At 42.3% G+C, this 144179-nt stretch overlaps 3 protein-coding genes and 1 long non-coding RNA gene across 7 annotated transcripts in view; 2 read left to right on the plus strand and 2 right to left on the minus strand.

The window, feature by feature from the left end:
- Window positions 1-984: 984 nt before the first annotated feature.
- LOC138754010 (uncharacterized) lies at window positions 985-95397 on the minus strand. Of its 3 annotated transcripts, none has more exons than XR_011351542.1 (3): window positions 95255-95397; window positions 94342-94828; window positions 985-1253 (listed from the first exon to the last, which is right to left on the minus strand). It is a non-coding gene; the product is annotated as an uncharacterized lncRNA (long non-coding RNA). The 3 variants fall into 3 exon arrangements; XR_011351543.1 differs by lacking the exon at window positions 985-1253 and adding an exon at window positions 64689-66458; XR_011351541.1 differs by lacking the exon at window positions 985-1253 and having other exon boundaries at window positions 93922-94828.
- Window positions 10351-13794, plus strand: LOC138754007 (transcriptional activator protein Pur-alpha-like). Its single transcript, XM_069917717.1, has one exon. The coding sequence runs from the start codon at window positions 10371-10373 to the stop codon at window positions 11232-11234; it is 864 nt and encodes a 287-aa protein (XP_069773818.1). The 5' UTR covers window positions 10351-10370; the 3' UTR covers window positions 11235-13794.
- Window positions 94918-107542, plus strand: LOC138754009 (histone H2A.V). Of its 2 annotated transcripts, XM_069917718.1 has the most exons (5): window positions 94938-95058; window positions 98898-98975; window positions 102600-102713; window positions 103573-103702; window positions 107185-107542. In XM_069917718.1, the coding sequence occupies exons 1-5, from the start codon at window positions 95056-95058 to the stop codon at window positions 107244-107246; spliced, it is 387 nt and encodes a 128-aa protein (XP_069773819.1). In that variant the 5' UTR covers window positions 94938-95055; the 3' UTR covers window positions 107247-107542. The 2 variants fall into 2 exon arrangements, with proteins under 2 accessions (XP_069773820.1, XP_069773819.1); XM_069917719.1 differs by lacking the exon at window positions 103573-103702 and having other exon boundaries at window positions 94918-95058.
- A 33732-nt stretch (window positions 107543-141274) lies between these two features.
- LOC138752422 (heparan sulfate glucosamine 3-O-sulfotransferase 1-like) overlaps window positions 141275-144179 on the minus strand; it is a 13927-nt gene continuing 11022 nt past the window's right edge. The window contains exon 3 of the mRNA XM_069915279.1: window positions 141275-142711. Within this exon, the coding sequence (XP_069771380.1) occupies window positions 141947-142711 (765 nt within the window). The 3' untranslated portion in view covers window positions 141275-141946. The remainder of the gene's footprint in view (window positions 142712-144179) is intronic.

The following is a 144179-nucleotide window of genomic DNA, read 5'->3' on the forward strand; positions in this document are numbered from 1 at the left end:
TCTCCTTCAGACCACAGAGTTTCTTTTGGGTAATTCGGTTTTCTCCAACATCCCAAAGGCAGGCACTGTGAACTCCCCTGATGTTGTATAGTGCCCTTATTACAAGCTCCCATTTTAGTAAAATAGGATTATCACCATAAGGGATAGTATAGACAAGAGGGACTGAATGGCCACGGTTACCATTTCACACGAGCACAAGTCACAGCTCAGCGATAATTCGATGCATTGGAAGAACTGAGGGAAGGTTTGTCACAGTCGGTTCCAGATTCGATACATTTGCAAAGACATTGTGATTTTGCAAGGGAGAACCATGCTGACGGCTGGAGAGAAAACAGCTTTTAAAGCAGCTCTTGTGGCCAGCCATTTTGTGGCATTCATAGCAAAGTATGCTCTTTGACTGGGCCTTTTTGGTGGATTGACCTGTGCCAGGAGGGTCTTCTGGGAAGCAAAGTGCTTTATATTGATGGTGACTAACAGTGGAGGTCACTTGGTTCATTTTAAGTGTGACTAGCAGTGAAGTTACTTGGAGAGACCAGTGGTGCCAGGATCTTGAAAGCTTCATGGAGGCCATGCAGTCCAAGTCTTGCTGCAAAAGGACCAGAAGTGTTATGACCACAGCTCATGTGAATGGACATTTTCTCAAAGGCAACACAAGAAGAATTCATGAGTGTAGCAGCCACAACTGCAGTCTTCCCATCAGTTCAACCTTAATTCTGGCATCAAAGGCCTATGCTTCAACACTGAATACACACACACACACACAAAACCTGTGTATAGCTGGGGATAGTGTTAAAGATAGTTTAAGAGTTAAAACGATATCCTAAGAGTTAGAAATAAAATTAGTGCTTTAAAATTAAACTGTCTGGTTCATTGTCTATTGCTTCTTGTATGCACCCTCCATAATGTTCGAGACAGACATTTTTTTCCTTTATTTGCCCCTGTGCTCCACTGTTTCAAACTTGCAATCAAACAATTCACATGTAATTAAGTGCATATTCCAATTTTATTCAAAATTATTTTTACATTTTGGTTTGATCATATAGTCCCCAAATTTCAGGGCACCATATTTGGGACATTTGGCTTCACAGGTATTTGTGAGGACACAGGTATGTTTAATTGCTTCATTGGTGTGCGTATAAGAAAGTTGGCCTTGCTTCTAAGCGTTTGATCACCTTTAGAGTCTGTAGTTGCCATTTATCAACATGAGGACCAGAGTTGTGCCAATGAAGGTCAAAGAAGCCATAATTATGAGGCTGAAAAACATGAATAAAACAGTAAGAGATATCATCCAAACCTTAGGATGACCAAAATCTACAGTTTGTAACATCATTAAGAAGAAAGAGTATACTGGTGAACTCAGTAGTTACAAGATATTCCAAGGAAGACTTTCATTCCTAATGACAGAAGAATTCTCATCATAATCAAGAAATATCCCCAAAATGCCAGTCTGATAGATCAGAAGCATTCTTCTGTGTGATGTGTCAACAACTACTGTCCACAGAAGACAGTGAACAGGATTAGAGAGGTTACAGTACAAGATGCAAGCCACCGAAACAGGATGGCCAGGTTAGTTTGTGAAAGAAATATTTAAAAGAGCCTGCAGAATTCTGAAAAAAGGTCTTGTGGACGGGTGAAACTAAGATTGTTGTGAATCAGAGAGATGGCAAGATCAAAGTGTGGAGGAGTAAAGGAACTGCCCCAGATCCAAAGCATACCACCTTAACCATGGTTTGCATCTTGCAGTTGTAATTGGGCATTTGATGATTGGTGACCAAAGGGCCTTTTTCCATACATTGGCACGAGTGTCAGCTACATGGTTTACCAGGGTCAACACCTGAAGTAATTTTGAATTGAACTGTTTATTATCACATGTCTTTTTTCTTTCTTTGGCTTGGCTTCGCGGACGAAGATTTATGGAGGGGATAAAAAGTCCACGTCAGCTGCAGACTCGTTTGTGGCTGACAAGTCCGATGCGGGACAGGCAGACACGATTGCAGCGGTTGCAGGGGAAAATTGGTTGGTTGGGGATGGGTGTTGGGTTTTTCCTCCTTTGCCTTTTGTCAGTGAGGTAGGCTCTGCGGTCTTCTTCAAAGGAGGTTGCTGCCCGCCAAACTGTGAGGCGCCAAGATGCACGGTTTGAGGCGATATCAGCCCACTGGTGGTGGTCAATGTGGCAGGCACCAAGAGATTTCTTTAGGCAGTCCTTGTACCTTTTCTTTGGTGCACCTCTGTCACGGTGGCCAGTGGAGAGCTCGCCATATAACACGATCTTGGGAAGGCGATGGTCCTCCATTCTGGAGACGTGACCCATCCAGCGCAGCTGGATCTTCAGCAGCGTGGACTCGATGCTGTCGACCTCTGCCATCTCGAGTACTTCGACGTTAGGGATGTAAGCGCTCCAATGGATGTTGAGGATGGAGCGGAGACAACGCTGGTGGAAGCGTTCTAGGAGCCGTAGGTGGTGCCGGTAGAGGACCCATGATTCGGAGCCGAACAGGAGTGTGGGTATGACAACGGCTCTGTATACGCTTATCTTTGTGAGGTTTTTCAGTTGGTTGTTTTTCCAGACTCTTTTGTGTAGTCTTCCAAAGGCGCTATTTGGATTATCACATGTGTACTGACAATAACCACAATGGCAGTGCAAGTATAAGACTGCTTTAATAAACTAATATGTACACTAAGAGGTCTTGTCTCTCTGCAAGACAAACCTGGAAGGCTAGACTGTAGCTCTGAACTGCTTTATATACAAGGTCACCGGGATGACTCCTGGTGACCTAGTGGTGTAATTACATATCACCACAACATGTCTCTCGGCTGCACCATTTCATCAGATGCAAGGATCGACAATGAGATAGACAACAGACTCGCCAAGGCAAATAGCGCCTTTGGAAGACTACACAAAAGAGTCTGGAAAAACAACCAACTGAAAAACCTCACAAAGATAAGCGTATACAGAGCCGTTGTCATTCCCACACTCCTGTTCGGCTCCGAATCATGGGTCCTCTACCGGCACCACCTACGGCTCCTAGAACGCTTCCACCAGCGTTGTCTCCGCTCCATCCTCAACATCCATTGGAGCGCTTTCATCCCTAACGTCGAAGTACTCGAGATGGCAGAGGTCGACAGCATCGAGTCCACGCTGCTGAAGATCCAGCTGCGCTGGATGGGTCACGTCTCCAGAATGGAGGACCATCGCCTTCCCAAGATCGTGTTATATGGCGAGCTCTCCACTGGCCACCGTGACAGAGGTGCACCAAAGAAAAGGTACAAGGACTGCCTAAAGAAATCTCTTGGTGCCTGCCACATTGACCACCACCAGTGGGCTGATATCGCCTCAAACCGTGCATCTTGGCGCCTCACAGTTTGACGGGCAGCAACCTCCTTTGAAGAAGACCGCAGAGCCCACCTCACTGACAAAAGGCAAAGGAGGAAAAACCCAACACCCAACCCCAACCAACTAATTTTCCCCTGCAACCGCTGCAACCGTGTTTGCCTGTCCCGCTTCGGACTTGTCAGCCACAAACGAGCCTGCAGCTGACGTGGACTTTTTACCCCCTCCATAAATCTTTGTCCATGAAGCCAAGCCAAAGAAAAAAAAAAACAACAACATGTACTGAGAAACAGTACGTGTGGTATCCAGGCAAATCAAGTTATAAAGTTGGTTGTGCAAAAGTAAACAGACAAATAAACAATATTGTAGGGCAATGGTTCTCAACCTTTATCTTTCCACTCACATACCACTTTAAGTATTCCCTATGACATCGGTACTCTGTGATTAGTAAATGATTGCTTAAGGTGCTATGTGGGTGGAAAGAAAAAGTTGAAAACCAGTTTCATTTGTACCTAATTGACTCGTTATGTGCACAGTTTCATAACTCCAAAGGAATTGGGCCAATGACAATTTTTCTCAAGCAAAATATTTCAGTAACAATTGGGTCGAGGGCAGTGATTTTCAACCTTTCCCATTCATACCACCTTAAGCAATCCCTTATTAATCACCAATGGCATAGGGATTACTTAAAGTGGTATGTAAGTGGAAAGAGAAAGGTTGAGGACCACTGTTGCAGGGAGTAATGTCAAGGCATGTAGTGTATACACCAGGTGTTTGATAGCAGCAAGACATGAAAAAATATTACATACGTTTTTATTCTTACATGCACATCTTACATGCATATATATATAAATATTAAGAAATGCGTGTATGTAATAATTATTTATTCATGTATATAGTTTATTTTTCAATATTTTTATTGATTTTAACATGCAAAATACAAAGGTACATATGGTAATAATAAAGTATATTAATAGCAAGTTAAAAGTATCAAATAACAATGAACAAGGTACATATGAACCAATGTTATTGAATGGAAAAAGAAAAAAATACATAGACTTCTAAACTAAGAATCAAACCCCACCCAATGAGGGCTGCTGGCCAAGTTAAGGAGTCCATCACTAATAATAATTATGGGGGTTATTAAAAAAAATCAACAAGTTTTGAAAGTAATTGAGAAAAGGACCCCAAAGAGAATGAAACAAGATCCATTGCAGTAGTAAACCTTTTACGGTGCTTCCATCTCCCTTATTCTTTTCAAGATCCCTCAGACTGGTCCCCTTATGGACCAATTTCCCTTTTCAATTTTGATGCCAAGATTCTGTCTAAGATCTCTAGGTTAGAGAATGTTAAGCCTCTAATTATTTCTGAGGATCAGACAGGATTTATTAAAAGACATTGCTCACAACTCAATATTTGATGTTCTTTACTCTCCCACAGTTGTGTCCTCTGAATATATTATCTCTTTAGATGCCGAAAAAGCATTCAGTAGAGTGGAATAGGAATATTAATATTGTGTATTAGAGAAATTTAACCTAGGTTCTTGATTCATTAATTGGATTAAACTGATATAGCTATCCCCTACAGCTTCAATTTTTTTCTAATTCAATTAAATCCAAACCCTTTAAACTGCATTGAGGAACCAGACAGGTTTGTCTCTTAAGCCCTCTTCTATTTAATTTGGCTTTGGACCCATTATGGCAATCAGCAGAGATCTCTGGAATCTCTAGAGCTGGAAATACTCATAAGGTATCTCTCTAAGCTGATGATCTTCTGCTATACATATCCAATCCTCAATTTCTATTCCACATATTTTGCTACTTCTCAGTCAATTTGGTAGTTTTCAGGCTATAAATTAAACCTGCAGTAGACTGAGATATTTGTTTTGAACTCTTCCTGTTCCTTAGATTCTTCTGTCCCTTTTAAATTGTTAAAAATCAATTTAACTATCTCAGGATTACTATTACTAAAAAGTTTAATAATTTGTTTAAGGAAAATTTCCTTACCTTACTGAATCATATTAAGAAGTCCCTATCTCCTCTTTCGATGACTTTCATTGAATGTGTTGATATTATCAAAATGAATATTTTGCCTAAATTCTTATATATTTTTCAAGCTGTACCAATTTTTGTTCCTAAATCCTTTTTTTGATTCATCAGATTGTCTCATCTCTTTTGATCGCCTGAAAAAGAAATTCCTTCAAAATACTAAAAAAAATGGAGGTTTATCATTACATAATTTTTGATTTTATTACTGGGCATCAAATATTCGATCTATTACTATTACCTATTACTAATGATGAATACCAAGATGCTTCAAGATGGATTGACCTAGAGATTAAGTCTACTAAAAGGTATTCTCTCCTTTCGATAATTGGAGCACCCTTGACTTTTTTGACTTCCAAGTTAACTGATAATAGTCAGCCATACTTTTGAGAATTTGGTTTCAATTTAGAAAACATTTTGGTTACCATAGGGTTTTACTGATTAGCTCTATTCTACAAAACTCCTTTTTTTAAAAATTGGTTATGAATGTAGTTCCTAAACTGCTAATTTGTATTAGTTTCAATAATCAAAAAGTACACATACGGTATTTAATCGAATTTTGTGGAACAATTTTTAGGATAAAATTTAGGGGGTCAACTATTACACACAAACTGCCCTGGTGAGCGGGTGGCCGGGGCATTGGGAGCTCGGATGGACCGGTGTCCAAAAATAGGGGGTCAACTTTTACCTGGTATCGACTATTAAACGCATATATATGGTATACATACCAAGTATTTTCAATCCACTAAAACTACCAATGTGAGCAGTGGCTAATACAATTCCTGTCTCAACCACCATATTTCTGTGAGCTGCATATTATATGTCAAAGATCTGCATGTGGCTCACGAGCCACAGTTTGACCTCCCCAGTACAAAGTATAAAGACATGATGCATAGAATTGAGAAAAGTACAGTTTAAAAACATGTAAGGCCATTATCTTTTGCCAGTGAGACATCCATTTGAGAGTCCAATAACAATGGGAAAGAAATTGCCCTTTTACCTTGAGGTTTGTGTTTTCCACAACAAATGTCTACTACCCAAGGAGAAAGGGGGAAAGAGAGTATGACCTCAGTGAGATGGGTCTTTGAATACGTTGATAGTTTTCCTGAGACAGTGAGAGCTATAGACAGAGTCAATAGAAGGGATGTTGGTTTGTCTGATGGCCTGGGTTATGTTTACAACTCTGCTGTCTCTTGTGGTCTTCGGCAGAGCAGTTCCCGGGCAAAGCTGTAATGCATCCAGACAGGATATGAACCACAGTGCATTTGTGAAAAAGTTCATAAGAAACCCCGGAGAAATGCAGAATTTTGTCAGGGTTCTGAGAAAGTAGAGGCATTGGTGTGGCTCTTTGATCATAACATCAATGTGTACAAAATCACATGTGTTTGATCTTTGAGGAGGGTAGCCAAACTGCCAGGATGCTAAAATTCAGCAACCTATACAGAAGGTTGGTCACCGCTTCAACCTTTGCCCAAAATGAAAATAAGGTACAGTAAAACCCCTGTTATCTGGAATTCAAGCAACCAGCAACCTCAAGAAATAATCGAGGAAATAAATAAAAAATATAAAATAATAGGATAAAATATGTAAGTTTAAAATTGTAAAAGTGAATGCTCTCTGAACAAACGCTTAAACCTTTGATGAAGATGGGAGCAAATATTCAGCCAGCGGAGGGCCTTGGCCGTGCTTTGCTCATAGCAGCTGTTTAAATAAAGTTGTGTTTGAATAAAATGGTGTCACCCGGGATGGTGTATGCTGCTCGCTGTTTGAATGACTCCTTATCCCTGCTTCGACAGTATCTCCTTATACGTGCTTAGGAAGAGTCGCCTGGTCAGAGGCTTTATCTGTAAATTTGGGGGAAGTGGAGTTAATTATCTATAATTTTATTGTCTGTCTTTCGGGTGGCTCCACGGAAGGAGGAGAAACCTGAATATGCAGTGATGGTTAAATGTTTTCAAAGAATGTGGCTGAATATAAAATAAAATGCTTTAAGTAAAATTTGTTCAGTGTAAGAACAGTATTTTTTTTAAATCTTTTAAACTGATAATTCTTAATGTAGGTGTATTAATTAGGCATTGTAAGAGTGAGTCTCAAGCAACCTGAAAGTTCACTTATACAGCAATCCCCATAGGTGCCGGATACCAAAGGTTTTACTGACACTCGAGAGCAGAGAAAAGCAGTGGCAGCTGGTCTGAAAGAAACATTGATGCACATCATCATCATTCACCCATATCAGCTCATTACAGGTAACAAAATATTAATGAGGGTGGAGTGGTTGACATTGTCTACATGGACTTCTACAGGGACTCCGACAAGGTCACAAGTGGGAAACTGATTGAAATATTAGAGCGTATGAGATGCAAGGCTAGTTTGTAAATGCCATTTAAAACTGGCTTGGTAATGGGAAGCAGAGGGTGATGTTGGAGGATTGACTGAAAGCTTGTGACCAGTGATGCACCACAGGGATCAGGGCTGGGACCATTATTGTTTGTTACATACATGAATGATTTGGATCCAAATGTGGCAGCTAGGATTATTAAGCCTGAAGATGGCATAAAATTGGTGGTGCTGTGCATGGTGAGAATGCTGCAGGATATGAAGGGCAAAACAATGGAAGGTATGTAATCAATATGTGTAAACTGATACACTCAGGGAGAACTAATAAGAATGGGTAATACACAATAGGGCTCGGGGGATTACAGAGTTCCATAAGGAACAAATCCACGGACAGATTCTTGATGGTGACAGAGAGTCTGCAGAGATATCTAATAGATAAGTTAAGTGAGTGGGCAAGGGTTTGGCAGATGGAATACAAGGTTGGCAAATGTGAGGTTATTCACTTTGGAAGATCAGAATGATTTAAATAAAGAGAAATGAGATAGTTATGAGTTTATTATTGACATGTACATTGTACAAATGCACCAAAATTCTTACCTGCAGCAGAACAGGTAGTTTGTCGTGTCTCTGATTAGTGTCATTAGAGAACCTGACAGCTAAAATGAAACTGTTTTTGAACCTAGAGGTGTGGGTGGCTTCTGCGCCTTCTGCTTAAAGTTGACCATCTCTTTCTGAAAACCATCTTTACCAGGTACTGTGTAACTCGGTCTGACAATAAAATCATCTACAAATTTGCCAATGGTACCATGGTAGTGTGTGTATAAAGAAAGGGAATGAGTCAGCATACAGGATGGAGTTTGAAAACTTGACTGAATGGTGCACCAACAACAATCTTGCACTCAATGTCACCAAAACTAAGGAGCTGATTGCTGACCAGGAAAAGAAAGCCAGAGGTATAAAATCCAGTGATCAATGGGGGATCAGAGATGGAGAGGTGAGCAAATTTAGGCTCTTGGGAGTCACTATCTTGGAGGATCTTTCCTGGACCCAACATCCCAATGGCTTCGTGAAGAAAGCACGTCAGTGCCTCTACTTCCTCAGGAGTTTGCGGAGGTTTGGTATGACACCAGAAACCCTGGCAAATTTTGACAGAGGTGTGGTGGAAAGTGTGCTGACTGGCTGCATCATCTGTTGTGGGAACACCAATACCTGAGTGTAAAGCCCTCCAAAAGGCAATGGACACAGCCCAGGACATCACAGGCAAAACCCTCCCACCTACTGAGTACATCTACAGGGAACGCTACAGTCAGAGGGCAGCAGCAATCATCGAGGACCCACACCACCCAGCACATGCTCTGTTCTTGCTGCTACCATCAGGAAAGCGGTATCGGTGCAACAAGACTCGCACCACCAGGTTCAGGAACAGCTGCTACCCCTCCACCATCAGACTCCTCAATGACAAACTCAATCAGAGACTCTTAATTTTGCATTTTATCATTTTTCTTTTGTTCTCTCTGTATTTCACAGTTTGTTTACACTAATTATCTATTTACTGTTTTGCCTTAAGATTTGACCAAATGCAGGCAGATGCCTAAACAAAGTGGGGGGGGGGGGGAAACACAGTCCCATAGGCAGGAGGTAATAGGTGAATAAGAGAGGGAGGGCACACCAGCAAACAAGGGGAGGGGGGAATGGCTGTAAATGGAGAGCTGGAGGAAAGAAGACAGAGGGATGGGGAAGGGAGGGAGAACAGGGAGTAGGCAAGCAGAAACAGTCTATATAGCAAAGTTAAGGATACATAACTGTGGTGATACGACCACCAGCCTACTGTAGGGGGCGATCTCTGTACCTGCAGGAAGACCACCTGGGGACTGACTCCACCTGGCCAGCTGTCAATCAGCCGACCGGTATATAAACCTGAGCTGGCATCTCCTGAGCCAGTCACTCGGGAGCCCCCAAGGCATGAACCGGTATTCAGACTTCTACCGGAATAAAAGCTGTGGAATACTCTTTCGAGTTTTGTGCTTGCTCGCTGCTACCTCAGCGCACCACAATAACCAACATTTCAGGCTTGAGCTGAATTCAAGGTAGGGAAAAATGATGACAGGCATCTGAACAAAAAGGGAGAGATGAGGGTAGTCTTGGCGGGAGGGGACATGAGGCCATGAACAGACCTGTGGAGTGATAGATCTCTGGGCTCTGCCCTCCAGAGGGTTGCTCCCAAGGAGTGAAAGACGCCACTTTGGTGTGCCAGAGACTCGCTGGTGTTCCAGTGGAAAGGGTGGCCCATGGCAGAGTCCAAGTTGGGTGCAGGCACCCTCAGGACTCTTTGGGGGTGGCCCACAGGTTTTGGCTCCAATCCAGGTTTAAACCCAACAAACCCCCTTTGCTTTGGGTTTTGAAACGAATTCACTCGAGTTTGACGAATTAATAAGGGATTTAATAAATGGGCACCGACCTTCCCGCCAAAGATTCAACCCTCTGGACGCGCGCGCATGCGTGCGTGCGTGCGCGGGTCCTTTTTTTCCCGCGGCCGGCACGTCCCGCGGCCGCGCGCCCCCCCCTTCCCTTCCTTCTCCCCTCCCCCCCCCCCCCCCCCCCAGATCTCGCGAGGTCCGGACGCCGCTCGGAGGGAGAGGGAAGGCTGGTGGCTCAAGATGGCGGAGGGAGACAGCGGGAGCGAGCGAGGTGGTGGCGGCGGGGGCGGAGGAGGAGGCAGCGGCGGCGGTGGCCTCCTGCAGCAGCAGCAGCAGCAGGAGACCCAGGAGCTGGCCTCGAAGCGGGTGGACATCCAGAACAAGCGCTTCTACCTGGACGTGAAGCAGAACGCCAAGGGCCGCTTCATCAAGATCGCCGAGGTAGGCGCGGGAGGCAACAAGAGCCGGCTGACGCTGTCCATGGCGGTGGCGGCCGAGTTCCGCGACTACCTGGGCGACTTCATCGAGCACTACGCGCAGCTCGGGCCCTCGGACTCGGACTCGGGCGCCGGCCTGGGCTCGGACGAGCCGCGGCGGGCTCTCAAGAGCGAGTTCCTGGTGCGGGAGAACCGCAAGTACTACATGGACCTGAAGGAGAACCAACGGGGGCGCTTCCTGCGCATCCGCCAGACCCTGAACCGAGGCCCCGGCTTGGGGGGGACGCAAGGCCAGACCATCGCCCTGCCGGCGCAGGGCCTGATCGAGTTCAGGGACGCGCTGGCCAAGCTGATCGACGACTACGGCGTGGACGACGAGCCGTGCGGCCAGGCCGAGCTGCCCGAGGGCACGTCCATCACGGTGGACAGCAAGCGCTTCTTCTTCGACGTGGGCTCCAACAAGTACGGCGTGTTCATGCGAGTGAGCGAGGTGAAGCCCTCGTACAGAAACTCCATCACCATCCCGTACAAGGCCTGGTCCAAGTTCGGCAGCGCCTTCAGCAAGTACGCCGAGGAGATGAAGGAGATCCAGGACAAGCATCGGGACAAGATGCTGTTCGACAGGCGAGCCGACGAGTCCGATGGGGAAGACGTGGACGACGATTGAAGCTTCTTCGGAAGAGAAGAAACAAACAAAACCCCATGAAAACAAGAGTAAATTGTGTCGATTGAGAAGAAAAGTTTAAAAAAATGTTTTAATGAGTAAATTGGTGTGTCAATTGCAAAGAAAGACGTTTAAAATCTTTAAAAACAAATTGAATCGATTGCAAAGAAGATTTATTTAAAAAAAAACCAAGTTTTGAATAGTATTTTTTGGGAAACGCAGTTACCTAAGTCAGAATGCATCTTCGGGAAGAGGAGGAACCAACTTGCATCAGGTCTGGATGCACGTACGTGAAAGAAAAGGGGGAAAGTTCTTCAGCGTTTGGATAAGCGATTCATTGCAAAATACACACTTATTTGTGGAAAAGCGTCGTATCACTGAACCATCAGCAATTCAGAGAGAGAGAGAGAGAGAAAAAAAGATTTGTTGGCAGAACCAAAAGCTTTAAAGGAAGAGAAAGAAGCGACAGATTATGACCTCGACTTGGAGAGAGTGATTTGGGAGAGCACCATCAAGTCACTGAAGCCAGCAACACTTCAACAAAAAAAAAGTTCTTCGGATATTAAAAAGTTCTTATGAAGTTTTTTTAATTATTTTAAATACTGGACAATCAAGAGTCATTTTTAAAATTTGTTTTCATTCTGAATATTTCAAATATATTTGATAAAACTGTCATTCCTGATGTAGAAAATGTTTTTAAATGGAAACAAATGAAGGCTTGACATTCAATACCATAGTGCAGTGCTAGTTCCATCTGAAATCTACTGCCAGGGTTAGCATCCGGATTGACTGCAACTCCTCCTTTGGAGAGTAATAAGGCTCTTTTTGTTGTAGTGCGTTATTTTCCGCTGCACGTCCCCCCCAAGTTTTTTTGGCGGTGTTATTATCCGTCCTATATTACTGTTGCAGTTTATATCATCAGGAGAAATGCTGCTAGTGTGAACTTGTTACCCTTGTAGTAGAGACTGCTGTAACTAGCCCAGGTACTACTGTCAAAAACAAATAGCACGTCGAGCCTTGTAAGAGATGCTCAACAGAGCATTCCTGTTTTAGTTATTTTTGAGTCAGTTATCCATGACCTACGATCTGACTTTTCCAGACTTGAGAATGTGCATTTGCTTTTAAGTCAAGTAATTGTATAAAAAAAAATACTGAACCACAATTTCCCAAGAAACATTATTTATGTATACAAAATTCTTAGCTATTGGGCAGAATAAATTAGAACTAAAATAGTTATTCTTGCAAAAGCCGGCACTAAGGAAATGGGTCATGCAGCTTTGCTGTTTTTTGGCATTTTAAGTCGTGCAGGAATTTAGGCTTTAATGTTATTTTTTTAAGCTGTCTATTATTTATTAGAAACGGTAATTATATTTTGCAGTATTTTCCCTCTAAAAGCTCTGGAGTATGCTATTAGAGCAAATAACGAGCATTTTCCTGCAGATTGACCCAAGTTGCCGGTGAGTTTGATTTTTTTTTTTAATTTTGTGACCCATTTGATGTTGCGTCCATTATATCCTATTCGTTATTCTTTATTTGCAATTTAATTTTAAGCTGTTTGATATCCCCTAAGTGAGCTGTCAAAGTTGTGATGTGTTGTCCAATTGCATTTAAACCATGAGTAGGGTGGGGAAGGGGTGGTGATGCATCAAAGGGTAGGAATTAAAGCCAGGATGTTCAGATGTCACTTTTGCAATCAAACCTCTTTCAGTTTGAATGTATTCTGATGTAAACAAGATCTGGACTGAAAGAAATAAGTAACCTCTTGCCAGCTAGCAATCAAGGATAACTGGGAAAAGCTGCTAGGCAAACGTGTGTGTGTGTGTGCGTGCGTGTGTGTGTGTGCGCGCGCGCGTGTGTAAATATATATTTAGGTATATAATTATGGTGGGGAAGTGCAAACCTCCACTAGATTGGGTCCTTTACACTTTGCATATTTTGATTTTGTGTGCTATTGAATTGATTCATGAGTGAGGAAAATTATAAAATAGGTTACAATCAGGTTTTAGATTGTAATTAACACAAGATGGTTTGTAACGTCTGGTCAGCTGTATAAAATTTCACCCATGTTGAGTACAACAGTCCATACTTGTTTGAAGCAGCTTAATGTGTAATAATCACTTAATATGAAACGTGATTGAATAAGGTAAATGAAATGAGCTCTTGACATAAAGAAGCAAATTTCAGCAGAGAGTTTGGGAATACAAAAAATTTGCAGTTTTGTGATCTTTGTTCTGAGAACTTTAGAACAAGGTTACTTGTTGATTATGTTTTGCTTTCTGATAATCCACTTAACCAGTGTATAGGGATATTTTTATTTTTAAAACTTGCTAGAAATTAAAATAAACAAAGTGCAAGGTCCCGTTATTCTCCACAGTGAAGAAAATAATATGAGGCACGGTACAATGCCTCATTTATCAACTTCAGTAACTTTTAAATGGTCTCCAAGTGTTTCTACAGAACAGTAAGACTGGTGTTCTTGTGACCTTTGTCACTTTGCTGTGAATGCAATGTGAAAAAATATTTGTTTTAATTCTTCACAGTGGATAATAAATTTTAAAAAGGCTTTTCTTAATGTTGGGTTTTTTAACTTCCTTCTGCTTTTATAAACAAGTATAGGATATATTTTTTACAAATTATTAGATTCGTTTTAAGGCCTTTTTTTTAAATTAAAGTTTGCAGATAATGAGCCTTTTGGCTGTATTTCTCCATATGGCTAATAAGTTGCAAGGCAATCAAGGCAGATTGACAACATTCCATGTTTTTTTAGGCATAGCCATGTGAAAGGTGCTGAAAGAACATAGGCAATCTATGTTTTAGTAGGTGTGACTAAAACAGAATTTCTTTATCCATTGTTCTATTGTAAAGAGAAGTGAAGTACACTTGCTGGGGAAAGTGATTCTGGGGCTTTCCTGATGATGTCAAGAGAATTCATTCATACTCCAATTACATTCTTTAGTATGCATTGGACTTTCTGCAAATCTTTCCTTCCCAATTTACAGTGATTGACCTTTCAGGCCATGTTTGCTGCAGTCAGAGCTGTCACTCTTGTGCCGCAAGTGGGTTTGATTGGTTTGAACGTGTGTTTTGACCTTACACGTTATGAGGCTGCTTGGAAATGGAAGGATTGGGGCATGTATTTTCAGGTCAAATCTCTCCAGTTTGCTTCTTCATGATCTTGCAGTCACAAAGCATTTAGTTTGAATGGTAAGCTTCCTATGTAATTCCAGAAAGAAACAATTTTATTAGCAATGGGACATTTGAAAAGAATAGGGAGAAATTTGACTTTCTCATTGTCCGACTCTTCTATTATGGACCAATTTAGATGTCCTGCACAATTACAAAAATGAACTGAACTTCCATGGTCATGTTGTAACAAATAAATTATTAAATTCAATTGTCTTAAACTGTGGAAACAAAGCAGAATGAAGTTATGTCTCTCATTAGACAAACCTTTTCAGAATCCAGTTTTTTGAAATGAGGGAGGGTGGGAGGGAGGGAAAGTAGTAAACCTTGTAGATATATGTACTAAAACCAGAAGAGAAGAGAGCTGCAGTTGAAATGACTATTTCAGAAATACTGTAGTCCTCATACTGAGATCTAATGTATAGAAATGGCTTTTGTGGTTATTGTTTCCCAGTCTTTATGGGATAGCGTGCTTTCTACTTAAATTGAATTCGTAAGCAGAAAGAGAGGCCATTGCTTTGAGATACCAGAGTGGCTCCCTGTTGAGTAATGTAGAGCTTCCCAGCCTGGTGCTTTATTATAACTTACCAAAATATATAACAGGCATTTTATTAATGGTTAATTTTGCCATGGTTTGTTAGAATAAAAGGAAATTGCAATTAATGCAAAATAGTAAAAATGTAGAATCTCTTTGAAAGAAGCTAATCGTTTCAGGTGTTCATGCTGACACGTACATGGCATGTTTGAGGTGTGGGCACTGAAATGGAAGTTGTTCTGATGAGGATTGTTGTCTGTCGCCTGGACATTTTATTTGAATTCTTCGAGGCTTTCCAATGTAGTTTTTGTTTTGGGTTGGGCTGTAGGTGATTCAGGGTGAGGAACCTCTTTGGTTCTTATGGCATGGTTAATCTCTTGGCTGTGGTGATATGACCTCTGGCCAGTGCAGTGATTATCTCTCATTAAGACTGCAGAGAAACTCCAATTCCTTTTGAGGATGAAATGCTTCTCTTTGCAGATAGCTGGTCTGGTATCCTGAATAAATACTTCCAAGTCAGTACTAACACCAGTACTCCTATTCAACATTTGCCTCTGGTGAACATTTGATTACCTTTCGGGTGCTCTGCAAGAGCAGTGATTTAGAATTAGTCACTCTCTTCTGCATCATGGCAGTAATCTTAATGTCTCAACATTTTACCATAATTATCAAGTAATGGCACAGATATTTTGTCATGATGTCCAGTGATTTCACTGGTAATTAAGGAAGTTTTGTCCACATTTGTCACAATTGACTGGAGTTTGAGCTTGTAATTTTATGCCTAATTTTGACATGGTGTTGGATTAGTATCCATGAAAAGATTATTGATCAGTTCTAGATATTTGGTAACTAAAACTTGTATTTCTTTGTTTTGGTTTAATAATTTGCTTTAATGTTTCTATTTGTCCTTCTTTTCAAGTTTTTTGATAATTAAAACCGATCAGCCCGTTCCTTAGACTGCTCCAGTAAACTGTTAAAAGGTTTGGACCAGTGCAGTGCATCTCAGAGTTGCATTAGGTTTGGCTTTTGTCGCTGACAAATTAGTTAAAACCATATGCATACCAAGATGCTGCTACACAGTTTGGAGTGCATTGTGCAAATTGTGATAGCTAGCATAGTCCCTGAAGGCCATGAGGCTGATGCTCATTGAATGTTGGAAGCATTTGGAGTGAGCGAGTAATTGAAATATCTTGCCCTTGCAGCTTTTAATAGATAATCAAATCTTCACAAGGTGGCAGTTCAGTCTGTTTGTTCACTGCCTTTAGGGATAAGACTGGTGTCAGGTAATTTCAATTTTAGCCATTGGCTTCTTGACAATACTCATCCTTGACATGGTGCTCCAATCTCTTCCCACATGTTGGTTTGTCATAGTATTGTACAGTAGAAAAATAACATGGATACCAGAGTCCAGCAGCTGCCTTGGTACTTCAGAGCACTTTCCCACTCATGGGTTTCCACCAAATGATTATGTAAATTACTTTCCCCTTTTCCCGGACCATTTCATATAGGCAATTGGTACAAGCACCCTGTGTTCGTTCTTATGATGTAGGAGCAGCTCAGTTAAATCATTACTTGCTTGTATATGGCAACAAAGTAAAACAAGATGTATGTTAGCAGTCAATAAAATTAAACTGTCTTTAGGAACACCTGGGGGCAGAAGTCCTTGTTCTTGGAGAATAGCATATCTGCATAGTTAATGGTTATGTTTTAATTTTGTGAGTAACACTGAGAGGAAGGGGAGCATGTTAGTCATGTACGAAGATAGGTAACAAACTGTTATCTGTTTGCATGATATAGCCAGAAACCACCTCAGCATTTGAAAGTAGTCAGTACTGTTCAAGTTTCCAAGTCTTCTATTGTCATGCTGGCATACCACATGTCCCAAGTGTTCTTGGGTTTAACCAGCTGAGTTGGTTTTGAAAAGCTGTGCCTAGCTACCTCTCTGATTTCCTTATGTATTTCACTTGAAAAAATGTACAGTCGCATCTGCTTGTATTGTTTTGCCATGTACATTAGACTCAGACTAATGCAGTTAATTAGTGGCAAGAATTGTGAGAAGTCAATAGTTGCTTGGTGACAAAAATGAATATCTACATTAATATAGTTAAATATGTACTGTGAGTCTTTTATATTTTTTTTAAATTGAGTTTATCCATTTCTGGTCATTACATGATGTATGGTCCATTTACTTAAAGGTCAAGGAAAAAGGCAGGAGCATATTTAACAGGATGGGATGAGATGGCAAGGATTGAAAACCTTTTTAAATGGAATGATATCTGCTCTACTGACAATTCGGATTGTTGATATTTAGAAAAAAGGGAAAATATGGTCTTTTTTCAAAGTTACTAATTCTGATTGACAATCAGCAAGCCAGGCTTATTTCTGTATTTTGATACCTGTCCACTACCCACTGATACTCCAGGAGCAAGTGCATCATTGTAGAAGGGCCACAAGTGGTTTGCTATCCTCTTATTCCAGCTCTGCAAACTGCTCAAATAACCAGAGCTGGTACTCGTTCTCAGAAAGAATATTGCCAAGAGTGTCCAAACCTCTGGGTGATGTCCAAAGGGTTTAAATGAACATTAAATCTTACTCTACAAGGCGATTTCATCCATGGGAATGATTTAGAGCAAATGATGCCTGGGGCTTGAGGGTAGAATTCAAAATGGGTTCCCAAAAAGTGAGAGTGGGCACTAGGGAAGGCCATTATTGTGATTGGCTGGTGGTGTTTTGAAGAATGGAAAATTGGGCAAGGTTTAGGTGCAATGTGAAAAACCATATAACCTGAGAAAGATTTCCTGCCTTGTGAAAGAGAAAGGTTGGAATGCCCAAGAAAAAAAAAATTATAAATTGATAGGACATTACCAATGTTCATAAAATTGTCTTCTTTTAACTAAGATTAACTAACAATATGCAACCACTTTTTAGAATATAAAAATCCATAAAATTTAAAGCAGACTCCTTCTCCTTGCAGGTTGTATGTGTTTTCTCACTTTTTTTTTGGAGAATCGTTGTATATGACCTTCAATTGGTGAGTTTGGGTGCATTCATGTCTAACAATGACTGTAGAAAACTGCTTGAGCTATTTGGATTTGGATGGCTGGCCCAAATTTTTGGCTCTTATTTGCAAGAATTTTTTGAACCTAATGGGGGAAAAAAAACTTTTACTTGACCTTTAAAATGGGCATTTATCACTTAATCTTTTTTAAAAAAAAACACTAGCTATAAAAGATTCTGTTTGCAGCTTATTTCAAGAAATCTAAACTCTTAACAAATTGCCTTTTAAGTTCTAACCTACTCCATGTTTTTGCTTATAATGTTTGAAGTGCCTACTGTGCTGAATGGGAAATTAGGCTTCCATAAAGCTTGGATGCATAGAGGAGTAATAGGGCATCTTTATTTCTGTCAGTTGCTTAGTTCTTGCACCCACTTTAGCTTAATGTAAAGAGATGCTGCTGTGAATAAGTATTTCTGGATTTGCTGTTCATAGTGTGGTAACTTGCTCTAGTATGATTAAAAGCACGAGCAAAAGCCTGGTGCAACACAATTGTGGAGAGAGTTTGGGGGAGGGAGTGTTGTAGTAGAATAGAATTTACAGTTTTCTTTTTGTATTGCCATAGTACAAAAAGTATACAACTGTTAAACTGCAGACTGATTGAAACAATTAGTTTAATAGCAAGTGGGAAATATTTCTGGACTCATATTTACTATGCTAAATGCAATTTGATGTACTTTCAAATCAGTTGGGCATTGTTGCTGTCCCACTTATTTTCACATTTGAACTTCAAATTGTATTTGCACGTTGAAATCTATTGCAAACTGCTAATCATTTCGCCTGACAAATTTTACTCCCTCCCCTACCCCAATTGCCAGAATTAACAGGCTCCTCTTGTCTGCAGGAACTTTTTTTCTGAACACTAATGTGACCACCCAGATGAGATGGAAGCAGCTATTCTCTGACTTGCATTGAGCGCCTTGCACTTTAATATAGCTCGTTTTAGTGTTGCGTCTCTCCCACGTGCCGTCTATCGCACATCCTGCCGTTGTTTGCAGGGTGACTCAAATTGCGTTATGCCAATAAACGTATCTGTGCACAGACAAACAATAAGAGCACAAGAGGGCAAATTAAAATAAAATTGCCCCCTGGTAGGGTAACTCAGGTGTGCAAGTGAACAGGCATCGTTAATAATGGGAGAAAGAAGTCCTGACGTACGAGCCTGTCTTTCCAGACAAATCTTTATTTTTTTACATGGAACATTGTTGAATTTGTGCAAAGTAAAATATATTATATTCCATTTGAAATTTAAATGACTATAAAATACCACTGCATTTTGAGGCTGGGGGAAGTATTAGGTAGGTAAACCTACAATACAATCCTCAGGCGCAAAATTTAGCACTGTGCAGTGAACCACAATCATACTGCATGGGTCCAGTAGACCAGGGCATTTCAGAATTAGGACCTGACCAAGTTTAGTGGGAGATGGCTCGAGGAAGCTTGAGTGGTTTGGCCTTTGCAAAGATGCCCTTGTTTAACAAGTGCCACTTATTTAAACAAAACCGTATGGTTTTAAAAATTGAGTCCAATTTTATTCCTCCCTTTGACTGAAGTAGGAATAAAATCAATGAGATCCCATATCGCTTTAGATTGCAATTTTCTCCAATTGGTATCTGATATTAGGTCTTCATTGTTTTTTTGTTTTTTTTTGTTGCAGTGGGTTTAAGGTAAAGGGAGTGAGTGCTACCAAATTAAGCCTGTGACTTTCCAAAAAAAAAGAAACCTTGTGGTTTTGATGTGTTGCCTCACAAAACAAAATCCTAAATTGAGCAGTGACTTGCTGTTTGTAAAGTGTATCTGAAGCGTATTGTGCATGATGTTGCATGGGGAGTACACAGATATTAATTCTGGGCTTGCACGCTGGTGTAAATGAGTGCTGCCTGTTGAACAGTGTGCAGTATTTATTCTCTAACTCAAGTTTTTGTTAACAATGATCCAACTTTATTTGTTACTAATAAAACCGGCATTATAAAGGAAGTGTTTCATTTTCAACGAGTGTTTGGCAGTAATGCACGTATGAGTCACCCAGCTAGGGTTTAGAACACACATCTCAACTTGGCAAAGTAATTGGAGTTCTGAGTTAAAGTCCAATAGTGAGGGTTCTTCGTAGTCACTGAGCTCATCATTGAAGCTACACATTCTGATAATGATTTTCACATGGCTGAGGTGCTGGTGGTGTGTTCTGCCAATCTGAGCACTATACCCTAATATATACTCTAACCATTCATCAGTTAATCCTGTCTGAATATTCATTATCCTGCAGTTTTTAAAATTAGTTGTGCATTATATTTTACTTGTGGATAAATGAACAATTCCACCTTTCATAGAATTGGCCTCAATTTACTGCCCTGGATTTTACAAAAATAAAATGCCAAGTTGAACTTGCAACTATAATTCCATAAATTTGCTAATATTGCAAAATGGCAATTGAATGATGAGAATCAAAAGGGAAGCCAGTACTTAAGAACAGTAAAACCACTTCCGTTCAGTCTTTCAAAAGAGCAACTAGTCTTCCATTTTCATTTAAAATCCATGGTTACTGACATCTCCCACACCCTTTTAAATCTAATGCTTTATTTGAAGACCATTCTCACCAATGGTATGATGTGCACTGGTTCTCATCTGTGCAACTAATTGCAACTCCTGATGTCCTAATTACCATGCTGTGACAACTTAAAAATGAATGTACTATCAGTGAAAGCAGAATTGTGTGGGGTTTTTGTAGGAAAGTGATGATCCTTGCTGAGATGCCCAAGCCACTAGGGTATGTTTCTCAAAGTTTGGAGCCCATAGCAACAGGAGTCAGCATCTTCCAGTTGGGTGAAAACTACCAAAATAATCATGTAAAACGTTGATTCCTCTTGTCACCATTTTGGACACTTGCATAGGCACCTTGGCAGTGAATTTTCACTATGCAAATTGTATCTGTCTCCCCTCCCTGTCAGCCTTTTCATGTTGTTTGGTCTGATGTCCAGAATTGGTCGTCAAGGTCCAACCATTTAACCTAACCTAGTTAACACATATACAACCTTCAAATAAAAGAATCTTAAATCGGGCTAAGCTTGACTGGGTTCATGGAATAGGCTTTGCTTCGACTCTCATTTTTACCACTTGTTTGCACTTTACCCTTCAAACAGACAACCCTAATTCTACCATTCTTTGATCCATTTATATCCACCTCAGGGGGAGGAATAATTACATATTTGCAAAGTATCCATGTGCTATCATATCTGCCTTCATTCAACTTCTTCTCGGGTAAGCTGAGAAAACAATCTTTACACCTGTTGAATCAGTTCTGACAGTATGATCCTTTGTAGCAAGTGGTGCCTCAACAAATTTCTTTCCACCCCCACAGCCAGTACCATTTACTGCATTTTTACTATCACACTCTACCAACGAGAATCAGAAAGTGGTTGCCCTTGGCCTCGTGTTCGATTCCCTCCTCATTCAATAGATTGTCCTCCATGATTTTCAACATGCTGCTACCATCAGCCATTTCCTAACTTCCCTTCTCAGGATTCTAAGATTTCCTTCTGAGATGCAATGATGACAGAACCAATATTATCCACTTGAAATGCAAAAGTCTGCCAGATGCTCTGATTGTAGTAAAAACATTGAGATGCTGGAGAAACTCAGCCAGTCTTTCAGTGCCCATAGGAGACAGAGATTGCTGTCATTTTGGGCCTGAACTATTCAAGGAATAAGCAAAGAATGAGCGAAAAAAAAAAATCTCAGAATGCAATCACAGAAGGGCCCAGACCAACAAAAGGTGTTAATTAGATATGATAGGAGGAGAGGTAAGATCTATTTACCTACTTTGACATCTTAGAATTGAATAGTTTTTACATAGAACTTGAATGATTTTCCATTCTGAAGTGTCTCCCTAACTTCCGGAGTGGCCGTTCACCCAGGAATGACCAAAACACCAAATATCCTTATCACATTGAGTTTAGGCACTATTTAATGAGGCTGGCCGTCATGTTCATTAGCCCGTTGTTCAAGGATAACTGCAGGTTATCCATGAAAATAGGGGTCAAGGGGGTTAAATGGCAGAAGGGAATCATTCTGATCCTTTTACACAGACTCTGTTCTGGGAAATTGGGAATAACTTCCTGGAATGCAGTGACTGTAGTTTTTTTTATATTAAAAAAATAAAGATGTGATGCAGTAACACCCACCAAATCTGATCATCCATTCTTTTCATGTTAATCCTATCCTAAATCAGGTTGGAGCTCTGAGGCCCTTTTTGTCATTGCAACGCTTCCATTTCACTACCTTCCCTCACCCCCTGCACACAAATGCCATGGATTGTAAGCAACTTTCCAGCTGAAGCAACAATTTAATATACTTGTAAATGAGCAAACTGAATTTGCTGCTCACGATCTAAATTGAAGAGGCTAAATACAAATAGATGGATACCTTAGAACGCACCCATCCAGGCTGTGATACCATTTGGACCTCTGTTCTCAGTCTGTGCCTCTGGTCCAATGAAAAACAAAATGCTGGAGAAACTCAGGAGGTCAAGTGGTGCCCATAATACAGTAAAGATACATAACTGATTCAGGTGTGATCTTTGCTGTATTATGGACACTGTTTGACCTGCTGAGTTTCTCCAGCATTGTATTTTTACTTCAACCATAGTGACTACAGACTTTTGTTTTACTACTCCAATGAAGCTCAAAACAAGCTTAAGGAATAACCCACTTTTTAACTGTTCACAGGATGTTCTTCTGGACTTAACAGCTTTCAACAAGCTATCATTTCCAGCTTTTTCTTTGTACTTGTCCTGCTCCTTTCAGATCTCTTTTTATCATTTAATTTCTTCCATTTTCCATACCATCATGGTAGTCCCATCCCCCTTTCCCTGACTTATCATTGACTTTGGATTTGATGCAAGGTCATCAACTTGAATAGTTAAACTCTGCATCTGTTTCCAAACCTGGTGAGTGGTGTATCCCTAATTCATCCCTTTCCCTGGAACCTCTATGGCGTCATTTGAGATGAGCTTGCATGCACTGCTAATTTCAAGCTACAAAAGCCTGGTGCTCCTCATTTGCTGATAAAATGCTTCATCCATGCTTTATTCGTTTACAGGATGTGGGCCATAAAATCTGGAGGTCAGATTTTACTGCCCACATTTCATTAACCTTGAGAAGTGATGGTGGCCTGCTGCTTTGCATCACCGCAGTACTATGGTAAAGGTGCCTGTACAGTGCTGTCGGAAAGCACATTCCCAGGATTTAGACCCAGCGGCGATGAAGGATCAGCAGCCTATTTCTTAAGACGGGATAGCGCATGACTTGGAGGAAAGCCTGCAGATGATGTCCACGTGTGCTAGTTCCCCCACCCCCCCCCCCCCCCCCCATTTGCTGGTAGATGTTGCAGGGATGTAAGTTACTGCTGCGCATTTTGTAAATGTTGCACACAGCAGCCTAGAGGTGGAGAGAGGAAACCTTTAAGAAAAAGGGAGTTACCTAGTCTGAATGATGGATTTCTTGCATGTTCATGAAGTTGCACTGATTCAGACGAATGCTGAATTTTCCATAGAGAAGGTGTCAGATGTTGCATGGCCAATTGAAGACTACCATCTTCCCATCAGCTCACAGCCACGATAATTAAGTGGGTGGACCCATTAGGAATGTCAAAATTGAACCCATTTCTAGTTTTCTCTGCAGCTTCTTCCAGGTACAGATCAGCCTCTTGAGTGGAAAAAGTTGCCCCTTCGATCCCTCTTAAGTATCTCACCTGAAATGCATGCCCTTTGGTTCTAGGATCATCTTTCCTGGGGGAAAAGGGTCACTTTATCCATGCCCCTCATAGTATTAGATCACTCCTGAGCCTCTTACTCTCTCAGGAATAAAGTGAAACACAAAAGCCTGCAGACACTGTGATTGCAGTAAAAATACACCGAAATGCTGGAGGAACTCATCTGGTCTTTCAGAGTCCATAGGAGACAAAGATATATTGCTGATATTTTGGGCCTTCACCCTTCAAGGAATAAGCAAAGAAAAATAGGTAATCACAGAATACAGACAACACTGACTGCAGGAGGAGTCCAGACCAACAAAAAGTGCTAATTGGATATGATAAAGGGAAAGATGAGAATTGATTGTCTCTGCAAAAGGAGACAGAGAAAAGAGAGAGAAACTGCTGTGGGAAGAAGGGGTGGGGTTAAGTCGGATGATGTGTTGTCCCTCCAATTTGTGGGTGGTCTCAGTCTGGCAGTGCATGAGGCCACGGTAAGACATGAGAGTAAGGGAATGGAACGGGAAATTGAAATGGGTGGCCACTGGGAGAGCCACACTACTGCACGGACAGAGCCGAGGTGCTCAAAGCAATCTACTGGTTCTACGCTCAGTTTCTTCAATGTAAAGGAGAATACAATGGGAGCACCAAATGCTATAGATGACCCCTATAGATTCACAAGTGAAATAAAGATCCTGTCTAACTACTCCCTGTAACTTGAGCTCTCTAATCCTGGTGGATCTCCTCTGCACTTGTTCCAATTTATTGATGACCTTCCTATAGCTCTGGTACTAGACCTACTCATTGTACTCTGGTCTCACCAAGCCCTGGCACAACTGAATCATGAGGTCACCAGTACTGTACTCAATGAAGGCAAGTGTGCCAAATGCTGTCTTTACCACCTTGTCCACTTAGATTGCCACTTTCATGGCATCTGAACATCTACGAGACAGGAAATGGTCATGCTTCAGCACTTGAGATAAATACTTGGTACAGGCAACCTGTGAATAATGTTGAACAGGTTGCTCTACCACAAGCTGGTGTAGACTTAATGGGCCAAATAACCACCTCCATTTTATAAATCCATACTAGTTTATTCTCTGCTGCTTTGCAAGCACCACTATTTGGGGAATGGGGCATTGTGAATGCAAACCCTAAAGTACAACTCCTTTCTTTCTGTCCCTGCTTTATTTTGAATGTTTTTTTAAAAAAATACTGAACAACTAAAAGGCTCGGTGAATTGAGTGGCCAGGGCTTTTTAATCCTGGAAATGAGGACAAGCAGAATAAATTTTAAATAGTTTTTCTGTGACTTCAATGAACTCTTCTACACATCCATTGAAAGTTAAGGGCAGATTTCTGATTGCATTATGCACAGAACTGAAATACTGAGAGCTTAAATCCTACACTTGAGGATGGGCTTTAAACACAGCATAACACTAATGCTTGTTTTCTTTTTTTAAAATATTTTTATTGAGTTTGACATAAATCCTAGTTAACAGGACATACTAATGCTCATTTTAACGGGAGGCTCCACCCTTCGAGCTGACATATTGGTCAAATAAGATCTCCCTCACAGTAAGGCACGGCTGTTGCCGTTCACATTTCCAGCTCTTGTTCAAATTGATTTGATGAACTTTAAGATCAGCCATTCATGTGCAGCTGAGAGAGTGGAGCTGCATTTTCTATATTTAGCACAGTTGCTATGACAGAAGCTTGCAGGAGCCTGATCTGCCTCCAGCAATGCAAGTGTAACAAGGCTGCAGCCACCGCTGCAGATTCTTCAGCTTGTGCTAGTTCCCAGAAGGAAAGGCTGGCTGATAGGTTCTTAAGTAAAGCATTACTGATCTTGGAACCTGATCAGTCAATGCATTTAGGCCCATAACGTTTTAAGGTATCTCCCTTCTTTCCACTTCCTTTCGAGGGACTGTTTCATTAGCTGTGGGTGGGATTCCAAAGAGTTTCTTGTGGTTTCATAAGACCCATTTCTAGTTCCTCAGAGTTCTGTGGATGAAGTGTACCTTATGTCAATTTGCACAAGTTACCAATCCGATGAGCACAAGAGAATGGGGCAATAGTTCTTAAATAACATGGAGATTGTATATATTTATTGAATTCTGAAAGACTGCATTGATTCCTTTTGAAAACAAAAATGCCAGAGGAACTCGGCAGGTCTTCATGGTACCTTAGAGAAGGACTCGGGCCTGAAATGTTGGTTATTTATCTTTTCCCCCAATGGACACTGTGAGACCTGCTAAGTTCCTCCAGCATTTTTATGCTTTTACTATGAACACAGCTTCTACAGATGTCCACGTTTCACTCCATTGGTTCCTTGCTCAGGTTACAAAAATTGAAAATTAAAAAAAAAGCAGTGTCTCTGAGCATTTCCAAGAAGTGGGATGGCCCTCTGGAAAGGCAGAGGGCTGGGGAGATTTTAGTAATTGATAATGAAGTTCCAGCTCTGAACAATATTTGCCCTTTTGTGTTATACACTGAACAGTGGACATAGAGCAGGCAGGGGTGTAAATGTATACAGATTGTCAAAAGACAGTGCCCTGGTTTGTGCAATTTTCAGTATTGTCAGTGTCAATCAAGCTTCAGTTAGATTGACAGGACTCATTCACTTTGGGGGGGGGGGGGGGGGTTTGGATGGGTTCACTCACAGCACTGCCACCGCCTCAGTCACTCATTGATATCAGTGCTTCCTCTCACTCCTCCCTCTCTGATTTCTCCTGCTCCTTGGCCACAATCTTACCCAGACTTGTAACTGCAGCCACGTGTCACACAGAACAGGCCCTTTGGCCCATTCAGGATTCCATTGCAGAGTGATGAACAGAGGCCCAGACCCCTTAGTTTGATTATATGTTTTGGAGGTAAGATAGTGTTGAATGCCAAGCTGCTGTCAATACCCTGAATGGGGAAGTAGCGCCAGCACAAATGGTATATGTGGTGTGAAATGCGGGAGGTGGGGATCAGCCATTCTGGGTGTAGGTGAAGCCTTGGACAGTTTGCCAGTAGTGGTATTGACAATCAATGTTACTTTGAAGCAGGGGAGTTCCACACTGCTTTTGACTTGACCTGGTACAGCAGCAGTCCACAGTGGAGAACCTGTTCCTCCTGAGTCATCACTCATCACTGCGCCTGACACCTCGGCCAGATCATTGGGAAAAAAAAAGTATCTGGAAAAAGTCCCAGAGAAATCTCAGCTAAAAATACTGGGAGCAGAATTGAGAAGCTTTAACGAACATCGAAATGGCACTCCCTTTTTGTTAATGTTTAGCTGCTGCTAATAAGGTTGAGCTCCAACTTACAATCCTTCCAGCTTCTAGTGAATGAATCTCATTCATTAATCCATCTCCTAGGCTGACTTTGGCACAGAGTTAACACTCTTGTTCTGAAACCAGGCAACGCGAGGAAGGAGAGAGGAGCAGCTAACATGTGCCAGCTCTCGCTAACACTGTCATTGGCCTGCGGGAGCCCTGAAAATGACTGGAAGGGAGGAAATTGTAGAAATTCCAACCATGATTTTTCATCCCTCTCTAACTGCAGAATTAGAGAACTGTTAATGTGAGGAAGAGATAAAACAGACCATCAAAGCAGTACCTAGACTGTGCTTGATCTCACTGACCGTAAGACAGGAGCATAAATAGGCCATTCAGCCCATCGAGTCTGCCCCGCCATTCAATCATGAGCTGATCCATTTTACCACTCAGCCCCGTTGCCCGGTCTTCTCCCCATAATCTTTGATGCTCTGGCTAATCAGGAACTTCTGTTTTAAATACACCCAATGACCCGCCCTCCACAACCGCCTGTGGCAACAAATTCCACAGATTTACCACCCTCTGGCTGAAGAAATTCCTATGCATCTCTGTTCTAAGAGGATGCCCTTCAATCCTGAAGTTGTGCCCTCTTGTCCTAGACTCTCCCACCGTGGGAACCAACCTTTCAACATCTACCCTGGCCACTCCTTTCAACATTAGAAGTGTTTCAATGGGATACCCCCTCATTCTCCTAAATTCCAATAAATACAGGCCATGAGCTGTCAAATGCTCCTCCTATGATAACCTTTGAACACACTAACATCAGCACATCCTTTCTTAAATGAGGAGCCCAAAACTGCTCACAATACTCCAAGAGAGGTCTCACCAATGCCTTATAAAGCTTCAACATCACATTCCTGTACCCCATTCCTCTTGAATGCCAGCATGGCATTTTTATCCTTCAGGCTATCCTGAACTGGGTATGTATTATTTTATCCCCATTTTTTTTTAAATAATCTGCCCATTAATTTTTTTTCTACCAAAGTGCATGATTTTTCAATATTATGTTTCATTTGTCACTCATTCTTCTAAATCATCTCAGCCCTTCTGCAGCCTCCTTGTTTCATCCACACGACCTGCTCCTCCACCTACCTCATATCATCCGCCACCTTGAGCACAAAGCCCATCATCTAAATCATTAATCATAAACATGTACAACATCAAAAGAAGCAGCCCCAACACCAGCCCTTGTGGAACATCACTAGCAACTGGCACCCAATCAGAATATGATCCTTGTATTCCACCTCTGCTTCCTGCCGATCAGTCAATGGTCTACCCATGCTGGTATGTTTCCATTGGCTCTTGTTCAGTAGCCTCCTGTGCAGCAACTTGTGCATTTGGATTTTCAGAAGGTATTTAACATCACCTTGTCCAGCCTGCTTGTCACTTCCACAAAGAATTCCAACAGGTTTGTCCCTTGAGGAAGCCACACTGGTTTTGGCTATCCTGTCAGGTGCCTCCACTTACCCTAGAACTACAATTGACTCCAACATCTTCCCAACCTCAGCCGTCAGGCTAACTGACCTATAATTCCTTTCTGCTGTCTCCTACCCTTCTAGAATAGTGGGTGATGTGGTACCTTTTAAGAGAGAGGGGCAAAGGAAAACACTGACTCACATTGTCATCAGCAAAGAACTGTTTTAATCTTTCTTAGACCACTTTTAAGTCACTTCCAGTTTGGCCGTTCTGGAACCAGAAGTAACGTCATAGCACACCCGACGCATTTCTCAGCCCACGGGCTTCATCTATGATGTGGAGGGGGTCCAGAGCCATCTCAGTGCAGGCCCCCGGGACTCGTGGTTGGCCAGCATTACAGGGATGATTCTAAACTAAGGCCCCAAGCCCCCTCCCCGGCTGCTACTACAGGTGATACTTGCAACTTTCCAGTCCTCCAGCAACATGCCAGAATCTATTGATGCCTCCACAATCTCTACAGCTACCACTTTCAGGACCCAAGGATGCAATCCATCTGGTCTGGGAGATGTCCACCCTTAGACTATTCAGCTTTATGAGGACCTTCTCCCTTGAAATTGTAACTGCCCTCACTTAACCTCCCTTCAACATCCAGCCACTGTTAATGATTTCCACAGTGAAGATGTTGCAAAACACTCATTTAGTTCCTCTGCCATCTCAGCTGTATCATTTTGTAGTGAATCTATATCTACTCTCACCTCTCTTTTATTCTTCATAATACTTGAAGAAGCTTTTAGTGTCCTCTGATATTATTTGCTAACCTGCTTCATCTTTTTCTTCCTGATGAATTTTTTTAGTTACTTCCAAATCCTCTATTTTCCCACTAATTTTTACTTCCTCGTATTCCCTCTCTTTTGCTTTCAACTTGGCTTTGATTTCCCGAGTCAGCCACAGTTGTGACATTTTTTTACATTTGAATACTTCCTTTTTGTTTTTGGCATGTATTCATCTTGCACCTTCCCCAGTTCTTGCAGATACTCCATCCATTACTGCTCTGCTGTCTTCCCTACTAATCCCTCCTTCCAATATTGACACATCCAATTTTATTTTCTCCTTTTTAAATCTCAAATTGAACTCAGTAATATTGTGATCATTGCCTCCTGATGGTTCCTTTAAGCTCTCTAATCACTTCAGGTGCATTATACAACACCCAATCCAATACAGCTCATCATCAAGCTGTTCTAAAAATCCATCTCCCAGCTTTCTACAAAATCTCTTGAGATTCAATCCCAACCTGGTTTTCCCAGTCTGCTTGCATGTTAAAATCCCCTCTCAATTTCTATAAACACTGTCCTTCTGACATGCCAATTTCTACCTGCCATTGTAATTTGTTGTTCACATTGTGGCTACTGTAATGGATTATAATATTGGGAGGATTTTGGTAAAATTAGTGGGTTACATACATACACACATTTTGAAGCAGATATTATTTGAAAGACTGAAGAATTCATATTCAATAACATTGCAGGATATCTGGAGAATGTGATGCACATTTCACAAGTAGGTGCAAATTGAACTGATGTCATAAAATGAATGGACTGAAGACAAACTGCCTACAAGTACCTTTCTGCAAAGTGCTCACAGAAAGGTCACTCCTAGGTTTTGTTTATCTAAGACAACATCTCCTGTTTGCTGAAGAAGGTGGGGTTTTTTTTTGCAAGTGAGAGTCACATGGGCTTTCTGGGGAGAGAAAGAGAGAGACAAGTTGAACAAGCTCTCTGCTCGTGTGGGTGACACTGAAAAGCAGCTGAACAGAACAATCCAGGAAGCTGGTTGAAACTGATAAAAAGTTCCAGAGCAGTGGATGGCTGGAAGTGCTATCTGTCTGATGTTTCTCTTGGAATAAGGGAACAGAAAGGAACTCTGTGGTAGCTTGAAGAAATAAGTTACCATCTGGAAAACCCTGATGGGGAAAATTTCATCAGCGAGACATTGAGGTGACTAATGGTGGTACCTCATTTGTGGAAATCCTGGAACATCAAATCTCTCTCTGCAAATCCTACAAGAACCTTCCTGAGCGGTAAGCATTTACCTTTTGATCACCAAAGCCTGGTGAACTTTATACATGTTAAATTCTGTGCACAGTATAAGAATTGCCTGTATCCAGAGAACTTGGAAGAGGTGAGATTGAACTCTGAACCAAAAAACTCTTCTTAAATTTACACACACATTACATGCACGTTCACTTAGAATTAGAAGGGGTTAACTTGGGTTAGTTAAGTATAGAGATAAGTTAAAGTTTGATTCTGTTTTCATGTTTAAAGTTGATTTAAAAATAACTTTTCTTTTAAAAACCACTTGTCTTGATGAATGTCTATTGCTGCTGGGTTTTGGGGTCCTTTGGGCTCATAACACTCCTGTTGGGAGGTCTGTTTGATGGAAAAGAAGCAACATCAAATTCAACAGACAAGGTTGCAGTGGATGCATGTGAATCTCTGCCTCCTATGGAAGGGCTTTTTCACTCCTTGGATCATTTTATGAGTGATTGGGCTTGGAATTTTTAGCTGATTCATTAAATTATATCAAACTTGTAGAAAATCGGCCATTTGAAGCCAGAATGATTCTCCGGAGGAGCATCCTCCCACAGCCAGCGACTTCCTTGTGGTGCCAGTGACTGGGAACATTTTGTATATTTTCCCTGTGACTTCACGAGTTTCCCCTAGGTGCTCCAGTTTCCTCCCACATCCCAAAGAAGTGGTGGCAAGAAAAATGAAAGGGGTTGATAACACTGGACAACAATTATTTTCCAAAATATTTACTTCCTGTAAAGAAATTGGGGATTATGATAGACAACTTCAAGCTGAACCCAAAGATAATTTCAGATATGCTGTTCGATGAAGGAAGTTGGAGAAACGTTAAATTAATTTTTATTGAATTTACCATGTTGAATCACATCACGATGCCGACACATTGCATTAGTTCAACTGACTTAAAAATATTTTGCCTCTGATTTTTGTTTGTACTCAGCATCTGATGCCTCTCCTATCAGTGTGCAGCAATAGTCGGCCAGCATTGATGGATTCCAGTTGCCCTGATACCACGTTTCCGTGGTCACAATGTCCTGATGAAACCTTTCACCATGTTTGATGCTGAATGCACTGAGATCAGCAGGGAAGGAGTCCAAGTGTGAACCCAAAAAAATGAATTTTAAATGACATGTTGCACTTCGTAGTTTTGTATGATTGAAGAAGACTTAAAACATGACAGGAAATCACAAAAAATAGGTTAATCTTAAAAAAAAATGATATGTGATAGGAAAATGTTAAAGTGAGCTTCATGAGCAGCAGCCCAAAATCCATAAAATACACCCAAAAGTGTTCAGGAAGTAAAATCTCTGTTGTCCAGTGTAATAATCATTTGTCATAGACCTGTATAGCACAGAAATGGGCTCCTAATTCATGCCAGCCTTCGCGTTCATCTACATTAATCCCAATTGCGCACATTAGGACCTTATCCTTGTATTGTCCTCTTAACTGTCTGTCTAAATGCCTCTTAAATATAGTTATTGTATTTAGTTTCCAACACCTCCAGCATCAGCCATTCCATATAGTCAGGCACTCTCTGTAAAAAGTTGCCCCTATGATCGCTTTTAAGTCTTCTTCAGATTGGAGTCCTGTGACTCTTTCATTTTAAAAATTCAGCTTTTTAAGCTAGAGATGGAGCAGGATTTCCTGGCCAGAACATTTATCTCCTCTTAATTTCCCTGTCCAGACGGCCTTGCCTTTGACCCTCTCTTCCTGCTCATATACCTCCTGATCCAACAGGATCATGGCAATATTCCCAGAGACTGGGCAGGGAAAATGGGTAAGAATCCATTGTTGAATAAGCAGCAAGCATCGAGTTGATGGGCCAAATGGCATCCTGTGCAAAATCCATTCCATGCTGTGAAAATAGAAGGTTTTTGCTTCATAAAATATGCTGCAATTTCCAGAAGATTTCCCCCCCCATGCAGTGAAAACTCCCCCTACTTCATGCAGCACTGCAGATGATGGATGTCCCATTAAGTAGCATCGTTTCTTCTGCGCTCTGACCTGCTTTTCCTGTGCTTTTGTGCACATAAGTATCAGCTGTGCATTGACGTCAGTGCTGGTTGCTCCACAATGCTTCAGATGTTTGGATGCATGTGTGTTGAGCAGGGAGCTTCACTGAGCAAGGGGAGCACATATTAGATTTTACATACAATTCCATTCCAGAGTGTCTTTAAAAAAAAACATACTGAGATTTTGAAGCCAGCAGCATGAAAAAAGTGTGGTAGGAGCATTCCTGCCCTCTGACCCACATCTCATACAAGATTTATTCATGTTGATTTGATTTTGTGAACGTGAAATAGGATCATCTTAATCAGGCAAAGGAGCAACCATTTTTCTTTGCCGGGGATTTTGGTATACATTTCTTCTTGTTGAGGAACCTTTCATCTGAGGGAGATTTCCACTTGGGTTTTGAAGGCAGTTGAATTGAATTGTTTAATGGCACATGTACAGAGGTACAATAAACATCTTGTTTTTCATGCTATCCAGGCAAGTCAACCTGTACATATAAAGGATCTGTTTTCCCATGTTAAAAATCTCACCCACCGAGAGGACATGTAAGGTGGTGGGGGGGAACACACATTAAAGGGTTTTTTTTTAAACACAGAGACATCTGGAATGATGGAATCATGGTGGAACCAGATACTATGGAACATTTACAAGGGTTCTACATAGACACAAAAATATGCAGAGAATAGATTGGCATTCTGGGTTTATCCCAGTTCTATATCCTTCTAAACCCTCCCTACCCATATAATCTGTGTAATTATCTTTTTAATATTGTACTTGTACCTGTATATTTTAACTTGGAGACTCGCATTTTACAAGCAAGTCAAATGTAGCTGTGGAGCCAGTGGTGGACTGGAAAGTCAGTGAAAGTGATTTCACAGCTGTCGACAGCATCGAGTCCACGCTGCTGAATATCCAGCTGCGCTGGGTGGGTCACGTCTCCAGAATGGAGGACCATCGCCTTCCCAAGATCGTGTTATATGGCGAGCTCTCTACTGGCCACCGTGACAGAGGTGCACCAAAGAAAAGGTACAAGGACTGCCTAAAGAAATCTCTTGGTGCCTGCCACATTGACCACCGCCAATGGGCTGATATCGCCTCAAACTGTGCATCTTGGCGCCTCACAGTTCGGCGGGCAGCAACCTCCTTTGAAGAAGACCGCAGAGCCCACCTCACTGACAAAAGGCAAAGGAGGAAAAACCCAACACCCAACCCCAACCAACCAATTTTCCGCTGCAACCGTGTCTGCCTGTCCCGCATCGGACTTGTCAGCCACAAACGAGCCTGCAGCTGACGTGGACATTTACCCCCTCCATAAATCTTCGTCCGCGAAGCCAAGCCAAAGAAAAGAAGACAGATGGTACCAGAGGACCTTCAATGCAAGGATAACTACTGAAGAACAGCACAAAGAAATGCCAGTTGGGTCTCTCACACACACACACACCCCTACACAGGAATCATTAATGGACCAAAGGCCAATGTGTAGGTGGAGGAGTCCTCTCTCTGATACTCTAATACAACAAAGATCAATACAACCCATGATCAATGTACAAATATTGGATATAACTGTGGCAGCTACCTTCAAAGTGCCTGACCATACGCTTCAAGCTCCGACCTGTCGAACAGTAGTAAGACTGAGAGGCTGGACTGTGTGAGGGGGAGTGCGAAGAATTGGGGACTTGTCTGTAAACAAAACTGGTCTGAGGAACAAGGGCCCTGCCTCACCATAACAAAAAATAGTGTCTGCTCCAACGCAGCAGAACAGGTGGGCAGCTTTAGTCCTGTCCCGATCACTGGGAACTGGTGCAGAGGGGAGGCTGAACAACTTGAATGAGCCAAATGAGCCCTCAGGAGTGATGGAAAGGTAACAGGGTTGGAATTTCAACGAGACAAGGACGTGTTTTAGTAGCTGTCCTCTATTCTTCTTGTTAGTAGGGGCCTTGTGCATTTTATTTGCTGGGGCAAGGACCTCACAACTCGGACTAAATCTCCAATGTCCAGGTCTGTGTCCATCATTCCCTCCCTCTCATGGGACAATTGCACCTCATGGCCACTTCCCAGCAAGAGAACAGCTTGGTGAACAACAGTGAGGCATATGTTCGAGGGCAGAGTGCAGGAGGAAGATTAAGGATCTGAGAAAGAAGGATCATTCAGGAGCCAGAGAGGTGATAGAAATTTCAGGTAGACAATCACATCAAAGGGGCAGGTAACTGGGTGACAATAAGGAGAGCAACCCCTGTTGCTGTTCCCCTCAACAATACTGTTGGGGGGTACTATCTACCAGGGACAAGTCATAGTGAACTGGTCTCTGGCATAGAATCTGGTCCACTGGCTAAGAAGCAAAGGGGGGAGAAGAGGAGAGTGATTGGTGATTTGATAGTTAGGCGAATAGACAGGAGGCTCTGTGAAAAAGATCGAGACTCCCAGATGATATGTTGCCAACCAGATACCAGGGATGTATCCGATTGAGTCCACAACATTCTCAAGTGGGAGGGAGAACAGCCAGATGTCTTGGTCCAGGTTGGTACCAATGACATATATAGAAGTATGGATGAGGTCCTGAAGAGGGAATGTAGGGAGTTAAGAAGGAAGCTGAAAAGCAAGGTGATAATCTCAGGATTGCTGCCAGTGAGGATAAGAATACAAAGTTGTGGCTGAAGAGTTGGTGTAGGGGCAGAGGTTCAGATTTGTGGATCAATGGGATCTCTTCTGGGGAAGGAGTGTCGGCTGAGTCTGTGGGAATGGAAATCAGAAATAGGAAGGGAGAAATTATTGTAGTGAGAGTGGGAGTAGTCCATAGTCTTGCCCTTGGGACACTGAGGTACAGATTAGCAGGCAGATTTTGGAAATAACAGGGTTGTTGTTATGGGAGACTTCAACTTCCCAAATATTGACTGGCAAGATGGATAGATGTGGGAGAATTTATCAGGTGTTTCCAAGAAGGACTTCTGACACAGGATGTGAACCAGCTGACTAGAGGAGAGGCCAGACTGGATCTGGTTCTGGGTAACAACTTGGTCAGGCAACAGACCTCTCGGTGGGTGAGCGTTTCAATGATAATGACCCAACTCCCTGAGTTTTAGCATAGCTATGGACAAGAATAAAAGCAGACAAAATGGTAAAGTGTTTAACTTGGGAAGGGATCATTGGGATAGGATGAGACAGGAACCTGGGAGAGTAAATTGGGAACAGGTGTTTTCAAGTGAAAGCACAAAAGTAATTTGGAGGATGTTTAGTGACTACTTGTGTGGGATTCTGGATAGTTTCGTTCTGCTGAGACAAGGACAAGATGGTAGGGAAAGGGAACCATTGTTGACAAAACAGGTGAGGCAACTAGCCAAGAGGAAGAAGGAAGCATGTATTAGATTTGGGAAGCAAAAAACAGGAATAGCTCATACGAATCATAGGGTTGTCAGGAAGAAACTTCAGAAAGGATTTAGGTGAGCTTGAAGGGGGCATGAGAAGGCCTTGGAAAGTAGGATAAGGAAACCCCAAAGGCGTTCTATGCTTGTGTGAAGAACAATAAAGGAGGCAAAAGGCACCTAGAGGTGGAGGAGGTTGTGAAGGTCTTAAATACATACTTTGCTTCAGTATTCACCAGAGAAAAAATTCTTAGTCAAGGTGAGGTCAGAATAGAAGAAGCTTATGTGCCGGACCATGTGAGGTTAAGAAAGAGGAACCGCTGGATCTTCTTAAAAAATATTAGGATTGATAGGTCCCTGAAACCAGATGAGATAAGAATATATAAGAAAGGCAATAAATTTATGTTAAGATATCCAGCTGTGCTTAAAATAGTTATCCCGGGGCAGCAAAACAGACGGTTCTCGGATTGGGAGAAAGCACAAGAATTTGCAGAATGCCTGCAAGACAGAAAGAGAGATGAAGAGATGTAACAAGAACAAAGAACGACGAGAAACTACATATAAAGAAGAAAAAAATAATGTATAAGTAAGAACTAAAGGAGGGAAGAAAAGGGAAGTAAGGGAGAAGGGGGGGAAAAAAGTGGAGGGGTTAAAATAAATAGATTTTTAAAATAAAGTTGTGAGGCTGTGTGGATACAGATGGGCTTGTGTGCAGAAAGCAACAGTCATAGTGGAAAGGTTTTTTTTAAATATCTTTTGAGTTTAAAAAAAACACACATATATAGATCCAATACAAAAGCTGGAATATAAGAAAAGACAAATTATTTGAGCATTTCAAATAAAACCTTGATCATACATAGTACAAAGTGTGTATCTTCCAAATCAAAATATTTAAAAAAAATAAAAACAAAATCAAACCCTTCCCACTAAACAAGGCAAACTTGCATATCTAATATCTTTGGCTTCGCTTCGCAGACGAAGATTTATGGAGGGGTAAAATGTCCACATCAGCTGCAGGCTCGTTTGTGGCTGACAAGTCCGATGCGGGACAGGCAGACACGGTTAAACAAAGGACCACACCAGACAGTGCTGTTTAGGAGCCTCTCAGCACCCTAATTCATTAAGTTAAGGTAATACTCCAGGAATGGGCCCTACGTCTTGTAAAACTTCAGCTTTACATCTTTAATATTATGTCTGATTTTTTTTTTTTCACGACCTCCTGTAACCATTGAGCATGAGTAGCTGGAGTACTGTCTTTCCATTTCATCAGAATTGGTCATCTAGTGATCAATGAGGTCAAATCTCAAATTTGCTTCTGAGATGAAGTCAGTCCTATTTCCTCTTTTTGAGAAGAACCAAATAGAGCAATTAAGGGGAGTGGTTCTAACTTGACCTTAAAAATGGTTGATAAAGTTTGAAAGTAATTTTTCCAAAAGTTTTCTGAACTAGCCCAAAACATATGTATCAATGAAGCCTCAAAAATTTTACATTTATCACATAAAGGTGAAGGTTCCATTACTGTCACATAATACTACATTTATAATGTCATACATGAAATTCTTTAACTTTTGTCTTTCGAAAGCGCCCCTCACAGAAACCTACAGCACCTGGCGGCCTCCCCTCCAAGTATTATCCAGTCCTGTGCCTGCTTAGTTTCTGAGATCCGACAATCCCACGTATATTCAGGCGATTAGATGCTGTAGGTTGCATAATGGATCAATATCAGAATAGAAGCAAGACAACTTTTGAAATATGTACTCTGTGTACCATCTTGAATTGCAACAATAAATGTCATGGAAAGTATTCAGACTGGAGTTCCACAGGGATCTGTTCTGGGACCTTGTTGATTGTGATTTCCATAAATGACCTGGACCAAGTACAGGGATGGGTCAGTAAGTTTGCAGATGACACAAAGGTTGGAGGTGTTGTGGATAGTGTTTGAAAGCTGTTGTAGGTTACAATAGGATAGAGACAGGATGCAGCATTGGATGGAAAAGTGGCAAATGGAGTTTAAACCGGATAAATGTGAGATGATGCATTTTGGTAGGTCAACTTGAAGGCAGGTGGAAGAACAAAGGAACCATAGATCACTTAAAATCACCATGCAGGTTGATAGGTTGATAGCCTATGGTATGCTGGGCTTCATTAATTGGGGGATTGAGTTCAGGATTTGTGAGGTAATGTTGCAGCTCTATAAATCTGTGGTGAGACAACACTTAGAATAATGTGTTAGTTCTGGTCTCCTCATTCCAGAAAGGATGTAGAAACTATGGAGAGGGTGCAGAAGATGCTTCCTGGATTGGAAAACATGTTTTATGAAGCAAGGTTAGCAGAGCTAGGGCTTTTCTCTTTGGAGCACAGAAGGATGAGAGATGACTTAATAGAGGTCTACAAGATCATGAGTGGCATTGTTAAGGTAGACAGTCAGCACCTTTTTCCTAGGGCAGGTGTATCAAACACTAGAGGACATCTGTAAAGTGAAGGGAAGAAAGTTTGGGGGAGACATCAGGAGTCAAATCTTTACACAGAGAGTTGTGGGCTCCTGGAATGCATTACCAGGGATGGTGGTGGAGGTAGGTTGGAACACTAGGGGCATTTAAGAGAGCCTTTGGCACATGGATTATAAGGTAGGGAGAGTTTATTTTATTTTTGGTAGGTATTTATGGGTCAGCACAACATCATGGGCTGAAGGGTCTGTACTCTGCTGTTCTTGAGAGCTATAAATTACATCCATGAAGAAAGCCAGAGATAGATTATTTTCCATCCACATGTCCCTAAACCTCCGGCTCGGGTTTAAAATTAACAATTGAGCTTGCATCATCGGCTATTTTGTAACAGATGAGGCTGTAGAAAAGGTTTATTAGATTTATTGGTGAGATGAGAGATTAAAGTCCAAAAATTAGACTGGAGAAGCAAAGGGTGTTTTTCCTGGAATGCAAGAGGAGGGCTGACAGAGATGAAAAGGTGCATTACTTTATTCAAACTAAGATAGAAATTGTTCCCATGAACAGAAAGTTCAAAGGACATCAATTTAAATCATCACAAAAATGTACAAGGACAATGTTAGGAGAAACGTGAGGTATCATTAGCTACTTTATTGGGAGCAGCACTTACTAAGATTAATAGACATACCTTCAACCTAATACTTAAACAGACATTACAGATTTGGTTTCAATTTCAGAAGTCCTTTAACTTGAAAAATATCATCTTAATTATTTCCTTCAACCGTCTATAATTGATCAAACCTCTTTTTGGAAAGTTAAAAGAATCAGTTCTGTTCAGAATTTTTAATAGATGGTAGTTTAATGTCTTTTGAACTATTATCTAATAAATATAATATACCTAAGTCACATTTTTTTTTAGATATTTTCAAATTAGAAATTTTCTGAATACTTCCTAACTTTCTAACATCATACCAACCAGATTTAGTTAATACTTTTTTTAAAATTTAAACCATTCTCGTAAGGGTTTAATAGGTAATATTTATAATGTTATTAAGATTGCAATCAAATTCTAATGACAAAATTAAAACAGCCAGAGGAATTATGGGAGAAGATTTTTGGATTGGTTAATATCTCTTCAGTATGTGCTCATCATTCTTTGATTCAGCTTAAAGTGGTGCATCAGGCTAATATGTCGAAAGACAAATGGCCCCATATTTTTTTCTAATGTTAGCCCTATTTGTTCTAGATGTTAATTTGAAGTGGATTCTCTAACTTACATGTTTTGGTCATGCCTTAAGTTGGAGAGGCATTGGATAGACATTTTTAAGATTTTCAGCTATACTGGATATCAGTTTGCAGCCTATCCCATTGACTGCTCTTTTCAGAATTCTAGAAGTGGGACAAGTTCCCTCCTCCACCTATCGGGTTGTAGCCTTTTCTACATTGTTGGCTCGAAGAGTGATCTTATTTAAATAGAAAGATTCTAATCCACCTACTTTGACTCAGTGGCGCTCTCAAACTATGTCATGTTTAAGTTTAGAGAAAGTTAGCAGTGGTATATTTGATACACTGTGAAATTTGAAGAGACTTGGAGACCTTTTATAAATTATTTCCATACGACTTAGTTGGTATGATTATTTTTCCTTCCGGACTATATTTTATTTCTTTTTTCTTTGCTGGTGAAGACCAGACGATTCATTTTTGTTAATAAATTCTCAGTATAGGCTGCCCAGTCTTTTTCTGTTTTTTAGATTAGATGGAGTTTTATATACCATAATAAAAAAAAAATTCCTTTTTTTTGGAAGATTTCACTTTGAGGAGATAATACAATACATTATATATCATATGATGTCAAATAGTGATATTCTCCCTTTATGATGATGATCTCATGCATTATTTACCTATAATATGATTAATAAAAAGATTGAAAACGAATGAAAGGAGAAACATTTTTTATGCAGAGTGTTGTTATAATCTGGAACTCGTACTTGCAGGAATTGTTCAAACAGGACTTTCGAAAGGGAATAAAATTAGAGAATGCCGGAAACATTTAACAACTTTACAGAGAAATTGAGCTAATGTTCCAGGCCAAAGGGCCTTTATCAGAATTTTTGTCTCTCTTTCAGCAGATGCTACATGACCTAGTGAGTATCCTCTGCACCCCCCCCCCCCCGCCCTCCATTTTATTTCAGGTTTCCAGCATCTGTGATTCCTTTCCACTTCAAGAGTGAATTGAAGTGGGACTTGAGGGGGAACCATTTGAGGCCAGAACAGGAAATGTGACTGGTGGGATTTCTCTCTTGGGAGCTAGCACAGACTTGCTGGGTTGAACCGCCTCTTTCTGGACATAAGAATTCTTTGATTCAAACAGAGTTTGAAACGCTGACCGTCCCCTTTGCTTCCTAATGTCAATCCTCAAGTTTTCTGGCATCCCAGAGTCTATTGGAGGATTGGATTTGTGGCTTCCTCTCTGATTATCTGAGCTTTAGTATATCTAAGGATGTTTGAAAGATTCTCATCAGAATCCTTTGTTTCTTTTCAAACTCTTGATACTCATGATCCATATTTTAATACAATGCCACAGAATTGTACAATGCAGAAACACCATTACAACCATACTGACCTTTGACCCATATATACAATTCCATTTGCCTGCATAGACCCATATCCTCTATGCCTTGTCCTTCGTATCTGTCTGAATGCCTATTAAATGTAGTTATTGTGCGAATTTCCTCTGGGAGTACATTTTCAGACCTCTATCACTTTGTTTAAAAAAAACCCTCAAATTGCCTTTGAACTTTTCCTCCTAAGTAACATAAAAAACAAAGAATTTGGAATTGATTTGGAGGATGCACAAAAAAGATTTGTTAAGATAGCTCTAGCCGTAGCAAAAAAATGTATTATGTCAACCTGGAAATCGGAAGATAATTTGAAAATACAACAATGGTATATAGAAATGAATAAATGTATTCCATTAGAAAAAATAACATATAATATTGAAATATTTGAACAAATATGGGAGCCTTACATGAAACACAATAGCGAAAACCTACCGGGGACATTCACTACCTAAATTAACGAAAGGAGAAGGAAATTAAAAGAATTGACTCAGTGGAATTTCTTGTTTATTTTTATTGAATGACAACATTGTTTGCCTGGTTTAATGTATCCTAGATTTTGTACTTTAAATGGATGGGAGGGGGGAGGTAGGGAGGGTGGGATGGGAGGAGGGAGAAAATGGCACTGTATATATTTGAAAAGGAAAAAGTATGTATCATGGTTAATGTGGTTTATTGTGTGAAAAATAAAAAAAATTTTTTTTAAAAATTGCCTTTGAACTTTATCATTGTAAAACATTCCTCTTGCCTTTGATGCCCCTTATCATGTGAAATTAATGATTATTATCTGCTCCATCTATGCCTCGTAATCTCATATCAAGTCACCCTTTAGCTTCCTTCAAACCAGGAAAACAAGCTCAAACTATCCAACCTCTCCACATAACTAAAGTTCTCCTACCCAGGCAACATCCTGGTGAATCTCTCCCCAGCTTAATCATATCCTTACCACGGTGTGGTCACCGGAACTGCAAACAATGTTCCACATGTAGCATAACCAGTCTTTAGTAAAACTGCAACATAACACCCTAACTTTTTTGTTTCTATGCCATGACCTATGAAGCCAATCATGCCATCTTCACCAAAATTACAATCCAAAATGAGGCTGTGGAAAACCTGCCTTTGCAGCTTCAGAGCAATAAAGAGTTAGGAATTCAGGAAGATGAAGCCTTGATAAAGTATCAGGTTCAACCCTACATTTACAAGTCTCTGGGTAATCTTTCAGATAAGGATGTTCTTCTTTGGCTTGGCTTCGCGGACGAAGATTTATGGAGGGGGTAAAAGTCCACGTCAGCTGCAGGCTCGTTTGTGGCTGACAAGTCCGATGTGGGACAGGCAGACACGGTTGCAGCGGCTGCAGGGGAAAATTGGTTGGTTGGGGTTGGGTGTTGGGTTTTTCCTCCTTTGCCTTTTGTCAGTGAGGTGGCCTCTGCGGTCTTCTTCAAAGGAGGTTGCTGCCCGCCGAACTGTGAGGCGCCAAGATGCACGGTTTGAGGCGATATCAGCCCACTGGCGGTGGTCAATGTGGCAGGCACCAAGAGATTTCTTTAGGCAGTCCTTGTACCTTTTCTTTGGTGCACCTCTGTCACGGTGGCCAGTGGAGAGCCAAATGCTATTGTAGGTAGGTGTCCAGAACCGGGAGGGAGGCAGAGTAAATTACTGACATTTTTGATGAGTCAACAGAAGGAATGATAAGGCTTGTTGCTGTGCATTATAGACTTCCAAAAGGTACTTGGTAAAGTGCGACATACCTTATATGCACATTTAATAGTTGAATTTTGTGGATCAATTTTTAGGATAAAACTTAGGAGTTTGACCAATACACGCATACTACTTTTGACTGCAGTAAGTACGTGAGTGGTTCGGGGCATTGGGAGCTTGAAAGGATGGGCGGCTGGGGCCTAGGCGAGAGTCCAAGGTTGAGCCATCAGGAGCTCCAGTAGGCAGGTGGCGGGCTGAGGCCAAAAATAGCTGGGTTGACTTTTACATGCTATTGACTATTACATGCATATATACAGTAAAAGATTTCCCAGCAAAACCGAAGGACATTAGAAATAGTGGAGACCTGGATATGGAATTGTGCACCACCTCTCAGAGCTGAGAGGTGGTGCGCAATGTTTACTTGGATTGGAGGAAGATGTGTTGTGGCATTTCCCATGTGCTAGAACTATTGCTTCTTTTGATGTTTATATTAATGGCCTGAAACTGCTTTAACATTTACAGATGGCACCAAGTGCAGAAGATGGATAAAGTCTTCATGAGGATGAGGAGACAATGGTAGAATGAACACAGACAGACATGTTACACCAGCAAAAAAGCTCTTCACAACCAAGAAGACAGTGACTGGTTTGATGAGAATGGCCGGAACATTGAGAGGCTGGTTAACCACAAATGTTAGGTGTTCCAGGATTAGAAACATTACCATTCCACTAGGAGAAATCCACAGTTTTGCAAGCACCTGGACAGAGAGGTTCAGCAGCAGTTAAACCATAACGTTGGAAAGACTCAGCAGGTCAAATAGCATACTTTATATTGCAAAGATAAAGATGCATAACCAAAGTTTCAGGCTTGAGCCTTTCATCAAGGTATGAGCAAAATCTAGGCAGGCACCCAAAATGGTGGGGTTCAGGGGCAAAGGGAGTAGGATAATCCCACATGCAGGAGGTAATAATAGGTGGATAAAGGAGGGAGGGAACGTGGGAAGGGAGATGGCTCTGTGAATGGAGAGAGAGAAGGGAGAGTGGGCTAGCAGAAACTGGAGGTCAATGTTAATGCCATCGGTTGGAGAGGGCCCAGATGGAATATTAGGTGTTGCTCCTCCAATTTATGAATGTCCTTGGTTTGACAGTCCATGAGGTCATGGACAGACATATCAGTGAGGGAGAGGGGCACAGAACTGAAATGGATGGCTGCTGGGAGATCCCTGTCATTGATGCAGAGTGAAAGTGCTCAGTGAAGTGATCTCCCAGTCTGATTCCAGTCTCTCCACAACAGGAGCACCAGATGTAGTAGATAACTCCCGCAGATTCACGTGAAGTGGTGCAAGTGGAAGGTGCAATGGGAACAGATGAATGGACAAGGGAGCCATGGAGGGAGTGGTCTCTACAGAAGGCGGAGTGAGAAAGATGTGTGGGAAATCATAGAGGATAATGTGTTGGATGCAGAGGTTGGTGGGGTGGTGGGTGAGGATAAGGGGAAATCCTGTTTTTGTCATGTCTGGGGGCAGAGGAGGCCAGGGAAGTTGAACCAGAAAAAGAGAAGATACGAGTAAGATGGTGAAGAAACCTCATGTATGGAAGAAGGAGAACATCTCAGATGATCCTGACTGGAAGGTCTCATCTTGGGAGCAGATACGATGGAAATGGAGGAATTGATAGAATCCTTGCAAGTGACTGAGTATGAAGAAGTGTAGTTGGTATTGGTCCAGCAGAAGACTAGTTTTGCTCAGTTAAAGGAACTACAAGCCCAGAGGATGAATAAATTGACCAATCCAAGTTTACAGCAAGCCAGATGTTGCAGGAACAAATGAGAAGTGCTGTGACCGAAGTTTTTGCTCGCTGCCTTTACCCTCCCAATTGAAAATTAAAGCCATGGGAATTCTTCCTCTCTCACCAAATGTATGAAGCTTGGTGTCTGTGTGATCGTTAAGGGAGGGTCAGGGAATATAAATAAGGGCCATTCTTTTGATTTTACATGCTTTGGTTTGACATCCAAAATGGTGAAATTATTGATGAAACTAATGATGTGTACGCAAACAGCTGTCAGTAGTGGAGAATGGAGTCCTTCCACTTCCAGAGTTGTTGTCTCCCAAGGTAGCTTTAATACAAAGTGAAGCTTATTCCAATACTAACCCATTGATTGTTTCTGCAGCTGGTGCAGCCCAGGGCAGATAGATAATAAAGCTGTGTTTACACTGTCCTAGCAAACACTCCCAGGGCAGTGTAGTCTAATTTGGATAGAGAGCAAAGCTGTGTTTACACCATCCTATCAAACACTCCAAAACCATGTGCCTACAATAGAAGCCACATTTCAAAAGCGCATCCTTCACTTTAAAATAACTTTTGTTTTCCTGAGCACCAACAAAAACCATAAATATAGAAATTTTACTTTAAATTTAAATGTAGACATACACCACAGTACCAGATCCTTTTGGCCCACAAGCCCGAGCCACCCAATTGCACACAGTTTTCCTACAACCCCCCCTCCCAAGTATGTTTTGAAGGGTGAGGGGAAACCAGAGCACCCAGAGGAGAATGCACAAACTCTTTACGGATAGCGGCAGATTCGAACCCCCGGATTTTTGTCGCTGTAATGACGTAGCACTAACCGTGCCGTTTTCTGCGTTTCTTAGTGAATGTCAGGATATGGTGCCGAACCCATAGTGAAAGAATGGCTGGAGCTGTGGCGTGGAAAGGGAGGTTCAAGTTCAAATATAGTATCATCTTATTGTACATAAACAACTCAGTGAAACAGCACGGCCAGAAACACACACACTGCATTGTGCATAAAGATCACATACGTAGTTTAAATAACTATATATAAGTATTTGGGATGATTTTCACGGTTACTGGATGCTGTTCATCAGTCTCATAACCTGCGGGAAGAAGTTACTTCCTGATTTTGATGTTCCTGTATCTCCTCTTTGATACTGCGTGCTGGGTGGAAAGGGTCTGTTTAGACAATGCTCCCAGTAAATATCATCTGAAGAGGAAAGGGAGACCCCAGTAATCCTCTCACCTGTTTTAATGATCCTCAGTGTAGACTTCGGGTCTGATGCTTTGCAGCTACCTTGGCACGCAGCGATTCAATCAGATCGGACACTTTCAATTGTGTTCGTTAAAGGTTGCCAAGGTGGGGGCAGGCCGCGTTGCCCTCTTCAGCCTCCTTATGGAGTGTAGCTGCTACTGTGCCAGCCCGGGACCGCAAACAAATTCACCCTGGTGCTCAGTGTGTGTCATATGGACAACAGCTGCAGCCAGACACCCCAACAATAGTGGGGTTGGGTGGGGGAGGGCCTCCATTGGAACTTTGGATATGACTGAAGCAGACACCTGATATGGAGAAAAGTTTGGGTGGGACATTCAGCGGATCACCCTGTTGGTTTGCTCCCGGCCCTAGCCGGGAGTCCAGGCAGCAAGGATTTGAGGGTTCAGCCTGGCCTGTCTGCCCACCCATCTTCCAGTCTTAATCTCCATGCCTGGGTGTCCTGGAGAAGGAGCATGCGGTATCCACGGGTACAATGGGAGTATTTCCGGGAACGGTGGGTGTCACAGGGGCTCGAGGGATGTTCTGGATGGTGATGATCGTATTATAATTTGAATGTGTAAATAATGTTTAACTGAAGTACTGTAATCTTAATGAAATTTCTTGTAATCACTGAATAAAAACCACCTTTGTAAAATGAAAAAAAAACAAAATGACATGGAGAACAATGGACTGAGAAATGTTTTGCATAGAGCTGACGTGAGATACCACACTTGGCATGTTATCTACAGAGTGCCAGCTGCGGACATTTTTGTTACATTCCTGCTACTCAGTCCCACTTTGAAGATTTGGCGCAGCTGGGAGAGAAGTAGTGGTGAAAGCAGCATGTAAGTGGCTGTCAGACAGACACGTGAATATGCAGAGAAGAGAGTTATGGATCTTGTTCAAGAGGCAGAGCTTTAGTTTAATTCAGTGCAGACACGTGGCCTGTTCAATGTTCTCCACTGACGTCGGCCTCTCTCCGCTCCCCCCCTCACCCCTCCCAGTGCAGGATTGTCCTTATCCTCTTCCGTGCTTCTGCTTTGAATGAACTCTGTGACTCCATGTTGAATGAACTCATTAACAGATTTACAGCCCTCCAGGGTCGAAAATTCCAAAGATTTACCACTCCTAAAGTGAATAAATGTCTCCTCTGTTTAGTTTTTAAAAAAAGCTTTCCCCTTATTCTGAAACTGTGATGACGGAACCTGATTCTTCAGCTTGAAGAGCCCCTCTGCATTCCCACCTGCTAAAGCTTGTACTGGAATAGATGAGACTGCAGAAGAATCAAGATCCATATTTTCCTGTCACAGTTCACCAGAGGTATTAGGCTCAGATTCCTGTCCCCTGTTTAATTTCTATCTGAATATATATTGACCTAAAATGGTCTGAAGCACCACTCATCATAGCATCCAGCTGAGATCAGTGAAACTCAAAAGTTTTTGCAAGGATGGTTAAGGATAATAATAAGATTTTCAAATTCCTTTCCAAACAAGAAAAAAAGGCCACACTCTATGACATCATTAATATGTAGAAAACTCCAAAAATTAAGTTAAAGTTTATTTTCACGTCATATGATGGAAGAGGTTGTTTTGTGAGCAGACCAGTTAGCCATCTCATACATAGTACATTGTATAAAAAACACACACACACTTGCAGAACCCACTTTCATCAGCTGGTATTCTGAGGTTTATTTTGAGTTTCCTTCAGAAGTCTGATAATAGCAGGAAAGAAATTGTCCTTGAGTCTGTTGGCAGAAGTGGGTGCAGAAAGTGTGGCTGGGGTGGGGAAAGAAGCGGGTTGGCATATGTTGGCGGCCTTTCTGAGGCACCAGAGGGTGTAGGTGGAGTCAATGGGCATTGGCGTGATGGCCTGGGCTATTGGGCTGGTGGTGGGGCAGCAGCAGGGATTGGCCAGGCTGACCTGGCATGTTTGATTCCCCAGCATCTGTCAAGTCTATGAGATGTCTGACCTCAGAGGTTTTACTGCACTCGGTGTAAGAATGTGGTGGAGTGTTAAGACATTCCCATTGTGTACACATTGTAAAAAACAGTAGCATGTGGTTTCACATGACTTGATGTGATGCACAAAACGTACGGCCAGAAACATGCGCGCACACACACACACACACACACACAGAGTCTGCCATTGTTTGTCACTTTAAAACCATTCTTCAAAGCAGGGCCACAGTTTAAAAAAAAGAGACAATGTTCTCCAAAAACATGGTGCTACATAAAAACAACTCAGACTATAAAAACAGCAACTACAAGTACAGTAGCATCAGGTCCGAAGAGGCCACTACAAGTGACTGCCTCACCACCTTCTTGGACCTTAGCTGCCGCTATATCCCCACAGGACACTAAAACATCTCCAAAATAAACTATTCTCTCTCACTAAAATTACAATTTACACAAAACTACTTAAATATCTGAAAAACAGTGTTACAATACATTAATTATCAAAAGCTAGGCAATGGGCACAGTAAAGACAGGTTGCAATTAGACCCTAGTTGTTAAAATGTCCTGGGCTACTGCCGTGCTGCCATCTTAGGCCAGGTTTACTGGAATCTACTGATGCACTGTTCACAATCCACCAGAGCCCAAAGCCTCAGCACCGTCCACCATGAGACCCCACGATCCAGGCCAATGCATCCTTCAGAACTCTGCCGCTCTGGACACCCCGGAACACCTCCTCCTACTACGCCACACTGTCTCCTTGACCACTGGCAAGAAGCGATGGTGAAGACCGGAGGCCACATCTCCACAACAGAGATTTGGTCACCTCAGCTGTCGAGATCGCAACGGAAACTCCGTTTCCCTCAGCTGTCGAGTTTGCCCAACTTCACAGCTTCTTCTTGGAGATCTGCTCTTGGTTGGCAATTCCTTTACTGCAGCACCTGTCTCACTGTGTTCCAATGTCCATCCTCAGCCAATCAAAGATTGTGCACTGTCCTACTTATGTGAGCTGCTGCTGCGCTGCAATCTTGGACTTCTAAAGTACACACACACACACACACACAAAACAGTCTCTCTCTCACACACTGTCTCCCTCACACATACACACTGTCGCACACACAGTCTCACACACATACACACTATCGCACACACACTCTGACACACTCTCGCACAGTCTCTCTCACACACATACACACTGTTGCGCACACACACACACTCTGACACATAGTCTCTCTCAGACACACACACACACACTGTCTCTCTCACACACACACTGTCGCACACACACACACAAAACAGTCTCTCTCTCACACACTGTCTCCCTCACACATACACACTGTCGCACACACAGTCTCACACACATACACACTATCGCACACACACACTCTGACACACTCTCGCACAGTCTCTCTCACACACATACACTGTTGCGCACACACACACACTCTGACACATAGTCTCTCTCAGACACACACACACTGTCTCTCTCACACACACACTGTCGCACACACACACACACACACACACAAAACAGTCTCTCTCTCACACACTGTCTCCCTCACACATACACACTGTCGCACACACAGTCTCACACACATACACACTATCGCACACACACTCTGACACTCTCTCGCACAGTCTCTCTCACACACATACACACTGTTGCGCACACACACACACTCTGACACATAGTCTCTCTCAGACACACACACACACTGTCTCTCACACACACACTGTCGCACACACACACACACACACACAAAACAGTCTCTGTCTCACACACTGTCTCCCTCACACATACACACTGTCGCACACACAGTCTCACACACATACACACTATCGCACACACACTCTGACACACTCTCGCACAGTCTCTCTCACACACATACACACTGTTGTGCACACACACACACTCTGACACATAGTCTCTCTCAGACACACACACACACTGTCTCTCTCACACACACACTGTCGCACACACACACACAAAACAGTCTCTCTCTCACACACTGTCTCCCTCACACATACACATTGTCGCACACACAGTCTCACACACATACACTATCACACACACACACTCTGACACACTCTTGCACAGTCTCTCACACACATACACACTGTTGCGCACACACACACACACTCTGACACATAGTCTCTCTCAGACACACACACACTGTCTCTCTCACACACACACTGTCGCACACACACACACACACGCACACACACACACACACACAAAACAGTCTCCCTCTCACACACTGTCTCCCTCACACATACACACTGTCGCACACACAGTCTCACACACATACACACTATCGCACACACACACTCTGACACACTCTCGCACAGTCTCTCTCACACACATACACACTGTTGCGCACACGCACACACTCTGACACATAGTCTCTCTCAGACACACACACACACTGTCTCTCTCACACACACACTGTCGCGCACACACACACACACACACACACACACAGACTCAAATCACTCAGAAAGTTCCCTATAAAAGTTGTATTTTGAGGAGAAAACTGACTGTTTTGGGGAATGCATTCCTAAGAAAAGCTGACATCCTTGTTTAAAGAAAAATATTTAACAGAAACTGCCTGAAAGTTCATTTTTGAGGGAATATTTCTCCAATGTTAGGCAAATTGTAGGTTCAATAAAATTGCTTGGGATTGTTTTGCCATTAAAAACTGGGCCATGTTAGTATTTTGAAAACCATTGCAGTCAAGCACAGAAGAAGGCAGCTGTTCTGATTGTTTACTACACATTCTATCAGTGAACCTTGCAATGGAGAGCAGAGTGGAAGGTGACAGGAGTCAAGGAAACAATACGGTGATATCAGCTAATCGAGAAAGATATGATAGGAATGGCTGCCAAGTGCAGGTGCTAGAATCCGTGGCCGTGGTGATGGTAAATACCTGGGTCAGACGAGAATAGATGATGAGTTGAAAGAGCATAAAAAACGCACACCTCATTGTAGGGTCTGGGGCTAAGATTCCACCATGATGTTCGTATCCAATCTTGCTAATGAGTAAGATTTACTGAGTTGGCAGCTTTGCTCAGTATCCACCTGGGAGGTATTGGAAGTGTTTCTGGGATAAAGCTGTGGATTTGTTGGGCTCCTGCATGCTATTTGAGCAGCATTGAGCCGGGGGGGTGGGGGGGGGGGTGGGTGGGGGAGGTTGCTACTCTATTGGTTCACTATTATGTTTTCTCGCTCTTTAGAAAGGTTGAGTAGACTGGAGGTAAAAAGTTGGTGGGGGGAGACTAGAACTAGGGGACATCACCTCAAGATTCAGGGTGGAAGATTTATGACGGAGATGAGGAGGAACTGCTTTTCCCAGAGGGTGGTGAATCTGTGGAATTCGCTGCCAATTCAAGCAGTGGAGGTGGCCTCAGTGAATATATTTAAGATAAGCTTGGATAGAATTTTACATAGTTGTGGAATCAAGGGATACAGGGATTAGGCAGGAAGGTGGAGATGAGCCAATCATCAGATTCATTAAATGGTTCACATCTGAACTGGGGGGGGGAGGAGACTAATATCCTTGCGGGAAGATTTGCTGATGCTGCTCCAGGGGATTTAAACTAGATTTTCAGGGGGGAAGGGGGGAACTTTGAGCAGAGTCCTAGGTGGAGGGGGCGTGTCATAGGGGTCCATGTTCAGAATTCAGGGTAGTAGATTGAGATGAGGACATTTTTTTTCGAGAGGGTGCTGAATCTGTGGAATTTGAAGCAATGGAGGCGACCTCAGTAAATATATTTAAGACAAGCTTGGTTAAATTTTTGCTTAGTAGAGAAATTAAGGAATATGGGGAAAAGGCAGGTAGGCTCAACGGGCCAAATGGCCAACTCCTGCTCCTATTTCTAATGAGTGATCTTTTTGTGTGCCCTTGTTTCTTTGTGATATGAAGAAGGTTGTGCCTTGGTTGAAATTGTCTAATTTTGTGTTGTTGTGCTTTTCCTGGACAGGAAGGTGTGTGGTTTTCAGGTAAACCCTCATTCCGAGCGTTTGCTGGCTCCTTTTGTAAAATTGAAAACTTTTCTAGGTGGTAAATATTCTCTGTGTGAATGGAAGATTGGAGCTCCCTGGAGAAGGAGCACATGGTATCCACTGGAACGATGGGGGAATTTCTGGGAGTGGTGGGCGCCACAGGGGCTCTGAATGGCAATGATTGCATTATAATTTGAATGTGTAAATAATGTTTAACTGAAATTTCTCTAGGTGGTAAATATTCTCCCTATGAATGGATGATTGGAGCTCCCCGTAGAAGGCAATGCCTCAGTACAGCTGTGGATTAATTGAAGTTCATCAGAGTGGAACGCCCTCCAAGTTCCTGCAGTTGCGTGTAATTTCAATCACATATGGAAGGCTTCCTGGATTGTGACTAATTCCCCTAGAATTAACCAGAAGCGGATGGAACCAGTTTGCATTAGTCTAGTTTTAAGTAGATTGGCAAATTTTTCCTGGTTCTGTGTGGTTTTGCATTGTGGTGTGTTATTATTTTCAGGATTTGAATATTGTTGCTGCCCTAGAATCTGGAGTATCCTTTTATCAAACTTTGGTTGTCCTGTTAGTCTCCATGACTTGTTTTCCTGGTGAGGTTCCATTTGTAAAGTGTGATTTTTAAGAAGTTGAAAATTTCTGCAGGTTTCATGGGATCTTGTGGGCCAAATGAGGAGGAAAAAGAACCTTAGGGTTGTATGTGATGTCATGCATGTACTCTGACAATAAATCTGAAATCTGAACATGCAGAGAGAGTGCAGGGCCTTGGTGAAGCTGTTGCCTGATTGGGGTTTTGTCTTGGTGACAGAGGAGAGGCTACAAAATGCACAAGACACAGTCGATTGGGATGGTCTTCATTGTCATCGTCGTGGCTATCCCTCAAGGTCAAGAATGATGGACTTGGTTCTGTTAATCTATTGATGGGCTCTCAAGTGGCTTATGAGTCCAATCTTAGCTTTCAAAGATCTTCTGCATTCAGGACAGGTCGTTCCAGATGGCAGATCGGGCTTTGGTTGTCACTGCCATTCACTTCTCTTTTCTTCTAGTTCTGCTCATCTGTTGGCTTCTAAAGTTGCTGTTCCTTCTCAGATGCTGGTTTTCCAGAGTCCTTGGTCTTGATTTCCCAAATATTGATGTCGATGTTACATTTCTCCATGTTGGATTTTAAGACGTCTTTGAATCTCTACTGTTGTCCACCACTTTTATGTTTGCCTTCTTTAAGGTGGGAGTAGAAGATTTGTTTCGGCAGATGTTCATCTTCCATCCGAATAAAATGACCGCTCCATCTTAGTCGGTTCTTAATGACTTAGGTTTCAATGCTTGTTGTTTTTGCTTCATTTAGGACACAGACGTTAGTTCTTCTATCTTCCCAGATGGTATATAAGATGTTTCGAAGACAGCGTTGATGGAACTTTTCAAGTGTCTTCAGATGTTGCCGGTATGTTGTCCAGGTTTCTGATGCATACAGAAGCGTTGGGATCACCATTGCTTTGCACACTAACATTTTGGTGTCCATTCGAATGTCATGATCATAAAAGACTCTTATTCAAAGACATCCAAAAACTGTTCCAGCGCATTTAAGACAGCATTGGATCTCTTCATTAAGGTCAACATAGGAAGAGAGGTGATGTCCAAGATATGGAAAATGGTCCACATTTTCCGGGGTTGTTTCGCCAAGTTGACTTGATGGTTCTATTCAATTTGTCTCAGTTGGTGATGGTTGGTAGATGAGTTGAGTCTTCTTGGAATTGATGATAAGTCCAGGTTTTGTGTATGCACGGTTGAAGGCAGTCAGAATTTGTTATAGATGGCATTCTGAGAGAGCTGCAACACTGTTGTCATCTATGTTTTGGAACTTGATGAGGGAACTCATGGATGTCTTGTTTTTGGACTTGAAATGGACCAGATTGAAAAGTCTGCCATAATTAACCAAACTATATCTTACATTAAGTAATTTAGTCACCCCATCTTGACACATAACTTCCCAGTCCTCTTGACATGTATCATAAGATAACTCGCCTTCCCATTTATTTCTTTAAATTTGGTTTATCCATACTATCTTGCAACAAAGCATACATATCAGTTGTATTTGACCCCTGAGAAATTGAAAAAAAAATGGATTTAGTAATTTGGATATATGTTTTAGATGTGAATTTCATACTGGAACATTTTTACATGCTGCTTGTTCTTTGAGATAAAGTCCAACCATTTTGGGAAAAAATTATAGTATTTTTTTGAAAAGTTATTTAGGATTAAGTTACCATTAGATCCAGACATTTTTTTTTGCTGGGTTATATTGTTACACTGACTGGTTTGGGATTGGATAAGTTTCAGGTAGCTTTTGTTCGGCTAGCATTACTTGGAAAGATGATGTAGAAGTAAATATGAATAATTGGCACAAAGAATTGAGATCTTGTATTTATATGGAAAAAATCATTTATAATTTGCATGATAACTATTCTTTTTTTGTTCAAATGTGGTCACCTTATTTGGAATGTATTGGTTTAGAAATATCTTAAGATATTATATAGTCTATGTTTGTAGCTGGTTGATATGTTTTTTTTGCTCCCCTTGCGGGGCATGCTGAGGGTAGGAGGGAGAGTGGGGTGGGTTTATATTGTTTTAGTTTAGTTTATTTTGTTATTATTTATATATATTGTTTTTATGTAATTTGAAAATCTTAAATAAAGTCTGTAAACAATTTTAATTCCTGGAGGTAGCTCATCCTTGATAATGTGGATGATGTGTGCAATAAAGATGATGAACAAAGTTGGGGCAATCGCACATCCCTGTTTTTCTCCAGATTTGACTTGAAAAGGCTCACTGTTACTGTTGCTGATCATGACCGTGGCAAACATGCCATCGTGGAGGAGTCTCAGGATTGGAATGTACTTTTTAGGATCCATAGGTGGATATGACATCCCATAGGAGTTCCCTTGATATCGAGATGGGCTTGTGGTGCTATAGATGTAATGTAATGTATGGGCTGGCCCACCCCTTGAACCTGTGACTCCTCCTTCCCAGATATCCCCATAAAGGCTGTTACACCCAAACCCCTCCTCCAGTACCTGCCTTGGAACCGGGCCAGCAACATACAAGCTGTGCTAACACTTAAAGGTGATTAAAGCCTATTAATCAGGATTCACTGTCTGATTGTGGTTGATTCCAGTGTTTCACCTGGAAAATCTCATTATGGCCCTGGATGCTTTCTGGTTTTGCAGGAATTGTTCTGTTAGTTACTCCCCTGGTATACCCCTCGCTCCTCACCCATCCTTCCACCCCTGAAGTACTCGGTACTGTAACTGCAGTTCATGCAGAGCTTGTTTCTCACCTCCCTCCAGAGATTTTCTAGGTGAGGCAAAGCTTCTCACACCCTCCAAACCAGTCAACTGTGTTCAGTCCATTCAATGTGGCCTCAACATAGGTGAGACCAAACGCAGACAGGGAAACAGATTTGCGGAACCCCTGCACTTGTGGTCCAAGCTACCAATGACCAGCTATTTTAATGACCTTCATTACCAGACAGTCATTACTGTCCTCAGCACTACCCACTGCCAAGAAACATAAACCTGAGGAACAACATCTCATATTCTTCAATGGCCTTTGCACTGAGAGCATGAGAAGTGAATTTAAACTACAGGAAAGATATTAATAAGATTGAAAGAGTGCAGACAAGATTTATTCGGATGTTGCTGGAAATTGAAGAACTGAGTTACAGGGAAAGGTTAGGACTTTATTCTTGGAGCATAGAAGAATGGGGATATTTGATGGAGGTATACAAAATTATGAGGGGTATGAATAGATACAAGTAGGCTTTTTCCACTGAGGTTAGGTGAGATACAAACCCGAAGACATGGGCTAAGGTGAAAGGAAAAAAGTTTCAGGGGAATAAATATTAGGGGTAACTTCTTCATGCAGAAAGTAGTGGAAGTTTGGAACGAGTTGCCAACTGAATACGGAGTCAATTTTAATATTAAGAACAATTTGGACAGGTTCATGGATGGGATATGGATAGATGGAGGTCAGTGGGACTAGGCAGAATAATAGTTTGGCAGAGACTAGAAGGGCCGAAGGGCCTATTTCGGTGCTCTTTGCTTCTTCTTGGAATGTAGAGAGGTGATAGTGGCCTCAACCGCGATGGGTAGAATCTGCCCACTGAAAGCAGCAGCACCAAAGATTAGTGCCTGGACACTTCAGGGAAACTTGCAAGCCCTCTTGGGACACAGCAATGATGAGGATCCTTCTTCCCTTGCAGGCGTCCTGTCCTGTCCTTTTCCCCCAGCCAAACTACTGCAGAAATGCCAGGGCACGGTGCTAATAATAAAGAGAGGAAGTGGCTGGTGATTTGTAACAGCCTCCAGGAAGGGCAGACCATTTCCAGACTGTTTTATGGCACAAGTGTGAAATTCGCAGCTACGTTGAATGGAAATGCCTTTCTCATTGAGAGGCCAGAAGCTCATCTAAATCAAAACAAAACATGACCAGATTACTTCTGGCAATGTTCCAGATACAGGCCCCTATGTATTCTGTGCTTCAGATATCTCTTCCAAGGATAGGAAGCAATATAAAGCTGATTGGAGTTCTGGTCTTTGTATGGTGTATTTCCATCTCTGCTTTCATTGGATGAGAGAGTCATGTGATCTACCCAATCCACCACTGAAAGTGGGTCAGCCAGTCTGTCCTCGGAACCAGTAGCAGAAAAATGTTCATGGGTTATGATCTTAACATTCCAACTTTGCTCTTCACTGTATACACATTAGCATCACTGTGGTAGTACACCACCAGCCTACTGCAGGGGGCAACACCTGTACCTGCAGGAGTGTAAGGGGACGGGACAACACCTGGCCAGCTGTCAATCAGTCAGCCTGAAGGGATCAAGCCCCACCCAGTCAGGTGTCAATCACCCTCCAGGATATAAGCCTGTGTCAGCCTCCCAAAGCTCACTCAGAGTTACTGCAGCTACAGCCAGCCTGGCTCTGTGGAAGTCTTTGTGGATTAAAGCCTGTTGTACAGTCTTTACCTGGTGTGTGTCTGATTCTGGCTAACAGCGCACCACAATCACATACATCCTTCATTTACAATTGAGTGGAATAAAACTACGGCTGTACAAAGCCCTGGTTAAACTTGTAGCATTCTGAGAAGTTCTGATGTCACAGTTGAGGAAAAATATAATGGCCTTGGGAAGGAACAATGTTAAAGAATGAGACACGACCTGGAAGAGGGGGTAGAAAGAAGGGTATCCATGTTTTCCGATGGCAGGAATGTAGTTAGAATGAATTTTTGAGGATGTATGAATTAATGTATGAATTTTTTACTGGACACAGGCTTGGAGATCGCTATGCTGAGCACCTTGGTTCTTCCACATCAGTGATGAGAATCTCCTACTGGCCAACCACTTCAATTCTGTGCCCCACTCCCATGCTGACATGTCTGTTCATGGCCTCATGTACTGTCCCACCAAGTAAATTGGAGGTGCAACACTTAATTTTGGGCACTCTCCAAAAGGATGGCATTAACTTCGACTTCTCCAGTTTGTATTAGCCTACTCTCTGCTCTCCATCCCTTCCCTTTACCTTCTTCTTCTTTCCTCCAGCTCTCCACCCCCTTCTCCCCTCCTCCTGTTTGCTGATATGCCCTCCCTTCCTTACCCACCTATTACCCCAGCCTGTGGGACTGTGCTCCTTCCCCTGCCCCTCCACCCCACCATTTTGTTCGGGAGCCTGCCTACATTTTTTCATCTTGATGAAGGGCTTAAGCCCGAAACGTTGGTTATGTATCTTTATCTTTGCGATATAAAGTGCACCGTTTGACCTGCTGAGTTTCTCTAGCATCATGTTTATACCAACCATGGTGTTGGCAGACTTTGGAGTTTTACGAATGTTTGAGAAAGTTGCATCAGCGGGATTTGGATAGATGGAGCAAGTCAGTGAAAACTTGGCAAATGTGGGAACGTGTAATGTCAGGCTCTTCACTGAGAGGAATCAAAGGGAGAGTTATTTGTTGTTGAAAGTGGCCGTGCAGGTGCAGTAGGTGGTGAGGAGGGCGAATGGTATGTTGGCATTCATAGCAAGAGGATTTGAGTGCAGGAGTAGGGAGATCCTGCTGCACCTGTACAGGGCCTTGGTGAGACTACACCTGGAGAACTGCGTGCCATTTTGGTCTCCTTATCTGAGGAAGGACATCCTCACCATGGAGGCGGTGCAAAGAAGGTTCACTTGACTGATACCAGGGATGCAAGGACTTGCATATGAGGAAAGGTTGGATAGACTAGGGTTGTATTCTCTGGAATTTAGAAGATTGAGGAGGAATCTTATAGAAACATAAAAAATCTTAAGGGATTAGACAGACTAGATACAGGTAGGTTGTTTCCAATGCTAGAAAAAACCAGAACCAGGGGTCACAGTTCAAGGATAAGGGGTAAGTTTTTTTACGACTGAGATGATGAAGAATTTCTTCTCTCAGAGGGTGGTGGATCTGTGGAATTCTTTGCCACAGGAAGAAGTCGAGGCCAGTTCCTTGTCAATATTCAAGAGTCGGTTAGATTTGGTCCCTGTGGCTAAGGGAATCAGGGGATATGGGGAGAAGGCAGGAACCAGGTACTCATCAGCCATGATCATATTGAATGGCAGTGTAGGCTTGAAGGGCCAAATGGCCGACTCCTGCACCTATTTTTTTATGTTTATTTACTAAATGGCGAGAGAATGCAAATTAGTAAAGTTCAGAGAGATCTGGGTGTTCAAGTGCATGAATCATAAAAAGTTATCAGGCATAAAACGCCAACAGGACTGTACAGACTAGATGGAGGAAGGTTATCCTGATGGCAGAAAGCCTGATGGTCATAGTCCGACAGTAAGAAAATAGGAGTGATTTCTTCCTCCAGTGAGTGGTGAATCCTGTGGAATTCTCTGTCACAGAAAGCAATGAATCATATAAGTAATGATTTTAAGAAATCATTTTTAAATGAAGTGAAATTGCACTATTTGTTAAGTATGTTTAAGGGGTCTGATATTATTCTCAGAGCTGGAGTGTTTAAGTGATGGGGAGTGAATGGTGGCACAGTTAGAGTAGTGGGCAGCGTAATGCCAGCAACCAGGGTTCGGATCCGGCTCTGTCTGGAAGGAGTTTGTATATCCTCCCTGTGTCTGTGCGGTGCTCTGGTTTCTTCCCACCCTTCAAAACGTACAGGAATCGTAGGTTAATTGGTTGTTATTGGGCAGTGTGGGCCGGAAGGGTCTGTTACTGTGCTGTAAAGTCTAAATTTTAAATGGTGGGAAATCCATAAATGGCCGACTCCTATTTTCTAGGTTTCTGGTGGCTTCCTATCCTTTCTGTAAATTTCCAAGCTGTTTCCTGCTGGGAGGTTTGGGATTGGTACCCGTGAGAGAGCTGGTTGATGTCACAATGTGTGCATTATTAATGAAACATTGCTATCCGTACTCCTCTGTAATTATATCTGATTATATGGAACGTTCAGCTGCTGTCTCATTATCAAACAATGCAATGCGACTCCACAACAAGAGTTCTGCTCTCACCAATTTTTCACTTCCCCTGCCTCCAGTGTTTGTTAACATGAGCCCATAATCCTTTAAGCAGGTAAAATACCTGAAAAGGGTCCATTGATCTCAGTGCTGTTGTGTTAGGTGGGAACAGTCATTTGAACTGATTTGGGTGACTCCAGTCCAAAGTTGTCAGAGGGTGGGCAGGATTATATCCCAACAGCAACGATTTGTATTTATGTGTTACAGTAAAAAAACACTTTATCTGGAATTCAAGCAACTGGCAGCCTCAAGCAATCGGCAAATAAATAGGTTAAAAAATACAGAAATTTAAAATTTCCGCCCCTCACCATTGGTTCACCAATCCACGCAACCCGTTGTCTCAAGCAACTGGAAAATTCACTTATCCGGCATCTGCCAATGTGCATAGGGCCGGATACCAGGGGATTTTACTGTACTTTTAACTGAGTAAAGTGTCTGCAAAATATTTAACAGAACCATAACCAGACTTGTCTGAGCCAACAATGTGAACCTCAGATTGGACAATTAGAATATTGAACAGTCTTAACTTTAGAATCACAGAATTGTTAGAGTGCAGATGGAGGCCATTGGGTTAAATGAGTAGAGACTAGTTCTCTATGAAATAACCTTATTTATTCCATGCTCTTTTCATGAATACTGTTAAATGATTTTCCCTCATATGCTTGAGTCAGATTTGGAACCCCTGATTCAACTCCCACTATCCTTATAGGTCACATATCACCCCCCCCCCCCCACCCCCACCATACTCTCCGCTGTGTCTTTCCCTCATCGCTTTAAATCTTTGCCCCTCTGTTCTTGGAATGCCTGCTAATAAGGCTCCATGTAATTAAGTTTCAAAGGAAGATTAAAAAGGGAGAGAAATTTGAGATGAACAAGGAGGCAAATTTAGAGGAGTGCCGAATTTTTTAGCGGGTTGCTGCGCTAGACAAGTTAGGGAGACACCACAACCTAAACCTGTACTGGATGATGATCAAGGGCATGAATCTGTGGCTGATATTTAACTATGGGTGTCTTATAAAGGCCAGTCAACCTGACAGTCATGCCAGCTATTGGAATTCTAGCTTCCAGGCTGCTGTGCCAGAGTGTTTTATATTGTCACCCCTCAAGCTGTGGAAGTGCAATGGTGACTGCACATGGCTTTTAATGCTGGTTTAATTCCTGCTTTGTTGTTGTGTGGTTGTGTGTAAGCCTTCTGCAGGATTTGCTCTGGCTTCCTTGGGAGTTGAAGTTTTAACTGAGGTTCCTAAATGATCCCAGAATTATTGCGGGAGCGCATACAGGACATCACATACAACCCTGAGATTCCTTTTTCTCGCTGGCCAGGCAGAATTACCACTTACTGGTAGTGCAAAGAAAATTATACACAAATATGCACATGCAAACAAATAAACAAATGTAAAGAATTGACTGTGCAATACAAAGTGGAGGAAAAAAAATTAATAATAAAGTGCAAAATTAAAAAATGCTTAAATGATAGAGATTGTTGTTGAGGAGTCTGATGGTGGAGCCTGTACGCTGACTCATTGTCTCTTTACGACCGTGGTATCGTCAGCGAATTTGTTGGTAGTGTTATTGTCTTACTCAACAACACAGCCATAGGTGTAAAGCAAGAGTAGAGCAGGGGGCTAAGAATGCAGCCCCATGGTGCTCCGGAACTGATGGAGATTGTGGAGATGTTCCTACCAATCCTCACTGATTGTGGTCTGTAGGTGAGGAAATCAAGAATCCAATTACACAGTGGGGTGATGAGCTCAGAACTTGGGAGCTTACTGATCAGTTTTGAAGAGATTATGGTGTTAAATTGTACTAAATAAAGAGCATCCTGATGCTGTGCTGTCCAGAGTACCAGGGCTTTGCATAGAACCAGTGAGATGGCCTGCTGCTACAATAGGCAAATGGGAATGGATCCATGTCACAGCTCAGACAGGAGCTGATATGCTTCAACATCAGACTATCGAAACACTTCATCACTGTTGATGTGAGCGCTACTGGTTGATTATTATTACGCAGGTTACTACACTCTTCTTGGGCACCAGTAAAATTGAGGCCTGTTTGAACCAGGTGGGTACCACACCCTGCCAGAGTGAGATGTTGAAGATACTCAGTTTTCATACTCGGCTGGGTACTCCGTCCAGATTGGATGCTTTCCTCGGATTCACTCTCCTGCAAATCTTCCTCAGATACGGACAGTAGAGGATCATTAGGGGACATGGGGGTGTACAGTGGTGGTTCTCTCTTCTTCTTGTGTTGAATTGGGCATAAAAGGAATAGAATTCTTCAGGGAGTGAAGCTTTGCCATCTCCAACTGCACTAGGTTTGGTTTTGTAGCAGGTCATTTAGGCCTTGCCACAGCTGTCGGACATTCCTTGTGGTTTCCATTTTTATCAGGAAACTCCGTTTTGCCTGGGAGATGGCTTTCCACATGTCATACCTGCTCCTTCTGCAGTGATCTGGATCTCCAGACTTAAATGTAATCTGGGTCTCAGCAGGTTCTGGAGAGCCATGGTGTAATCATTCAGATCATCAGCTGAGTCTTTGAACACCGCCCAATCCACTTAATCCTTACAATTGTTCTTCAGACTCCTGCGACCACATTCTAGCTGTCCTGATCTCCAAAGCCTCTCTTTTTATGCTTTGTGTGTATGAAGGCAGAAGGAGCACAGCCAGTTGATCCGATTTGCCAAAATGTAGTCTTGGGAAAGAACGTTAGGCCTTCCTTATCTTGGTGTAGCCCTCTCCAAAGACTTTCACATTAAACTCTTTAATTTTAATATTTCATACACCCCTGCAGCAATAAAAAAAGATATTACATTTGAAATGTTCCCAACAGCTGCTAACCAGAGAATATAGAACTGTGGAGCATTTTAATTTGATTTAGACATATAGCATGGTAATAGACCCTTACGGCCCACAAGCCCGTGCCACCCAAATGCCCCAATTAGCCTACAGACCCCATATGTTTTGATGGGTGGGAGGAAACCAGACACCTGGAGGAAATCCACGTAGACACGGGGAAAACGTACAAACTCCTCACACAGCATGGGATTCAAGCACGAGTTTAATCTGGACAAGCGTGTGGTATTGTACGTTGGTAGTTCAAATATAAGGGGAAAGTTAGTTAATACCAGGACCATTAAAAGCAGAGGGATCTGGAAGTTCAGATCCATAGCTCCTTGAAAGAGTAAAGAATGCATGCCTTCATCAGTTTGGGCCAGTAAGAAAGTCATTTTGCAGCTATACAAAATTTTGGTTAGGCAGCACAGTGTGCAATTCTGGTCACCCCATTACAAGAAGGAATTGGAGGCTTTGGAAAGGGTGCAGAAGAGGTAGCACCTGGATTCAAGGCTGTGAGCCCTGAGGGGAATTTGGACAAACTGGGGTTGTTTGCTCAGAAGCTTCAAAGTTTGAAGGGAGACCTGATCAAATTATGAGAGGCACAGACAGTCAGAATCTTTTCCCAGATACAATGTACAGGATGTACATTTAAAGTGTGGCTGGAGGAAAGTTTAAAGATGAGCAGGGCACATTTCTTTAAGATGCTCTGTTGGGAGAAGTAGTGCAAGGATATATGATATAACATTTAAGAGACTTCCAGATAGACACATGAATATACAGAGAATAGAGGGAAACAGCTGAGTTTTAGTTTAATTGGGGGATAATGTTTTGTGCAGACATTGTGGGCAAATGGGCTGTTCCTGTGCTGTAATGTTCTTTGTTTTAGATATTCATTATATTTAGTGTTTGCATTTCCCTCTGACAAACTCCCTGATGTCTTTTGTTAACTAGATCATGTGTAAATTGTTCTGCACCACTGAGACCTGCGTGGTTATATATTTCTCCCGATGCCTCTGCTAGTTTGAACTCTCTGCTGGTCTAATTCCTCTCTGAGCACTCAAGATTTAGTGTGGCTATGGGCAGATTATCAACAAACATTTGGTGCGCTGCGCCTGAATTGGAAAGCAACAAATTAATCTGTCCCTCGTAATTTACCAGTGACCCCTGCTGGTAAATGTTAGCTGAGCAGAGAATCAAGGTCAAATCAGAATCAAAATTTATTGCCATGAACGTGTGTCATGAAATTAGTTGTTTTGCGGCAGCATTACAAGGCCAAAAATTATTATAAATTACATTCTTTTTTAAAAAAATAAATACGTTAGAACAAAGAGGAGAAAGTGAGGTGGTTTTTGTGGTTTATTGTCCATTCAGATATCTGATGGCAGAGGGGAAGAGACTGTTTTTGTACTGTTTGGTGTTCATCTTCAGGTTCCTGTACTTCCTTCCTGATGGTAGTAGTGTGAAGAGGGCTTGGCCTGGGTGATAAGGGTGATAAGGGCTGTGGTCTTGAGACACCACCTGTTGTAGATGTCCTTAATGGAGTGAAGGCTAATGCCCATGATGGTGCTGGCTGAGCCCATTCCTGTCCTATGCATTGGCACCTCCTTACCAGTGATGCAACCAGTCAAAATGCTCTCCACAGTACACCTGAAGGAAATTGCAAGAGTCTGGTGAGTCAAACTCCAAAAGAATAATCCCAGTGTTCCTCAGGTTGGAACTTCTGGGTGATACTCACATTAGAAATAGTCCACTTAAACCTGTGCTAAAATGGGAACGTACAAGGAATTGAGGTGAGGTGTCATTAATGCATGATTTCTGACTGCGCCTTTGGAGGTTCCGCATGCTCAGATGCCACTCATCTCGATGCTTTTCCCTAAGCACAGGTTAGGCATTAGTGATTTGTGGATGGGCACACACCATTGAAATTACAGTCAAGCTCCAATAATCCATTATCTGATTGATCAGAATTCCTGGTGGATCATCACTGGTGTTCATTCCCACGCTCTCTCTGAACACAGGCCTACTCCCTTAACAGGAGCCCCTGTTCCTGCATTTACTCGTAACACAGGAGCCCCAGTTCCCACGTTTACTCAGAACACAGGAGCCCCAGTTGCCACGTTTACTCAGAACACAGGAGCCCCAGTTCCTGCGGTTACTCGGAACACAGGAGCACCAGTTCCTGCATTTTCACTGAACACAGGAGCTGCATAACCTGCATTTTCTCTGAATACAGGGCCCCAGTTCCTACATTTCCTCTGAATACAGGACCCACAGTTCCTGCATTTACTCTGAACATAGAGACTGCAGTTCCTGCAGTTTCTCTAAACTGGTTCCCGTACTCTTTCTGGCACACCTGGGGAAAGAATGCTAACCCCTACGTGCTACCTCCAGATATTTGATGATGACAAGTCATATCACTCAAGAACATGGCACTCCCCCCATTGTTATCCATCGCTCTTGCCCGCAGCTCATCACATTAACCCAGACAAGAAGCCTCCACAGTGCTCAGAGGCTCCATCACCTGGAGAACAGGGTGTAATACATCAAAGTGCCATCAATCCATTGATAACGATAAATGAGTTTATTGTCAATTCCACGGACAATGTGAATATGCCCTGTGAGAAACAGAAGTACCTTCACTGAATTTGCTCGGGACAAAAATTGAGAACAAAGAACATTAATTATACAACAATGCAAAGTTGGGTGCTTCCCCTTATCTTGGGAATACACACATACATTGGGGCTCACCCAAGTTTTATACAGTTGATTTCAGTATAGAAGTACCCTCCCTCTTACATTCTTCTGCCTCCTGGATGAGTTTGGCATGAGGCAATCCTGTCTGCCTACGTGCTGTTTCTGTGAACTTGGAGGACCAGGGGGTATCCTGTCGGTGTTTCATCATGTCATTGTCCTTATTGTCCTTATTCACAAACCTGCCTTTGTTCTAATTCACACCTTCCCGACTCTCAGGGCTACAACCTTCTTATATGCAGAACTTGCTAATTCTGTCTAAGGCTAGAAGACCCTTATCTTATTTATTACAATATCTTTATTTATTACACATATATCCATACTAGTTTCCTCATCTTCATATTTTTATATCAGTTTTACTTAACTCTCACAATCCTCACTTTTCTTTAGCTACGCTTCGTGATTTCTCAACTGGAATGTATTACTTGTAAACTTGGTCTTTTTCCCAGCTGGTCAGTAAACGAACTGCAGTCTCAGCATCATCGGACAGAATTAGGGAAACATACATCCTTTGGGTTATAGTGTTCTGACGAGGGATCTGTTGAATTAAATACTACACACAAGTCTTTAGGCAGGGGAGCACCATAATGGCCAGAATAGCAAGTCCAGCTGCTATAAGGGCTGTGGGTATCAGACTCCAGTTACCAATAAAAAGTCTAGTCCATCCTACACCGGACCAAGGTTGCCAAGTCTGAACCTGGGCATGGGAAGATTTTTGAACTCCTGAAGAAGTGTCTTTAACCGCCTGACCGTTGTGAGCATTGTTATTAACCAGTCTTTCACAAACGCTGCCTTCAGCAGCCAACAAGTAATCGAGAGCCAGGCGGTTTTGTTGAACTGTGGCTCGTATCTGTCATCTTTCTTCAGCCCATAAATTCAGGGCCATCACTGTCTGTTCGGTGATGATCTCCAAGGCTGGTGTCTGATTAAACGATTTAAATGCCAAGCAGCTGTGGTGTTCTGGAGCAGCTTACGTCGTTTACAACTGGAACTCCCCTTACAGTGGTGGTTCTTAACATTCTGAATGTCTGTGTGACCCAAAGGATGATTTACAGGAGACCAAGTTGGGGAGGGGTGTTTCTTGTCACTGAACCTGTGAGTTGCAGCCTGTCTGTGAACATTAGCATATGTATTCACTCTATCTCTGCTACATGTACAATCCTGACTAACATTCTGCCTGTAATTGTCCCACCATCTTCTTTGTGCTATCCCTTTAAAACTCCTCTTTTTAATACCCGTAGAGGCCAAAATACAAATTAAATCTACTCCTCTAGAGCCGTTCTGTTCCCCTGGTCCATGTTGAGATTATATACTCTATACTGTGCCCTGTCTATATTCTAAAGGTAAATGATTGTCACCTCTGCTGCCCCTATTCCAGGACTTAATACATTGTGAGCAATTTGGTTATTTCCCAAAAATTGGGAACCAACAAGTAAACAAAACAGCAAATGGTAAAAACAACATTACAGCACTTTTTCCCGGCATAGTGTAACTTTCAGATCAGAAGGATGAAGGACTGCACGCCAGGTGGAGGGTAGATTATCAGTGTCGTTAGTCTGTGGTTCAGCAGCTCGTTTAATCCATTGCATGTGGCTCCATCCCTTTCGTTCGCACGGCAGTGTCTGTAATCAAAAGTACACAATAGGGGCCATCCCAGGCAGGTTTTAGTTGGTGATCTTGCCATGCTTTTACATATACCCAATCACCAGATTTAATAGAATGAATAGGATACTCCAGGGGTGGGCAGTAACAGCTGCATGTCTATTTTCTCCGTGAGCGCAGCCTGTTTGGCAGCTGCATCTGCCTCTGTTCCCCTGTGCTTCAGGACTGTCACCACTTTGATGGCTTCATACATGAACTACAGCTATTTCCTCAGGTAATGTAAGAGCATCTAGAGATTGGACAATTAAGTTTTCATGGATCAACTTTTGTCCTTTTCCAGTTATCATTCCCCGTTCTTTCCAGATCTTCCCAAAGGTGTGCACTACACCAAAAGCATACTTTGAGTCTGTGTAGATCGTGGCCACCTTGTTCTCTAGACCCTGGAGAGCTCTACAGAGGGCATACAATTCACAAGATTGTGCTGACCAATGACCGGGAAGGCGACCGGCTTCAATCACCACTCCTTCTTTCCCATCCACTACACTATACCCGCTATAGCGAGTGCCATCAATGCAACGGGAAGATCCATCAATAAACCACCTTTCACCCTCCTGTAAAGGCTCATCGTTTAAATCCTCTCTAATTTTGGTCTGTAAATCTATTACCTCTAAACATACATGCTCTAACTCATTTATGGTATTGTCAGAATTTGGAGAAACCAAGAAAGCTGCTGGATTGTGTTCTTTATTCGTAATCAGGGTCAAATCATCCCTATCCATTAGGATCGCTTCATATTTTAAAATTCTAGAGTCTGTGAGCCACCTTCCAGCACGTTGGAAGAGAATATTGCGGACTGTGTGAGGGGTGTGAACTATCATCGGGGCACCAAGCATAATCTTTCGTCCTTCCTCAACTAAAATAGCAGTGGCTGCGATGGCTTGGACACACTCTGGCCAACCACGACAAACAGGGTCTAAAACTTTTGACAGAAAAGCAACTGGCTGTCTACAGCCTGCCCTCTCTTGTGTTAGTACTCCGGTGGCTACACCTCCTTTCGCATTGGTATATAGGTCAAATGGCTTATTTAGGTTGGGTAAAGCCAACACTGGGGCACTAATAAGGCGCTGTTTCACCAAGTTAAAATCTTTAATCTCTTCCTCTGTCCAGACAACAGCTTCGCCCCCTAGAATCGTGAGTTTATCATAGAGAAATCTGACCAGGCTAGAATAATTTTCAGTCCAGATTCTACAGTATCCCACTAAACCAAGGAATTTCCTAAGTTCTTGGGCATTCTTGGGAGGTGGGATCTGTAGAATACCACGTATCCTCTCTGGACTTATTTTCCTAGTTCCCTGACTTACCAGATGACCCAAGTATTTAACTTCTGATTGAACAAATTGTAATTTGAATTCGCTCACCCTGAGACCCTTATTCTCCAGAAAATTCAAAAGTTCAACAGTATACTGTTTAACTAATTCGTAAGTTTTTCCCGTAATTAACAAATCATCAACATATTGTATCAACTGACAATTCTCTCTACGAGGAGCCTCATCTAATATTTGTTCTAAGACCTGGCCGAATAAATTTGGTGATTCTGTAAAGCCCTGGGGAAGGACCGTCCACCGGTAAGGATTTTCTCATTCAAAGGCAAACATGTCTCTGCTCTCTGTTGCTAACGGACAGGTCCAGAAAGCATCTTTGAGGTTAATCACACTAAACCATTTACTATGGGGATCGATTTTACCCATTATTGTATAGGGATTAGGTACAACGAGGTGACGGGTGAGAATAATTTTGTTCAGCTTCCTCAAGTCCTCCACTAATAGATAGGTACCGTCTGGTTTTTGGACAGGTAAAATTGGGGTATTAAAAGGTGACATACAAGGTTCGAGTATACCATCTTTCACCAATTGGTCAATTACTGGCTGCAGCCCCTTTTGGCCAGCCATCGGAATTGGATACTTCTTTCGTCTAATTACTTGCTCAGGATCTTTTAGAGTAACTTGCAGGGGAGGAATATCTAACACTCCTCTATTGCCTCTTTCTGCCCATACTCCAGGATTTATTAGTTCTCGATTTTCCTCGCTTAATACATACAATTGAACCCCGATACCCGATTTTTCCTGTGGTCTGGTGCCGATAGCCAATTGGTCCTGTAAATCTCGTCCTAACAAACAAACTCCAGCTTGGGGAACTAGTAAAATATCCTCTGTTATTATCTTTTCTCCCATTTGTATTCTTACATCCCTTAATACAGGGACCGTAAAATCTCTTCCTCCTACTCCCGAAATCATCACTGTCCCCTCTATCTTAACACCCTCGGGTGGTTGTAAAATACTAGACCGGGCTGCCCCAGAATCAACTAAAAAGGTCATCTTGTTACTGTGGGGTTCTATGCTTTAATTTACCAATGGTTCTCCGTGCAGCCCCACAGTGTGTATTGACTGAGAACCGTGACCCCCCCCCCATTCATAATCTGCTTCCATCTGTCGGACTCTGGCTTTACCCTACCCTTAATTTAGTCTATGTGTCGTCTGAGTCCAGCGTGTTCATTAAATGAAGTGATAGGAGAATCAGTTTATTACACAGCATAAGAATAAAGCTTAACAGAGCTCTGGTTTAGTCATTAGTTCTTAGGTCACCTGCACAGTGAGCTATTCCCCAAGACTGACCTCTACTGTCCAGTCTCTACAGTTTATATAGCTCAACCTTGTACAGAACAAAAGTTGGCTTTCTTTGCTAGATTTCTTGCATAAGATTTATCACAAGTAATTTCCTGCTCTGCAGTTATCTGGGTAGAGCTCCCATCTTAATCCTTAAGGTCGGAATATCCTATTGTTTTGATCAGAAATCAATTCATACCCCAGATATTTCTAATTATTTCTTTGTTCTCATCTGGCCATATTCTTCTGTTCTACTCAACACTTCCTTCTGTCTTAGCTTCTTACTGATTCCATTCTCTTTGTTTCTGACAGTCTCTGTCAGATTCTTTTTGTTTGTGCTAATCAACACCTCCTTTCGCCTTAACATTCCTACTAAATTGTTTCATACATATCCTCTCTTTTGTATTTTGGGAGCAGGCAATTCTAAACCTACTGTAATCAGCCAACTTTGCTACATACTGTGGCTGCCCCTTACTTACATTACTCTTTCCCTTCACCATGAGGTAAATATTAAATTGTTACATAGTACTGGATTCATGTTTACAAACTGAATAGTACATAATCATATATTCTACATATTTTCTATGGTTAATTAACCCCTATATTCCAACACATCAGTGCGTAAGGTCGCGTCTCCCTGGCTCGCATTGGGCATTCTCTCTTAAAATGTCCCTCATTTTACAATGGTAGCAAACTAATGCTCCTGTTTCCCAATTCCTACCGGGATTACCACGAGGTCCCGGGAACAGTCGTCGTCCCCGGAATTCCCCTCTACCCTTGCCCCTGCTATGGTCTCTACTCTCCCACTCCCAGAGCTTCTCCCAATGTTCAGGAGCTGGCACACAGCCCCTACCCTTTCCTTGCTGTCCCTCCACGACTTCCTTGACTGCCTGCATCAAAATCTTAGCCTTTCCTTTCTGTTTATTGGGCATTCTCTCTTAAAATTACGCACCTCCGTACTAGTCAGGGGACTCCCTCCCATGGGAACTTCCCGTAAAGGTCTCATCCAGTTAATTTCTGGCTTATCCTCTCCTTTATAATGTCTAGATTCCTGCTCTCCGGGAAATGAATCAAAGGGTTCTGTCCTTCCCTCCTGGAGGGTCTCACACTGTTTTGAATCAAAGTCTCCTCCCTCTCTTGTCAATTGAGGTGGTAATCTAGTACTTTGTGAACAGGTCATCATATCACCCCTACTTTCTTCTCCTTTCTTTAGCTGTGGGGGAGGAGGGGAAGGTGCAGAAGGGTAGAGCATAGGAGAGAGGGGAAAGATAGGAGCCGGCATAGGAGGAGCATAAGGTGGAGGAAGGGAATGTAACACAACCCATCCTTGTGTTTCAGGGACAAAGGTTCCTCATCTTTCTTGTCCTTACATTCCTTTTCATTCAAAACCAGTTGATCAACCGATCCACTGAGCCAGCAGGCTGCATATTCCCTGCTCTCAATCTTATCTCTTTGGTTTTGATAGAGCCAGATGTTCAATGCCTGACACATCCAGTCATCCTCGGATCCGAGCTTTGGCCAAAATACTGAACTCCCTTTTATCGGACTTTTAACCCATTCCAGACAGCAATACCTGACCATGGTCTGTTTGTCTTTCCCACGGGTTTTCCCCGCACCCCAATCAGATAGCATTAATCCTAACAGACTTTGCTTAGTTATCTGATTGTCCCGTCCTTCCTAAGGACTATTTCCCTTGCTACTCACACCTCCCATACTAACAGGTAAGTAAAATTCCTCTTACCGGGATCCAGTAGCTATTCCTACCGCGCTTCCTTAACGTCCTCCCGTCATTTGTTCTCAATGCCTCTTCTCGGATATCACTCGCTTCATCCACTGACCAGTCACCCGCCATCCGTGAGTCCAGCTGAATCAGCTGGGGTGCACCTACCCTCGTTGTCGGGCACTCTGTCAGTGGAGGGAGTGGGATCCCGGACGAGCCCCCATTTGTGAGAAACAGAAGTACCTTCACAGAATTTGCTCGAGACAAAAATTGAGAACAAAGAACATTTATTATACAACAATGCAAAGTTGGGTGCTTCCCCTTACCCTGAGAATACACACATACACTGGGGCTCACCCAACTTTTATACAGTTGATTTCAGTATAGAAGTACCCTCCCCCTAACATTCTTCTGCCTCTTGGATGAGTTTGGCATGAGGCAATCCTGTCTGCCTACCTGCTGTTTCTGTGAACTTGGAGGACCAGGGGGTATCCTGTCGGTGTCTCATCATGTCATTGTCCTTATTCACAAACCTGCCTTTGTTCTAATTCACACCTTCCCGACTCTCTTATATGCAGAACTTGCCTAATTCTGTCTAAGGCTAGAAGACCCTTATCTTATCCAAACTAACTTTACTTCCTACATTCTATTATCTATCCTTATCTTATTCATACTGGGTTTATTTCTTTGGCTTGGCTTCGCGGACGAAGATTTATGGAGGGGGTAAAAAGTCCACGTCAGCTGCAGGCTCGTTTGTGGCTGACAAGTCCGATGCGGGACAGGCAGACACGGTTGCAGCGGTTGCAGGGGAAAATTGGTTGGTTGGGGTTGGGTGTTGGGTTTTTCCTCCTTTGCCTTTTGTCAGTGAGGTGGGCTCTGCGGTCTTCTTCAAAGGAGGTTGCTGCCCGCCAAACTGTGAGGCGCCAAGATGCACGGTTTGAGGCGTTATCAGCCCACTGGCGGTGGTCAATGTGGCAGGCACCAAGAGATTTCTTTAGGCAGTCCTTGTACCTTTTCTTTGGTGCACCTCTGTCACGGTGGCCAGTGGAGAGCTCGCCATATAACACGATCTTGGGAAGGCGATGGGTTTATTTATTACACATATATCTATACTAGTTTCCTCATCTTCATATTTTTATATCAGTTTTACTTATCTCTCACAGAACCAAAATTCTTACTTGCCGCAGCCAAACTGGTAAGTTGGTCAAAAAAAAAAACTACAATAGTAAACATTAAATGACGCCAGCCTGGAAAGAGAATAAATATAAAAATTTGAGACCGTATACTATTGATAGTGAGGAAGATTACGGGATGCACGAGGGTGGGGTGTGCTGTTAGACAGAACCATACACACAAAACCGAAGAGACTGTACGACGGGCTTTAATCAGCAGACATCCACAAAACAGAGCTGGATGTCCTGCTGAAAACTCTGAGTGAGGCCTCGGGAGGCCGGCTCAGGCTAATATCCCGGAGGGTGATTGACACCCGACCGGGTGGGGCTTGGTCTATTCAGGTCGACTGATTGACAGCCGGCCAGGTGTTGTCCTGACCCCCATACTCTCCTGAAGGTACAGAGGTTGCCCCCTGCAGTAGGCTGGTGGTATACAACTATGGAGGGAGGGGGGGTTATGATATTGGAGGTATGGAGAGATTTTGGATAGGTTCGTGAGGTTGGTGGAAGAAGGGTGAAGTCCTTGAGGGCAAGCGTTTTATATTTTAGTGGTGTTCCAGACTGCTAACTTTTGTAGATCATTGGGAATCACACCAATTGGGGTGAGCGTGTGTGTTCGGAAAAAAGTCAACAAAGTTTGAGATGAGGAAGATTGGTGGATGTGAACATTTATGCATCATTATGTAACAATCTCAGAATAAAAGAAGACAGGAATTTTGATGGAAAGTGTGATTTTCTTTTCACTGTTTCTTCAGCAGCGTTTTGTATGATCCACCCAATCCTCCAATTTAAATGTGTAGCAATTCTTTGCGTTAACACTGACTGAAATCATGAGCAAATGAACAGCATCTAATGTGCCAGATCACATTTGTCAGAGAATTATGTAGCATGGAAATTGGTTCTTTGGCTCAACTTTGTCCATGCTGACCAAGCTGCCTTCCTGGACTCACTATATATCAGTCCATAGATCTTTTAAACTTCACTTACACTAATCCTGAAAATATATTCCTGTGAATTAATCTCATAACAACTCAGGAAAAAATACGTATTGTGCTCTATATGGAGGTACAGTCTCCCTTGATTGTTGTATTACCCCGCATACCCTGGCAGGTCTGTGGGACCTTTACCCTACAAGGTCTGTTTGTGCAAAATCCTGCCGCATTTCTTCAGGTCCACGCACGTCCACCAATCACTGCTCGCCTGGGATCCCCCCTTTCAGGTCCTCTTGCGCACTGGCCCCCGGCATATCCCTTTCAGGTCCGCATACATCCACCCTTCACTGCCTGCCTGGGATTCCCCCTTTCAGATCTGGACACATTCACCCGGCGTATCCCTTTCAGGTGCGCAGCTCCCCACCCTACCCCGCCGACCCTGGGTTCGCCCTTGCAGGTCTGCGAGCGTACTATCCCGGTGTATTCCTTTTGGGGTGGTGGCCCTTCACCCTCCACAGTGCTCGTGTGCAGGACCCAGGCCCATTCTATTCTGTGGGATCTTTGCCCTACAGAGTCCTCGTTGCTTCCATCCTTTCAGGTCGCTGCTGGTGTGTTCGTTTCAGATCCGCAGGTACTTCACCCTACCCGGGCCAGCTTGGCCTTCACCCTTACAGCTCCACTGGGCACTTGTGGTCTGTTTTTCTTTGGATCACTTTATAATTCATTAGATTAGGCAACACTGCTCCTTTGTGTACAAGAAGCTTCACACTTTCAATCAATCCTCCTCTCAAATGAATTACTGTTTAAGGGAGCCTGTGGGCACCCCATGTGGAGTTCCAGCTGCGGCTTCCTCGATTTCTCCCTTGCATGGAAATGTTCCGGTCTTACTCTTCCTCAGGCCCACTGAAGTGTGCAGTAAATCTATTGAATAGGTTGCATCAGATTGGAAACAATTGCTAGTCGCAGCACCCGGCCATTCGTGGTTTGCTGTGATCACTCTGCCACTGATTTGCAGCATTAATACGAACAGTTTGTCAGATGCAATTGATGAGTTCCATTACTGGAGGAAACAGGCAAGAAATAGGAGGTTTCAAAGCCTGGAGAAAGCGTGGGAACAGCAGATAAATCAATGGAGGCAGATATTTGCAAGCACACTCAGTCCTCCAGACATAGAAGAGCAGGGAAGTCATATAACAACTATATGAAACATTAGTTAGTTCATACTTTTTTGTGTGATTTTGTCTAGATCTGGTCACCATGCCATAGAGAAGGATGTGATTGTGCTGGAGAGGGGACAGACGTTTATTAGGCTGTTGCCTGGATTGGAGTGTGGTGCTATCAATTAGAACGGACAGATCAAAACTTGAGATTAACTATAATATCTATAAATTTACAAGTATATTTTACATGCTGTTGGCCCGATTCCAAGGCACAGGATTGGGCAGCACCACTTTTATTAGGAATCCTGAGGGGGAGAAATTAATAGGCACTTTCAGGTGGCCAAAATACCACGATGTCAAGCCGCATATTCTACCCCACTGCAGCTGTCGGGAGGCCACCTAAAAGTGGAGAACCCAGCCAGGAGCACTTACCTAACCCTCCTCCTGTAGGTCTAATCTCCAGCTCCTAGAATCCCCCGTTGCACCTGAAAACAGCAGTACGGCCACAGTCCACAGAAGCTGGCGTTCGATCAAACGCAGCTCTCCTTCAGCTGGCATGTTCAGGTGACAGAAAGGCGCCTTCTCCGTGGCCACCTGAACGTCCCAGCTGCACTCCCCCAGCCGCGTCTGCTGGTGCATTATCTGCATCCGAGCACCTGAAAGTGACTAGTATCAGGGGCAGGCCAACCAGTACAATGCATGTGTTACAGTGTTCCACCACATGGAACATTATGGTTGTAAGGAAAAACTGGATAGGATAGGTTTGTTTTCCTTGGAGCAGAGGAAGTTGAAGGGTGACCTGACAGAGATAGAGAAAAGGTGAGCACAGCAGTGTGAAGTTATTACAGCACCAGTGGCAGAGTTTATACATTCTACCCATGTACAATGCTTCTACTGTTCCGTAAATTAAAAAATTTAAAAGTATAAATTTTGTATATAATCTACATCGTGTACAAAGATCCAGAGGGGGTAGATCATAAAATTATTTTTCTCTTGGTGGGGTGTCAAAATCAAGAGAGAATAAGTTTAAGATGCGAGGAGGGAGGTTCGAGGAGATCTAGGGTGAATGGAGTCTGGAATAGGTGATACTTTCTGAAGAGATGGGAAAGCAGAGACTCTCACCAACATTTAAGAAGCATCGAGACAAGGATTTGAATCACCAAAGAGAGAAGACTACAGACTTTACTGCCAAATTGAGGCCACCAGCAAATTGGAGGACGTCATCTTATAATGTTTCATCTTGTATTCTTTTTTGGCGCTCTCCAACCAGACTACATTAATATGAGCCTCTAATTTTCTCAATGCCCTTTCCACCAGCTTCCCTTCTTTCTATAAAACAGTTACCCTTCATAGCCTTCTGCCCTCTACCCCTATCACCTCAATTGCTTTCCCTTCTACCTGTTTTCATCATTCAGGTGCCTGACTACATTGTGTTCATACTTGATAAAGGGCTCAAACCCAAAACGTTGGTTCTGTTTCTTTGCTATATAAAGTGCACTGTCTGACCTGCTGAGTTTCTCCAGCATTATATTTTTACTTCAATCAAGGTGTCTTCAGACTTACTTCTTCAGTCTTCTGTAAAACTGCAAAATCTCTGAGGGATGTCTATCCTGAAGAAGTTCTCCTTTGCTCTCTGATTCAGATGCCTGTCAACATTTTTCCATATCTTGATGAAGGGCTCAAGCACGAAGCATTGGTTATGTATCTTTACTTTGCTATATAAAGTATAGTTTCTCCAGCATTGTTTTTACTTCATCTCTTTACCCATTAGCTGTGATCCTCCCCTCCTTCCCATTCCACCCCCCCCTCCCCCTTCTACACCGACCTGCGCAACCTCATCCAACGCACCCCTACAGCCGACAAAGTTGTCATCCTGGGCGACTTCAACGCTCGTGTCGGCAAAGACTCAGAAACCTGGCCAGGAATCCTGGGCAAGCATGGCGTCGGCAAGTGCAACGACAATGGGCGCCTCCTGTTGGAGCTCTGCGCAGAACAGCGGCTTGTCATTACAAACACCCTTTTTCAGCAGAGGGACAGCCTTAAGACCACCTGGATGCATCCCCGATCCAAGCACTGGCACCTCCTGGACTACATCCTGGTGCGAGAAAGTGACAAACGAGATGTGCTCCACACCAGGGTCATGCCTAGCGCGGAATGCCACACTGACCACCGGCTGGTTCGCTGCAAGCTCAACCTTCACTTCAAACCAAAGCCCAGGAACAATAAAGCCCCCAGAAAGAGGTTCAATGTTGGAAACCTGCAGTCAGACGAAGCGAGAGGAAACTTCCAGGCAAACCTCAAAGCAAAGCTCGACGATGCAACCCGCCTCACAGACCCGTCCCCTGAAACCCTCTGGGATCAGTTGAAGACTACCATACTGCAATCCACTGAAGAGGTACTGGGCTTCTCCTCCAGGAAAAACAAGGACTGGTTTGACGAAAACAGCCAGGAAATCCAGGAGCTGCTGGCAAAGAAGCGAGCTGCCCACCAGGCTCACCTTACAAAGCCGTCCTGTCCAGAGAGGAAACAAGCCTTCCGTCGCGCATGCAGCCATCTTCAGCGCAAACTCCGGGAGATCCAAAATGAGTGGTGGACTAGCCTCGCCAAACGAACCCAGCTCAGCGCGGACATTGGCGACTTCAGGGGTTTCTACGAGGCTCTAAAGGCTGTGTACGGCCCCTCACCCCAAGTCCAAAGCCCGCTGCGCAGCTCAGACGGCAAAGTCCTCCTCAGCGACAAGATCTCCATCCTCAACCGATGGTCAGAACACTTCCAATCTCTTTTCAGTGCCAACCGCTCAGTCCAAGATTCCGCCCTGCTCCAGCTCCCTCAACAGCCCCTAAGGCTAGAGCTGGATGAGGTTCCCACCCTGGATGAGACATATAAGGCAATCGAACAACTGAAAAGTGGCAAAGCAGCAGGTATGGATGGAATCCCCCCAGAAGTCTGGAAGGCTGGCAGCAAAACTCTGCATGCCAAACTGCATGAGTTTTTCAAGCTTTGTTGGGACCAAGGTAAACTGCCTCAGGATCTTCGTGATGCCACCATCATCACCCTGTACAAAAACAAAGGCGAGAAATCAGACTGCTCAAACTACAGGGGAATCACGTTGCTCTCCATTGCAGGCAAAATCTTCGCTAGGATTCTACTAAATAGAATAATACCTAGTGTCGCCGAGAATATTCTCCCAGAATCACAGTGCGGCTTTCGCGCAAACAGAGGAACTACTGACATGGTCTTTGCCCTCAGACAGCTCCAAGAAAAATGCAGAGAACAAAACAAAGGACTCTACATCACCTTTGTTGACCTCACCAAAGCCTTCGACACCGTGAGCAGGAAAGGGCTTTGGCAAATACTAGAGCGCATCGGATGTCCCCCAAAGTTCCTCAACATGATTATCCAACTGCACGAAAACCAACAAGGTCGGGTCAGATACAGCAATGAGCTCTCTGAACCCTTCTCCATTAACAATGGCGTGAAGCAAGGCTGTGTTCTGGCACCAACCCTCTTTTCAATCTTCTTCAGCATGATGCTGAACCAAGCCATGAAAGACCCCAACAATGAAGACGCTGTTTACATCCGGTACCGCACGGATGGCAGTCTCTTCAATCTGAGGCGCCTGCAAGCTCACACCAAGACACAAGAGAAACTTGTCCGTGAACTACTCTTTGCAGACGATGCCGCTTTAGTTGCCCATTCAGAGCCAGCTCTTCAGCGCTTGACGTCCTGCTTTGCGGAAACTGCCAAAATGTTTGGCCTGGAAGTCAGCCTGAAGAAAACTGAGGTCCTCCATCAGCCAGCTCCCCACCATGATTACCAGCCCCCCCACATCTCCATCGGGCACACAAAACTCAAAACGGTCAACCAGTTTACCTATCTCGGCTGCACCATTTCATCAGATGCAAGGATCGACAATGAGATAGACAACAGACTCGCCAAGGCAAATAGCGCCTTTGGAAGACTACACAAAAGAGTCTGGAAAAACAACCAACTGAAAAACCTCACAAAGATAAGTGTATACAGAGCCGTTGTCATACCCACACTCCTGTTCGGCTCCGAATCATGGGTCCTCTACCGGCACCACCTACGGCTCCTAGAACGCTTCCACCAGCGTTGTCTCCGCTCCATCCTCAACATCCATTGGAGCGCTTACATCCCTAACGTCGAAGTACTCGAGATGGCAGAGGTCGACAGCATCGAGTCCACGCTGCTGAAGATCCAGCTGCGCTGGATGGGTCACGTCTCCAGAATGGAGGACCATCGCCTTCCCAAGATCGTGTTATATGGCGAGCTCTCCACTGGCCACCGTGACAGAGGTGCACCAAAGAAAAGGTACAAGGACTGCCTAAAGAAATCTCTTGGTGCCTGCCACATTGACCACCGCCAGTGGGCTGATATCGCCTCAAACCGTGCATCTTGGCGCCTCACAGTTTGGCGGGCAGCAACCTCCTTTGAAGAAGACCGCAGAGCCTACCTCACTGACAAAAGGCAAAGGAGGAAAAACCCAACACCCATCCCCAACCAACCAATTTTCCCCTGCAACCGCTGCAATCGTGTCTGCCTGTCCCGCATCGGACTTGTCAGCCACAAACGAGTCTGCAGCTGACGTGGACTTTTTACCCCCTCCATAAATCTTCGTCCGCGAAGCCAAGCCAAAGACATTCTATACTATTACATGTCAATAAAAAAATATTCAATCTTGAACTCAAAATAGTTAAAGGGAGCAGTTCATTGCTTCAGTTTCTGGATTTTAATTGATATGTAAGACAATACATCCATAAGATACACGTAGGCCATTCAGCCAGGTGAGTCCTTACCGCCACTCCATCAAAAGCTGATCCATTCTCCCTCGCAGCTCCACTCCCTTGACTTCTCCCCATAACCTTTGGTATCCTGACTATTCAGATACCTATCAATCTCTGCCTTAAATACACCCAATGATGGTTCACAATTTCAACTAAAGAAATTACTCCCAATCTCTGTTCTAAATGGGCTCCCTTCAATCCTGAAGTTGTGCCCTCATGTCCTTGACTCCTCTATCATGGTGCTATATATGGATTGTGGAGGAACATGTGGTTCCCTGCTTGTCTGGAATGTTGTAGATTGCAGGTAGTTGCATGTCCTCCCTATCTGAAACTAATTCAGAAGTCACATCACCTGTCAAGTAAAATTGAACACCAGCCACCCATTAGTGCACACCTTGCCATTGGCTCATTTAAATTACCTAGGGTCATTATTGGCTAGGCACCCAAATCAGAACTGTATATAACATTCACACATTGCACATTCTTTTTCTCTGCCTTGTGGACCAAGCTCCAGACGTCGCGTCATGCCAGGTCTCTACAGTAGACTTCTCTACAGTAGACATCACTGAAGTGTCACGGGTAAGGTATGCATTACACCTAAGCTGAGCTGTAGAACTGCAATAGATCAATGCTTGCAGAGAGCCGCCTCAGTTGGTACAGGTAACCAGGAGTGTGCGTTTAAGTCCCTGTCTTGTTAGGGTGTGCTAGTAACTGTACATTACTTAATGGGTCGACAGCAGATTATCGAGCACTGTCACACTGAGCACTGGCACCTCAGGGCTGTGTGCTCTGTTACGGAGTCCAGAGGACCCCAAAACCCAGCAACAATAGATATGCACTACGACACAGGATTACTTAAACAAAAGTATTTTTTAAATTATATTTGAACAAGAAAACAGATTTAACTTATTACTTAACCACCCCCTCCCCTCCCTCTAATACTAAGCACAGGTGTGTGTAATGTATATTTAAGATTAGAAAAGTTCTTTGGATCACAAACCAATCTCACTGGTTGCAGGAAATTCTTGTACTGTGCACAGAAGTTAGCAGTAATAAAGTTCACCAGTCTTTGGTGCTTTACAGGCAAATGATTACCACTCAGAAGAGTTCTTGCTAGTTTTCAGAGAGATTCCTCTTCCAGGACATCCACAACTGATTCCTTCTCAATCAATCTTGCTGATGAAACTTGCCCCCTTCAGGGTTCTTCAGATGATCCTCCTTCTTTCAGGTCACCTTTCAGACAGCCACTCTTCTCCTTTGACCAGACAGTCTTCCAAAAGTGTGCCTGTGCGCCTCTAGCAATTCTTCCCAAGCCACCTCTAAAGACTCCGTCACAACTCAGCCTGACCCATCATTGCATAACCAGATCGAGCTCCAAAAGTTTCATTAAATGACACAGAAGTAGTTGGCCTCATCAGCAACAATTGAGTTGCATTACAGAGAACAGGTGGAAAATATCATGAAATTATGTAAGGGTAACAACCTGAGTTTCAAAGACGAAGGAGATGATCGAGGCCAGGAATGTCCACCCTCCACTACACATCAACAACTCTGCAGTGGAGAGATTGGAAACCACCATGTTCTTGGAGTTGACTTAACTAGTGACCTATTGTGGACACTCAACATCTCCTCACTTATCAGGAAGGCACAAGAGCAATTGCACTTCCTGAGAAGACTGAAGCAGGCAAGGCTTCCAGCCACCATTATGTCAACCTTCTATAGAAGCTCTATCGAGAGCATCTTGGCCAGCTGCATCACAGTGTGGTACGGTTGCTGCAGAACATTGGATCAGAGGTCAATCTATAGGTCCATAAGAGCAGCAGAGAGGATAAATGGAATCTCCCCCCCCCCCCCACCCCCAACCATTGACGTGATCTACCAGAATTGTTGTCGGGGAGACGCGCAAAATCATTGAGAATCCCTTTGATCCTGCACACAGCATCTTTCAGCCTCTCCCATCGGGGAAGAGATACAGGAGTATCAGAGCCAGCACCACCAGGATGAGGAACAGCTTCTTCCCACAGGCAGTGAGAATGCTGAACGACCAAAGGAACTGCTCACACTAACCCTCCGAAACTCTCAAGGGTAAAACATGAAAATCTGTAGACGCTGTGGTTGGAGTAAAAATACAATGCTGGAGAACTCAGCAGGTCAAACAGTGTTCTTTATATAGCAAAGGTAAAAATATGCTGTTTGACCTGCTGATTTTCTCCAGCATTGTGTTTTTTAATCCAGACTCTCAGTTGTACAAAACAATATTTACTTATTTTTGTAGATATAATACTTGTCTTGCACGTGTATTATTTGTCTCTGTGTGTTATGTCTGGTTGTATGTCTGCATGTTTTTGCACCGAGGACCAGGGTGTTTTGCCTTGTTGTACTTGTACAATCAGATGACAATAAAGTTGACTTGACTTTCCAACATTGTATTTCATTTGCCACTTCTTTACCCATTCTCCTAATCTATCTAAGTCTCTCTGCAGCCTCTCTGTTCCCTCATCACATCCCTGCCCCTCTACCTATCTTTGTACCTGCAAATTCAACCACAAAACCATTTAATCTGAATTCCAAATCAATGACAAAAAATGTAAAAAGAAATGGTCCCAACACTGACCCCAGCGGAACATCACTGGTAACTGGTAGCCAACCAGAATAAGATTCCTTTATTCCCACTCTCTGTTTCCTGCCAATCAGCCAATGCTCTACCCATGCAAGTATCTTTTCAGTAATTATATGGACTCTCATTTTGTGAAACTCTCATTTTGTGAAAGGCCTTTCAAAAGTCCAAATATAAATATCATTGCATGCCCTTTGTCTCACCTGCTTGTAGTTTCCTTAAAAAATTGCAGTAGGTTTGTCAGGCAAGATTTTCCCTCAAGGAAAACATATCTATTTTGTCATGTACCTCCAGGTACTCCAAACTTTATCCTTGACAATCGACTCAACTTTCCAACCACTGGTGTTAGGCTAACATTTCCTTTCTGTTACCTCTCTCCCTTTTTAAGTAGTGGAGTGACCTTTGCAATTTTCCAGTCTTCCAGAACCATGCCAGAATCTATTGCCTCCACAATCTCTATAGCGACTTATTTCGGAACCTGAAGGTGCATTCCATGCAGTCTGAGATTTATTTACTCTAAGACCTCTCAGCTTTCCAAGCACCTTCTTTGGTGATCATAAGTGCACTCACCTCTCTTTCCTGACACCCTTGAAAATCCGGTAGACTGAAAATGTCTTCCACAATGAAGCCTGAAGCTTTAACTTAGAAACTTTCAACACAATACAGGACCTTTGGTCCACAATGTTGTGTTGACCTATATACCTAAAAAAAACCTAAACCATCCCCATCTCATAACCCTCAATTTTTCATTCAATGATGTGCCTAAGTTTTTTTGCATGTCCCTGGAAATGCATTCCAGACACCAACAACTCTCTGTTAAAAAACCTACCCCTGATGTCTCCCCTCAACCTTCACTTTGTACAGATGTCCTCTGATGTTTGCTACTCCCTTCCTGGGTAAAAGGTGCTGACTATCTATCTTATTTATGCCTCTCTTCTTGTGGACCTCAATTAAGTCACCCCTCATCCTTCACTCCAAAGAGAAAAGCTCTGCTAACCTTGCCTCATAAAACATATTTTTCGTTCCAGACAAGATCCTAATAAATCTTCTCCGCACCCTCTTGACAGCTTCCACATTCTTCCTGCAAAGAGGTGACCAGAAATGAACACAATATTCTGTGTGATCTCAACAGAGGTTTAGAGTGCTGAAACATCACCTCCTGACTCCTCAACTCAGATCAGAATGAAGACCAGCATACCATAGGCCCTCCTAACTATCCTATCAATCTTTGCAGGAACCTTGAGAGATATATGGATTTGGATCCCAAGATCCCTTTGTTCCTCCATACTGTTAAGTATCCTACCATCGACCATTTTTCAAGTTTGACCTTCCAAAATTCATCACCTGACACTTATCTAGATTGAACTCCATCTGCCATTTTTCCACCAACTTTGCATCCTGTCTATATCCTGTTGTAACATACGACAACCTTCAACACCATCCACAACTCCTCCAACCTTCATATCACCCACAAACTAACTGACCCATTCCTCTCTATCTTCATCCAGGTCATTTATAAAAATTACAAAGAGTAGGCGTCCAAAATCAGATCGCTGTGGAATTCCACTAGTCATTGACCTCCAGGCAGAACATTTCCTGTTCACTACTACTCTCTGCTAATTCTGAATCCACACACCCAAGGTTCCATGGATCCCATGCCTCATGATGTTTTGAACAGGTCTCCTATGGGGACTTTGTCAAATGCCTTACTAAAATCCAGATTCTCCACATCTACTGTCCTAACTTCATCAATTTATTTTGTTCCCTCCTCAAAAAACTTAATTAGGCTTGTGAGGTATGAACTTCCCTCACAAATCCATGCTGACAATCCCTGAGAAGTCTGTACTTAACATAAGAACTTAAGAAATAGGAGCAAGCGGAAGCCATCTGGCCTGTCGATCCTACTCAGCCATTAATAGAACCTTGGAACATTACAGCACAAAAACAGACCCTTTGGCTTTTCATCTGTGCCGATCCATTTTTCTGCCTAGTTCCACTGATCTGTGCCCAATCCATAGCCTCCATACCTCTCCCATCATTGTACCTGCCCAAATTCTTATTAACAGTTAAGATTGAGCCCACATTCACCAGATGGCAGCTCATTCCACACTCCCACTACTCTCTGTGTGAAGAAGCTCCGCATAAACATTTCCCCTTTCAAGATGTATGTCCTCTGGTTTGTATAAACTCTGTCTATAACCCTCATAATTTTAAATACCTCCATCAAATCTGCCCTCATTCTTCTATGTTCCAGGGAATAAAGTCCTAACCTGCTTAACCTTTCCCTCTAACTCAGTTCCTAAAGTCTGGGCAACATCCTAGTAAATCTTCTCTACACTCTTTAAATCTTATTGATATCTTTCCTTTAATTAGGTGACCAAACCTGCACACAATACCCCAAATTTGGTCTCACTGATGTCTTGTACAACTTAATCATAACATCCCAACTCCTATTCTCAATACTTTGATTTATGAAGGCCAATATGCTAAAAGCTCTCTTTATAATCCTATCTACCTGTAATGCTGCTTTCAGGGAATCATGTGTCTGTATTCCCAGATCCCTCTGTTCTACCACACTCCTCGGTGCCTGACCACTTACTGTGTAAGTCCTTTCTTGGGTTATCCTTAAGAAATGCAGCAGCTCATGCTTGTCTGCATTAAATTCCATTGGCCATTTTTCAGCTAGTCCAGATCCCTCTCCAAGTTTTGAAAACCTTCCTCACTGTCCACAACGCCTCCGATCTTTGTGCCACCTGCAAACTTGCTGATCCAATTTACCACATTATTATCCAGATCATTGATATAGACAACAAACAACAATGGCACTAGCACTGATCTCTGAGGCACACTACTAGTCACAGGCCTCCAGTCTGAGAAGCAGCCATTCATCACCACTCTTTGGCTTCTCCTGCATAGCCAATATCGAATCCAGTTTACCATCTTACCTTCTTATTTTTTTTTGAGGCACCTTATTGAATGCCTTCTAGAAATCCAAATGTTTCTCTAAATGCTCATAAATCCTGCCCTTAAGAATCCACTCCAAAAGTTTGCCCTCCATTGATGTAAGACTCACTAGTCTATAATTCCAAGGATTCTCCAATCGTCCGACATCTCCCATGTGGCCAAGGAGGATGCAAAGATCATTGCCAGTGCCCCAGCAACCTCTTCCCTCCTTTCCAAATGCAACCTGAGGTATAACTTGTCTGTTCAAAGGGACATATTCATCTTAATGTTTTTAAGAAGATCTCAACATGGCCCAGCACATAAGCTTGTTCTATTTTGACATCACCTTGACCAAAGTCCTTTTTCCTGAAGAATACTGAAGAAAGGAGGAGTCACGTGATGGAGTAGTGGCCGGACGGTGAACTCCAGCCCTCTCCAGAAAAGTCAGAAAAAACAAAGGAAAACACAAAGGCACAGAAATAAAAGTTAAAGAAAAGTGAGTATAAAGGTGGAAAGAAGATGGCGACAAAAAAAGAAAAATCGAAATCAACGGTAAGAAGAGAGGAAGAGAAGACAACGGAGGAAGAAGGAAAAGGCCTTACCTGTTCGAAGAGGCCCGCTGTGGAGAGAAAAACCCGCTTCCTCAGGTCAGTAGAAATTGGACTACAAAAATGGCTTGCTGAGCCGAGTAAAAGTGCGCAACCGCGCATGCGCGACTCCTCACGCATGCGCGATGCGCATGAAAAAAAACACCGATGGGAGGGGGGACCAGCTGGGGAGTCGATCTCCACAGCCGGCAACGACAGCTGCAGAACACCTGCAGCAAGAAGAGACCACAGAAGACAATAGAAACAAGAAAGAAGAGAAGGAAAGGGCACCAAAGAAACAACAGATGGCCAACCCAGAGGAAGAAGAGGAAGAAGAAGAGGAAGAATACAGTGAAATAGATAAAGGGAAAGGCAAGGTAAAGGATATACTTGCTCTTGTTAGAGGATACATGGAGTCATTTAAAGAATGGCAAACACAGGAATTCAATGATTTAAGAAGAAGAATAAACAACACAGAAGAGAAAATGAACAAAATAGATATGACCTTAACAGAAATGGGAAAGAAAATGGACAAGATGGAAGACCGGGCAGTAGCAGCAGAAATGGAGGTAGAGGACTTAAAAAAGAAATTAGAGGAATCTAATAAAAAAGCTATAGAGACACAAGAACTGTTAGCTCAGAAAATAGATATAATGGAAGATTATAACAGAAGAAATAACATAAAGATAGTGGGCCTTAAGGAAGATGAAGAAGGCAAGAATATGAGGGAGTTTATAAAAGATTGGATCCCTAGGATCCTAGGATGTCCAGAACTACAGCAAGAAATGGAAATAGAAAGGGCACATAGAGCATTGGCCTTTAAACCACAACCACAACAAAAACCAAGATCTATTTTAGTAAAATTCCTAAGATATACTACATGAGAAAAGATACTGGAGAAGATAATGGAAAAAGTAAAAGAGGGCAACAAGCCACTGGAGTATAAAGGGCAAAAAATCTTCATTTATCCAGATATAAGTTTTGAACTCCTAAAGAAGAGAAAGGAGTTCAATACAGCAAAGGCGATTTTATGGAAGAAAGGATATAAATTTATACTAAAGCATCTAGCGGTATTGAAAATATTTATTCCAGGAAAACAAAACAGACTATTCTCGGATCCAGAAGAAGCACGAAAATTTGCAGAACAACTACAAAATAGACGGAGAGATGAAGACGTGTAATGAGAGTAAAAATGATCACGATTGATATGTATGTGGGTAAAGTGGTACAAGAGAGTATAGGTATAATGTGCATATGTGAATGTATCGGTACTTAGAGGAAAATATAGATAGTATAGACAAGAATTAATAAGGGAAGGTAATGGAATAGAGAGAATAAGGAGGGAATTAAAAGAGTGACCTTTGTTACATATGAAAAGTGAAATCTTTTCTTGGGGGGGGCTGGGTGGGGGGGAATAGCGGTCACTGCAAAATCAGTTGACGCTTGCGAGTGAATTCGCAAACCCAAATGGAGAGGGGAGATGTGGTTGTCCGACAAGGGATAAAGGACAACTCAGGAGGGGATGGGGAGATTGGGGCTAAAGAAGTTATAAATAGGAGAATAAGGAAAATGTTTGATGTTTTAGGAATGTTGTCTTATAAAGGGTTTAAAATAAGAAAACAGAAATGGTAAAGGAGGAAAGGTAATGATGGAAAAACAGAAAGGGAAGATAAACAAAGTATAAAATGGCTACGTTGAACTATATGACTTTAAATATTAATGGAATACATAACCAAATTAAAAGGAAGAAACTGCTAAATTTACTGAAAAAAGAAAAAATTGATATAGCATTTGTCCAAGAAACACACTTAACTGAATTGGAGCACAAGAAATTAAAGAGAGATTGGGTAGGACATGTAACAGTAGCATCGTATAATTCAAAAGCAAGAGGAGTGGCTATATTAATTAGTAAAAATGTGCCATTTAAAATAGAAGAGGAAATAATAGATCCAGCAAGGAGATATGTAATGATAAAATGTCAGATATATTCGGAGTTTTGGAATCTACTTAATGTATATTCACCTAACGAAGAAGATCAAAAGTTTATGCAAGATATCTTTTTGAAGGTAGCTAATACGCAAGGAAACATACTAATAGGAGGGGATTTCAACCTGAATTTGGATTCAAATATGGATAAAACTGGGAAAAAAATTAACAGAAAGAACAAAGTAACCAAATTTATAATTAAATCAATGCAAGAAATGCAACTTTTGGATATATGGAGGAAACAAAACCCAAAAGAAAAGGAATATTCATATTACTCGGCTAGACATAAAACATACTCAAGCATTCATTAGAGGGCAAATAATAAGTTATGTAACCAAGATGAAGAAGGACTATAATCAGGAAACAGAGCAGTTGGAAAGGGAAATAGTAAATATAGAAAAAAAATTAGCAATGAAGGAAGATACAACTAAGAGAATTGGCAGATAAAAAAATAAAATATGAAACATTACAAACATATAAGGTAGAGAAGAATATAATGAAGACAAAACAGAAATATTATGAACTGGGTGAAAAAATGCACAAAATCCTAGCATGGCAGCTTAAGACAGAACAAGCTAAGAAAATGGTATTGACATCAAGGAAAAAAGACAAACAAATTACATATAATCCAAAAGAAATTAAGGAAAACTTTAGAGAATTCTATGAACAATTATACCGAACTGAAAACGAAGGGAAAGAAGGGAAAATAGATCAATTTTTGACTAAAATTGAACTACCAAAACTACAAATAGAGGAACAAAATAAATTAACAGAACCATTTGGAACAGTAGAAATACAAGAGATAATAAAAAAATTACCAAATAATAAGACACCAGGAGAGGATGGACTCCCAATAGAATTCTACAAAACATTTAAAGACTTATTAATTCCGCCCCTCCTGGATGTAATCAACCAGATTGATGAAACACAAAACTTACCAGATCCATGTAAAACAGCAATAATTACAGTAATACTAAAACAAGGGAAAGATCCACTCTCACCAGCGTCATATAGACCAATATCTTTACTAAACACAGATTATAAGATAATAGCTAAACTATTAGCAAACAGATTAGCAGAGCAGGTACCGAAAATGGTAAATTTAGACCAAACTGGATTTATCAAAAAAAGACGCACAACAGACAATATTTGTAAATTTATTAACTTAATTCATGCAGTAGAAGGAAATAAAGCACCTGTAGTAGCAGTTGCTTTAGACGCAGAGAAGGCCTTCGACAGAGTAGAATGGAATTATTTGTTCAAACTATTGCAAAAATTCAGTTTACCGGAGAAGTATATTAATTGGATTAAAGCATTATATAAGGGACCGTTAGCGAAAGTGACAGTAAATGGACATGTATCAAAACAATTTAACTTAAGCAGGTCAACGCGGCAGGGATGCCCACTTTATTGTTTGCGTTAGCTATAGAACCACTAACAGAATTGATAAGAATAGATAATAATATAAAAGGAATAAAAATAAAAGACAAGGAATATAAAATCAGTCTATTTGCGGATGATGTTATAGTGTACTTAACAGAACCAGAACTATCAATAAAAGAATTATATAAGAAATTGAAGGAATATGGAGAAGTGTCCGGTTACAAGATAAACGTAAATAAAAGTGAAGCAATGCCTATGAATAATGCGGATTTCTCAAAATTTAAGAAGGAATCTCCATTTAGATGGCAAATGCAGGCAATAAGATACCTAGGTGTACAAATAAACAAAAATCTCGGCCAATTATACAAACTCAATTATTATCCACTAATGAAAAAATTACAGGACGATTTAGAGCATTGGAAAGATCTACCACTAACACTAATAGGAAGGATAAACTGTATTAAAATGAACATTTTTCCAAGGATATTATACTTATTTCAGGCATTGCCAATACAACTGACAGAAAAATTCTTCAAAGAGTTAAAGAAAATAATAAGGAAATTTTTATGGAGAGGGGGGAAACCGAGGATAGCACTGGATAAATTAACAGAATGGTATAAACAAGGAGGCTTACAATTGCCAAACTTTAAAAATTATTATACAGCCGCACAATTAAGATACCTATCAGATTTTTATCAAACAAGGGAAAAACCAGACTGGATGAGATTAGAATTAGATAAAATAGGGGAAAAGATACCTGAACACATATTATATAAATGGGATGAAAAATTGGTACAACATAGACCTTGTCCAGTATTATATCATCTCCTCAATATTTGGAAGAAGATTCATGTAGAAAGAAATAAAACAAATTATCAATTACCAAAACTAATATTGACGCAAAATAAGTTACTCCCTTTTACAATAGATAACCTTTCCTTTAGAGAATGGGGAAAAAAAAGGGATTAAAAGAATAGAGAATTGTTTTTCAGGAAGTAGATTCTTATCCTTTGAAGAAATGAGAGATAAGTACAATATAACTGGAGATACAGCGCTGGCATATTACCAACTGAGATCCTACTTGAAAGATAAATTTGGAAGCAATTTGAGTTTGCCAGAGGGAAGTAACCTTGAATATGTGATTACAGATACAATGTTAATCAAAAGATTTATAACAAATATGTATATTAAACTGCAAGAAAAAGAGAATGAGGAAACAAATGGTAAAACTAAACAAAAATGGGAACAAGATTTAAATATAAAGATAAAAAAGGAAACATGGGAGAAATTATGTTCTGGAACGATGAGAAATACAATAAATACGAGGCTGCGTATGATACAATATAACTGGCTACACAGACTATACATTACACCTCAAAAGTTAAATAAATGGGACCCAACAGTATCTGATAGATGTTTTCGATGTAAAAAAGAAATGGGAACAACAATTCATGCAATCTGGACACGTGAGAAAGTAGAAAAATTTTGGGAAGATCTCAATCAGATATTAAATAAAATAACAGAAAACAATATACCAAAGAATCCAGAGATCTTTCTCCTAAGTAACATAAAAAACAAAGAATTTGGAATTGATTTGGAGGATGCACAAAAAAGATTTGTTAATATAGCCCTAGCCGTAGCAAAAAAATGTATTATGTCAACCTGGAAATTGGAAGATAATCTGAAAATACAACAATGGTATATAGAAATGAATAAATGTATTCCATTAGAAAAAATTACATATAGTTTAAGAAATAATATTGAAATATTCGAACAAATATGGGAGCCTTACATTAAATACAATAGTGAAAACCTACCGGGGACAATCATTACCTAAGTTGATGGAAGGAGAAGGAAAGAAAAGAATGGACTCAGTAGAATTTCTGGTGTATTTTTGTTGAATGACAACATTATCTGACTGGTTTAATGTAACCTAGATTGTATACCTAAAATGGATGGGGGGGGGGGTGGGGGGGTGGCTTGGGAGGAGAGGGGGGGGGAGAAAAAGTCACTGTATATGTGTGAAAAAGAAAAAGTGTGTAGCATGGCTAATGTGATTTATGGTGTGAAAAATAAAAAATTCAAAAAAAAGAATACTGAAGTATTAATTTGTAACCTCCTCAACCTCCTCCGACTCCAGGCAGATGTTGCCTCCTTTATCCTTAAGCATCCATATCTTCACTCTCGTCATCCTTCTGTTCTTAATATACCCATAGAATGCCTTGGAGTCTTTTTAATCCTACTCTTTCGTGCTCTCTCATCTCCCCCTGCTAGCTTCCCTAAACTCTTTCTTACATTCCTTCCAGGCTATTATATAATTCTCATGAGCCCTTCCTGTTTCCTGCTTCCTAAATCTAATGTATGCTTCCTTCTTCCCCTTAACCAATTGCCTCACCTGTTTTGACAACCACAGTTCCATTTTCCAGTGGGACAAACTTATCCAGATCCCCACATAAGTGGTCCCTAAACATCCTCCACATTATTTCTAAGAATATTCCCGACAACATCTGTTCCCAATTTTCTCTCCCTCATTCTGTCTCATCACTTGGTAATTAGTTCTTCCCTAATTAGACACTACTATTATCCTTACCCATAGCTATACTAAAGCTCATGGAGTTGTAGTCACTATCACCTAAATATTTCCCCACCGAGATGTCTATCACCTGATCAGGTACATTACCCAGTACTAGATCCAGCACGCCCTCGCCTGGTCCACATACTATACAAAACTTTCTTGGACAAATTCTGCCCATCTATCACTCTTGAAGTCAGGAGGTGCCAGTCAACATTTGGGAAGTTGTAGTCTCCTGTAATAACAACCCCTTTAATTTTGGAGCCATTCCCTCATCTTCCTACTTGTTCCGAGAGCTATTTGGGTGTCAAAAGACTACTCCCAATAAAGTGATCGCTCCCTTCCTATTTCTGACTTCCATCCACACTGACTCAGTCAACAATCCCTCCACAGCTTCCTTCCTTTCTACAGCTGTGATACTATCCCTGACAAGTAATGCTACTCCCCAACCTCTTTTACCACCCATCCTACCCTTTTCAAAACCTCCAAACCCTGGCACCGTATCAGCCAATGCTGTCCTTGCATCAGCGAAGTCTCTGTAATGGCCACAACATCGTAATTCCACATAGTGATCCATGCTCAGAGTTCATCTTCTTTATTCTTAATACTCTTTGCATATTTCAAACCTTCCATTGACTACATTTATGCTTCCTCTCTTGCCAGTCCTTCCTCACAGACCCACAAGTCATTGTATCATCCTTTCCACTCTCTGCCCTATTCTCTGTTCTCACATTCTGGTTCCCATCCTCCTGCCAAACTAGCTTAGCTTGTCAGCCAAAGATGCGTTATTTACCCATTCAAATATTTCTTTTTTTTTTGTAATATACCTGTCTGCACTTTCTTTGTTTCTCACCGAAACTCCATTGATGCTTTGCCATCCTCCCTGATAGTGTGCTTAACAAATGACTATTGCCAGTTCCTCGCTAATACCTCTGTAGACCCCTTTATTTCAATGACACCTCTGATTTTAGTTTCTCTCTCTCAAACTGCTGGGTGAATTCTATCTCAACTCTAGTTCATTCCACAATACCCAATCAAAGATTGCCATTTCCCTGTTTGGCCACAAGCAGTTCTAAGAAGCCATCTTGTAGGCATTCTACAAATTCTTTCTCTTGAGATCCAGTCCCAACCTGGTTTTTTCCATTCTACTTGCATGTTAAAAGACCTATCACTACTATTATATTGCCCTTCTGACTCACCTTTTCTATTTACTGTTGTAATTTGTTGTCCACATCCCAGCTAACGTTTGTAAGGTGTCTTTTTACCCTTGCCATTTCTTAATTCAACCCACAATTATTCTCTTGCTGATTCTGTCACCTCTTTCTAATGATTCCTTTTCAACAGAGCCACACCATCCCCTTGTTTACCTGCCTATCCTTTTGATACATGACATCCAATGACATCCATCCTTTAGCTACTACATGATGGCCATAACAACGTACTTGCCAATCTGTAGCTGTACTACAAGATCATCTACTTTATTTCTTGTTCTATGCTACTTTATTTCTTATTTTATGTGGATTTAAATACAAAAAGTTTAGCCCTATATATGTGGCCTTTTTTGACTCTTGTTGTCCTTATTGCATTGGAACTCATCCCCATGGCTGCAATTTTTCCCTATCTCTTGTCTACCACACAAACTCCCTACCAGCTCTCTTTCCTTTTGCAGCAATTGCCTCTTCACTTTGGTTCCAACCCCCATGCGAATTCCGTTTCAACCCCCTCCTCCCAAATGCATTATCAAACCTTCCCGCCAAGAAATTGGTTCCCCTCGAGTTCACGTGCAACCCGTCTCACTTGTAGTCACTCCTTCACCAGAAAAGGTTCCAGATCCAAGAATATGAAACCCTGTCCTGTGCACCAACCTATCAGCCACTCATTTGTCTGCGCTATCTATTTGTTCTGTTTTGACCTTCCCCAGCTCACGGCACCAGCAATGATCACCTTGAGTGCCTGCTCTTCAGCCTCTTTCTTGACTCCCTAAACTTACTTTGCAAGTCCTCTACCCTACTCTTGGCTATGTCATTGGTACCAATTGCATCACAACCTCTGGCTGATCACTCTTCTGCTTAAGAATATTCTGAAATCACTCAGACATCCAGAACCTGTGCACCTGGGAGGCAACTGACTATACTGGAGACTATTTTGCAGCTCCTATCTGTCCCCTAACGACTGAGTCCCCTATGACTATCGCTCTCTGACTTCACCCTTCCCTTCTGAGGCTCAGAACCGACCACAGCACCATAGGTCTGGTTGCTGTCTGGCCAGATAGGTCACCCAACCAGCAGTATCGAAAGGGATATACTTGTTGCTGAGAACAGCCATAGGAGTGTTCTGCACTGATTTGCTATCGCCTTCCCTCTCCTAACAGTCACCCAGTTACCTGCCTCTTAGGTGTGACTGTCTGATACATCCTGCCATGTGGAGAGTTTAATCAGGCTAAAAATCTTAACAGAAGTGTGTAGAAAAATGAAATAATTTGCAATTGAAGATATAGAAGAATTATACTCTGTGGTGATGTAATCAAGAGGGCATATAAATTGATATTCAGGGTAGCCAGGAGTGAAATGAGAAAATAATTTAGTGGAAATATGCACTCTCAAGCTCATTTGTTTAAAACTTTCCAAGCTGCAATTGTAGATCTTGTTTTGTCAAAGATGAGGAGGAAAGGCTGGCAAATGGTGCGGCATCACAGAGCTGTCTGGCAATAATTAATAGAAGCAATAGAATAATCCTTCAGGTATAAATGGGAAATGAAAATGGTGTCAATGCAACTTTCAACAAAAAAAAAGGCAAGTTTAAACACGGCAAGAATTTCATCAGTGCTTGTCTTTGGGAAAGGTGTGGTCAATTTGAAATCCGTAAACCATCCATTACCCGGAGGTCCAGAGGGTTCAAACTGTCTAAAAGATTACCTGTTCCTCTGTTAAAAAGACAGCGTGGTTCGAAGTTAAAACAAAACACACACAATGCTGCAGAAGCTCAGCAAGCCAGTACTTTATACTGCAAGAGGGCATATCTTAAATTGATAATGCAGGGTGGCCAGGAGTGAAATGAGAAAATAATTTTGTGGAAATATGCACTCTCAAACTCATTGGTTTAAAACTTTCCAAGCTGTGATTGTAGACCTTGTTTCGTCAAAAGAGTGGTGAAAGCCCGAAAAGTTGGTATCTTTGCTACCCGGCTAAGTTTCTCCAGCATTGTGTTTTTACAAATGTTTATTTTGTGTACATGAAGTTAATGCAAGTACTGTTAAACGTCTCAGCATCCGCTTTACAGTCATTCAAATCCAAATTTTAGATCTGGGCAGCTGGCATGAAACGTGTTGGTCCTGCAGGAGCACATTTGAAGAGACTCACTCACCCAGAGGAGACCTTAGGAGACCCAGATCTCTGTTGTTTTTCAAAATGAGTTTCAAACTGCGTTGCAGATTTAATTCCGGTCTGGAATTGGCTGGCGGGGCTGTCAATCACAGGCGCACTGTCAGCACCCGCCTCCGGCTCAGCGCGCCCAACGGCGATCCCCCCGCGATTGGCTGCCGCAGCTGCCAATCCCGCGCTCTCCCCGAGGCCTGCTCCCGCAAAAGTAACTTTTCCTCCTTCCAAACTTCGCAAAGAAGAGGAAGGGGGGGTTGGGGAATTAAGTGATCCAAAAGCTCGTTTTTCGTCCCGGTCATCGCACCCTATGATCGGCAAATAGCAAACGCCGCGGTGTGGGCGGGACAACTTTGGAAGGGCTGATCCAATTGGTCGCACTTCATACGTCGTGCGGGCTTCATTTCTTTTAATATTTCTGCATCGCAGTCGAGTGAATTAAGGGAATTTCAAATCGCAAGCAACTGCACGGCCACCTGTGGGGAGGGGGAGGAAAAAACCTTTAAAAAAACCGTTGCGAAGGCGGGGGGGGGAACGTTAAAAGAAGGGAGGCGGTGATTGGGCAGGCGGCAAGGTTTGAATGAGTATGCGGGCAGGCGATTGGCCGGGAGCCCCGGATGTCGGCGGGCCGCCGTGAAGTGTCGGTTATTGTTTGAGTGGAGAGTAGGCGCGAGGCGGCGGAGAAGTGCTGACAGGAGCGAACATGGTGAGTGGCTCGCTTCCCCTTCGCCCCGCCGGTGGCGGACGGCATTCGTTTTGCAGCCCGTGTCCTTCCTCCGGGGGGGGGGCGTATTAATTCTCCTTTTTGACGGGATCCCCCCCGCCCCCCTCACGGCTGCTGCGGGGGTGGGGGGGGGGGGAGAGGGCATCGGTGCGCCCGGGAGGAGGGGGGCGACGCTTACCTGGGTGTTCGTGGCCACCCGGGAACGAGCGCGCGCTGTCCGTCGGTGGGGCAGTGACGCGCGGTACCGGTGAGGGAGAGGGGGGAACGTACTTTCTCCCCCACTCCCCGCTCCTTCCCTCGGACAGTCTGGCGCGCCCGGCCGGTGCTCGCGCCTGAGTGACAGCCCAGTGGCGGGAAAATGCCTGCAGCCTTCGCGTTGCCCCGCTTCGCCAGAGCGGAGGCTCCAGGAGAGTGGACATCGCCACCGGCTGCAAGAACCTGGGGCCGGATCGACCCGTCATGGTCGAGGTTGCTGCAGATTCCCTCCATAGTTCGCTTGCAACGCGTAAAACCCCGCCAAAGCTGTTGGTGTCTTGGGTAGTTAGTTAATGTGCCGGGATCATAGCCCCTTTCCGAGTTTTGTGCTTCATAAATCAAAGCATCGAGTAGGAGTTGGGATGTTATGGTAAAGTTGGATAAGCCTGGTCCTCCCAACTTCCTTCTCCCACCCCCCCCCCCCCCCAACTCACATAAGGGAGGACCTAAAGTGGTGGGTGAGAAAAGGTTGGGACTTTGGTGAGGCCAGATTTGGAGTATTGTGTGCAGTTTTGGTCGCCTAACTGCAGGAACGAGAGCAATAAAGTGCAGAGAAGATCGACTAGGATGTTGTCCAGATTTCAGGAACTGAGTGGCAGGGAAATTAGGACAGTTTTTCTTTCTACTCCTACTCCTAATTCTTACAAACTGGATATGTGAGTGGAAAGAGGAAGGATGAGAACAGAAAGAGTTTGATAGAGGCATAACAAAATTGAGGGGTGTAGATAGACTCCACAACCCCCCCCCCCCCCCCATGAGGGTAGGTTGGATGCAAACCTGAGGACGTGGGTTAAGGGTGAAAAGTTTAGGGGGAGCTTCTTCACACAGAAAGTAGTGGGAGAGTGGAATGAGCTGCCAGCTGAAGTGAATGCAGACTCGTGTTAACATTTAAAAAGAATTTTGGATAGGCACGTGGACTGGTTGCAGGTCAGTGGGGCTAAACAGAATAATAGACTAGAAGGGCAGGTTTCAGTGGTGCAATGAATGGTTTGTGTTTTCCTTTGGATGATATTTGGCTTCAGCTAAGGTTGAAGTGTGCGTGCTCAAGTGCTCCGACTATATCGTGTGTTAAGTTTTGTGTTTTTGAAGTTAAAGAAGCTAAACCTTGGTCACTTGGGGGTGGGGTTGAAGTGTGCAAATTTAGGTGTCATTCAAAGGGTTACTGTCAGGATAAGTTGCTTTTATTTGTCAAGTTTTATGTGACTATTTCCAAGCCACATCGATTTAGGCAAGTGATGCTCTTTTGTGAAATCATTAATGGTTGTTGCGTGTCTAATCAGTTGAATTAAATTTTGTCCATTTCCAGACTTGCTGCTATGCATTTGGATGAAGGAGATTAGCATTGGGTGTGGGTCCAGAACTCTAGATCACTGCTAAGTGATTTGCTAAGAGCATCAACAGCAATGCATTTAATTAGCTTTATTTAACTGGATTTGCTGCCATAATTCTCAAACAAAAGTTAATCTTGTATTCGACTTGACTCCAGCAGCGCAAACTTTACCCAGTGAGAAATAAATGCATTGGTACATCTTTGGTCATCAGCTGCCAATTTGGGACAAATATGTGTCAATATTGCAGGGTTGTTCTTTTCCAAAGTTGATATCTTGGTTATTTTTATTCTACACATGTTAATAATAGGTTTGAGAAAGAAAGCCTTGCACTTTTATTGATCTCAGGGTGTCTCAAAATATATAGACTATTTACTTTAAAGTAGGCATCTTGTGATGTGGAACACAAGTGATCCATTCAGAATCATTTTTTGTTTACAAGCTTCAAATTGTTTACAAGCTTAATGAGAATCATTACAATGAGTATTAAGTAGAATTAATAATGAGTTCATGTATGAATTAAATATGTAAAAATACTTCATGCTTGCTTCAAGAATGCCTTAAACTTGGGATACTGAACGTGAGTGTTGTATCTCTAATTCTGTATTTGCAGTGATTGTATATCCCTAATTGGGTTTGTAAACAAATCTCCCTCTGTCCCCATTTAAATTCTTGTTCAGCCCATCAATGTTTAAAGGTGCAATAGGGACTGCAAAAGTTGCGTTAAACGTTTTTCATATTGGTTGTGCAAATCATTTCATGATGCTGTTTCAATTAAAGTTCATTTTCCTCATGATGTCTCAAAAATTTGAGGTTTTTTAAGAGGTGACAGGATTGCACACCTAGAATAGAGGGTTTTGACTAGGTGGATTTTAGCAAGCCCTTTGACAAGGTACAGTGTGGTAGACTCATCTGGAAAGTCAGATAGCGTGACCTGTAACTGTTCGTATGCCCCAGGGACAGTGTTGGGTCAGCTGTGTTAATCCATTTTAACAACTTGGATGACAAAATAGTAAATTTGCAGATGACATCAAAATTGGTGGTATGATAGAATGTGAAGGAAGTTTTCAATAGGATCTAGATTAACTGGAAAAGTGGGCCAAGGATTGGCATATACAATTTAACTCAGACAAGTATGAGATGTTGCATTTTGAGAAATTGGACTAAGGCAGGACATGCACAGTAAATTGTAGGGCCATGGAGAGTATTGGGGAGCAGAAAGACCTGGGGTACAGGTCCATTATTCATTGAAAGTAAATTTGCTGGTGAACAGTGTCGTAAGGAAGGCATTTGGCCTATTTGCGAATAGGAGTTACAATTGTACAAGATGTTGGCATGACCACACGAGAACGTTGTGCATGAAAGGTGCAGAAAACTTTTGTGAGACTCATTGAGACTGGGATTTTGCAACCTTGAGGGTTAGAGGCTGAGGGATGGCCATATTCAATTATTTAAAAGTGACTGGCCACGTGGATACATGTAAATGGTCATAGTCCTTTTCAGTATATGGGAGTCTAAAATTGGAGAGCATAGATTAAAGGTGAGGTGAAATGTGTATTTTTTTAAAAAAATGAACCCAAGGGACGAGTCAACACAAGGCAGAAAGTATGTGAAAATTGTTACCAGAGAAAATGATAGAGGTGGGTACAATTACAATGTTTCAAAGACATTTATATAGGTACAATAAAATCCATGTGGCCAGCATTCAAGCAACCGGCAAAACAATTGAGGAAAATAAACAGGTTGAAAAAAACAAAAGTTTGAAATTTCCCCGCCCTCCATCAATCCTCATAGGTGCTGGATACCAGGGGTTTTATTGTACATGGATTGGAAGTGTTCAAGATTTGGGCTGAATACAGGCAAATGGGGGCGAGCATAGGTTGACAATGAGGCCAGAGGGCCTGTTTCCATGGTATAAAACTCCCATTGCAATGAGAAAAAAATGTTCCTCTTTAAAATGTCTCGTTTAAATACTGAAGTATAATTATCAAATCTATATGTTCCTAATTTCAGCATATACAATTTCATAGTTGTAGGTCACAAAGAGGATATTAACGTGAAATAGTGGATCTGGTAATCCATTGAATGAAAGAAAATTAATGTTAATTATTGTATCATAATTTAATGTTTTAAACTACTATAAATATTATCGTATAATAAGTCTTTAATTCTGCAAGTATTTTGTGTTGTATTGATCAGAGGAAGCTTTGATCTCATCTCCCAACCTTTCCTTAACAGGCTGGCGGGAAAGCTGGGAAGGATTCAGGAAAGGCTAAAGCAAAAGCAGTGTCCCGCTCTCAGAGAGCAGGATTACAGGTAGGCCTTTTCAGAATAGATCAATGTTATAAATTAGATTTTCAGAATTGGGTCCTTGCCTCCAAATAATTGAGATATCTCATGTACAGTATGAGGGAAAAAAATGTTATGTCCTCAGGCTTCATTTTGGAATCATTAATGAACAGCCCTACTCTGGAGCAGCTGAAGATAATTTGGGTTGAGGGCTTTTCCCTGAAGAACTTGCAACAGTGTCCTGGACTGCAGTGATTGGCTTCCAACAAATAACTTCTCAGTGTGTCAGGTACTAAACTAGTCACTTGGTTTTCTGAAATGTTTTGCAAAGCCTCTTTGATGCCATGTTATTTAGGATAATAAGTTTCTTTTCCTCTTAGCATTCAGGATTTTTAAATCCCAGTACACACCAATGTTGGATGTCATGTTACGATGCTTAGAAAATGAAAAGCTGAAAGGACTGAGACAACACAGATTTATGAGAGAAACCACCTTTAATAGTTTTTTTTAGATTGTAACCATCATAATTGATAATGGTGAACCATGGCATGTGATGTATAAGACCTTATAGAAAGTTATGAATTATTAAACTAGCATGTGGGATTGGCCATGTGTTAAGATAGAGTTTTGCTTAACAGAAAAGTTTTTCTTTTTGAAGTTGGAAGTTTAAAGAATTTGGTGTTCCAGAGATCAGACCTTGAGCCGTGGCTATTCAGTGATTTGGACAAGGACACCAAGTGTACCATATCCAAGTTTGCTGCTGATGTGTGAGTTCTGAGAAGTGTGCCAAGAGGCAGACAAGCTGGGTGGATGGGCAAGGGCATTGATGATGGAATATAATGAGGAAAAATGTGAGCAGAGAAAAATAGGTCATGGATATCAGATGTATTGTTAGATATATTTTTCCTGTGCTAATTTTAATTTCTGTGAAGACTACCAGACTTATTTTAATATTTATTTTTTAGGATCTGGACATTGCTGGTAAGGCCAGCATATATTGTCGTTGAACTAAATGTCCTGCTTGGCCATGTCAAGGGGCATTTAAGAATTGCATATAGACCAGACATGGTAAGATTGACAGACTTCCTGCCATCAAGGATATTAGTATTCTAGTGGAATTTTATCACAGTTGATTTGTTTTGTGGTCATTACACTCCAAATTATTAGCTGAATGTAGATTGTGCAGCTGCCATGGTGAGATTTGAACACTGATCTCTGGATTGTCTGAAAATTAGTTCCACTCCAACAAGAAATTTGGAGGGGAAACACCTTATTGGGGTAAGAAAGATTGGGAAAAGTGTTAGGTAATGATGTAGCCTTTGAACTGGTCTTCACTGCATCTGGTTCCTGTCAAATGTAATTTGTAATTGGAGAGGAGGTCTCCCTACTCTATGCCACAGGGAGAGACAATGCCAGTGTCCTCCTTCAGTGTGTATACACAATGGCTGAAGAACTGCTTTCTGGATCAGTGTGGTTTCTATCCATCTAGAGGCACAGCGGACAAGATCTTCACAGTATGAGAACTTCAACATAAATTCAGGAAGTGGCAAGAATGGCTGCATTCCAACTTCCATTCAGGCTTTAATTCCATCAGGGCGGGACTGGGCATCTCCTCATGGTCATTTGACCACATGAAATTGTCTCCACCTTGCGTTTGCTTCGCACGGCATGCAATACATATGCCAACACCATGTATCAGTATTTTAATTAACTGACGGTTCCAATCTGCCAACTGGCTTTGGGCTGAACCAACTCCGTTGTATTACTATGCAATGTAAGGATCTTTTGAATTCTTGCTACTATTAACCTGATGGAGTGATGTTGAATTGTGACAAAATTTGGCTTTTATTAAAAAAAACTTTCCATGAGACATTTCTAAAACGTCTGTTAGTTGAGATTAACTAACTTAAGATGTTTCTAGGTAATCTTTCAGGGTGGAAAGAAAAATTCTGCATACGCCATCTCTATCTATTTATTTATTTATATATTTAGCATTGCTAAAAGTTGATCTGGTCTTATTTTGGTGCATTATTCAATTGTTCTTCATAGATTCATAATTAGTGATTTGGGCAAGATTCTGTATGCTTAAGTTTAATAAACATTGAAAGGGTTTATTTTGGATGTCATTTTGATTACATTTGAAAATTGGCAAACCTCCTGTGGACATTGCTTAACTAGCAACTTCATTTTTTGCCAAATCTTGGTACCATTTAACATCCGGTATCACTACATTTAAAAAAAAATAATAATTTTAGTTCCTGCAGAATTCTATCAGTAATTGTTCTTGGAAATAGCTGCTTTAAATGATTTCTATGAACAATTTGGTGACTCGCGTTTAATTTTACTGTATTACAGGTTCAGTGTAGAATTGTTAGTCTTTACTGGGCATCCCATAGATTGTAATTCCTTAGTATTGGTTTCTAAAAATGTACATGAACAACCAGGAATGTGAAAGGACTAATAAAATAACTAGATGCAGAAGGCTTCGATATCAATTTGGTATGCAATAGCGAATGTTAGCCTATATAATTTCATCAGTGTTGTATAGAACTTTAGTTTCCTCCATTAATTAAGGAGTGATATTGAATCAAACGGTTATAACTGGTTTACTGGCTCTTTTTGTGCTGAGAAACTACCAGTGAGATCTAGTTTTAATCACATTAATTTTGGGGAATCCCCAAAGATATTAATCCTTCAGGAACAAAAGTAGGTCATTCATTCTTGAGTCTATCATGGCTGATCAGTAACCCCATTCTAATTATGTACCTTTGACTATATCAGGTTTTTTTAAAATTTGGAAACTTCAGTAGGGACCAGGGAAGAAAATTATAAATGTAGAATGGTGGAAACATATAGTGTAGAAGGCATATGTTCCTTATTTGTATTTAGATTTCTTGAAGTAATATCATCTGCTCTTTCCCAATTGCCATGCAAAACTTTATTTTTCCCATTCCATTTGGAAGTTGTGTTTGAATCTGTTTCCACCAACCTTTCTGCAGTGCTATACATTCTAGATTGTGATTTTCTGCATTGTTTTCTTGTCTGTCTTTTTTGATAATTGTGAGTGTGATCTCTTGTTGACTTTATCGTGTGTAAATAATTTCCCTCTTTACCTTGTCAAAATTCCCTAATTTTGTCCACCACCTTTTCTCCAAAGAGAATCCCAGCTTTATTACTGGTTACTCATGATGGCATCATCATCATTCTCTGGAGCATCTCGACATCCTTCCTAAGTATTGTCTAGAATTGGGGACAATAGTTCAGCTGAGGGCACCAGTAATTTTTGTTGAGATTTAAAGGGTTTTGCACAGAATTACTTGTCTTTACACAGGAGATGCAAAAGGAAATTACCAAGACTTCGGTTGATGGCCCCAAAGCATTAAATAAAATTTGGTGGTGAAGCAATAACTATAATCTTCAGGAGAGAATCTTGACATGGGATCCAAGTGGGGCAGCTGGAGATCATGGAAGTTAAATTTGGAAGCCTTTTCAAGGTGAAGACATGGATCTAATAAGCCAATTGTATATTTTAATAGGACTAGATGATTTTGAAAGTGTAAGTGAACAGTGATGTATTTCATCCTGCAAATGGGATTCTTGATTGTTTTTTGGACCAGACTGACAGTTATCACTTGGTATTCTTTCTTGTAGTTTCCTGTAGGTCGTATTCATAGGCATTTGAAGACTCGTACCACAAGCCATGGCCGGGTGGGTGCTACAGCTGCAGTGTACAGTGCAGCCATCCTTGAGTATCTCACTGCTGAGGTAGGTGTTGTGATTGACAAGCATTTCAAACATTAGACATGATATCTTTGTACTGAGAAAAGGAATGTGAATAAAATATAGGCCAAAATATCAACCAGTGTATCAAACTACCTTAATATTTGCTATGTGATTTCCCTTGCGCACCCCCACCTCAGAACCTTGTTTAGCATGCAAGAACACTTGAAGAAGCTTTTCATTTGAGAAAACTGAGCAAAAAAATTAAGATGCAGAAAACTTGAAATAGTAAATGAAAATGCTTAATTCGGTAGGTCAGGCACCATCTGGGAATGGAAAAAACTTTTACTGCTTCAGATGATCTTTCATTGACCTAGGTAAAAATTAAGTTGTGGGAAGTCAAAGGCTATGCAAGAGGAATATTTAAGAATCCAGGTGCTGAGAGTCGCAAGTAATTCAATAAGTAATTCCAGATAGTATTGGCTTTGTGGCTGCCAACGGTGATGTACATGCCAGACCCTTAGAAGCAACAGTGTTTTTGCTGATCTCGAATGGGAGGGACTTGGAGAGTTTTGAAATCAATGTCCATTTGTATACTGGGTGTGAGGATTCAGTTTAGAAGGAAATGTGGACATTGTAAAACAACAATGGAGAATTCTGTGACACAAATCTGCTGTCTGGAAGTGAGTGTGTATTGATGATAAGGCAAGCAAGTTCACCTGAGGCATGGAGAATGTGCAAGAAGTTGAGTTCTTAGTGTTGGTTTTTGTCTTCATTCTAGCCTTTCCAAAACAGAAAGAGGAATATTGACCTGTTTAACATCAAAGTTTTAATGAAGATTTAACATTTGTTTAACTTTCAATTCAATATATTCAACTGTAAATAGAATTTTGCTGCTCTTTAGGTGTTGGAGTTGGCAGGAAATGCATCTAAGGATCTGAAAGTAAAGCGTATCACGCCGCGTCACTTGCAATTGGCCATCCGAGGTGATGAGGAGCTGGATTCGCTGATCAAGGCCACTATTGCTGGTGGTGGTATGTATTGATACAAAAGTAGTAGTATTTAAGGGAAGCAGATAATGTGTCAGGCTAGTGGGCTGAAATGACTGTATACCTAAATTTAAAATTTAGACATCACATCCAATGGATAAAGCTTATTCTGATATATCCAGAGTGGTGAATAGCATGCATAAACTTTAAAGAACTATGCAAATTCATCTAGGAAAGAGCAGGTTATGCAAATCAAATGCCCATCTCAAAACTCAGGTAATATTTTCAGTCAACGAGATCTGCATTCACCTTTCTAATGCTCTGGCAGCCTCATCTACATTATGAATTTAATATAAATGCTCTCAAATAACTATACAGAATGCAGATCTCATTGACTAAAAATATTACCTGATGCTTTTATCAGAATAGATGGTAGCTGTGCTGTTTTTAAATATTATTTAGTGATGCTGAGGGGAGGATGATGGTTTTGATAAAAGTGAACAATATTTTTCTTTAAATAAAAACTCATACGGTGGTATTTTGTTGTATTTTGTAAAAAAAATTTTTAAAAGTAACCAACCTGTTGCTCTGGAGTTGGCCTCAAAAGTTGCTATTAGTTTTTTGTTTCCATAAACGCAAAATGAAGTATTGGGTGTGTGTTTTTAAACTGGAATCTTTAAAGTTTATGCATGCTATTCACCACTCTGGATATGTCAGAACGAGCTTTGTCCATTGGATGTGATTGCTAAATTTTAAATTTAGATATACAGCCATGGTAACAGGCCATTTCGGCCCACGAGCCTGCGCTGCCCAATTAACCTGGTTTCGAATAATGGGAGGAAACCAGAGCCCCCAAGAAAAACCCGTGCAGACTCGAGGCAACTGTACCAGCTCCTGACAGATTCGAACCCTGGTCCCAATTGCTGGTGCTGTAACAGTGTTGCTCTAACCAAATAGATGCTCATTGCTTGAAGATCCATTGTTGGAAAAAGTATTAGAAACTTGGTTGAAGTGCACCATCGATGTAGGTAATGAAAGAAAGTTGGATTAAATCAGTTTGTTTTTCATTGACTGTAAACGTAGCTGCTGAGAAAAATTTGATGTATTGTTGATTTTCACTGCCCCTTAAGTTGTCAAGGATGTAATTTTAATGATTATCATTGAGCCTCAATAACATGCTGAATGATACGATGTGTGGCACATGTGTTGGGCGCCTATATCTCTAGCAAGCTGTTGGTGTATTTTTTTTAAAAAAAGTCTTCTGGCTGCTTTAATTCATTAAAGATATTATTGCTGTAATGGTTATTGTTGATTGCCTTGGCTGAACTGAGAATAGTTGGTGGGCAGAGTCACATGTAAAATGGAGTACACCAAGTTTCTTTCGTTGTAGGACTAGATGGGTTATTTTTATGGTCTGCATTTCTGGCTTTTATTATGTTTATTAACAGATTGCAAAAGTGGGGGTTTAGAATTTGTCCAAAGATCAAGGTTCTGCAAAATGCATGTAATCCAATAACAGAATATATGCCACAATACCAGTGAGTAAATCTAGATATTTGCCTCTTTGGTCCTCCATTTCTACAGCTTCATTTTTCCATTTAGCATCTACATAATGGATTGTGTTTAGAGGGCCAATTTCTGACTGGAGCAGAATTTGATCTGAAATGATCGCTGATGCCCCTCTACACATCACAGGTTAATGCTGGAGGTGGCTCAATGTTGATACTTCCCAGAATCAACACACCAAATAGAAAGCCTCACAACTTCCTCAGAATTTGATTCCCTTTACTTTCACCACTTCCCCCTGCCCCCCTCCCCACCACCTTACCACTATACCTCAGTGGTTTTTCTGATCTCAACATTTTGTTTCCTGCACCTGGTCTTAGCCCATACATCAGTCCTCTGATTGTGAAGGAAACAGAACTGCACAATGCCTTGAGCCTTGTGTACATTAAAACAAGTGTGTATTTAAATTGGCCATTCCTTGTATAGAATATGGTGTAGTACAAAAAGATTTCCTTCCTTTAAAGAAGGAATGTATGGAAAAGTTTGGGATTACTGGGATCCACTGTCATTGGAATAAGAGTATAAAGACCAGAGTTTGCATTTGCTGGATTTTTTTGCACTGGTTGGTTGTGGAAGGCATTGAGTAATCATCCATATCATTTTTAATTTGAACTGTTCAAATGAGGCAGCTTCTTATGAAGTAGCTCACTAATTTGCCTAATATTTCTGTTGAAGCATTCCCATCAGTCTTATTCCCTTGGAACTTGCTGTCAAGTGCCCACTAGTTTTATTTTCTTGAGCTCAGACCTGTACCTATCCACATGAAGGGTAGTTAAAAGTAGTCAATGAACCTACCAATCTTTATTCTGAGTAAAAACACAATGCTGGATAAACTCAGTTGGTCAAACATTTATAAAGATAAATAACCAACATTTCGGGCTTGAACCTTTCATCGAGGTATGGAAAAATATCAGCAGGCCACTGAACAAAATGGTAGGAGGGGTTGTGGGGGAGGAGGTAAACTGGTGGATAAGGGAGAGAGTGCATAGCAGCAAGCAGGTGAGGATGTCTCTGAATAGAGAGGGAAGGGGTGGATAACTGGAGGAAAGAAGATGGAATGGAGGGAGAATGTGGAGTAGGTTAGCAGAAACCAGAGAAATCTATGTTAATGCCATCTGGTTGGAGAGTATGCTGCAGGTGCACGGCAACCCACACAGACCACAGCCTAGGTCAGGGTTGAAACCCAAGTTTCTGGAATTGGGTGAGCAACACTAGTTTCTGTGTCACCTGCATTGCTGGTTCTAATCTGTTATCTGCATTAACCAACCTCGGTTTGAGGTGATAATTTTTAGTCCATAGGCTAGAACTAGCAGTTAGCTGGTACCCTGAAGCTTTCAAAGATTTTCAATTTGGAGAATTGTTATAGTCATTTGGTGTTCTTGTCTATTTCTCCCTGTCCTCCTCACCACAGTGCCATATTACCTGACCAAATTGTTTACTGTGATAAAGCAACTCCAGTAGTATGTGACTCTCGTCTACAGTAGTGATTCTGCGATGGGGAATGTATCTTTAAATACATTGTGAAAGGTTTAAGGAGTGCGTGTAAAGAGGCAGGAATCGGGAGTTGGATATTTCTCACAACTGGAAGGCATTGGTGATTAATTGTGCTTAACAGAGCTGCTTTCTTGAAGATGACTGATAGTAGAAATGCAGAGAATTACCCAAGCTGTAGATAGGGTGTTCACATCAGGTGATTTTGACCTTTTGCAAACAAACAATGGGAAATGTTTTAGATTTTAGATACTGTAAATGTCTCTGGATTACTAAGGAAACATTAGATGTAAAATATTTACATAATTTCGAGCTGCTCACTGCCCATTGTGCAATTTTAGCTGATTATATTAATTATAATTAATCAGCATTCCCTTCTCCAAGGATGACTTTTATTTTACTCTTAATTTAGTTGAACTTGCTAAATCTAGGATTTGAATAATTGCATTTTCTTTCTTGTTTTGTTACAGGTGTGATCCCTCACATTCACAAGTCTCTGATTGGAAAGAAGGGGCAGCAGAAAACTGCATAAAGCCCAGTTTTGAACCTACCCTCTTCCTCCCTACTGTCGTACTGTAATTTGGACAGAAGAAACCTGGGGATACTTGGCATATTTTTTTTAAAAGAGTAGTTAAAATAAAATGGGAGAGTTTTAGGATATGAATTTAGTGTTCAATATAATCTGAAAGATCTGTTTGTATGTCCTACAGTTTAGATTTGGAGCTGTATGAAAATATAACTAGAAAATACAGCTATTTGTCAACAACTAGGTTACATAAGTGTGTTTTATACAATAAAACAGTTCATAAAACCATTTTTTTAAAATTCTATGTTGTCCGTGTGTCCTTTGAAAAGTTTATTGAAGTAATGAAGATTAAGGCTGTATAATCTCTGGATTTATCAAATCCAGTTGAGTTGCATGGATTAATTCCCACTTGTAATCCAGCATTTTTATAGTCCGCCTGCAAGACAAAATTTCACTGCCTTAAAATGCAGGTTTGGCTTGGTTTGTGGGTTAGCTTCAAAGCCAAGACAAACTCCTTGAATGGATTCTCCATGTCTTTACTGTAATGCATGCTGACTTTCCTGAATGATGCCACAGTGAGTTTATTCTTTGATTACAGCCTGGGATGTGCTGCTTAGCACTGAATTCTTAACCCTGCTCAGATGACTTGTTGTCATTTGTCACAGATTTCCAATAGTTCACCACTGCAGTTGTCTCCTTAGTGTTCATCCCCACTTGTCACTCAGACTGCAACAGGTGCCAGGCCACATTTGTGTACTGGATGCCAGAATATGGAGTTCTGTGGGAATAGATTACTGTCCCCAGGTTAGGAATGAGATCCATTCCTAGGTCTGCCTTTTAAGTTGAATGTGCAGCTTTTAAATCATTGATGACCTTTGAGCCTTTTCTTACACTAAAGTACAGGCTAACAGGCATTTTACGCTGATTTTTATCAACAGCAGTGCAATCTGACTCAAAATGGTCGCTATCTAGTCTTTACCATGGTATAAACGACAAAAAACGTGCCTTCATTTGACTTGACGTTCATAACCTGGGAACTGCCTGTACCTGAAGTGTAACATCCACTTAAAAAGTGGCAACTTCTGCTCAATGTAAAGGGTCATTTGTAATGGGATGATGTACCTCCTTGCTTGCCTTGTATAAGCAGTGGAAGGAGAAAATTGCCATCCTGTCTATAAAAAGTCTAGTTGCTACATAGGGCTCATTTACCATTTCACCACCCACAAACTGAATGGAAGCAGTTTCCTCTTGTTAGTTGAATTTGGTACTCTAATTTGAATAACTGTCACAAAATGACCAGTTTCACTTTGCCCAGGTAAAGGTTATCAACTTCCAAGTTGAGTGCTATTATAGGTACTGGAATTAAAACAGTAGTCAGATCACTGGTTACAAAGGATCTGGCATTCATTTTTGACTACCAAATTTTGAAGATTTAAAAAAAAAACTTCCATAACTTTATAGCAGAACATTTTGAGTGAGTGAGGAGAATCGAATAGCTTGGTTTTTTGGAAGCCTACCTGTGCAGCTAGCTGTATGCTACCAAGATGGGGACTATTTGGGGATGGGGGTTTAGCTGCTGTGCTATTCAGAGGTGTGCATCAAGGTTGATTTACTGGCTGCTGCAGGCATCTGCTCAGTTGAAACAGTATTTTCCTGTTCCTTCTCTTCCCATCTGTGCCTCAACAACCGGTGGGTTGAGCTGGAAGCTCTTCCCTGCTTGCTCTCATCGCAGGACCTAAGCATTGGAGAAACACAGCAGGTCATGCAGCACCCAGAGAAGGTAAAAGGCAATGGACATTTGCTCGCCTGAGTCCAGGAGGGAGAGGAGTTCCTGCTGAATTTCTCTTAACACTTGTGTACTGCACTAGACCCCAGCAGATTTTCTGGTTTATCTTGCTCTCCGGTTGCATCTTTTTCTGTGATCCTACTTGTAATGGGATTTTGGGATAAGTGGGCATAATTACAGGATAAAAGTGCATCAATTTAAAACAGATTGAAAACTAGTCAGAGGACACGATTCTGGAATTTGTTACCACAGGTGGCTGTGGAAACGAGGTCATTGGGTGTATTTGATTAGTCAAGACATCAAGGGTGATGGGGAGAAAGCCAGGAAGTGGGGCTGGATAGATCAGCTCATGATTACAATGGCAGAGCAGACTTGATGGGCCTACTTTTGCTCCTATATCTTGTGAACATATTCATTTTAGACTCCAATCTAGTTACAATTTGTAACCCAGGAAATGCTTGTAAATTTTTCCCCCTTGAACATCAAGACAATTTTAAAAATGTTTAACATTTTTGATATTCTATGGCTTTTTTATTTGACGGTTAGATTGCTCTCTTGTCAATCTGCTTTTCTCATGAGTTATCAAGTCCACCTGGCCATTTTCATCTGATTGTTTATGGTAAGGAAACAAAGTTTGTTTATATAAAAAAAATTAAAAAACAAATCTGCCTTTGTTTAATGTATATTTAAATGAAGGAAGTACAATATAGTCCTGAAGGCCATTATCAACTATATGAAATGTTAGCTGTTCCTCGTTAAAAGGTTTTCAGACAAGGTAGATTGCAAAAATTTTAAGGGATTGTTTGGTAAGGGATCTTTTAACCTTACATTTGCTGCTTTCATTCTTATTTTCCCAGTTTGAGTCATCCAGCACAGAAACATGGTCTGTGCTGACCATTAAATACACATTCTCATACACTAATTCCATTTTGTTCTAAGCACATTCCCATCATTTCTCCCCCAAATTCTACCATTCACCCAACATTAGAGTAATTTGCATCTACCAACTGAGAGTAAATGCACACGGTGACAGGGAGAACCAGCAGCCCAAGAGGTGCGGCCTGAACTTTGGTCACTGGAGTGCCAATGACTCTACTGGTTGTACCACAATGCCAGCTAGTTCCTTACTTTGCTTTTCTGCATCTGATTGGACTAAAATCACCTAATTTCCATATGGCATTTGCTGTTTCTTCTCCTTTAAACATTGTTGGTTTCAGGCAGTTTTTTTAATGTTAATTTCAAACAACCCTCGGGCTGGTGACCAGCGAGGGGGCATGGAGGCTCAAGAGCACACAGGAGGTGGGTGTTTGTGACTTGAGGCAAGGGGCTCACACAGGCCACTGGCAACTTCAGTCATAGGACTCACACCAGGCTGTGGACTGCTGGAGACTAGGTTGAGACTGGCTGAAGGGGTACCAGGTATCTGAACTGGGATGCAAGAGGGTGCTGGAGGCTTCCTGATCATGTCAGGGGTGTGGGAACACTCGAGGTGAAGCCATGGGCATTTTGTGACCCTGGGGGGACTCTTGCAGCTTATTCTCTGGCTGTAAGGGGTGCTAGACAATTTTTGATGATAGTGAATCTTTGACTACCTTACGGTAGACTAAAGGAGATTTTTGTTTCATATATTTTCTGTTTTATTACTTGATCTTGAAACTTTTCTGATGTTCAGTTTTAATCTCAAACCCCCATCGTTCCTCAGTTTGTTTATCATCTGATTGTACAAGTACAACATGACAAAACTGCATTCTCTGGTTCTCGGTGGAAGAAAAACCATGTAAACACACATGCAGACAAACATAAACAAATGATACATATGTAGATAAATAAAATAACACAAGAAATAGGAACAGGAGTAGGCCAGCCTGCTCTACCATTCAATGAGATCATAGCTGACTTGACGGGCTCATCTCCACCCATCTGCTTTCTCCCCATATCTCTTAATTCCCCTAACATGTAAAAAAGTCTCTCCAACCTTGTTTTATATATACTCTCTGAGATAGCTTCCTCTGCTTCAATGGGTAGCGAGTTCCATAGACTCACCTCCTCCTGGGAAAAGCAGCTCCTCCTCTCTGTCCTTAATCTACCACCCTGAATATTGAGGCTACGTCCCCAAGTTCTAGTCTAGAATATTATGTTTTTTTTAAAGAAAGGTCATCCAGTTGAATGTCATTTCAGGTCTCACTTCCAGCAATCAGTGGTGTGATATGGCCTGAAACAGAAGGGGTGGGGCGGGGGGGGCGCGGTGGGGTGAAATAAAACAGAATCCTCTAGTAAGTAATGGATCAATAACTACCAACCCAAAACCAGGGGAATACTCTGATATGGGGCACTACTTACAATGACCACGAGGTGTCACTTTTTAACCATGAGATTCATACACCAATCTCTTTCACTTGTTGAGAGATTTCACTCGGGAACCCAGGGGAGCCTGGATATGAAAGTTTGGTGTCATATACATTATTAAAATATACTGAAATTATTAGTGGCTGCTGTCAAACAGACAGTTTTTATAGAAAAACTACAATAGTGTATGCATTAAATTACATCAGTGACAATATATAAATAATGAGTATTTATAATATATTTTTTGAACAATCAGACTACTTTCCAAATGGGGAGAAAATTGAAAATACCTTGATGCAAAGTGACCTGGGAGTCCTCGTGCAAGATACCCTGAACTTGAATGTTGAGTGAGTGGTGATGAAGGCAAATGCAATGCTGGCATTCATTTTGAGGAGGAATAGAATACAAGAGCAGGAATACAAGATGTTGAGGCTTTATAAGGCACTGGTGAGACCTCACTTGGAGTATGTGATGGTACACCACCGGCCTACTGCAGGGGGCAACCTCTGTATCTGCAGGAGTGTAAGGGGACAGGACAACACCTGGCCGGCTGCCAATCACCCTCCAGGATATAAGCCTGCACTGGCCTCCTGAGGCCTCACTCAGAGTTGATGCAGGCACAGCCAGCCTGGCTCTGTGGGTCTTTGTGGATTAAAGCCTGTAGTACAGTCTTTTACCTTGTGTGTGTCTGATTCTGTCTAACGGCGTACCACAATTTAATCCACAAAATTTTCCCATGGCAGCTATGGAAAAACTCCTATGCACAGGGAGCCTCGAGGTCGACCCACGCCACCCGGAAGCCCAGAAGCACTTCGAGATGAGGCAGCACACGGTTGAGGCAATCATCGAGGCACACGAGGGCAACATCCTGGACTCTAATCGGAAGAGGTTGGTCCTACTCCGGTCAAAGCTGGGTCCCTGCGCCTTCCAGGCAACCAAAGGCTACTCCATGTACAAGAGCGCAATGTACACTCTCGAGAACTTGTACAAGCCCCCCATGAATGTAGTCTGTGCAAGGTACCTCCTCAACACCTGAGCCCAGCAACCCGGGGAGACGGCTGAGTCTTACCTGGGACACTTGCGAGAGTTGGCCCGACTGTTTCTGGCTGAACCCAGGGTATGTGTAGAGGAGGTCGAGAGGCTGATCCGGGACGCCTTTGTCTGAGGGCTACGCTCGAGGGCCATCCGGCAGAAGCTGCTGGAAGACGACATCTATGCCCTAACCAGGACTGTCCAAACCCTGGAAGCAGAAGCCCTGCACATCGAAGCCTTCAATTCCAGGTTTCCCCAGGCTCCCTCATGGCCCTCTCACACTGAAGCTGCAGCCCCAGGCCGAGCTGGGGAGGAGAATGTCACTGCAGTAGGCGCCCGGCACCCCTGTAAGTACTATGAATCAGGTTAACGATCGCGTCAAAACTGCCCAGCTAGGAACCAGTATTGTTCCCGATGCGACAAGAAAGGCCACTTTACAAAAGTGTGCCTCTCTAAACCTGCCGGCAGCTCAGCAGCCCTCTATGTCCTCCTCACGTGTGCATGCCGGGTGGCGCCATTGTCCCTGTGACGACTTCCCCCTTCCCCGACTTCGACCGCAGAACATCCGGCCCCACCAGCAACCGTCACAGCGTGAGCCCCGAGCATCTGCACCAGCCCCTGCCATCGCCTGCGATGCTCACCGAGAACTACAGCAATGTCACTTCCGGCCCATGGTATGACGTCACCTCCGGCTGACGTAACGACATCACTGCCGCCAGCACAATGGACACAGCTGGGGAAGGAGGCCAGCCACGCAGCAACCCCCCACGTGCCTCCGCCATCTTGGGCCAGGCAGCACCCGACACAGAGGGCCCCCAACGACATTGAGAATGACATGGTCAACATAGGCGATGACCAGGCCGTCCTACTGACGCTCCCCACGACTCCAGAGGCCATTAGCTACCGCACGCTGCACCTCATGACCGATGTCGACGTGGTCAACACAGGTGATGACCAGGCCGCCCTATCGATCCTCCCCATCCCTCCGGATAGCGACAACTCCGAATCAGAGACGGTCCTGGCTGCCACCACGCTGACCAGGGACATCCCCCATGATCTCGGGTGCTCGATGATGGACGTGCGAGTCAACGGGCAGGTAACAAAAGTGCCTGATGGACAGTGGCAGCACTGAGAGCTTCATTCACCTGAGCGTGGCCCACTCCCTAAGGTTAAAGGTCTACCCCACCACCTGCTCGATCACCCTCGCCGCCAAGGATAAGACTGTTGGTACTCTCGGACGCTGCTCGGTCGATATAATGGTGGGAGGGGAGACTTACACAGGATTCAGACTCCTGGTCATGCCCAAACTCTGTGCACCACTCCTCCTGGGCCTGGATTTCCAGTGCCACCTGCAGAGTGTCACCCTTGCTTTCGGGGGGCCCCAACCTCCACTCACATTGCACAGCACGCCAACCTATCAGCCCCGGCCAACCTGCGTCCTCTCCACACTGCGCATCACCCAACAGCGCTCTTTCCACATCTTGTGCTAGGCTGCAAGCCGATCGCCACCAGAAGTAGGCGCTATTGTGCTGCAGACAGGGACTTCATCAAGACGGAGGTGCGGCAACTCCTGGCGGAAGGCATTATAGAACCCAGTATCAGCCCTTGGAGAACCCAAGTCCTGGTGGTCAAAGGGGGAAGAAAGCTGAGGATGGTCGTGGATTACAGCCAGACCATTCATTGGTACAGCCAGCTGGATGCCTACCCCTTGCCGAGGATCGCTGACATGGTCAATGAGATAGCTTGCTACTGGGTTTTCTCCATGATTGACCTCAAGTCGGCGTATCACTAAATCCCTATCCACCCGAAGGACAAACCCTACACTGCCTTTGACGCAGATGGGCGCCTGTACCAGTTCCGTCGGGTTCCTTTTGGGGTCATGAATGGGGTCTCCGTCTTCCAGCGAGAGATGGATCTCATGGTAGACTGGCACAAGCTGAAGGCGATGTTCCCATATCTGGATAATGTTACCATCTGCTGCCGTGACCAGTAGAACCATGATGCTTACCTGGAAAATTTCCTCCAGATGGCCGCGGAGCTGAACCTCACTTACAACAAGGAGAAGTGTGTGTTCAGCACCACCCATCTCGCCATCCTGGGGTACATTGTGGCCCATGGAGTTGTCAGCCCAGATCCGGGAAGGATGCGCCCATTAATGGAGTTACCCCTCCCCCCCACGCTAAAGGCCTGCCTCAGGTGCCTGGACCTGTTCTCGTAGTGGGTCCCTTGCTTCTCGGACAAGGTCCGCCCACTGGCCCAAGCCACAACTTTTCCCCTCCCACCTGAAGTGCAGGCAGCCTTTTCCTGCATCAGGCAAGACATCGCAGATGCCACGATGCAGGCTGTGGATGATGACTCCCCCTTCCAGGTGGAGAGCGATGCCTCCGAGGTGGCCCTCTCTGCTACCCTCAACGATAGGTGCCCCATCGCCTTCTTCTCCAGGACCTTCCACGGCTCTGAGCTAGGGCACTCCGCCATTGAAAAGGAGGCCCAGGCGATTGTGGAAGCGGTCCGCCACTGGTGCCACTATCTGGTTGGCAGAAGATTCGCGCTCCTCACAGACCAGCGGGCCGTGGCATTCATGTTTAACACTTCATGTTTAACACTATCTTTCAAGAACAACAAGATCCTGCACTGGAGAGTCGAGTTGGCAACCTACAGCTACGACATCCAGTACCGCCCTGGGAAGTTTAACGACTCCCCCGAAGCCCTCTTTCACACCTGCGCTTCTATGCATGACGACAGGTTGCAGGCATTGCATGAGTCCCACTGCCATCCGGGTGTCAACCCAGTTGTACCATTTTGTTAAGTCCTGAAATCTACCGTACACCATCAGGGACATCAGGGACATGACCGAAGCCTGTCAGGTCTGTGCAGAGTGTTAACCCCACTTTTTCTGCCCCCCCTCAGGCCCACGTTATAAAGGCTACTCAGCATGGACTTCAAGGGCCTCTGCCTTCCATGAACCAAAACGTCTAATTCCTCATGGTAGTGGACGAGTACTCAAGCTTCCTTTTCACCATCCCTTGTCCGGACACCTCCACGGCCACCGTCATCAGGGCCTTGGGGCAGATTTTCATCTTGTTTGGCTACCCCACCTTCATCCACAGCAACCGGCGGGTCTAGTTTCATGTGCGACAAACTGTACCAGTACCTGATGGCGAGGGGCATCGCGATCAGTCGCACGACAAGCTATAACCTGAGAGGCAATGGGCAAGTGGAATGCGAGAATGGGATGGTCTGGAAGGCAATTCTCCTAGCTCTCAGGTCAAAAGGGTGGGCCATTGAGTACTGGCAGGATGCTCTGCCTGAGGTGCTCCATGCCATTCGATCACTGCTGTGCACGGCTACCAACGAGACCCCTCACAAATGTCTGTTCTCATTCCCCAGGAGGTCGGCGACTGAAATGTCACTCCCAGCTCGGCTCACGTCCCTGGTACCAGTGCTTCTGCGTAAGCATGTACGGACACACAAAGCCCTGGTAGAGCAGGTTTTCCTCCTTCATGCAAACCATAACTACGCTTACGTTAGGTTCGGCAGAGGCAGGGAGGACACCATCTCAACCAGGGCCCTGGCACCAGCAGGAGCACCCACCACACCATGCCACCCTCCAACCCAGGACAACGCTGACTGGGCATACATCCCTGTCCCCAGGCAGCTATGGGGCACGCAGGGCCTCCTTGACCATCAGGGGCCCACTTCAGCCTTAGGAGATGAACCCGCCCCCCCCCACCCATCCAATACGACCCACATACGTCGACCCCGGCCCCCCTGGCCACACCTCTGCGCAGCACCACTCCAGCCACACACACCCCCCTGCCGCCAGCCCCCCCGCTTCCCCTCTGACCATTTTCCAGGACCCAGTCCTACGATGGTCACAGAGACTCTGGCGGCAGCCGAATCGTCTCAACCTGTAAATATTGTATTTACATAGTGGGTGTGATTCCTTGTTACTGCCCCCACCCCTGGGACAATTTTAAAGAAGGGGGTGAATGTGGTGGGACAACACCTGGCCAGCTGCCAATCAGTCAGCCTAAATGGATCAAGCCCTACCTGGTCGGGTGTCAATCACCCTCTGGGATATAAGCCTGCGCCGGCCTCCCGAGGTCTCACTCAGAGTTGCTGCAGCTACAACCAGAATGGCTCTGTGGAAGTCTTTGTGGATTAAAGCCTGGTGTATACTCTTTACCTTGTGTGTGTCTGATTCTGTCTAATAGCGCACCACAGAGTATTGTGGGCAGTTTTGGGCTCCTCATTTATGAAAGGATGTGCTGATGTTAGAGAGCGTTCAGAGGAAGTTCACAAGAATGATTCTGGGAATGAAAGGGTTGTTTGAGGAACACTTTATGGTTCTTGGCCTGTACTCATTGGAATTAGAAGAATGGGGTGGGGGGGGAGAATCTCATGGAAACATTTTGAATGTTGAAAGGGCATAGAGTAGATGAGGAAAGTCTGTCCTGGGGAGGAAGTGGGGTTGAGTGGGGGAAAAAGGGATCATGGCGGGGCTGACTCGATGGGCCGAATAGCCTATTTCTGCTCTGATGTCTTGTAGTCTTTCAGTTGGTGCAAGAAAAATATTTTAGTAAATAAAATAGTGCGTCATCACAGGTCTTTTTGTGGTCCAAGAGTATCACTTCAGACAAAAGAACAAAGTGGCGATAACAAGGCAAAATTGAAGCATTAAAAAAAAACACTTGTGATTTAAAGGAGAATGAAGTAAAAACTAGAATGTCTGAAAAATAGTAATCCATCTTTCACAGTTGTTTCTATTAGGCTGTGTTTGTTGATTGTTTAATCTATTGCCATTCTTATTAAAAAAAATAAATGCACAGTGTTTGATGCGGTCGCATTTCCAATTGTTTTTTTTTAACATAGAATAATAATCCATGTTGCTGGATCTACCAGCAATAACTGCCCTGGAAAAGGCAGTGGTGTCTCTGCCTTCATGAGCCATGGAAGACCACGTGGTGAAGGTACTTCCACGGAGCTATTGGCTGAGCTTTTCAGGATTTACACCTATGGCTGAGAGATGAAGGAGATGAAGAAAGCTAGTATGGATATATGTGTAATGAATAAAGCCAGTATGAATAGAATAAGGGTAGATATATAGAATGTAGGAAGTAAAGTTAGTCTGAATAAGATAAGGGTCTTCTAGCCTTAGAGAGAGTCAGCAAGTTCCGCATATGTAATTAGTAAGCCTTAGACAGAATTAGCAAGTGCCCTCCATAATGTTTGGTACAAAGACACATTTTTTTACTTTATTTGCCCTGAGTTTTAAATTTATAATCAAACAAATCACACGTGGTTTTTTTTTTAAATTCAAGGCTATTTGTATACATTCTGTTTTGACCATGTAGAAATTACAGCACTTTTTCCTTTTTAAAAATATTTTAGTAAATAAAATAGTGTGTCATCACAGGTCTTTTTGTGGTCCGAGAGTATCACTTCAGACAAAAGAACCCTAACCCTAACCCTAACCCTATCAAATTAATTTGATAGAAACATGTATATATTGTTTAGCTTTTCTATAATGAGGTACAGAATGAGTCACATATCAATTATACATTCTTATATAATTCTTGAAAAGTGAAAAATCCTTGAGAATTTCATGTTTTCTAATTTTTCACCTCATGTTCTAATATATATTGTAATTATCTAAATAGACCGATCTCTTCTTGTTGTAAAAAAGTAAAAACAAAAAAAAAATAAAAGGACCCCCTCCCCCATACTAATCTAATCCTCCCACTAAACAAATAAATTGTAAAGAATCGAGTTTTGGCTCTTGGACATCAGATAGAAAACCCCCAACACTTTTTCCTCCATTTCAGGGCACCATAATGTTTGGGGCATTTGGCTTCCCAGGTACGCAGGTATGTTTAATTGCTTCATTGGTGCAGGTGTAAGAGAGCTGGGCTTGCTTCTAAGCTTTTGATCAGCTTTGGAGTTTGTCGTTGTCATTTTTCAACAGAGTGGTGCCAGTGAAAGTTAAAGAAGCCAATTTGAGGATGAAACAGTTAAGAGGTGTCGCCCAAATCTGAAGATGACCAAAGTTAACAGTTTGAAACATCATTAAAAAGAAAGAGTGTACTGGTGACCTCAGTAATTGCAAAGCGACTGGTATTCCAAGGAAGGCTGCAAGATGCAAACCATGGCAAAGGTGGTCTGCTTTGGATCTTGGGCAATTCCTTTACACCTCTACATTCTGCTCTTGTCATCACTGATACAAGTTAATCTTGGTCTCATCCGTTGTTGGAATCTAGGGGTTAAAACAGTATGAAATAAATGATTAATTAATAAGTGTATATTTACTGCATGGTTCAGGGAAAAAGGAATGTGATTAAGTGGCAATCACAGCATGGAGCAAAGTTGGCTGAGCAAAATTGTCTGCTCCAAAATACAGGGAGAGGAAATGCATAAAACGATTTAGGAGGAATGCTCAAACTAAAGGAGGTGGTGAGTAGCACAGGAGACACAGGCCAGATCAGAACAAAGAATGGCCTGCAAGAAACAAAGGGAATGGAAAACCAGTCTAGGAGGAAGATTAAGGCAGGAGGAGGTGTTAAAGAGAACAGCAGAAATTGGCCAGACAAGAACAGAATGGTGATTAGAAATATCTGGGGATGAATTAATTTCTGATCAACACAACAGGATAGTCTGGCCTGGAGGATTAAGATGGGAGTGCTACACCCCAGATATCTGCAAAACAGGAGATGACTTGTGATAACCCTTATGCAAAAAGATCTAGCAAAGGAAGACAACTTTTGTTCTGTATGATAATGAAATCTAGCAAAGGAAGCCAACTTTTGTTCTGTATGATAAGGTTGACTTATATAAACTGAGCCAACTGGACAATAGAGGTCAGTCTTGGGGAGTAGCTCACTGTGCAGGTGACCTATGAACTAATGAGTGACCCAGAGCTCTGTTAAGTTTTATTCTTGTGCTGTGTAATAAATTGACTGTTGAACCGAATATCTTCTCCTATCACTTCATTCAAAGAACACGCTGGACTCAGACTACACATAGACTAAATTAAGAGTAAGGTAAAGCCAGAGTCCGACACCGTCCACGAGACCTTCATCCAGAATTCTGCAGGCTCTTTTACATTCTTCTTGGCAAACTGTAATCTGTCTGTGCTTTCTGTGGTCTGCATCTTGCAGTGTTGCCTCTGTATTTATGGTCATGAAGTCTCCTGCGGACAGTCGTCATTGCAGTGTTTTTGATCTGTTGGACGTACATTTGGGGATTTTTCTTCCTCATGTGGAGTGAATTGGTTTGATGAGAACTGCAGAAGAAGGCCAAGATGGATCATTCATTTGGTATTTTTGGTTGTAGATATGATGGATGCCACCTCATGTCATCTCCACCATTCAATAAGATCATGTCTGATCTGATATTTGGCCACTATTTCATTTTTTTGCCTAATTTCCATGATCCTTGATCCCTTACAGTTTAAAAATCTGTCTTGAGGAGACTGGTCTAGAGTGCACTGTTGGAAAGCCAACAGTCACAGAACAATGTGCTCTCAGCTTCCACGTTTGCACAAGGAGATATGAAACTGCTCTTTTCCCACAGCCGTAAAACTGATTCCACTTGTGAGAAATGCCAAACAAAACCAGAAATAAATGCAAAACAATCACTAATAAAACACAATTGGAAAATTAGGAGTTCAAGGTAATACTGTGAGAAACAGAAGTACCTTCACTGAATTTGCTAGAGACAAAAATTGAGAACAAAGAACATTTATTATACAACAATGCAAAGTTGGGTGCTTCCCCTTACCCTGGGAATACACACACATACTGGGGCTCACCCAACTTTTATACAGTTCATTTCAGTGTAGAGGTACCCTCCCCCGTCCCCCTAACATTCTTCTGCCTCCTGGATAAGTTTGGCATTAGGCAATCCTGTCTGCCTACGTGCTGTTTCTGTGAACTTGGAGGACTAAGAACATGGGTCCTCTACCGGCACCACCTATGGCTCCTAGAACGCTTCCACCAGCGTTGTCTCCGCTCCATCCTCAACATCCATTGGAGCGCTTTCATCCCTAACGTCGAAGTACTCGAGATGGCAGAGGTCGACAGCATCGAGTCCACGCTGCTGAAGATCCAGCTGCGCTGGATGGGTCACGTCTCCAGAATGGAGGACCATCGCCTTCCCAAGATCGTGTTATATGGCGAGCTGTCCACTGGCCACCGTGACAGAGGTGCACCAAAGAAAAGGTACAAGGACTGCCTAAAGAAATCTCTTGGTGCCTGCCACATTGACCACCGCCAGTGGGCTGATAACGCCTCAAACCGTGCATCTTGGCGCCTCACAGTTTGGCGGGCAGCAAACCTCCTTTGAAGAAGACCGCAGAGCCCACCTCACTGACAAAAGGCAAAGGAGGAAAAACCCAACACCCAACCCCAACCAACCAATTTTGCCCTGCAACCGCTGCAATCCTGTCTGCCTGTCCCGCATCGGACTTGTCAGCCACAAACGAGCCTGCAGCTGACGTGGACTTTTTACCCCCTCCATAAATCTTCGTCCGCGAAGCCAAGCCAAAGGAGGACTAAGGGATATTCTGTCTGTGTCCCATCATGTCATTGTCCTTATTCACACCTTCCCAACCCTCAGGGTTACTAACTAACTCTTATATGCAGAACTTGCTAATTCTGTGGAAGTCTTACTAATTACATATGCGGAACTTGCTGACTCTCTCTAAGGCTAGAAGACCCTTATCTTATTCAGACTAACTTTGCTTCCTACATTCTATATATCTACCCCTATCCTATTCATACTGGCTTTATTCATCACACATATATCCATACTAGTTTTCTTCATCTCCTTCATCTCTCATATTTTCATATTAGTTTTACTCATCTCTCACAATCCTCACTTTTCTTTTAGCTACGCTTCGTGAATTCTCAACTGGAATGTATTACTTGTAAACTTGGTCTTTTTCCCAGCGAGTCAGTAAATGAACTGCAGTCTCAGCATCATCAGACAGAATTTGGGAAACCTACATCCTTTGGGTTATAGTGATCTGACGAGGGGTCCGTTGAATTAAATACTGCACACAAGTCTTTAGGCAGGGGAGCACCATAATGGCCAGAATAGCGAGTCCAGCTGCTATAAGGGCTGTGGGTATCAGACTCCAGTTACCAATAAAAAGTCTAGTCCATCCCACACCGGAGCAAGGTTGCCAAGTCTGAACCTGGGCATGGGAAGATTTTTTAACTCCTGAAGAAGTGTCTTTAACCGCCTGACCGTTGTGAGCATTGTCATTAACCAGTCTTTCACAAATGCTGCCTTCAGCAGCCAACGAGTAATCGAGAGCCAGGCGGTTTTGTTGAACTGTGGCTCGTATCTGTCGTCTTTCTTCAGCCCATAAATTCAGGGCCATCACTGTCTGTTCGGTGATGATCTCCAAGGCTGGAGTCTGATTAAACGATTTAAATGCCAAGCAGCTGTGATGTTGTCGTTTACAACTGGAACTCCCCTTACAGTGGTGGTTCTTAATATTCCGAATGTCTGTGTGACCCAAAGGATGATTTACAGGAGACCAAGTTGGGGAGGGGTGTTTCTTGTCACTTAACCTGTGAGTTGCAGCCTGTCTGTGAACATTAGCATATGTATTCACTCTATCTTGGCTACATGTACAATCCTGACTAACATTCTGTCTGTCATTGTCCCACCATCTTCTTTGTGCTATCCCTTTAAAACTCCTCTTTTTAATATCTGTAGAGGCCAGAATACAAACCAAGTCTACTCCCCTAGGGCCGTTCTGTTCCCCTGGTCCATGTTGGGATCCTATATTAACCCATACTAAATAAGGTACCCCACTATGACTATACTCTATACCTGCGCCCAGTCTGCATTCTAAAGGTAAATAATTGTCACCTCTGTTGCCCCTATTCTAGGAGGACTTAATAAATTGTGAGCAATTTGGTTATTTCCCAAAAATTGGGAACCAACAAGTAAACAAAACAGCAAATGGTAAAAACAACATTACAGCATTTTTTCCCGGCGTAGTGTAACTTTCAGATCAGAAGTACGAAGGACTGCACGCCAGGTGGAGGGTAGATTATCAATGTCTTTAGTCCGTGGATCAGCAGCTTGTTTAATTCGTTCTATGTGAGTCCACCCCTTTTCTTTCGTTCGCACTGCAGCGTCTGTAATCAAAAGTACACAATAGGGGCTGTCCCAGACAGGTTTTAGTTGGTGATCTTTCCATGCTTTTACATATACCCAATCACCAGATTTAATAAAATGAATAGGATGCTCCAGGGATGGGTTTTGAGCTAATAAACCCTTCCGTTTTAATTCGTATAGAGAGGCAGAAAGTCCCTTTAAATATTTAGATATGCACTGGTCGTTTGTCTCAGGGGTAGTGGTATTAAGAGGTGACATACAAGGTTCGAGTATACCATTTTTCACCAGCTGGTCAATTACTGGCTGCAGCCCCTTTTGGCCAGCCATCGGAATTGGATACTGCTTTCGTCTAATTACTTGCTCAGGATCTTTTAAAGTAACTTGCAAGGGAGGAATATCTAACACTCCTCTATTGCCTCTTTTTGCCCATACTCCAGGATTTATTAGTTCCCGATCCTCCTCGGTTAATACATACAATTGAACCCCGATACCTGATTCCTGTGGTCTGGTGCCGATAGCCAATTGGTCCTGTAAATCTCGTCCTAACAAACAAACTCCAGCTTGGGGAACTAGTAAAATATCCTCTGTTATTACCTTTTCTCCCATTTGTATTCTTACATCCCTTAATACAGGGACTGTAAAGTCTCTTCCTCCTACTCCCGAAATCATCACTGTCCCCTCTATCTTAACACCCTCGGGTGGTTGTAAAATACTAGACCGGGCTGCCCCAGAATCTACTAAAAAGGTCATCTTGTCACTGTGGGGTTCTATGCTTAAATTTACCAATGGTTCTCTGTGCAGCCCCACGGTGTGTATTGACTGAGAACCGTGACCCCCCCATTCATAATCTGCTTCCATCTGTCGGACTCTGGCTTTACCCTACCCTTAATTTAGTCTATGTGTCGTCTGAGTCCAGCGTGTTCGTTAAATGAAGTGATAGGAGAAGGCATTTGGTTCAACAATCAGTTTATTACACAGCACAAGAATAAAGCTTAACAGAGCTCTGGTTCAGTCGTTAGTTCATAGGTCACCTGCACAGTGAGCTATTCCCCAAGACTGACCTCTACTGTCCAGTCTCTACAGTTTATATAGCTCAACCTTATACAGAACAAACGTTGGCTTCCTTTGCTAGATTTCTTGCATAAGATTTATCACAAGTAATTTTCTGCTCTGCAGTTATCTGGGGTGTAGAGCTCCCATCTTAATCCTCAAGGTCAGAATATCCTGTTGTTTTGATCAGAAATCAATTCATACCCCAGATATTTCTAATTATTTCTTGTTCTCATCTGGCCATATTCTTCTGTTCTACTCAACACCTCCTTCTGTCTTAGCTTCTTACTGATTCCATTCTCTTTGTTTCTGACAGTCTCTGTCAAGGATTCTTTTTGTTTGTGCTAATCAACACCTCCTTTCGCCTTAACATTCCTACTGTTTCATACATATCCTCTCTTTTGTATTTTGGGAGCAAGCAATTCTAAACCTACTGTAATCAGCTAACTTTGCTACATACTGTGGCTGGCCCTTACTTACATTACTCTTTCCCTTCACCATGAGGTAAATATTAAATTGTTACATAGTACTGGATTCATGTATACAAACTGAATAGTACATAAGCATATATTCTACATATTTTCTATGATTAATTAACCCCTATATTCCAACACATCAGTGCATAAGATCGCGTCTCCCTGGCTCACATTGGGCATTCTCTCTTAAAATGTCCCTCCTTTTTACAATGGTAGCAAACTAATACTCCTGTTTCCCAATTCCTACCGGGATTACCACGAGGTCCCGGGAATGGTCGTCGTCCCCGGAATTCCCCTCTACCCTTGCCCCTGCTCTGGTCTCTACTATCCCACTCCCGGAGCTCCTCCCAATGTCCAGGAGCTGGCGCACAGCCCCTACCCTTTCCTTGCTGTCCCTCCACGACTTCCTTGACTGCCTGCATCAAAATCTTAGCCTTTCCTTTCTGTTTATTGGGCATTCTCTCTTAAAATTACGCACCTAGGGAAGTCACGTGATGGAGTAGTGGCCGGACGGTGAACTCCAGCCCTCTCCAGAAAAGTCGAAAAAAATAAAGGAAAGCACAAAGGCACAAAAATAAAAATTAAAGTAAAGTGAATATAAAGGTGGAAAGAAGATGGCGACGAAAAAAGAAAAGTCGAAACCAACGGTAAGAAGAGAGGAAGAGAAGACAACGGAAGAAGAAGGAGAAGGCCTTACCTGTTCGAAGAGGCCCGCGGTGGAGAGAGAAACCCGCTCCCTCAGGTCGGTAGAAAGTGGACTACAAAAATGGCTCGCTGAGCCGAGTAAAAGTGCGCAACTCCTCGCGCGTGCAAAAAAACACACCGACGGGAGGGGCGACCAGCTGGGGAGTCGATCTCCACAGCCGGCAATGACAGCTACAGAACAGCAGCAGCAAGAGGAGAACATAGAAGACAACGAAAACAAGAAAGAAGAGAAGAAAAAGAAAACAAAGAAACAACAGATGGCCAACCCAGAGGAAGAAGAAGAGGAAGAGGAAGAGTACAGTGAAATGGAAGAAGAAGGGAAAGGCAAGATAAAGGATATACTTTCTCTTATTAAAGAATACATGGATTCATTTAAAGAATGGCAAGCACAAGAATTTAGTGATTTAAGAAGAAGAATAAACAGTACAGAAGAGAAAGTGAATAAAATAGATATGACCATATCAGAAATAGGAAAAAGAATGGACAAGATGGAAGAGCGGGAAGCAGCAGTAGAAATGGAGGTAGAGGACTTAAAAAAGAAATTAGAAGAATCTAATAAAAAAGTTAAAGAGACACAAGAGCTGTTAGCTCAGAAAATAGATATAATGGAAAATTATAACAGAAGAAATAATATAAAGATAGTGGGCCTTAAGGAAGATGAAGAAGGCAAGAATATGAGAGAGTTTATAAAAGATTGGATCCCCAGGATCTTAGGATGTCCAGAACTACAGCAAGAAATGGAAATAGAAAGGGCACATAGAGCATTAGCCTTTAAACCACAACCACAACAAAAGCCAAGATCCATTTTAGTAAAATTCCTAAGATATACTACAAGAGAAAAGGTACTGGAGAAAACAATGGAGAAAGTAAGAGAGGACAACAAGCCACTGGAGTACAAAGGGCAAAAAAATTTTATTAATCCAGATATGTTTTGAACTCCTGAAGAAGAGAAAGGAGTTCAATACAGCAAAGGCGATTTTATAGAACAAAGGGTATAAATTTATACTAAAGCATCCAGCGGTATTGAAAATATTTATTCCAGGACAGCAAAACAGACTATTCTCGGATCCAGAGGAAGCACGAAAATTTGCAGAACAATTACAAAATAGACTGAGAGATGAAGACGTGTAACGAGAGTACAAAAGACTGCAAACTAAAAAGACATGTGTATAGGACTATATACATATATAATACATATATTACATAAGTGTATGTGCATTTAAAAGAAAATATATAGTGTATAGAGAAGAATTAATGAGGGAAAAAAAGGGGAAAAGAGGAGTAAAGAGGGAATTTAGAGAGTGACCTTTGTTGTATATAAAAATTAAAATCTTTTCTGGGGGGGGCTGGGTAGGGAGAAATTACGGTCACTGCAAAATCAGTTGACACTTGCGAGTGAATTCGCAAATCCAAATGGAGAGGGGAGATGTGGTTGCCCGACAAGGGATAATGGGCAACTCAGGAAGGGGAGGGGACAATGGGGTTAAAGAAATATTAGGTAGGAGAATAAGGGGAATGTTTGATGTGTTAAAAATGTTGTCTTATAAACTGTTCATAGAAAGAAAGCAGAAATGGATGAGAAGGAAAGGTGATGATGAGGAAACGGAAGGGAAAGATAAACAAAGTATAAAATGGCTACATTAAACTATATGACTTTAAATATTAATGGAATACATAATCAAATCAAAAGGAAGAAACTGCTAAATTTACTGAAAAAAGAAAAAATTGATATTGCATTTGTGCAAGAAACACACTTAACTGAAGTGGAGCACAAGAAATTAAAGAGAGATTGGATAGGACATGTAACGGCAGCGTCATATAACTCAAAAGCTAGAGGAGTGGCTATATTAATCAGTAAAAATGTACCAATTAAAATAGAAGAGGAAATAATAGATCCAGCAGGAAGATATGTAATGATAAAATGTCAGATATATTCGGAGTTTTGGAATTTACTTAATATATATTCGCCTAATGAAGAAGATCAAAAATTTATGCAGGATATTTTTCTGAAGATAGCAGATACGCAAGGGAATATATTAATAGGAGGGGATTTCAATCTCAATTTGGATTCAAACATAGATAAAACCGGGAAAAAAATTAACAGAAAGAATAAAGTTACCAAATTTATAATTAAATCGATGCAAGAAATGCAACTTTTGGATATATGAAGGAAACAACACCCAAAGGAAAAGGAATATTCATATTATTCGGATAGACATAAAACATATTCAAGAATAGATTTATTCCTGTTATCAGCTTGTATACAAGATAGAGTTAGGAAAACAGAATACAAAGCTAGAATATTATCGGACCATTCACCCTTGATATTGACAATAGAGTTAGAGGATATCCCTCCAAAAATGTATAGATGGAGATTAAACCCCATGCTACTTAAAAGACAGGATTTTAGAGAATTCATAGAAAGACAAATTAAAATGTATTTTGAAATAAATACGGAATCAGTGAAGGATAAGTTTATATTATGGGACGCAATGAGAGCGTTCATCAGAGGGCAAATAATAAGTTACGTAACTAAGATGAAGAAGGATTACAATCAGGACACAGAACAGTTGGAAAAGGAAATAGCAGATATAGAGAAAGAATTAGCAAGTAAGGAAGACACTACTAAAAGAAGGGAATTGGTAGATAAAAAAATAAAATATGAAACATTTCAAACATATAAAAATATAATGAAGACAAAGCAGAAATATTACGAACTAGGAGAAAAAACGCTCAAAATTCTAGCGTGGCAGCTTAAGACAGAACAAACTAAAAGAATGGTATTGGCATCAAGGAAAAAAGACAAACAGATCATATATAATCCAACGGAAATTAATGAAAATTTCCGAGAATTCTACGAACAATTATACCAAACTGAAAACGAAGGGAAAGAAGGCAAAATAGATGAATTCTTAACTAAAATTGAACTACCGAAATTACAAACAGAGGAACAAAATAAATTAATAGAACCATTTGAAATAGTAGAAATACAAGAGACAATAAAAAATCTGCCGAATAATAAAACACCAGGAGAGGATGGTCTCCCAATAGAATTCTATAAAACATTTAAAGATTTATTAATTCCTCCCCTCCTGGAAGTAATCAACCAGATTGATAAAACACAAAGCTTACCAGATTCGTGCAAAACAGCAATAATTACAGTAATACCAAAGGCAGGGAAAGATCTACTTGCACCAGCATCATATCGACCAATATCTCTACTTAACACAGATTACGAGATAATAGCTAAATTATTAGCAAACAGATTAGCTGATTATGTACCAAAAATAGTAAGTCTAGAGCAAACTGGATTCATAAAAAAAAGACGAACAACAGATAATATTTGTAAGTTTATTAACTTAATTCATGCAGTAGAAGGAAATAAAACTCCAACAGTAGCGGTTGCTATAGACGCAGAGAAGGCCTTCGACAGAGTAGAATGGAATTATTTATTCAAGGTACTACAAAAATTTAGTTTACCAGAGAAATATATTAATTGGATTAAAGCATTATATAAGGGGCCATTGGCAAGAGTGACAGTAAATGGATATGTATCAAAACATTTTAACTTAAGCAGGTCAACAAGACAGGGATGCCCACTATCGCCCTTATTGTTCGCGTTAGCCATAGAACCACTTGCAGAACTGATAAGAACAGAAAATAAAATAAAAGGGATAAAAATAAAAGGCAAGGAATACAAAATCAGTTTATTTGCAGATGACGTTATAGTATACCTAACGGAACCAGAAATATCAATAAAAGAATTACATAAGAAATTGAAGGAGTGGAGGAGTCACGTGATGGAGTAGTGGCCGGACGGTGAACTCCAGCCCTCTCCAGAAAAGTCGGGAAAAACAAAGGAAAACACAAAGGCACAGAAATAAAAGTTACAGAAAAGTGAGTATAAAGGTGGAAAGAAGATGGCGACAAAAAAAGAAAAATCGAAAGCAACGGTAAGAAGAGAGGAAGAGAAGACAAAGGAGGAAAAAGGTGAAGGCCTTACCTGTCCGAAGAGGCCCGCTGCGGAGAGAGAAACCCGCTCCCTCAGGTCGGTAAATAATGGACTACAAAAATGGCTCGCAGAGCCGAGTAAAAGTGCGCAATGCGAATGAAAAAAAACACACCGACGGGAGGGGGGACCAGCTGGGGAGTCGATCTCCACAGCCGGCAACGACAGCTGCAGAACACCTGCAGCAAGAAGAGACCACAGAAGACAATAGAAACAAGAAAGAAGAGGAGGAAAGGGCAACAAAGAAACAACAGATGGTTAACCCAGAGGAAGAAGGAGAGGAAGAGTATGGTGAAATAGAAGAAGAAAAGAAAGGCAAGGTAAAGGATATACTTGCTCTTATTAAAGGATACATGGAGTCATTTAAAGAATGGCAAACACAGGAATTTAAGGATTTAAGAAAAAGAATAAACAACCCAGAAGAGAAAATAAATAAAATGGAGATGACCTTAACAGAAATGGGAAAGAAAATGGACAAGATGGAAGAGCGGGCAGTAGCAGCAGAAATGGAGGTAGAAGACTTAAAAAAGAAATTGGAGGAATCTAATAAAAAAACTAAAGAGACACAAGAACTACTAGCTCAAAAAATAGATACAATGGAAAACCATAACAGAAGAAATAACATAAAGATAGTGGGCCTTAAGGAAGATGAAGAAGGCAAGAATATGAGAGAGTTTATAAAAGAGTGGATCCCTAAGACCCTACGATGTCCAGAACTACAGCAAGAAATGGAAATAGAAAGGGCACATAGAGTATTGGCCTCTAAACCACAACCACAACAAAAACCAAGATCTATTGTAGTAAAATTCCTAAGATATACTACAAGAGAAAAGGTACTGGAGAAGACAATGGAAAAAGTAAGAGAGGGCAACAAACCACTGGAGTATAAAGGGCAAAAAATCTTCATTTATCCAGATATAAGTTTTGAACTCCTAAAGAAGAGAAAAGAGTTCAATACAGCAAAGGCGATTTTATGGAAGAAAGGGTATAAATTTATACTAAAGCATCCAGCGGTATTGAAAATATTTATTCCAGGACAACAAAACAGAGTATTCTCGGATCCAGAAGAAGCACGAAAATTTGCAGAACAATTACAAAAATAGACTGAGGGAGGAAGGCGGGTAATGAGAGTTAAAATGATCACGATTGATATGTATGTGGGTAAAGACAAAAATAGACTGAGGGATGAAGACGGGTAATGAGAGTAAAAATGATCACGATTGATATGTATGTGGGTAAAGAGGTATAAGAGTGAATAGAGACAATGAGCATACATGAATGTATCTGTACTTAGAGGAAAATATAGATAGTATAGACAAGAATTAATAAGGGAAGGTAATGGAATAGAGAGAATAAGGAGGGAATTAAAAGAGTGACCTTTGTGACATATGAAAAGTGAAATCTTTTCTGGGGGAGGCGGGGTGGGGGGAAATAGCGGTCACTGCAAAATCAGTTGACGCTTGCGAGTGGATTCGCAAATCCAAATGGAGAGGGGAGATGTGGTTGTCCGACAAGGGATAAAGGACAACTCAGGAGGTGAAGGGGAGATTGGGGATAAATAAGATAGAAATAGGAGAATAAGGAAAATGTTGGATGTTGTAGGAATGTTGTCTTATAAAGAGTTGAAAATAAGAAAACAGAAATGGAAAAGGAGGAAAGGTAATGATGGAAAAACGGAAAGAGAAGATAAACAAAATATAAAAGGGCTACGCTGAACTATATGTCTTTAAATATTAATGGAATACATAACCAAATTAAAAGGAAGAAACTACTAAATTTAAATGAATAAATGTATTCCATTAGAAAAAATAACATATAGGTTAAGAAATAATATTGAAATATTCGAACAAGTATAGGAGCCTTACATTAAATACAATAGCGAAAACCTACCGGGGACAAACATTACCTAAGTTGATGGAAGGAGAAGGAAAGAAAAGAATGGACTCAGTAGAATTTCTGGTGTAATTTTGTTGAATGACAACATTGTCTGACTGGCTTAATGCAACCTAGATTGTATACCTAAAATGGATGAGAGGGGGGGGTGGGGGGGGTGGTTTGGGAGGAAAGGGGGGGGGGAGAAAAAGTCACTGTATATGTGTGAAAAAGAAATAGTGTATATCATGGCTAATGTGATTTATGGTGTGAAAAATAAAAAATTTAAAAAAAAAGAAAAAAAAAAGAAATCGAAGGAGTATGGAGAAGTGTCGGGATACAAGATTAATGCAAATAAAAGTGAAGCAATGCCGAATGAATAATGCGGATTTCTCAAAATTCAAGAAAGAATCACCGTTTAGATGGCAAATGCAAACAATACGATACCTAGGTATACAAATAAATAAAAACCTCAGCCAGCTATATAAACTGAATTATTATCCACTAATGAAAAAAATACAGGAAGATTTAGAGCATTGGAAAGAGTTAACATTAACACTAATAGGAAGGATAAACTGTATTAAAATGAACATTTTTCCAAGGATACAATACCTATTTCAGGCACTGCCAATACACTTGACAGAAAAATTCTTTAAGGAGTTAAAGAAAATAATAAGGAAATTTTTATGGAAAGGGGGGAAACCGAGGATAGCACTAGATAGATTAACAGAATGGTATAGACAAGGAGGCTTACAACTGCCAAATTTTAAAAATTATTATAGAGCTGCACAATTAAGATATCTATCAGATTTTTATCAAACAAAAGAAAAGATAGATTGGACTAGATTAGAGCTAGACAAAATAGGGGAGAAGATACCGGAACATATATTATACAAATGGGATGAAAAATTGGTAAAACATAGGAAATCTCCAGTATTGCACCATTTGCTTAATATTTGGAAGAAGATTCATGTAGAAAGAAATAAAACAAACTACCAATTATCAAAACTAATACTGACGCAAAATCAGCTAATCCCTTTTACGGTAGATAACCTGTCTTTTAGAGAATGGGAGAAAAAAGGGATTAAAAGAATAGAAAATTGTTTTTCGGGGAATAAATTATTATCCTTTGAACAAATGAAGGATAAATATAATATAACTCAAGATACAGTGCTGGCATATTACCAATTGAAATCCTATTTAAAGGATAAATTGGGAAGTAGTCTGAAGTTACCAGAAGGAAGCAATTTTGAATATCTGATTACAGACACAATGATAATTAAAAAATTTATAACAAACATGTATATCAAATTACAAGAAAAGGAGAATGAGGAAATAAATGATAAAACTAAACAAAAGTGGGAACAAGATCTAAACATAAAGATAAAAAAGGAAACATGGGAGAGGTTATGTTTAGGAACTATGAGAAATACAATAAATACGAGATTACGTATGATACAATATAATTGGATACATAGGTTATATATCACTCCTCAAAAGTTAAATAAATGGGATCCAACAGTATCTGACAGATGTTTTCGTTGTAAAAAAGAAATAGGAACAACAATTCATGTAATCTGGACTTGTGAAAAGGTGAAAAATTTTTGGGAAGATCTAAACCAGATATCAAATAAAATTACAGAAAGCAATATACCAAAAAACCAAGAGATCTTCCTCCTAAGTAACATAAAAAATAAAGAATTTGGACTTGATTTGGAGGGTGTACAAAAAAGATTTGTTAAGATAGCCCTAGCTGTAGCAAAAAAAATGTATGATGTCAAACTGGAAATTAGAAGATAATTTGAAAATACAGCAATGGTATATAGAAATGAATAAATGTATTCCATTAGAAAAAATAACATATAGTTTAAGAAATAATATAACATTATTTGAACAAATATGGGAGCCGTACATGGAATATAATAGAGAAAACCTACCGGGACATCTATCACCTAAAATGACAAAAGGAAAAGAGAATGGAAAGAATTGACTCAGTGGAAGTTTTTGTTCGTTAATGTTGAGTGACAACATTGTTTGATGGGTTTGATGTATCTTGGACTCAGAGTTTTGAATGGATGGAGGGGGAGGTGGGGGGGGAGGGGAGGAGGGAGGGGGGGAGAAAACGACACTGTATATATTTGAAAGGAGAAATGTGTATATCTTGAATAATGTGACCTATAGTGTGAAAAATAAAAAATTAAATTAAAAAAAATTACGCACCTCCGACCTAGTCAGGGGCACATTTACGAAACCGAGACCCCCTCCCATGGGAACTTCCCGTAAAGGTCTCATCCAGTTAATTTCAGGCTTATCCTCTCCTTTATAATGTCTAGATTCCTGCTCTCCAGGAAATGAATCAAAGGGTTTTGCCCTTCCCTCCCGGAGGGTCTCACACTGTTTTGAATCAAAGTCTCCTCCCTCTCTTGTCAATTGAGGTGGTAATCTAGTACTTTGTGAACAGATCATCATACCACCCCTACTTTCTTCTCCCCTTTCTTTAGCTGTGGGGTAGGAGGGGAAGGTGAAGAAGGGTAGAGCATAGGAGAGAGGGGAAAGATAGGAGCCGGCATAGGAGGAGCATAAGGTGGAGGAAGGGAATGTAGCACATCCCATCCTTGTGTTTCAGGGACAAAAGGTTCCTCATCCTTCTTGTCCTTACATTCCTTTTCATTCAAAACCAGTTGATCAACCGATCCACTGAGCCAGCAGGCTGCATATTCTCTGCTCTCAATATTATTTCTTTGATTTTGATAGAGCCAGATGTTCAATGCCTGACACATCCAGTCCTCATTGGATCCAAACTTTGGCCAATATACCAAATTCCCTTTTATCGGGTTTTTTAACCCATTCCAGACACCAATATCTGACAATGGTCTGTTTGTCTTTCCCACAGGTTTTCCCCGCACCCCAGTCAGATAGCATTAATCCTAACAGACTTTGCTTAGTTATCTGATTGACCCGTCCTTCCTTAGGACTATTTCCCTTGCTACTCACACCTCCCATATTAACAGGTAAGTAAACTTCCTCTTTCCGGGATCCAGTAGCTATTCCTAGCACGCTTCCTTAACGTCCTCCCGTCATTTGTTCTCAATGCCTCTTCTCGGATATCACTCGCTTCATCCACTGACCAGTCACCCGCCATCCGTGAGTCCAGCTGAATCAGCTGGGGTGCACCTACCCTCGTCATCGGGCACTCTGTCAGTGGAGGGAGTGGGATCCCGGACGAGCCCCCATTTGTGAGAAACAGAAGTACCTTCACAGAATTTGCTCGAGACAAAAATTGAGAACAAAGAACATTTATTATACAACAATGCAAAGTTGGGTGCTTCCCCTTACCCTTGGAATACACACACATACTGGGGCTCACCCAACTTTTATACAGTTCATTTCAGTGTAGCGGTACCCTCCCCCTCCCCCCCCCCCCTAACATTCTTTTGCCTCCTGGATAAGTTTGGCATTAGGCAATCCTGTCTGCCTACGTGCTGTTTCTGTGAACTTGGAGGACATCATGTCATTCTCCTTATTCACACCTTCACAACCCTCAGGGCTTATACTAACTAACTCATATGCAGAACTTGCTAATTCTGTCTAAGGCTTACTAATTACATATGCGGAACTTGCTAAGGCTAGAAGACCCTTATCTTATTCAGACTAACTTAACTTTTTACATTCTATTATCTACCCTATCCTATTCATATTGGCTTTATTCATTACACATATATCCATACTAGCTTTCTTCATCTCCTTCATCTCTCATATTTTCATATTAGTTTTACTCATCTCTCACAATACTAAACCACAAAGATTTTGCTTCCTGATCACTTTTGGGTGTACTTTATGGACTCTGAGTTGCTGATCATGAAAATCACCTTAAAAATTTCCTATCATGTATCTTTTTAACTTTTTTGGTTGATTTCCTGTCATATTTTAAGTCTGCTTTAACCACACAAAACCACGAAGCACAACATGGCATTGGAAAATTCATGTTCTGCATTTGCACTTGGACTCCTGGTGCAGTCGGTGATGAACAGGGTGACAGGTTTCACTGGGACATCGTGACCACGGAAAAAGCGGTATCAGGGCATCTGGAATCCATCAGTGCTGGGCACTGACATGAGAGGCATCAGATGCTCAGTACAAATGAAAATCAGCGGCAAAACATTTAGGTCAGTTGAACTCATGCAACATGTCAGCATCACTATGTGATACAGCAAATCTGAAAATTTTTTTCAGGAAGCAAAGCTATGAAAAAAAATTGTTGTCCAGTGTAATTAGAGGCTTCAAAAGAAAGTGAAAATAACACTAGAGAAAAGGGAAATGTGTACTGAAAGGCTTGCGTGGGATAGATCTTGTTCTAATGTTACTTCTGTTCTATGACCTGATCGCGATTCATTAAACATTAGATGGCCAGAGACATTTTCCCAGGGATGAAATGGCTAACCCAAGGGGCCTTCAATTTAGGTACTTGGGAGTACCTACAGGAGGGATATAAGAGGTAGGTCTTTCATGTGGAGAGTAATTGGCATGTGGAATGTGCTACCAGCAAGGGTGGTGGAGGCTGGTACAATAGCATCTGTTAGATAGTTATATGGAATGGAGAAAAGTGGAGGATTATGCAGTAGGAAAATCCTGGGCAGTTGTTAGGATAAGTTATTGGGCTGTCACAACTCTGTGAACCAAAGAGCCTGAACTGTGCTGTTCTATGCATGCTGCCATTTCTTATGTTGACACCCTTTGTAAGGTACTCTTAGCTGCACCAGGAAAAAGTGGTTGCACCACACCTTGGTTTGGAAACCCAGGAGCATAGAAGGCAGTGGAAAGTGGCAAGTCTAGCCAAGTCCATCACAAGCACTGACCTCCTCCTCTTTATGTGAGATGCTGTTTTGGGGAAGGCAGCCGACATCATATAGGAGCCCATCACGCTGGGTCACACAGCCTCTTCTCACTGCTACCTTCAGGCTATGATGTACATTCAAGAATAGATCATTTCTAATGGCTCTTGAAACTCCCTGTTCTATCCTAACCCTAAACTACTCAAGGACTACTAAACCATCTGCCTGCCCCATTGTAATGTCAGAGGTAAAAAACGAAAGTCTACAAACACTGACTGTGTTGAAGTAAAGGCACAATGCTAGAGAAACCCAGCAGGGAAAATAGTGTACTTTATATAGAAAATTCTGTGTGGGTAGGGGAGGAGCACAGTACCACAGGTAGGAGGTAGGTAATAGGTGGATAAGGGAGGGAGGGCACGGCAACACCCAGGGGAATATGGCCTCATGTATGGTCAAACCAAGACACCCATAAATTGGAGAGGAAACAATTTTCCATCTGGACCCTCTCCAGCTGGCTTCAACTAGCCCACTCCCCGTTCTCCCTCTCTTCCCTGTCCTTCGGTCTTTCCTCTAGCTCTCCACCCCTTTTCTCTCCATTCAAATAGCCATTCACCCTCCCGTTGTTTGCTGATGTTCCCACCCTCCCTCTCTTGTCCACCTATTACCTCCTACCTGTGGATGGTGCTCCTCCCTCTGCCTTCCCCCCCCCCACCATTTTGTTCAGGCACCTGTCTACATTTAGTCATACCCTGATGAAGGGCTCAAGCCTGAAACACTGGTGTGGTGTGCTGTAGTGCGAACAAATAAGCTCAAACCACAAAGACTTTAATTAGCTTAAAACTTACAAGGTTCAGTATCCCTTCTGGCTCCATGTGCTCTGCTGCCTACCCAAGTGAGCCTTTATAGGGTGATTGGCAGGGAGTAGGTGAAGCATGTCTGTCTTCCAGGTTACCTCCCTCCAAGTCTAGTGGGTGGCACCCTACAGTAGGCAGGTAGGAATGCAGACAGTCCAGTGGTGATATCACCACAATTGGTTAGATATATTTTCTATATAACATACGTGGTTTGACCTGCTGAGTTTTTCCAGCCTGTGTTTTTACTTCAGTCACGGCATCTGCAGACTTTCATGCTTTATTAAAGATGCAGGGAGGCCTTCTTTTTCTAGATCCTTTTATTGTCCTGTAATGATACAGAAAATGTAACATTACACAAAATGTTCTTTTGCCTGTGTGGTGATACGACCACCAGCCGACTGCAGGGGGTGATCCTATACCTGCAGGAAGACCTGACTCCACCTGGCTGGCTGTCAATCAGCCGACCCGAATAAAGACCTGAGCCGGCCCCTCCTGAGCCAGTCACATGGGATCCACCGAAGCATGAAGCAGTGTTCAGACTTTTACTGGAATAAAGCCTGCTGTACAGACTTTTGAGTTTTGTGTATGCTCGCTGCTACCTCAGCGCACTACAGCTTGCAGTAAGGCAGACAAAGGGTCGTCATTGGTATTATTACCTGGTGCCCCTTAAATAAGCAATAGATTTCAGGTGGAATAGCTGGGCGGGTCCGGAGCCGGCTGCGGGTATGCGCGAAGCGACATTCAGGTGGCAGCGCTGAAGGCGCTGTTTTGGTACCTGAAAGGTCCGCAGCTGCAGAGCAAACGCCGGCTCCCGTCGTCTGTGGCCATCGTCCCACCCGCTTTCAGGTGCCTAGGGGGAGTGCTCGGAAGCAGAGAATACACCGACCTGAGGAGGGATGGGTAAGTACTCCTCGGGTCAGGGTTCTCCACTTTCAGGTGGCCTCCCAACTGCCGCATTTGGGTATTTTAGGTGGCTTTATGTTGGGGTATTCTGGCCAACTTCAGAGATACAGCGTGCTACACAAAGTTCCCTGTCTGACCTGCTGAGTTTCTCCAGGATTGTGTTTTTGCTAGTTTAATGCCACTTATTTTCCTTGCACTAACCGCCTGTGAATATTTATCCATCCATTAATATATATCATCTCATTTTCCATATTGTGATCATTTAATTTGCAAGTTTTGTTGCATTTAGTGCACCCATGGACATGACAATAACCTTTCACTTCAAATATATTGTGCCCAGGGCAGTTATTCCACTGCCTGCTTTGCCCCGTGCATTCACTAGCAGGAGGAACGAGCGTTGCCGCCTTCGACCCTGTGCAGGGAGATAGGGCTTATTCACAGTGGCTCTCACAAAATGGCCGCCGCGCTGCCATTTCGCGCCGGTTCTCCTGGCGGACTTGGAGACAGCCGCCAACCGCGCTCTCGACCTTAAATTAGGGGCAGCAGTAAATCCGGGGTTAGGAATTATTCCGTTTTTAATCGGTTGGGTTTTTTTTTGGTGGGGGGAGAGAAAGACCTGATTCTCAAGCCTTGATTTGAAACACAGGCTGAGTCTCCCTGTAGCAGCTCCCAGGGCGGGATAAAGACGGTGGGGGTGGGGGATAATTCCCAACTCCCATGTGCAGGAATTCCTTCCAGGCCCTGCATGCAGGAGCGATTGGGAGGTCGAACAATGGGGAAGCCCCCTTTTGAATCGTCCCCTCCTACCCTGACGGTTACAGCAGACCTGGTTGCATTTCTGGCACCACCCACTGTGGGTGTTTATTGTTAATGTAGTCAATTTGCCACAAACATCTTTAATGTGCAGACTGAACTGTGCTACCTGACTGATTAAGATGCATAGACCTGTTAAATATTAAATATATCAACAGAATATACAAATATGACAATATGGGTATGTAAAAACTTCAGTTTTTTGTACATTCCTGAAATGACCTTACTCTGAAGGTATATTGTAAATGAAGTTGATTTTTGAAATGGAAAAAAAAGCTATTTTTCTTCCTTATTTGCATTGATTATATTTAAATATGGTTTATATACCTGAGAAACTGAGGCAAATCAGTCTTTCAGCGCATTGTACTTGTGTATATGACAATAAACTCCGGGTCCATTCATGCCTCATTGAAATAAAATGGACCCCAGCGCCTCGGGATGCTATGACCCAGGACAGCATGCACCTAATTTTGACCCATTGTGTTGGAACAATGTGGACCTGTGTTAGGGCCAGTGTGGGTAGAGACTGTGTTGATACAACCACCAGCCTACTGCAGGAGGTGACCTTTGTATCTGCCAGAAGCCCACCCCACCTGGGAGACTGACTCTCCACCTAGCTGGCTGTCAATCAACTGACCTGGCTCTAGATCTTGAGCCGGCCACTCCTGGACCATTGAGATTGAAACTGGTGTACAAGATGTTAAGTGGATTGTAGTCCAGTATTTCTGTGTTTTGTGTCTGCTTGCTGCACCACAGAGGCAAGGCACCCCTGGACAAATTAGTCCTACTGGATGCAAAATCCCAGGACAGTGCAGTTGGTCACTGGATGCCTTGTACCTCAAAAACCTTGGTGTGGGCTGGACCCTGTATCCCAGGACAATGTGAGTGGGGTTTGTCTGGTCAACGTGGGTACAAATTAGACACCTTGCCCTGGGCCAAGGCGAGTGAGTCAGGACCCAGTCAGGAGACAGAGATGTAATCTGCACCACTGTCGAGGAAGGGTACAGCAGATGGGTGCAGGATGGGAGTGAGCAGGTATAGCCTACTGAGTTACAGATCCAAAAAAAAATTCTGGAAGACCTCAGCAGATCAAGCAACATCTGTGGAAGTCAAAACATTTCAATCGACACTTCAGGTTGAGACCTGGCATCAGAATCACACCTAGAAGTTCAGTATCGGCAGCCAGATTTCCAGGGTTGATGAGGTGAATTAGCCTCGAGTCCCCACAACTGCTTCAGTTCCTGGTCCTTCCAGAAAATGGTCAGTGTGTGTTTCCATTGTTTTAGAGCAACAGTGATTGAAAGTCTGTGACCCTCTGCATATACAACATAGCACAGGCCCTTCAGCCCACACTGTTGTGCCAACCCATTATAAACCTACTCAACAATCTACCTCACACTCATAACCCTCATTTCTCTTGTATGTCTTTTGAATGCCCCCCAATTCCACCATCACCCCCAGTAATGAATCGCAGGGACCCACCACTGAGTAAAAAAGTCCTGACGTCTCCCTAAACTTTCCTGCCCCCAACTTGAACAGATATCCTCTAGTATTTGCTACCCTGGGAATAAAGGTGCTGGCTGTCCATCCTATCTATGCCTCACATAATGTGGTAGGTCTCTATTAAGTAATGTCTCATCCTTCTTCGTTCCAAAGAGCAAAGCCTGTGTTAAACTTGCCCTCATAAGACAAGTTCTCCAATCCAGGAAACATCCTGGTAAATCTGCTCTCCACTCTCTTCAAAGCTTCCACATCCTTCCTGTAATGAGGGGCCAGAACTGAACACGGTATTCCAAGTGTGGTTTAAGCAGAGTTTTATAGAGCTGCAATTGTTACAGCATGGCTCTTGAACTCAAATCACCCTACACCAGGTGTGGCCAAGCCACGGCTCGCAAGCCACACATGGCTCTTTGATAATGTTACGTGCAGCTCATGAAAATATGTTGGCTGGACAGTCTGAATCCCTCCAGCCAGACCAGGCCTCTGGGCCTCGCCCTGATGCAGGAGGCAGCTTTGCTTCGTCTGCTTGGTTCTGAACGCTGCAATGATGCAGGTACCCGCGGAGACCGTTGCTGAAGAGAACACATCAGAAACAGGAGCAGGAGTCGTCCATCCGACTCATCGAGCCTGCTCCCACATTCAGTGAGATGGACCCAACTCTGCCTTTCCCCCATAACCTTTAGTTCCCCGATGATACAAACATCTATCTTACTGTATCTTAAATGTATTTAATGAGACAGACGCTACTGCTTCCTATGGCAGAGACTTCCACAGAAAGTCAGTCAGGATTTTGAAAGTATTTGGTATGTTCTTTTTGATTATTGAAACTAATACAAATTAGCAGTTTAAAAACTTATTACAAGTTAAAACAAGCTGCAAACTATTCACAGCTCACAGGCATCGAGTGATAACTATAAACAAAGTTAATGCTCTGAAAGACAACAAAAGAACAATGGTTGTTTATTCAGGAAAACATGCTTACAGAGAGAGACTTGCGATCATGAATCATGTGTTTGGGACAATTAAAGAATCAGATTTCATTATTGATCAGGCAGCCCTCTGTTAAACACAAAGGTGGAGAGGCTTTATGTGAAATGGTCAATTTTGCTGATTCTCCTTGTCAGGAAAATTATTGAACCACTGTGACCATTGTAAAGGTCAATTTGATTGACCCATATCTGGGTAAAGGAAGCATTTGGATCGTGGCCATTTTGATGGTCATTTCATCTAGCCCGTGCCTGGGTTTTGGAAGCATCGTGGAAGTTACATGTTTCATTTCACTTATGCAAGGAAGAGGGGAGCTGAGACAACTATTCATATGGAAGCAACTCGACAAGGATTCGCATGTTTTGTCAATCTGATCACTTAGTTTAAAAGTCTGTGTTTCAACACAGAATTTCTAAAACTGAACTTTGGAATGAGTTTCAGAATTGTGCCTAAACTGTAATGGTTGGGTATCTCAGACACACACACACACACACACACCCAGAGGTATATTTGTGCATATTTGGGGTAGATTTAAGTAAGATGTTATATTATTAGTAATTATTAATAAATATAGTTTTAAAAATAACCGTCTTGGTGAATTTCTATTGCTGCTGGTCTGTGATGTAACATTACATACATGAATAAATATTATTATGTACACGTATTTCTTTATATTTATATAAAATTTATGTGACAACGTGCTTGTAACAACATGTAATTTTTTTCATGTCTTATGGCTCTCATATGTGGCACTTCCGCTAAACAAGTTTGGTCACCCCTGCCCTATACCCTATCAATACTTTACAATACCTCTGCCAAGAGCCATCTAGAAATTCAACAGACGCTCAATGGACACCCTCATGTCTGGGCTACCAGCTGCTGGGGCTTTGTTGCCTACCCTATGTCCAATGAACAAAACCAGCACAATTAGTATGTTTTAATTGAACACGTCACACTTTTTAATGTGGTTAGTTTCGTTGATGTATACAGGTTCAGTTTTTATTGAACTTCAACCACAGACTAACAGACGGGTTAACTTTGTGGAAGTGTAATTACAATGTGAACAGCTTTCTGCTATCAACAACCGCAAATTAACAATGGAAGTGTTCAGAAAAATTCCAGATCGGACCATTACATTGTACTACGCAGTGGTTTATCTAAATTAATAAAAATGCCTTTCCGCCTGTGTTCACGGAAAGCTTCTACAAAATCTGCAAATAGTCTTCATGGAATCATATGAAGACCAGACCCAGGGTTTCCCTGATAAATAGCACACAATATCCCTTCCAGGGTCTGGCATTGCAAGGCAATGTTATGATCTAGATTCTCTGTGCTCATTCCCATTTTGTGAGGCAGTTAGCAGATTGGCACCAACTCTGGATCAGGAATTGATTCCTTTGGGATTCTTTAACACCAGTTAAATGTCCTCCCCACCATTCTGAAGAAGTTCTGATTGGGTTCTCTGAAATAAAGACAGAGCTGCCTCAATACAGATTGATGTACTGGAGGGTGGGGCCGTCCTTTCGACTGATCCAGACACTTCTCGTGTCCCGCAGCGAGTAGGCAGTAGAATCCTTTGGTCTGGTTGAAATAGAAGTTGGAGGCTTTGATTCGAGGAGGGAGCTGGAGGAACTGCTCTACTTCCTGCAGCTGCGACAGTGGGTCCTCGATCAAGGCGTCTCCATCCACCAGGTGGATCTGGTGCAGTGGGAATAGACTCAGCCAGGTTGCCATGTGGATATCATACCTGCTCCGCTGGATGGCCTTGTACTCGACATTTAGTTTCCCATTCTGGATGAGGATTTCCTCAACGGGTTGGTATCGCTTATGGCGCTCCTTCCTGTTGTACAACACTTGCGTGTAGTCGGAGATCACGCGCTCTGCAGGATCTCGGACAATGAGCAGCAGCCTGGTCGAGCTGCTCATGCCATGAATCCTACCACTGGCCTTCCCCGTGGTGAAGTAGCCGGGGGTTTTCTCCACCGTCAGCTGGTGGGGCAAAGAGACGGGCATTTGCTCGCGATACCAATCCAAACCCTTCTGGTAATTCTCATCCCAGTCAAAGAAGTGGACCTCTGCCTTGGCCACCACAACATCAGGGTGGAGGTTCAGCATCTCCAGGAGAGCTCGAGTGCCCCCTTTCCGAACTCCAATGATAACTGCCTGTGGAACCTGGAATGAGAAATTGTTAGTAAAGCTGGAGCACCAACAGTGACATATCTTGCAATCCACACCAGAAGATGGTGGGAGCTCCAATCTAGCCCTTCTCAACAGGGGCCACAGCACATTTAAGTTTTCTTTTTAGCTCACGCAACAGGACTTCTTAAAACATTTTGTATGTCTGTGGTGATATACCACTGGCATACTGCAGGGGGCGACCTCTGTACCTGCAGAAGAGCACGGGGACAATCATCCTCTGGGATATAAGCCAGAACCGGCCCTTTGAAGACCGTCTCAGAGCTTGCAACAGCACTCCTCACAGCCAGCTCTGTGGAAGTTTATGTCGAATAAAGCCTGTTGAAAAGACTTTATGTTTTGATAGTGCACCACAATGTCGTCGGTAGGAAAGAAGTACGGAAGAAACCAAAACTGGACTGCTTCACAGGGAAGGTGGACCATAAACCTTGGGCAGAGTTCTGGGAGGGGGCGGGGGGGGAGGGGTGTACCAACGAAAATTGAGAATGGCTACTCTTAAAAACTCAGTGCCCTGTGCACAGATACAGACTTAATGCAATGATTAAAAACACACAGAAATGCTGGAAGAACTCAGTTGGTCTCGCAGCGTCCTTAGGAGATAAAGATATTTTACCAACATTTCGGGCCTGAGCCCTTCTTCAAGGGATAAGCAAAAAAAAGACAGGCGTCTCAATTAAAGATGAGAGATTAAGGGAAAGGAATGGGAGGGGGAAGAGAGCAGACCATGGCCAAAAGGTGTTAATTGGATGAGGAGAATTGATTTTGGCTCTGTGAAAGGAGACAGAGGGAAAAGGGGGGGGGATGAAGAGAGAGACCAATCTAGAGGGAAGGAGAATAGGGTGGGGGGGGTTCTTAATGGTCAATGATAATGCCATCCAGTTGGAGGATGCCCAGTCAGAAGATGAGGTGTTGTTCCTCCAATTTGCAGGTGGTCTCAGTCTAGCAGTGCATGAGACCACGGATAGACACAACAGCAAGGGTATGGGTGGGGGAATTGAAATGGGTGGCCTTAAGGATCTCTCAACTTCGCCATTCCTGGAGTTCAACAGCACCTGTAATAACTGAGGAAAATGTAGTGGCATTCTTATTGGTGAGGGGGGAGGCGAGGTGCAGGAAGTCAACCAGTGAGTTTTACCCACATAAAGCCTCTGGTCCAAAGTTCTTTGTAATGACGGCAGGACCCTGGAATGCAGTTTGGGATGACAGAATTTTTTGCATCTCTGGTGCCAATGCTCAGGACAAGAAAAAAATCCCAGAAGGAGGAAAAAAATCTCCACATCCCCCCTGATTTGAATTGACAGGATGGTGTCTGGTAAACATTCTATGATCCACTTTGAATCCTTCTCGAGGGAGACCAATGCCGTTCCCAGTGCATTTCACTGTGAGACTGAATGTTCATTCTTGGTTTTCCTATGGTGCAGTTAATGATCGCAGAATCACTGAC

Source organism: Narcine bancroftii, chromosome 2 (assembly GCF_036971445.1).
Source record: "Narcine bancroftii isolate sNarBan1 chromosome 2, sNarBan1.hap1, whole genome shotgun sequence".
NCBI classification, from domain to species: Eukaryota; Metazoa; Chordata; class Chondrichthyes; order Torpediniformes; family Narcinidae; genus Narcine; species Narcine bancroftii.

What these genes read in the sequence shown, in the direction of transcription:
- LOC138754007 (XM_069917717.1), top strand. Translation starts at nt 10,371, where the DNA reads ATGGCGGAGGGAGACAGCGGGAGCGAGCGAGGTGGTGGCGGCGGGGGC.
- LOC138754009 (XM_069917718.1), top strand. An exon ending in TTGAGTATCTCACTGCTGAG is followed by an intron (nt 102,714 to 103,572) that starts GTAGGTGTTGTG and finishes GCTGCTCTTTAG; the next exon opens with GTGTTGGAGTTGGCAGGAAA. An exon ending in GGCCACTATTGCTGGTGGTG is followed by an intron (nt 103,703 to 107,184) that starts GTATGTATTGAT and finishes GTTTTGTTACAG; the next exon opens with GTGTGATCCCTCACATTCAC.